Source organism: Delphinapterus leucas, chromosome 14 (genome assembly GCF_059928025.1).
Source record: "Delphinapterus leucas isolate spDelLeu-1000000601 "Yukka" chromosome 14, BTC_Dleu_Yukka2, whole genome shotgun sequence".
Classification (NCBI taxonomy): Eukaryota; Metazoa; Chordata; class Mammalia; order Artiodactyla; family Monodontidae; genus Delphinapterus; species Delphinapterus leucas.
This window is the reverse complement of record NC_143142.1, coordinates 8,502,575-8,639,574: the sequence shown is the minus strand read 5'-3', so window position 1 is coordinate 8,639,574 and position 137,000 is coordinate 8,502,575. Positions and strand designations below refer to the sequence as shown.

The following is a 137,000-nucleotide window of genomic DNA, read 5'->3' as shown; positions in this document are numbered from 1 at the left end:
GAGCTGCATTCAAACCCAGGGTCCATTTTCTCAACCATTACGCAAAGAATTGCAGCACATAATCACACGAGTAATACACAAATCCCTTCTCACTGTGATCCTTTCTCCGTTTTTAAAGTCAGTGGACTGAGTTCATTCTTTCACTCAACAAGTATTATTGATGCGTACCATGTACCATCACTGTTATCGGTGTAGTGATATAGCAGTGAACAAAACAATCCTTGTCGACGTTCACATGGAGAGAGGGAGACAAAACGCAGAAGTAAACTAAAAAGAATCAGAACTAAGGAAGAAAAGAGAAAGGGGAGTGAAGTGGGACTGAATTTAAAATAGTGTGCCCCAAGGAATGCTTCACTGAAAAGGTGATCTTTAAGGAAAAACAAAGGAAGTTGGTGATTTATCACTGGGATTCAGTACCCCCAGATCCATCTCCACTTTTGCCCACATCTCACGCATGCCCGACACTCAGAGCCCATGCCTAAGGCTCGGGCGCCCCCTGATGCCCCTGCGTATCCGCGCAGCCCCAACAGCTAGCCGCGAACAGCAAAGCCGGAAGCGCGGCGTCCTGCCCTCGCCCTCCCCTTCCGGCTCACTTCCGCCTACCCCGCCCGGGCTGCCAGACCGGAAGCGCCGCGCTCTAACCCGATCCTCCTCATCGGGGTTGAAACCCGGGCGCCTCCAAGATGCCGGTAAAGGGGCCGAGCTGGGGGTGTTGGGAGAAGGCGGAGATTTGGGAAAGTGGCGAGAAGTCGTGGGTGCGCTGAGAAAAGCGGGCCGAGGGGGGCAGAGAGAAAGCAGGGGCGTGAGAAGGGGAGAGGCGAGAGGAGCGGGCCGGCCCCTGTAGGATTCGGGCGGGCCGGCCCCTGTAGGATTCGGGCGGCCCGGGGCTGTAGACCGGGCTTGGAGGACCGGGGCGCGGCAGAGTGGGCCGGAGATCCCGGACGTGCTGAGGAGACTGCCTCAGTTCTTCTGCCCTCTCCTCTCCAATCCCGACCCCTTTTCTCGCCCTTTCTGCCTTCCCCCGACTCCAGCAGGGTTCCCAAAGCCTCACTAGAGCCGCGAAGGCCAGGGCTGCCCTTTTAATTTTTCATATCTCAAGTCTAGAGTCAGCTTCTTTTTTTCCCGCAGGCCCACTTCCTCCTCCGCCTCTGGGGGCGGGTCTCTTAAGCTGCTTGTCATTTGTGAGACCCCACTTCCCGGACTCCTCCCCTGTCATCCGGGTAGTGGCGGCCACCCCTGCGCCGCTGGGTTTAGGGCTCTCAGAGCAGACGCAAGGTCCGCGCCCGGTTTCCAGATGTTTCTGTTTTCGCGTGCATCAGAGTGGGAGTAAAAATTGATGGTGGTTTGGTTGCTCTTAAGTTCTGACAGCCAGTCTCTGGGGTAGATTTATCACCATCATGGTCTCCATTTTGCAGATGAGGAAAAAAGAGGTTCAATAACAAGTGATTATTCATAGGACACACATTACTGAGCACCTGCTGCATGCCAAGCACTGTGACAGCAGTGAATAAGGCCAACAAATCACTGTTCTTAAGGAGTTTACATTCTAATGGGGACACCGACAATAAACATGTAAATACAAATAAAATAAAGGAGATTGTTTCAGATAATGACAAATGCCATGAAGGAAATAGATGGGTAACAAGACAGTATAGCTGGTGAAGGGGAGGGTAGAGGCTTGTTTAGATGAAGCATATCTGTAATAAAAAGGAGCAAACCATAGTTATCGGTACGTATTTTTACGGATCTCATAGCTACCATTTGACTCCTGATGTATGCCAGGCAGGCCCTGAGCTACACACTTTATATAAATTATCCCATTTAATCCTCACAGTGACTCTATCAAGTAGATATGTTATTGTTTTCTCATTTTGCAGAGGAGGAAACTGAGGCTCAGAGAAGTTAAGTAACTTGCCCAAGGCTGCACACTATTAAATCTTGATAAATCCAGATTTTACCAGAACACTAAAGCTTTGTACTCATCATTCCAGTTGCACCTAGAGCACCTGGACTTCCCCTGTCCGGGTGCTCTTAAGAAGACAGACTTAATGTCTGTCTTCTCCATTCACCTGAAAATTCTTCAAGGACAGAGCCCATACTAGCCTTGCATGCCATTGGATCCGCATGCCTTGCACACAGAAGGTGCTTAGGAATCTTTTGATGAATGAATGAATGAATAACTGAATGGGGCCCGTGTCTTACAAAAAGCCAGACATCTTGTAAAAAGCAGAACTAGAAATCAGCCTATAAATTGCTCTCATAAATATGATTTTTCCCCCTCCTCCTTTAACTCCCATCCACCCACTGAAAGCAAGTATGTATCTCTTCATTTTACAAATTTGGAAATAGGCTAAGAGAAGAAAAGTGATGTCTTGGTCAAAAGGCATAAAGCCAGGAAGTGGCAGAGCTGAAGAGCCAGTGCTTGGGTTGTGGTTTAACAACAGCTGGGGGCTGGGTACTCCTGATTTATATGGTGTTTGCCTATTTCTATAGTGTAAATACTCCACCAGTTACCAATGTGGTGTCACTGAATGTGGAACTGGAAGAGATGCACATTAGCACCTCATTATATAGTATTTACACCATAAAGATACAAAAGACATAAATAAGCTTAAGATCATATTAAAAATAAATTTTTTAAATAGGAAGTAATAAATTTCAAGTATTTATTACCTTTGTTTTTAATATAATTTACATAATTGTAAATTTATATAATTTCATTTTTAATAATGGCTGTGTTCAGCAACCAGCTTGCCTCAAATTTTCTCAAAATTTAATAGTCAGTTTTCATGAGCCAGTTAATCTTGGATGAGTTAGTCTTTTTTTCCTTTAGGGAAATGTACTTGTTTGCCCTGCTGACATTTGCTCTCTTTCTGCTTTTGTGTTCTTACCTGGCTTGCCACTACAGGCTTACCACTCTTCCCTCATGGACCCTGACACGAAACTCATTGGAAACATGGCACTGTTGCCTATCAGAAGTCAGTTCAAAGGACCCGCCCCTAGAGAGAGTAAGTCGAAACTCCATTATTTTCAGATTTTGGTATGAAACCCTCTGATGTCAAATCAGGGAAATTCTGTCTCAGTTTGCTCTTGTATTTTCTATTTGCTTGGGGGATATTGTGCTCTAGACCTTTTCAGATCATGGGTATATGTTGCATTTAACAAGAAACTGTATTATTGCTGCCAATTTCTCCAGGATATTTTGTTGAGAGGGAAGAGGAAATGTGCTTAATTCTCAACACTCTTCTATCATCACTATCATTTCTTAAAAACTAATGCTGCTACTTCTGTAGAACGCCATGTCTCCCTCCTTTCTCTGTCATCAAGCTGGAAAAAACAAAATGTGTTTTAACCTCTTCTTTATTTAAATCTACTTTCTTTGTCCATTCTTCAGGATCTCAGTTTTCAGCAATACCTCAATCTTAAGTATCCTGTATAATATTACTAATTTCTTCTCTGGCTTCTTGAACGTTATATCTTTACTTTCTTTCTTGGTACTCATTTTTTTTTTTTTTTTTTTTGCAAGGGTGAGCCATTTTCTTTACTGTTCAGAAAGCTTCATTAATTTCAGATGCTGAGACTCTTCTGACACATTCTGAGATGTTCTGCCAACAGTGTAATTTGTATTATATTAGACACCTTTTCCGCCTGCACTGAGTTCCATTCATGGTTTCCAAGACTGTAGTTTGGATTACCAATTTTGTACTGACCCTGTCTCCATTCTTCTGCCAGATTATTTGACTTGAATTCCTCTTAATTTTGTTTTCAACACCATTTGAAAGCTCAGTAAACTTAATAAATTTGGTGAGTCACCACACTGTTTACTTGTTCTGAGATAAAAAAAAGGAACAGTGGGAAAAAGCAGACCAAAAAGAGAAAAAATAATGTAAAAGAATTACAGTGCAAAAGAAGAATAAGAGTCAGTGTTGGCCCAAAGCTCTTCTCAGATAGTTACAAAATACCATATTATATATCAGAAGATGCAGTTGACCAAGGATGGAGTAAATCTAATTACCACCTTCGCAATTCTTGGGCCCTTGAGGGAGAATGGGACCCCAAGAAACCGGAACTCTGATTTCTGTAGATAAGGAGTGACTTCTTAACTCTTCCCTGGGGGCTGGATTAGGACTGAATTGGAATTATGGAGAAGTATAAGCCTGTGCTGTAGACTAAGTAACTGTTAACATTAATCTAATTACTTACATCCAACAAATATCTTGTGTGTGTGTGTGTGTGTGTGTGTGTGTGCGCGCGCGCGTGCGGTACGCGGGCCTCTCACTGCTGCGGCCTCTCCCGTTGCGGGCTGTGGCCTCTCCCGTTGCGGAGCACAGGCTCCGGACGCGCAGGCCCAGCGGCCATGGCTCACGGGCCCAGCCACTCCGCGGCACGTGGGATTCTCCTGGACCAGGGCACGAACCCGTGTCCCCTGCATCGGCAGGCGGACTCTTAATCACTGCACCACCAGGGAAGCCCTCAACAAATATCTTTTGAACACCTTTTATATGCCAAACACTCTTCTAGGTTCTAAATCCTATAGTCTAGCCTCCTCCCCCTCCCTGCAATGTGACATTTAGAACTAGCTGGCTCTTGTAAGCGCTGTTTGGATGATCTGAGGAAGTTTCCTTTTTGCAGATAAGAAAATAGATTGCAGGGAACACAAGTCTAGAGTTAGAATTCTGTTGCAGACTTCCCTGGTGGTCCAGTGGTTAAGATTCTGTGCTTCCACTAGAGGGGGAATGGGTTTGATCCCTGGTTGGGGAACTAAGATCCCATAGGCTGTGCAGCGAAGCCAAAAAATTTTTTTAAAAAAGGAAGGAAAAAAAAAAAAGAATTCTGTTGAAATTCTTCAGAGTACCAAAACTTCAGAATTGTTTTGCATTTCTGCTGTGTGAGAGGGATAGAAGTCAGGGATGAGAAATATAAGTAACCATTTCTGCATTGCTGAAACCAGCTGTTGGATATCAAGATCCTGGGATTTTGACCTTTTTAAAATTTAAAAAAAAAAAAAAGGAAAACCCCCAAAAAAGGCAAAGAAATTTTGTAATGAGATCTGTCTTTGTTGCAACAGTACTTCTGGATTTTTTCAGTCTCTAGCCATCTGAACAGCTTGTACAAATATATTTGAAGTCAGTTTTCGTAAAAAGAAAGATGTATATGTGAATCCCAGTGTGTTCCTAAATGACAGTTAAGAGTTTTTTACCTAAAGCTATAGTATGTAAGGTCAAATAAAATTATATTGAATACTTTGTATTTTTTAAAAAGCATTCTATTAAAGTTAGTCTATGTTTCAGTCTTTTTTTTTTTTAATTTATTTATTTGGCTGCTCCAGGTCTTAGTTGCGGCACGCAGGATCTTTAGTTGTGGCATGCATGTGAGATCTAGTTCCCTGACCAGGGATCAAGTCCAGGCCCCCTGCATTGGGAGCATGGAGTCTTAGCCACTGGACCACCAGGGAAGTCCCTGTCTCAGTCTTTTTTTTTTTTTTAATGTATTTATTTATTTATTTATACAGCAGGTTCTTATTACTTATCTATTTCATACATATTAGTGTATATATGTCAGTCCCAATCGCCTGTCTCAGTCTGTTTTTATAAATGTATTGAGAAGTGTCTGGAGTGATGTTCACCAAATGTTGAGAGCAGTTATTTCTGGGTAGTGAGATTAGGGTGACAGTTAAGTTTTTTTTCTGTGTTGATTAATTAATTTCTCTAATGGGCATGTATCATTTTTGTAAGACAATAAAGCTATAAGAATAAATCATGTGCTTATTTTTCTAGAAATTGTTTCTAAAGACTTTATATTTCAGTACGCTCATCTTATTTTATAAAACTCCAAAACCCTTGACCGTTGAGCTTGGATATTTTTTTCTTGATAGCTTTTTAATTTTTATTTATTTATTTATACATTTATTTTATTTATTTATTTTTTGGCTGTGTTGGGTCTTCGTTGCTGTGCGCAGGCTTTCTCTAGTTGCGGCGAGCTGGGGCTACTCTTCGTTGAGGTGCGAGGGCTTCTCATTGTGATGGCTTCTCTTGTTGCGGAGCACAGGCTCTAGGCGTGCAGGCTTCAGTAGTTGTGACACGCGGGCTTCAGTAGTTGTGGCTCGCGGGTCCTAGAGCGCAGGCTCAGTAGTTGTGGCACACGTGCTTAGTAGCTCTGCAGGATGTGGGGTCTTCCTGGACCAGGGCTCGAACCCATGTCCTCTGTGTTGGCAGGTGGATTCTTAACCACTGCGCCACCAGGGAAGCCCCTCTTTTTACCTTTTTTAGATGTTATGTTTTACATTTGGCTAATGTTTTCTGCCTTACTCCCCTTGTGTCCTGCTTAGCAAAAGATACAGATATTGTGGATGAAGCTATCTATTACTTCAAGGCCAATGTCTTCTTCAAAAACTATGAAATTAAGGTAAAGTACAGAGCTTTTACTCTTTTTTTTTTTAATTTTTCTTGTAGTATAGGTGATTTACAATGTTGTATAGAGCTTTTACTCTTTAATTTAGTTTTCTTATGGGGATAGTATCAACCTGGCAGTCAGGGTTGATGTAAGGAATAAATTAAATGAAATGAGATTGTGTGATTTTAAAAATCCAGAACAGTGCCTAATTCTGTAACAATGTTAGTTCCTCATTTTTCCTCCAAGGTCTACACCATGGGTTGGCAAACTACAGCCTGAGGGCCAAATCTGGCCCACCACTTCTTTTTGTAAACAAACTTTTATTGGAACATAGCCACGTGCATTTGTTTATATATCATCTGTGACTGCTTACATGCCACAATAGCTGAGTTGAGTAGTTGTGACAGAGACTATGGCCCACAAAGCTTACAATACTTGCTATCTGGTCCTGTACAGAGGAAATTTACCAGCCCATGGTCTAGACACTTATTTATATTTATTCAACAATATTAAGCGCCTACTGTATGACAGTCCAAAACCAAAAAATTCTGCATGCTATGTTACTTTTTTAATATACTTCTATGTCCTGGACCTAAGATGGAGAGAGAAAGAAAATTCAATGACCTGGACCCTTCCCTCAACCTCCATTTCTTCCCTTCTGCTCTTAGTTCTTGTGAGCTCAGGAGGAAGGCAGAAGTGGGGTGGGGGCAGAAAAGGAGGGGGGGAGATGGAAAAGGAAGTTCTCTGAGATGCTGCTATGAGCAAGTTACAAGGAATGTCAATAAATCTTCTAGATAATGTTCTAGAATATGGAACTTCAACTCCTTGCCAAACTTTAATCTCTCGGAATCAAGCAGGGTGTGAAATCTTTATTTGTAGACTCTTGGTCTATAAACTGTGGTCTAAACATTCTATGATGTTATAGATGTTTCTATATCTAATGCATAGTCTCAAGTGTGGTGTTTGTAATTAAAGTTCTGCCACATTTCATTCTCTCTCGAATATCATATAATCTTAAAAATAGGGAAAAGTGTAGTTTGTTTCTTTAAAATTATAAATCTGTGTAAAATTTGACATGAAGTATGTGCCACATTTGATTAGCATCCATTTGTCTTCTCCACATTTTTCCTTTGGGTTAGGTCAAGAGTTGGGCTAATGAAGCTCTTCAAAAACAAGTCACTTGTGAAATAATTGCTTCCTCCTTTAGAGTCATAAATGTTTCTGTTCTTGGCAGAGATCCTGAAGTGAAAGAGCTTTTAAAGGTTAGCCAGCCGTATGGTTCATCTCAGGTTTTCCAGGAGGCTTTGTTAACTCTCCTTCCTACACAGAATGAGGAGCTATTGGCACAACTCTTCAGGAACCCAAGGGCGAAGGGAGCTGAGGAAAACAGGGGCAGCCACACAAGCTCAGGGTGAAAACAGGGGCAGCCACACAAGCTCAGGGTGGAAGCTGGTGGCTCCCTCCCCAGGGGCAGACAGAAAGGGGGCTTGAGAAGATTGCATGCAGAGAATGGGAATTTTTAAAAAAATATTTTATGTATTTTTAATTATTTTATTTTATTTTTATTTATTATTTTTGGCTGTGTTGGGTCTTCATTGCTGTGCACGGGCTTTCTCTAGTTGCGGCGAGCGGGGGCTACTGTTCATTGCAGTGCGTGGGCCTCACTGCGGTGGCTTCTCTTGTTGTGGAGCATGGGCTCTAGGTACGCGGGCTTCAGTAGTTGTGGCTCGCGGGCTCTAGAACACAGGCTCAGTAGTTGTGGCACACAGGCTTAGCTGCTCCGCAGGATGTGGGATCTTCCCGGACCAGGGCTTGAACCCGTGTCCCCTGCATTGGCAGGCGGATTCTTAACCACTGCGTCACCAGAGAAGCCCGAGAATGGGAATTTTTGATGCTGTAGTAACTGCTTTCACAGTTTTCAGTTGATAAATCAAAAGACAAAGATTGAATTCATTTATTGCACATAATTATTAGGTTTTGATCGGAATTGTTTTTAAGTTTTGTTTTCTTCCCATAGAATGAAGCCGATAGGACCTTGATATATATAACTCTCTACATTTCTGAGTGTCTAAAGAAACTCCAAAAGGTAATTAAACTTGGATGATCATTTGTCAGGAACACAAATTAATAGGTATTTAGACTTGTTGAGACTTTAAGGACAAGTAGAAAATATTTCCTCTGACTTAGAGCAGGGACTTGAGAGGAAGATCTGGAAAATCTGAATGTAGATCTCTGAACTTATACTGTAGTTGACTAATGAGAAGATAAGGGCAGTGGTGTTTTAAGGCTTTACATATATTTTCCCAAGACAGAAATCTTGACCAAAAAATTCCCTTTTAAGCCCTTGGCTCAAGGGTTCTTAACCTGGGGTCCAAGGATAGAATTCAAGGTTCCATGAACTTGAGTGGAGAAAAGATTACATCTTTCTTTTCACTAATCTCTAACTGAAATTTAGCATTTACTTTAATGATTAATGTAGGCAGCATCCACAGTAGTATTAGCAATACCTGTGACTTTCTGTAGCATTTTCTTTTTAAATAAATAAATTAATTAATTAATTTATTTTTGACTGCATTGGGTCTTCCTTGCTGCGTGTGGGCTTTCTCTAGTTGCAGCGAGCGAGGGCTACTCTTCGTTGTAGTGCACGGGCTTCTCACTGCGGTGGCTTCTCTTGTTGCAGAGCACGGGGCTCTAGGTGCGCGGGCTCAGTAGTTGTGGCTCGCAGACTCTGGAGCGCAGGCTCAGTAGTTGTGGCACACGGGCTTAGTTGCTCCACAGCATGTGGGATCTTCCTGGACCGGGGATCAAACCCGTGTCCCCTGCATTGGCAGGCAGATTCTTAACCATTGCGCCACCAGGGAAGTCCCCAGCGTTTTCATATTACATTTAGAGTTGAAGATATTTTGAAATTTTGTTTACATTCATTATTACTTCAAAATTTAGTTGTTAGGCCCACTGCTGGGTCTTGTTATTTAGTGCATTAATAAAGAAGCACATGTTTGACTGTGTGATAAATTTGATGTTTTAATATGGTAATTATTGTATATCACTATAATTGGTTTCTTTTGTAGTTCTGTTTTATCTTATTCATTTAAAACATTAGTCTGAGAAGGGGCCTACAGGCTTCACCAGATTGCAAAAGGGCACCAAAAACATAACCCCAGACATGGCTACTTAGATAAAAAACTGAAAATTGGATATTACTATCCTTTTTCCCTATGTTTGTGTATATAATTTTTTTTTTTTTTTAAGTGCAATTCTAAAAGCCAAGGCGAGAAAGAAATGTATACACTGGGAATCACTAATTTTCCCATTCCTGGAGAGCCTGGTTTTCCACTTAATGCAATTTACGCCAAACCTGCAAACAAACAGGAAGATGGTAAGAACAACATCTCTACCTTACTATATGGCACGAGATTTTCTCCACTGGACTTCTTAACACCCCTCCTTTTCTTGCCTTGACTGGTGTACAGATTGAGAGTGGAATCTTTAGCCCGTACATTATCTTACTACTCACTCTCACAAAAGATCCTTGGCAACAAGCATGACATGTGGAGAATCTTTTGGACCAAAATGAGTATAGTTATAAAACCATTTGAACTGTCGTTCCTATTTCTTATCCTGTTCGAAGGTATTGAAATGTATTGCCAAGGTCAATGTCGAGATCAGTAGCCAGCCCATTTGGGATGCTTTCTCAAATACATTTTTTTATTGTTCTACCTCCTCTTGATTTTAGAAGTGATGAGGGCCTACTTACAACAGCTGAGGCAAGAGACTGGACTGAGACTTTGTGAGAAAGTTTTTGACCCTCAGAATGATAAACCCAGCAAGGTAAAACTCTTTTCTTATTTAGTTGATAAATCACCTTTTACCCTGTAGCCACTGTTAAACACATTGAGGTCTTTAGTTTTTGCATTGCAGTGTTGCTTAACTTTGGTGCCTTATACATAGTAGGAGTTCACTGAATCACACTGAGTAATGAATTGCATGTAATAAAAAATTTTGGTTGTATATTCTTATGTTGGGGCATTGTAAACCCATAGAACAGCTTTTTTGTGTGAGATAGCTTTAATGTATTACATTTATTTTGTTGTTGTTATTTTGAGTAACCTGTGAGTCACTCCAAAAGAAAGGGAGGAAGGGAGGGAGGGAGGAAAATTTTTTATGTATCTTCAAAGAGTTGATATAATATAAGGGCTGCCAGACCAATATTAAGTTTTGTTATTAAGTAAATTCATATTCTGACCTTACCTTGAACTTGCATTGTGATTTGACCACCACTGTTCATTCTGTTTTGTCCCCTCTTGTTAGTGGTGGACTTGCTTTGTGAAGAGACAATTCATGAACAAGAGTCTTTCAGGACCTGGACAGTAAAGGGAGCCTTGGGCAGACACTGTCTCCACAGCTGTGGGCAGCATTTACAGCGAGATGTACACAGTTCTTTGCCTTTATTTCATAAAGTTTTATACAGAGGAGAGAAGAGAGTGTGTCTTTACTTGAAGATCTCTTTATCAAGAATTTGGGGCTGAGGGGTGGGGAAGAATGAGTTGTTGATGGGTGATTTGAAATTTCTGCAGTATTAAGCTGGTGCTTAATGAGTAATAATAAAGAAATTTTCTAACATTTCATGTCAGAAAAACTTCATTGCTTATCTTTGACATTCACTTAAAAATTTTTTGAGATAATATTCACCCTTTTAAAGTGTATAATTCAGGGGACTTCCCTGGTGGCTCAGTGGTTAAGAATCCGCCTGCCAGTGCAGGGGACACAGGTTTGAGCCCTGGTCCGGGAGGAGCCCACATGCCGCAGAGCAACTAAGCCCATGTGCCACAACTACTGAGCCTGTGCTCTAGAGTTCGTGAACCACAACTACTGAGCCCGTGTGCCTAGAACCCACACTCCGCAACAAGAGGAGCCACTGCAATGAGAAGCCCGCGCACTGCAATGAAGAGTAGCCCCTGCTTGCCGCAACTAGAGAATACCCTGCGTGCAGCAACGAAGACCCAACGCAGCCAAAAATAAATAAATAAAAATAAATAAAAAAATAAAGTGTACAATTCAGTGGTGGTTAATATAGACACAAAGTTTTGCAGTCGTCACCACTAATTCCAGAATATTTTTGCCACCCAAAAAAGATGTACCTGTACTCTTCAGCAGTCATTCCCCCGCAATTCCTATCCAACCCTTTCCTCCCACTGATCTACTTTCTGTCTCTATGGATTTGCCTATTCTGGACATTTCACATAAATGGGATCATAAAACAAGGGGTCTTTCCTGTCTTGTTTCTTTCACTCAGCATAATGTTTTCAAGGTTCATCCATGTTAGGGACTTCCCTGGTGGTCCAGTGGCTAAGACTCCACGCTCCCAATACAGGGGGGCCTGGGTTCCATCGCTGGTCAGGGAACATCCCACATGCCGCGACTAAGAGTTTGCATGCTGCAACTAAGGAACCTGCCTGCTGCAACTAGGAACTGGTGCAGCCAAATAAATAAATAATTTTTTTTTTTAAAAAAGGATCATCTGGGCTTCCCTGGTGACGCAGTGGTTGAGAGTCCGCCTGCCGATGCAGGGGACACGGGTTCGTGCCCCAGCCTGGGAAGATCCCACATGCCGTGGAGTGGCTGGGCCCGTGAGCCATGGCCGCTGAGCCTGCGTGTCCGGAGCCTGTGCTCCGCAACGGGAGAGGCCACAACAGTGAGAGGCCCGCGTACTGCAAAAAAAAAGAAAAAAAAAAAGGTTCATCAATGTTATATCAGTACCTCATTCCTTTTTCTTTTTTTTTATTGTGGTAAAATATAACATTTACTATGTTTTAACCACTTTTAAGTATATAATTCACTGGTATTAATTACATACCCAATGTTGCACCACCATCACCACTATCTACTTCCAAAACTTCTTTGTTACCCCAAGCAGAAACACTAACCATTAAACCCCTGGTACCTGTAACCCCCAATTCCTGGTGACCTCTAATCTGCTTTCAGTGTCTGAATTCACCTTTTCCCAGTACCTCATATAACTGCAATCAAACAATATTTGTCTTATTGTGTCTGGCTTCTTTTACTCAGCATAATCTTCAAGGTTCATCTATCTTGTAGCCTGTATCAGTAGTTCATTCCCTTTTATGGCTCAGTAATATTCTATTGTGTGAATAGACCCCATTTTGTTTATCCATTCATCAGTGTATGAATATCAGAGTGGCTTCCATTTTTTTGGCTGTTATGAACAGTGCTGCCAAGAACATTCATGTACAAGTTTTTGTGTGGACATACGTTTCCATTTCTTTTGGTTATATACCTAGAAATGGAATTGCTGAGTCACATGATAGCTATATTTAACTTTCTAAAGAACCGCCAGACTCTTTTTTTCCACAGAGGCTGCACCAGCTGCACCATTTAACGTTCCCACCAGCAGTGTATGAAGCTTCTGATTTCCCCACATCCTCACCAGCACTTGTTATTGGTGTGTAGCCATCCTAGTGGGTGTGAAGTATCTCATTGTGGTTTTCATTTGTATTTCTCCAATGCTAGTGGTGTTCAACATCTTTTCATGTGGATATTGACTGTATAACTTTTTTTTTGTATAACTTTTTAAAAGAAATGTTTATTCAAATCCTATGCTTATTTTTTATTTGATTTGTCTTTTTGTTGTTGTGTTGTAGGTTTTTTATATATATTCTGAATACTAGACCCATAGCAGATATATGAGTTGCAGAAATTTTCTCCCATTCCATAGGTTTTTTTTTTTTTTTGCCATGAATGAAATGTTTATTTCCCATGAAGATCTTTTTTTTTTAAATTGAAGTGTAGTTAATTTACAATGTTTTGTTAGTTTCACGTATACAGCACGCGGGCTCAGTAGTTGTGGCTCACGAGCTCTAGAGCGCAGGCTCAGTAGTTGTGGCTCATGGGCTTAGTTGCTCCGAGGCATGTGGGATCTTCCCGGACCGGGGCTCAAACCCGTGTCCCCTGCATTGGCAGGCAGATTCTTAACCACTGCACCACCAGGGAAGCCCTGGGTTTATTTTTAGATGCTACTTTCTATCCTTATGTGGCATTCATTTTTATATTTGTCCAGTTTTTAGCATTTAAGAGGTTTTTATTGTTAGGCTGACAGAAAGTGTGAGTTCTTCCAAAAACTTATGGGACCATGTATTTCTAGGTATGTTAAGGTTATAGATTAGATATTTCAGGAGGTGCCTCGAGTCCTTTGGACATAGTTACTGCACTGCCACCGTTATCATACCTTTACGTGGTTGACTTTTACTTTAAGAAGCAGTTGTTTTGGGGCTTCCCTGGTGGCACACTGGTTAAGAATCCATCTGCCAATGCAGGGGACACGGATTCAAGCCCTGGTCAGGGAAGATCCCACGTGCCGCGGAGCAACTAAACCTGTGCGCCACAACTACTGAGCCTGTGCTCTAGAGCCCTCGAGCCTAGAGCCCGTGCTCTGCAACAAGAGAAGCCATCGCAATGAGAAGCCCGCGCACCGCAACGAAGAGTAGCCCCCACTCACTGCAGCTAGAGAAAGCCCACGCACAGCAACGAAGACCCAACACAGCCAAAAAGAAAGAAAGAAAGATGCAGTTGTTTTGGTATGTATGCTGGGATAGTATTTGGCCACAAGTACAGAAAACCCAATTTACAGTGTCTTGGGGTTTTTTTTGCTTGTTTTTAATTAATTAATTAATTAATTAATTTATGTCTTTATGCCTGTGTTGGGTCTTCGTTGCTGCGCGCGGGCTTTCTCTAGTTGCAGTTGAGTGGGGGCTACTCTTCGTTGCCGTGCGCGGGCTTCTCATTGCAGTGGCTTCTCTTGTTGCGGAGCACAGGCTCTAGGTGCACGGGCTTCAGTAGTTGTGGCACGTGGGCTCAGGAGTTTTGGCTCACAGGCTCTAGAGCACAGGCTCAGTAGTTGTGGCGCACGGGCTTAGTTGCTCCACAGCATGTGGAATCTTCTCAGACCAGGGCTCGAACCCGTCTCCCCTGCCTTGGCAGGAGGATTCTTAACTACTGTGCCACCAGGGAAGTCCTTGTTTGTTTGTTTTTAATCTGGAAGTAGTCCCACATGGGGCAGCCATTTAAGGATGTCATGGGGGGGGCCCAGTCTCCTCCTGTCTTCCTGATCCACTCTCCTTTGCATGTGGCTCTCATCCTCATAGTCTCTAGATGCTCCTGCATCTCTGGGCTTGGCGGAAGGAAGAGGGGAGAGCATGAGGGCCAAAGGCGTATACCAACTGAGTGCCACCTTACCTACCCTTCCCAGAAATCCTGCCCAGACCTACACTTTTGTCTTCTTGGCCTCTAGCTACAAGGGAGCCTGGAAAGAGGAAAGTTTTGAGTGTGTTGTTAGTCAGATTGTTTGTAACGTGCTACTAAGGACAAAGGGAACGCTATATAGGAACAGAACTAAGTTTCAAATTGTATTAAAACTGGAGCTTTGCAGTGATACTTGATTGACTAGAGAATTTCCATTTTGGCTTTATGGGTTAATATGTAATTTAAATGTATGAGTTAAATACTGTTGGGCATCTGTTCACTGAAGATCTGAATTATGGACTAAGTAAGTACCACATTTCACATACCCAAGAATGTGGGTATGTTAAAACATACTCCATAGATAGGTAAAAGGATAGTCTTGAAGCCAAAAGAGTGCTATTGTTGGGTTGTTTGTGTTTTTGTTTTATAAATAAAATTCTTATCTAAAGTCAGATTCTGGGTGTTTGGGTTGGAACTTCTGTTATAGACTCAGAGACATGTCAAAAAGAAAGAAAGCTACAGTGATTCATATCAAGATTAAAGGTTTGTTTCTAACAGATGTGTTGTGTTTTTTTTAATTGTGGAATCTTTGTGATAAAAACCAACTCCTGTGGTGCCTGTTCCATTAGTACCAGCAGGGAGAGCACAGACAATAAGCGCTAAAAACCTGGCTTCTAAATCATTTCCCATTAGTGCTATATGATGATAAGTGTTTTGTTTTTTAATGTACCAGAGAGAACGGTTGCCAAAGGATTTAGAATAAATTATACATGAAGTATAGCATAATGGGTTCAAAAATACATCTTTAAGCAAAATGTAATGTCGACATTAAAAGAATATTATTACAAGGTACAACCTTTTTTTTTTTTTTTTTTTTTTTTTCGGTACGCGGGCCTCTCACTGTTGTGGCCTCTCCCGTTGCGGAGCACAGGCTCCGGACGCACAGGCTCAGCGGCCATGGCTCACGGGCCCAGCCGCTCCGCGGCACGTGGGATCTTCCCGGACTGGGGCACAAACCCGTGTCCCCTGCATCGGCAGGCGGACTCTCAATCACTGCGCCACCAGGGAGGCCCACAAGATACAGCTTTTTAGGGAAGGCAGTTTAGTAATAATTATCAGATTTTGTTTGTTTGTCTTTTTAAAATTGTATCAGATTTTTGTTTTTTTTGCTGTACACGGGCCTCTCACTGTTGTGGCCTCTCCCGTTGCGGAGCACAGGCTTGGGACGCGCAGGCTCAGCGGCCATGGCTCACGGGCCTAGCCGCTCCACGGCATATGGGATCTTCCCGGACCGGGGCACGAACCCGTGTCCCCTGCATTGGCAGGCGGACTCTCAACCACTGCGCCACCAGGGAAGCCCTGTATCAGATTTTTGAATGTTCATTCTTTTTGGTTCAGCAACTCATCTTATCCTATTTTTTTTTGTTTTTTGTTTTTTTATTTGGCTGTGTTAGGTCTTTGTTTCTGTGCGAGGGCTTTCTCTAGTTGCGGCGAGCGGGGGCCACTCTTCATCGCCGTGCGCGGGCCTCTCACTGTCGCGGCCTCTCTTGTTGTGGAGCACAAGCTCCAGACGCGCAGGCTCAGTAGTTGTGGCTCACAGGCCTAGTTGCTCTGCGGCATGTGGGATCTTCCCAGACCAACCAGGGCTCGAACCCGTGTCCCCTGCATTGGCAGGCAGACTCTCAACCACAGCGCCACCAGGGAAGCCCCCAGCAACTCATCTTGAAGTATTGTTGAATGCTGAAACACACACACACACACACACACACACACACACATACACGCACACCTGGAAATAATTCAGACATCTTTTAATAGAGAATTGGATAAGTGAATAATCATGGTGCATCCATAAAATGAAATATGCAGCCCTTAAAAATAATAAGGGGCTCTATCTGTTCTCTCATGGAAAGATGCCTTAGGGTATACATCATTGAGTTTAAAAAAAAAAGGTTGAGGGTAGTATTATAGTATGATTCCATCCTTGTTTATTTAATTGTATGTACTCCAAAAAAAAGTAGGGGAATACATACACCGAACTGTTAAGAGTGATTATTTTGCACCAGGGGCAATTACAAAGACTTGTACATCCTAAGTCATATATACTACAATTCAGTAAGAAATGTGTTACCTTAATAACCAGGAGGGAAAATCTAGTTTTTAAAAAGAACATTGAGGGCTTCCCTGGTGGCGCAGTGGTTGAGAGTCCGCCTGCCGATGCAGGGGACACGGGTTCGTGCCCCGGTCCTGGAAGATCCTACATGCCGTTGAGCGGCTGGGCACATGAGCCATGGCTGCTGAGCCTGCGTGTCCGGAGCCTGTGCTCCTCAACGGGAGAGGCCACAACAGTGAGAGGCCTGCGTACCAAAAAAAAAAAAAAACATTGATAGGAAGTCAAATATTAGAAAAAACCATGCTGAGGACAACAGTCACCTGGTTCTTTTCTTAAGCATCCTGTTTACATTTATTAATTTTTAAAATATGCCACCAGTTATTGTCATATGCATAGAAAAATTACAGTACATGGAAATGCTTGAACAAGATTTATGAGAATTGTTTTATTCTACATTTTCCTTTCCTCCAAAATTATTAGTACTGAAGAACTTAATAAAAAGTTTGGAGTTGTGTCCAGAAAGGGATGTAATACTATTATACCAAAAGCCATTTGGTTTGTTTTTCCCTTCATTTTGTTTATAGAAGTTTGGAAGACGATTCCATTAGGAGAGTGTAATTTTAGGGCCACATCTGTTCTGTGTTGATTTTGAGATAAATCACCAATCACAATTTTCCACTTCAACACTGCAGCTCCAGTTTACAGGTGATCTGACAGCTTGCTAAATGCTTTGCCTTTTTAAATCCTGTTTAACCCTTTCAAGAATCTTTGTGGCAGATACAGGTACTATCCCCCTTTTTAGATGAAGACACTGACGCCTACAGGAATTAAATAACTTGCCCAAACTCAAGCACCTGGAAGTTGGCAGAAATGGCAATGAAACCTAAGTCTTTCCAAACCCAGGGCTGGCCCTCTCAGCCATTATAAGATGGTCACTACATTGCAACTTTTAGTAGAACATTCAGGCAACAAAAGCAGGAGATTGAGGATATACAAGAAATGTAAAGGGCAACTATGCTCTCCAGGACCTTAGCCATCTGACGAGAAATGTGTATATCAAGATAGGAGAGACGAAACACTGAAAGATTGACCTGACTGCTCAGTTCTGCCCAGAGAAAGAGCAGGCTGTTATTGCTGAGGTCGCTTGGGGAAGACTTAATGAAGATGGCACTCAAATTAACTGAGCTCAGAACAGGTGAACCAAATTGGGTAGGCTAAATGAGAAAGAAGTATATTGGGCAGCTTTGTGACATGATCAGGCCTGGCATGAAGGAAACGTTAGGGCAAAGAACGTGATGGGGACAAAGCTGCCCTAGCAGGTAATAATGAAGGACCCATGTTTTTGAGAGCCAGGGTCAGGGTTAGACCTTTTTTTTTTTTTTTTTTGGCTGCGTTGGGTCTTGGTTGCTGTGCACAGGCTTTCTCTAGTTGCAGCGAGCGGGGGCTACTCTTCATTGTGGCACGCAGGCATCTCATCATGGTGGCTTCTCTTATTGCGGAGCACAGGCTCTAGGCACGCGGGCTTCAATAGTTGTGGCACGTGGGCTCAGTAGTTGTGGCTCACGGGCTCTAGAGCGCAGGCTCAGTAGTTGTGGCGCATGAGCTTAGTTGTTCCGTGGCATGTGGGATCTTCCCGGACCAGGGCTCGAACCCGTGTCCCCTGCATTGGCAGGCGGATTCTTAACCACTGTGCCATCAGGGAAGCCCCCAGGGTTAGAACTTTAAACTGTATTCTATTAGTGGGACAAAGGACATGACAGATTCTCCACACAAGGGCACCATTCTGCTTTTACCTACCATTATGAGAACGATTTGCCTGAACATCACTTTTCCTGCCCCAGTTTTCCCCAAGCCATTCTAGAGTTTCTGTGCTTAACTCTCAAGAACTTTTTTTTTAAACAGTCTTCTTGAGATGTAATTCACGTATCATATAATTCACCCATTTATAGTATACAATTCAATGGTTTGTAGCATATTACATTGTCATTTTTCCATTTTAACCATTTTAAGTGTACAATTCAGTGGCATTAAATTCATAATGTTATGCAACCACCACCACTATTTCCAAACCTTTTTTATAATCCCAAATAGAAACTCTGTACCCATTAAACAGTAACTCCTCATTCCTCTTCCCCCAGCCCCTGGTAACCTCTAACTACTCTCTGTCTCTGGATTTGCTTATTTATGTGTCTCATATAAGGGGAAATCATAAAATATTTGTCCTTTTATGACTGGCATCTTTTACTTAGCATCATGTTTTGGGGGTTCATCCATGTTGTAACATTCCTTTTTGTGGCTGAATAATATTCCATTGTATAGATATACTCTATTTTGTTTATCCGTTCATCTGCTGATGGGTTGTTTCTACGTTTTGGCCCTTGTGAATAATGCTTTAATGAACATCAGTGTACAAGTATCTGTTTGAGTTCTTGTTTCTTACAGTGCTTTAAAAAAAAATCAGTCATCTGCCATTTCATCACAAGTCCTCTGAAGACTTCCCCCTGAACCAGTCATTATCTTGTGTGTTCTTATATTACTATTTAACTTTTTCTTAACATGGTCATGGGCCATGCCTATCATTATTGTAGCCCCAATGCCTGAAACGAGGTGAGGAGGCATTCAAATATATACTGAATGAAGATCACATTTACATTTTCAAGCGGATGGTGAAAGGATAAAGTCAGGACTTTTATGAAATTTAGTTAATTACAGTGCACCAGATGGATTGGAGGGTAGAGAGATGGCAGGGAGAGACACCAGGAAGTAAGAAGCTTTATTAGTGGTTCCCATGTAAGGGCTTAGTGGGTGTTACTGGGAATGTAAAAATAAGGGGAGATTTGCGGGAGATTCTACTGCATTCGAATTAGCAGCTGAAGGTTAGGTTGAGGTTTTTTGTTGTTGTTTTGTTTTGTTTTTATTAAATTCACCTGTTTCGTCTACTGCCAGGGAATTCCCCAAGGTTGAGTTTTTTTTGTTTGTTTGTTTGTTTGCTTTTTGGATTTTTTTGTTGTTTGTTTTAGTTTTGAGTCTAGTTGACTTGGACAATAGCAGTTCCTTTGATGAAAATAGGTTGGGTGATGACATAATTTGTCATCCAAACTCTTGAGCATAAAAGAGCGTGCTAAAAAAAAAAAAAAAAAGAGCGTGCTATAATTAATTCTGGAACAGCAGTCATAAACTGGAATTGTCCCGAGCAAACTTCTAGAAATCAATAATTGGAAGTCCTTTGGAAGGGGTGTGGGAGATGAGTTTAATTCTGAGCACTTTGAGTGTGAGGGGGCAGCTGATGGCCTGGGTGATATCCAGCAGCAAACAAAAATATACGTGAAAGCAATAGAAATAAAGACTTGAGAGACAGGAGGTCTTTAGCGGAATTAGGAGATAGAATTTGATCCCTGAGACAAGTCAGCAGTTAGGAATCAGGAAGAAGGAAGGACTCAGCAAAGAATCAGTCTAAGAGGTTAATCGGAATAAAGGGTGGATCAATAAAACATGCGAATCCTAGAGAGGAATTTCTTGGAGGGGGTTGTTAATAGTATTAAAATCTCCAGAAAACTTTATTTTATGGCAGTTGAACTCTAACTCAGCAAGCCTTGTTGGTTTTGCATTTGTGTGTGAATTAGTTGCTCTGTCCTTACTTGTCTGACCATCTCATAAACAAAGTGCCAATCTGGACACCTTAGAACCCTAGAATATATTGCTTTGCCAGCCACTTTTACTGAAAAGAGGGAAAATCATTTGGAAAGATGGCTATATTTATTCCCTCCAGTTGTCCAGGCAAATTCTTTGTCCTAAAGTTACTTTTCCACTGAAAGGAAGGCTATCACTGCCAGGAGACACTTAAGAGATATTAAGTAATGTTTCCCTTAGAGCAATTTACAAGTGTTATGTTTTTCCCCTTGTACAAAAGACAGATCTAAGAAAAATGTCTAATGGAGCTGGGAAAGATTTTCATTCTTAGGAGGCTGTTGGAGATTTAGAAATGAACTTAAGTGGAGCAAAACATTTACATTTATAAATTGTTCCTCTAAATGTATCTGATTCAACACTCCATGGAATTCACATCATTCTGCATCTAAGTGGGTTGTCTAAATGTTCATGGCCAGCTGTGTGTCTGAAAAGACCCCTCCAGTTACAAAATTATCATTTTAGAAGATGATGATTCCATGAGAAAGAGGAGGCTTTTCCCCTTGGATTTATCTCTTGTGTGTCCCATGTTAGTTTAATATTACATGTGTCCTTTGTATAATATGAAAATCAGTATGATCTGACTTACATGAGGTTAATGGAACTTAACCATGGAATCCATCCTATTTTGGAGTAATTTATTTTAAAGAGGATTTTAAAAAAATTTCCAGAGGAGGTGGTCTCTCCTTTGCTTCTTTTTCTCTATAAATATTTTGCTTCATGCATTCTTTGTGTGGTTTATCAACTCCACAGATGTCTTTTAGCACTATTTCTTTATAGAAATTATCAACGTTTCTCCTGCCATTTAGCTAGTGATATATTCTCCTTCATTCCCATCAGGATATAAACATGTTATTTCTTCCATCTTAAAAAAAATATTTATTCTGTTTCCCCCACCTGCTGTCACTCATTTCCTCCTTCCCTTTATAACAGGCCTTCTCAACCTTGGCACTTGGACATTTTGGACTTGATTGCCTCCTCCAATCTACTCTTAACGCATCAGACAGAACAATCCTCTTAAAAAGCAAGTCAGATCATGTTACTTTTCTGCTCAAGACTCTCCATTGGCATCCATGAACTTGTTTCCTACTCCTCTCCCCGCTTGCTCAGCTCCAGCCCACTTACCTCCTTACTCTTCCTGTAACATGCCAAGCTCACTCCTACTTCAGACCTCTAAGCTTGCTCTTTCCTTTGCTTGGGATCCTCTCCCTGTAGATTTCTACATGGCTCCCACTTTCCTTCCCTCAGGTCTTTACTCATATGTCACCTAATCAGTGCAGCCTTCTCTGATTTTGATTAAAAATGGCAGCCCCTGCCCCAACACTCCCTTTCTTTCTTCTTTACCTTTTAAGCACCTTTAAAAAACACTTATGGAAAATTTAAATATACATACAAGTTGAAAGAATAGCATAATGAACTCCCATGTACCTGCCACTTAATTTCAGTTGATATCAACATTTTGCTAATTTTGTTTCATCTATCTCCCTCCACTCCCAGGAATATTTTAAAGTAAACCCTATACATTTTTTCTTCCATAAATACTTTAGTATGTTTTATTACCTTCTCATAATACTATTTGTATTACTTAGTTACTGTTTATCTTTCCTCATTATAATGTCAGCTCCATAAGAACATGGGCTGTTTTTAAAAAAAATACATTTATTTACTTATTATTTGGCTGCGTTGGGTCTTCGTTGCTGCGCGAGGACCCCCTCCAGTTGCGGCGAGCGGGGGCCACTCCTCGTTGCGGTGCGCGGGCCTCTCCTTGGGGTGGCCCCTCTTGCTGCGGAGCACAGGCTTCAGGCGCATGGGCTTCAGTAGTTGTGGCGCACGGGCTCTAGAGCGCAGGCCCAGCAGCTGTGGCACACGGACTTAGTTGCTCCGCAGCACGTGGGATCTTCCCAGACCAGGGCTCGAACCCGTGTCCCAGCGGACTCCCAACCACTGCGACACCAGGGAAGTCCCAGAACATGGGCTTTTGTGTTTGTTCCCACCCTCGCCACCAAGCAATCACAAATCTTTCTGTTGCTTTCAGTTTATTTTTTCTGGATATTTCATATACATGGAGTCAGGGATTATGTGATTTTTTTTTCTTCTGGTCTGATTTCTTTCACCTACCATGACTTTATATTTAGCATAATATTTTTGAGATTCATTCATGTTGTTCTCAGTAGTTTGTTCTTTTCGTTTTTAATTTTTTGCTGAATAGGATTACATTGTATGAATATACCATATTTGGTGATATAGTCATCAGCTGGTGAACATTTCACTTGTTTCCACTTTTTGCTATTATTAGATGTGGTTTTAATTATGAAATATTTCAAATGTAGAAAAAAGTATAATAGCAAGCATTTATATAATGTTTACTGTGTGTGCCATTGTTGCAAGTGTGTTAGATACAATGGTGTATCTAGTGTGTTTGACACCCAGAGAAGGTCAATTTTGACACGCCCCCTTCTTTCTTCTTTTTTATTAAGTTTAATTTTTTCAAGCAGTTTTAGGTTCAGAGCAAAACTGAGGGCAACTAACAGAGAGTTCCTATATACCCCTGCCCTCACACGTGCACAGCCTGCCCCACTATCAGCATCTCACATTCAGGGTGCATTTGTTACAACTGATGAACCTACCATTGTCACCCAAAGTCCATAGTTTACCTTAGATTTCTCTCGGTGATGTACATTTTATGAGTTTTGACAAGTGTATGACATGTATCTACCATCATAGTGTCGTATAGAATAGTTTCACTGCCCTAAAAATGCCCTTTGCTCCACCTCTTCTTTCCTCCCCTCTTTCCCTGGCAACCACTGATGTTTCTACTGTCCCCAGTTTTATCTTTTCCAGAATGTCATATAGTTGGAATCATACAGAATGTAACTTTTTCAGATTGGCTTCTTTCACTTAGTAATATGCATTTAAGTTTCCTCCCTGTCTTTTCATGGCTGTGCTCCAATAATTGACAAATCTGTTTACACTGTGTATGGAACATGAATACGCAAAGATGATCAGCTTGGCAGTCATTGACAAGTTTTCAGAATTTAAAGGTCAAGACCAGAAACTCTATATTATTCATTTCTTTGCTAATCCAACATGTAGGGTAACAGTTTTTAAAAATACATTAATATAATTAAAAAGTATTAATCCGTTAACTTTTTGTCCTGTAATATTGGTTTTATTTTTTCATTAAAAATTTTACTGACATCATTATTTAGATGAAGTTTAATAAAATAATATTTTCACTGTTTCTTTTCGGGCCATTATTATTAGTCATTCATTTCAGGACTCTTACTGAAAGTTAAAGCGAGGGAGTGGTCAAGAGAATGAGACAAGCCACAGACTTGGAGCAAATATTTTCAAAATATTCTCTGATAAAATCTGATAAAGGACTGCTATCCGAAATACACAAAGAACCCTTAAAATTGAACAATAAGAACACGAACACCCTGGGAATTCCCTGGCCATCCAATGGTTAGGACTCCGCGCTCTCATTGCGGAGTGCCCAGGTTCGATCACTGGTCGGGGAACTAAAATCCCACAAGCCGCGCCCTGCGGCCAAAAAGAAAGAAAGAAAGAAAAAAAAAAGAACACGAACACCCGGACTAAAAAATGGACAAAAGAACTGCACAGATAACTCACCAAAGAAGATACCCAGATGGCAAATAGGCGTATGAGAAGATGCTCAATTTCATACGTCATTAGGGAATGGCAAATAAAAATCACAAGATAACACTACACTCATATTAGGACGGCTAAAACTCAACCTAGTCTTTATTCACTCTGAGCTAGTGAGTAATTTCCCATGGTAAAAATACGTCCTTTTGCACCCAAAGAGTGAAGCCGTACTCCCAAAGGTACACGCAACACCTGAGGGGAGGGGGCGTGGCGCTTTCAGCCTTCGCGCTCGTGCAAGACTAAAAGCAGTTAGGACTGCCCCTGGCGCCTGATTAAAATATCTAATTCCAGCTGTTGGGGATTTTTTTCCCCCCTGCATCCTACTAGTATATTAACTTTTATTTATGATAAATATCAATACATTTTTATTAATTTCTGAGAGTCCTCTCAGACTCATTTCAATTGGGCATGCATTCGTCCTGAGTTGCCTTTTGTCCCCAGCGCATTGTAAGCCCTCCATAAAGTTTGCAGCTTAGAATGATGATGTAACTTTTGCTAAAAACAACCCCCCCCACCCCAAACCAAATCGTACCACCTCACAGGGGGCTTGGCGGGGAAGGAACTGAGGGTTTTGTTTTTGTTTTCGTTTTTCTCAGGCATTTCGGTAGCTGCCTATTATCCTGGGGGCGGTGCCGCGTGTAGACCCGATGGACCCTGGCGAGGCGGCCATCTTGGAGTCTTCCCAAAGGAGCTTCAACCTTCTCTTCACGGTGGTGCCGCGGCGGCCTTGCTGGGCAGAATGAATGTGATAGACCACTTGCGAGACATGGCGGCAGCGGGGCTGCACTCCAACGTGCGGCTCCTCAGCAGCTTGTTACTTACAATGAGTAATAACAACCCGTGAGTTGAGGCGGGGAGCGGCCTGGGGCTGAGGAGAAAGCGGCGCCGGTTTGGGAACGGGGGCTGAGGGGACGTGGGGATTGGCGGGAAGGAACGGCTGCGGGCCCCAGCTGAGGTTCCGAGGTCAGCGAGGGCCTCGTCGGGCGGAGCCGACTTAGGAACGAAGTTGAGTTCTCTGGGTCCCCGCGTTGTGCCGGGCGCTGGGATGCGCTCCCTGCGGGGGATGCGGCGAGCGGCTGCTTTGAGAAACGGAAGGCGGGGGCTCTGAGGACCACCCTGGCTAGGGTTTCCCGAAAGTTGGGAGCAGAGGTTTTCCTAAGGAACTTGTCGCCCGGCATAGCGACTGTCACATCGCTGGGCTGACTCATCCCTTCCCAGCTCCTTCCCGAAGAACGTTTTCTCGCTCGCCGAGGCTCAAAGAAGCCCAATCGCCTGGTTTTAGACCCTTGTTCTGCCTTTGAGATTGATTTTTTCCCTAGGTGTGTCAGTAGGGTTTATTTACTTTCTCGTCCCTGCAAACACCTGAAAACGGGAGACTTCCTTGATGGGTGAGAGTGGCACCTTTTGAAGGACTCGCATTGCCCTTTTCACGTTTGCAAAGCTGCCGCTTATGGAGTCTTATTGCGGATGAAGCACAGGGCTATTTCCAGCCTTGAGTGCATGTCGCCCCTGTGCTTAAATTTCTCCCTTTTGGTTAAATTAAAATTCCTTCCCATGGCCTACAAGGCCAAACATCTCTCTCTCTCACTCTGTCTGTGCTCCAGCTTCCCTGGCTATTCTTTCTGTTACTTGAACACACCAAGCTCGTTCTCAACTCAGGGGTTTTGCATTTGCGGGTCTGCTTAGAGTCCTCGCCTCAGAGCTGCCTCCTCATTTAGGTTTCAGCTCAGATATCCCTCCTAAAGAACTCTTTTTAAAAAAAATTTAATTTCATTTTTTTATACAGCAGATTCTTATTAATTATCTATATTATACATATTGGTGTATATATGTCAATCCCAATCTCCCAATTCATCCTACACCCCGTCACTTTCCCCCCTTGGCATCCATACGTTTGTTCTCTACATCTGTGTCTCACTTTCTGCCCTGCAAACCGGTTCATCTGTACCATTTTTCTAGGTTCCACATATATGCGTTAATATATGATATTTATCTCTTTCTGACTTACTTCACTCTGTATGACAGTCTCTCTCCTAGAGAACTCTTGTCTGGCCACCAGAATTGTCCCTTACCCACACCATTCTATCCCTTTGCCCTGTTTTATATTCTACATCACTTTTTTTTTTTAACCAAGATATAATTGACATACTAGTCTCAGGTGTACAACATAATGATTCGATATTTGTCTGTATTGTGAAATGATCATCATAGTAAGTTTGGCTAACATCTGTCACCTCACATAGTTACAGAAAAATGTTTTTCCTGTGATGGGAACTTTTAAGATCTATGTTCTTCATCACTTAACACCTAATGAAATCAGCACAGTGCCTGTGTGCAGTACGCACTCAAACGTTTATTGAAGGTGCTAAGGAAATACGTGCAACCTCAGGAAGGTGAAATACCGTGTTCAAGTTCACACATCTGGTAAGTGGAAGAGCCGCAATGTCTGGATTTTGGTCCTTCTGACTCTAAAGTCTCCATTCTGACCCACCACAGTCTACTGCGTCTAAATGGCATTGTGATCTTCTACTGAGGGTGGACCCATTTGCATTTGGCCTGCTCTGGAAGCTGTCTGGGCCACTTAAGGGCGTTGCAGCTGTTGCTACCTATTTCATTTCCATTAGTGCTTTTGGACCTCACTACGGGAGACCCATCATTTTACCACCATCCACTTAGTGTTGACAGTGAGGAGCCCTGGTCTCTGTCGGCCTTCTTTGTTTATTCTGGAGCCTCTCACCTGGTTCTGAGTGATTTGTCAAAGCATACAGTGTCTACCATTGGGAATTTATGCACCAGTTAGTCATTATTCTTGGTTCTTGAAGATGTTACAGGATAGTTAGAAGGAGTTTGGTCCTTTGATTAGACTTGGCCCGTTCTTTATTTTAGGCTAAACTGGCAGTTTCCTTCCTAGCTTCAGGAGGTGTTTAAATTCTGACCTTTATCATTTATATTTTAATATTTCTTAATTGCCAGTACACACCATAAAAAAAAATCAAACGGTACTGAAGGGGTATGCAGATAAGTGTCTGACCCTGAGTCTTGAACCTCACTCCACTATTTCCCTTCTCCAGAGGCAACAACTTAACAGTTTTTCATGTATCATTTCAGAGATAACTTACGCATGCATAAGTAGGCATGTATGTTACAATATATAAACATCTGAATCCTTTCTCTGAGTGTAGTATTTCTATCAAATCAACTATTTTCTTTCACATCTTATTTCTCACTAAATATATAGAATCTCAGAGTTGGAAGAGATCTCAACTATCTGGACCGTACCTTTCAGTCCTTGACTTTCCTTTGTAACTTTATATCCAGTGCTTAGCCTACCTATCCTTTTTTTAAAATTATTTTTTTACTAAGATAAAATTTACATACCATCATATTCACCCTTTTAAAGAATACATTTCTGTGTTTTTTGTTTTGTTTTGTTTTTGCGGTACGTGGGCCTCTCACTGTTGTGGCCTCTCCCGTTCAGGCTCAGCGGCCATGGCTCACGGGCCTAGCCGCTCCGCGGCATGTGGGATCTTCCCGGACCGGGGCATGAACCCGTGTCTCCTGCATCGGCAGGCAGACTCTCAACCACTGCACCACCAGGGAAGCCCCCATTTCTGTGGTTTTAAGTACATTCACAGAGTTGTACAACTGTCACCACTGTCTGTTCCAAAGCATTTGCGTTACCTCCAAAAGAAACCCCAAATGTATTAGTAGTCACTCACCAATTCCACTTGCCCCAGCCCCTGGCACCTACTAATCTATGGTACCTATTCTTGAGTATCCTTCATTTGCTAAGCAGTTAACCGTCTCCAGAGTTCTTTGACTCTGACTGTTCTTTCATTTTAAGTGGCTGTAGGTTTTCCCTGTCAATGAAAAAATGTAAACTCTAACTGGGGGAAGGATGGGATTGGAGATTAAAAATACGGGTTTCCCATTAAGATTGGTGGCCAGTCCTAGGCACTTATAACACTTGTGAGCAATATTCAAGGTTAAAGAAAAGGTTCTGAAATGTATTGGTTCCGTTACGCTGTCCTTAAACCCCTGAGACTCAAGGAAGTAAAAATTCTTGTTAGTGAAGTTTACTTCTGTATGTAAAAAAAAAAAAAAAAACCTTTCATCAAATAAGGCTAATCCTCTCTCATTCTGTTCCACTCTGTCCCACTGGCTTATCCTAGTCTATTCCCATACTTCGGTATTTTAGTATTCCCATTTTCTTCAGTATTTGAAGAGTTTTAAGTACCCTCCGAACCTCTTTTTGTTCAGCAGTTAGCTAAAAATGATTCAGAGTGGTGAGTTTCTCTTTTCCAGGTTCTTTAACCCTTCTTTGGTAGGGTTAAAGTAATATTAACCCTATAAAGTAATATTAACCCTTATTTGGTAGGGTTAAACTAATATTACTTTAGTAATATTAGTTAAGTCATGATTGCTCTCTTTTGTCTGTATTACCCTAAAAATTGATGTTACTATGAGAGTTATGGATATATATCAGACTCTTCAATTAAGAAGGCTTGGGTTAAAGAAGGGGAGGAAAAGATACAGTTGACCCTTGAACAACTTTCAGGGGAGGGGAGGGGGTGCCAACCCTCCCCACAGTCAAAAATCCACGTATAAGTTATAGTTGGCCCTTTATATATGCATTTCCTCCATATCTGCAGTTCTGCATACATGGATTCAACCAAGAGTGGTGTAGTACTGTAGTGTGTGCTATTGAAAAAAATCTATACATATAGGTGGACCCTTGTAATTCAAACCTGGTTTGTTCAAGGGTCAACTGTATTACATTTCTCTTTATATATCTCTGTATTACTGAATTTGATTTAGATGTATCAATTGTTTTTATAGTAAAGAGAACAATTTAAGGCAATTTTCTACATGTGTTGACCATATTGACATGAAGTATGACTCTTGCCTCTTTTTTGGGGGAGTAGCAGTTAAGGTAAATTTACTTTTTTGTAAACTGTCAACACAAGGTGTATTAGGCTTATGTAGACACTAAGGAGAGCGTTCTTTCTTACATTTCAAAACAACCCATGTAGGGGGTATACTTTCTTTGTTTTCTAGTGAGTTATTCTCCCCATCTCAGAAGTACCAGCTTTTGGTGTATCATGCAGATTCTCTCTTTCACGATAAGGAATATCGGAATGCTGTGAGTAAGTATACTATGGCTTTACAGCAGAAGAAAGCCTTAAGTAAAACTTCAAAAGTGAGACCTTCAACTGGAAATTCTGCATCCACTCCACAAAGTCAGGTAATTGGAAATAGATGTGTGATGTGGTTTTGGTTGGTTGGGTTGTTTTGAGAGCAAGAGACGCTGAAGGAATTTGAAAGACTGCTGATTAGATGTAGAAGAAGTAAAATAAAAAGTAATTTTAAAGGGGAGCTGACTGGAGAAACAAAGATGAAAAACCACTTAGATGCAAGAATGCATCCAACCAAGCACTAAGGGCTAGAAGCAAAGTTCACTCTATGGATGAATCTAAAAATAGAATTAAATTTTAAATTAATTAGTTTAAAAATTAAATGGAATTATCTAGGCTCTAACCAAAGCCTTTCATTGTTCCTTCCTTTTATTTTATTATTTATTTATTTATTGGCTTAGTTTCCCAACCAGGGATTGAACCTGCGCCCCCTGTGTTAGATGCACGGAGTCTTAACCACTGGACCGCCAGGGAAGTCCCTGTTCCTCCCTTTTATACAAACAGAACTCAAAATCTAAAGTGTTTTTAATAATTTTAATGAAAGTACACTCTTAAACTGTAACTCAGTTTTTAGGATAGTGAGCACCTGGGGAAATTTATATAAAATAATCTTATGAATTCCTACTAGTTTTGGTTGCTTGATAATTAAATAAATGAAGGGTAAAAAATTATAATTTCACCATTGGACAGTCATCCCATTGCTAGAAATTAATCCTAATAGTAGATTCACAAAAGGTTTACAAGGGTATATAACTAAGGCTGCTTATTGTAGTATTGTTTATAATGGTAAGAAACTGGAAGCAAAAGTGTTTATCAGTAGGATCTAGTTAAATTATAATATAGCCCTAGGATGGAATATGATGGAAATATTGAAGAAATGAAATATAGAGGTGTATGTGCTGATGTGGAAAACACTGTGTATATTAGTAAAGAAAATAAGGTTTGAAGCAGTGTGTTCACTACTCTTTTTGTTTAAAGGGGATAGTTTATTTATTTTATTTTTATTTTTTGGCCACACCGCACGGCTTGCGGGACCAGGGATTGAACCCGGGCCCTCCCTGGCCCTGGGCAGTGAAAACACGTTGTTCTAACCACTGAACCGCCAGGGAATTCCCTAAAGGGGATAGTTTATAGTTATATAAGTATATCTTGGTGTATGCCTAAAATATATATGGTTAATATACATGAAAAATTTTCTGTGTGCGTGAAGGAAATACATTTAATGGGAAGCTTTAGGGAGAGGGGAACTTTGACTTTTCAGTTTGAATCTGTCTTTAAATTTAAATTATACACGCAACTTATTTAAGAGGAATGTCAGTAGAATGAACTGGAAGTGAAATTATGAGTTGTGTTCTGTATTTTTCCACATTAAAAAAAGATACAAAGTAACATCATTGCTTTTTTTTTAAAGCCTGTACATCTTCTTCTTGTTTCCTTTCTTTTTATGTAGAACCTTTGTTTTTGTTTTAAAATGAAGCTTTTTTAAAAAAATTTATTTAATTTTTATTTATTTTTGGCGGCGTTGGGTCTTCGTTGCTGCGTGCGGGCTTTCTCTAGTTGCAGTGAGCAAGGGCTACTCTTCGTTGCGGTGCGCGGGCTTCTCCTCGGGCTCCAGGTGCACAGGCTTCAGAAGTTGTGGCTCGCGGGCTCCAGAGCAAAGGCTCAGTAGTTGTGGCGCATGGGCTTAGTTGCTCCACGGCATGTGGGATCTTCCCGGATCAGGGTTCGAATCCGTGTCCCCTGCATTGGCAGGCGGATTCTTAACCACTGGGGCACCAGGGAAGCCCAGAACCTTTGTTTTTGTTATTGAAGAGCTGATTGCCAGGAATTCTGTTTTCTGACACTGAATGGAAGTCATGTGTATTATCCACACAGAATCATTCATAGAAGTAGTTAACTCCTTTTTTAAAATTTATTTATTTATGGCTTTGTTGGGTCTTAGTTGCTGTGCGCAGGCTTTCTCTAGTTGCGGTGAGTGGGGGCTACTCTTTGTTATGGTGAGCAGGCTTCTTACTGTAGTGGCTTCTCTTGTTGCAGAGCCCGGGCTCTAGGCATGCGGGCTTCAGTAGTTGTGGCTCGCAGGCTCAGTAGTTGTGGCTCGCGGGCTTAGTTGCTCTGCAGCATGTGGAATTTCCCTGGTCCAGGGCTCGAACCCGTGTCCCCTGCATTGGCAGGCAGATTCTTAACCACCGCGCCACCAGGGAAGGCCAGTAGTTAACTGTTTTTGAGCGCTCTGTATGCTTAGCACCGTGCTGAACCTTCCATGTGAATCAAATACACTTAATCTTTAAAGAGTCTTTTAAAAAATTGACATACAATTCACAACATAAAATTCATAATTCAGTGGGTTTTAGTGTATTCACAGAATTGTACAACCATCAGTACTGTCTTAATTCCAGAATATTTTCATCACCCTAGAGAAACCTTCTGCCCTTTATCTCCCCAGCCCCTGGGAATCACTAACCTTTCTGCCTCTGTGGGTTTACCTCTTCTGGACATTTATATGAATGGAATTGTGCAATATGTGGCCTTTTGTGGCTGGCTTCCTTTACTTAGCATAATGGTTTCAAGGGTGATCCATGTTACAGCATGGAATAAAGAATCAGTTCTTTATTCCTTTTTATTGCAGAATAATATTCCATTGTATGGATATGCCATATTTTAACTATTCATTAGTTGATGGGCATTTGGGTTGCTTCCACTTTTTTAAATAATTAATTAATTTTTATTTGGCTGCATTGGGTCTTCGTTGCCGCACGTGGGCTTTCTCTAGTTGCGGTGAGCAGGGGCTACTCTTCGTTGTGGTGTGTGGGCTTCTTGTTGCGGTGGCTTCTCTTCTTGCAGAGCCTGGGCTCTAGGCGCATGGGCTCAGTAGTTGTGGCTCGTGGACTCTAGAGTGCAGGCTCAGTAGTTGTGGCGCACAGATTTAGTTGCTCTGCAGCGTGTGGAATCTTCCTCCAGGGCTCGAACCCGTGTCCCCAGCATTGACAGGTGGATTCTTAACCACTGCGCCACCAGGGAAGCCTTGTTTCCACTTTTTATCTATTATTAATGCTGCTATGAACATTTGTATACAGGTTTTGTGTGGACATGTTTTCAGTTCTCTTGGCTGTATACATAAAAGCAGAATTGCTAGGTCATATGGTACTTATGTTTAACAATTTGAAGAACTGCTATACTGTTGAAGTAATATTTTGAAGAGATGTTTTCATTTCCTCTTAAGTGTCTTCCATCTGAAATTGAAGTAAAGTACAAAATGGCTGAATGTTATACAATGCTAAAACAAGATAAAGATGCCATTGCTATTCTTGATGGGATCCCTTCAAGACAAAGAACTCCCAAAGTAAGTTGAATTAACAACTTGTTACATATTTTTCTCTTCCCCAGTCCTTCCAGCCCTCTTCTGCCATGTTTTCAAGGATTCCATCTGAACATTTTATCCTTGTCTCTAATTCCCACTTTGTTCACCTGTTCTGCCTGTTTAGAGAGATGGAGGAGTGACTTTCTTATGAGACCCTGAAAATTCAGCTAATGAAAGTGGTAGCTGGAGAATAATATTACATATGTTTATTTTTTGGTGTTTCTTATTGTAGGAAATATGATTTGCAGTATACTTCCAGGTAGCAATAATACTTTTTAGAACCTCATTTTTTGCATTCTTTAGGTATACGCATTTGATAGTGTGTATTCCTTTCATTTTCAGAATTAAGACTACAAGATCCTTTTGTACGTTTGATTTGTCAACATATTATAATGTATAGAACACCTTCAACTGAAATCAAAAGTTCTGGTGTCTTGTCTGAGTTTAGGGCATTCAAGCTGTGTGCAGTGTGAACTTGGCACAAGTTAAAAATCTGGCTTTACTTTTTTTTTCCTTACTGAGGATAATGGTACTTTCTCTGGTATAAGTTGAGTTCATGTATGTGAGAATACTTTTTAAAAGTACTATTCTATAAGGAGTATTATATTGGGCATCTCTGATTACAGTTTTTTTTGAAGTCCAGTTTAGAAAAACAATGAAAATCTTAGCTCTTAGGAGTAAATTCACATCAGTATTTAATATTCTTCATACTCTCATGTCACCTACCGTCCTCATTTCATTGAAAAACTGTTCTGTGCAGTGTGTGCTTAACAATAAGGAATTTTATAGGTATGACGTCTATGTACATCTTCCTGCCCTTAAAAGAAAAGGAATCATAACCAGTAGGGACCTGGTGTATTTAGTTAGTGTTTTTTCACCCAGGTGTTACTGAGTTTTAAAAGTAAATAATCAAACTTTATGAGAACATGTTGAAGCATCTCCTCATGTTGAGGATTTATTTAATATTTTCTGAATTTTCAAAAGTAAGCTATTTCCTCAGTATATTTTATGGTGATAGCTGTTATTAAAAACATTTGTAAGTATATTATAGATTAACTTGTCTCATAATAAGCTGGGCGCTGTATACTAAATTATGTTCTGGTACGCTATGAAAGTGTTACTCCAAGAATAATTTTTTTGTATATGTAAAGAGTGTCTTATTTTGGAAAATGCTGTTTTGATTATAAACTTTGCATGGTACCTATTCCTTATCTTATTGGAAGTGTACCGTAATTTCTTCCTTGATGACTTGAGGGAGTTCAGGGACATATTTTAAAATGAGTAATGGCAAAGAAGCTGAGCTTTGTATCCAGCACTTTGGTGTTTACAGCCATCATTTCAGGAGAGACCAGAGGAGTCCACATATGTTAGGAGTACATATCTTTCATTCTTCATTCTGTAGAGCTGTTGTAGCCAGGAGCAAGCAAAGATGTGTGCCTCACACATAAACCTAGAATATTTACAGTTTTTCTTTCTTGTCTGTTAGGGAGTTAACTGGCTTCTCAGTCTGTGTAAAGAACAAGGAAGTGAGTCAAAATAAATGTTTGTTAATGTATGGTAAACACTGCCACCCACTGTTTCACAATTTTAAAGGAAAATTCCAGTGTGAAATTATTATATCTTGGAAAATCTTCAACTTTTAAGAGAAACATACCAACAAACAATTTCTCACTCAGTTTTTAGAACACGATAACTGCTTGTGTTTGTAACTGGTAGAATGTAGCTTTAATGATGCCCCCAAGTAAGGATCTGTTTTAAAAAGAATTGACTTTCCTACTAGGTAGTACTCAAAACTCACTCTTTCAAAGTGTCAGGTAGTTTAAAGGGAATTTTAATATTGTTGAGACAGATGGTCCGTCCGTCGTAGTTTGCTAATAATAAGCAGTCAAGAAAGGATATTAAATTTAATTCTTTTATTTTTTTCAAGTATTGACACCAGTACTGGAGTTTTCCTTTAAGTACCTTTTTTTGCATTTCAACATAGCCTAAAATGGAAAATCTGAGGCCAAATAAAAAATAGTTTTGAGTCGCTTTGCACGTTAGGAGCTCGGGCCGTTGTGCCGTGCCATCTTTCCGCCTGTGCCAGGGACCTGCCCGACTCATTGGCCGCCATGGCATCACATGAAGGCAAGCTTTTCATCGGAGGGCTGAGTTTTGACACCAACGAGCAGTCACTGGAGCAGGTCTTCTCAAAATATGGACAGATCTCAGAAGTGGTGGTCGTGAAAGACAGGGAGACCCAGCGATTGAGGGGCTTTGGGTTTGTCACCTTTGAGAACATCAGCGATGCCAAGGACGCCATGATGGCTATGAACGGGAAGTCTGTGGATGGGCGGCAGATCTGGGTCGACCAGGCTGGCAAGTCGTCTGGTAACCAGTCCCGCAGGTACCGAGTTGGCTCTGCTGGGGGCCAGGGCTTCTTCCGTGGGGGCCGAGGCCGGGGCCCTGGGTTCTCCAGAGGAGGAGGGGACCGCGGCTACAGGAGGAGCTAGTTCGAGTCCAGGAGTGGGGGCTATGGAGGCTCCAGAGACTACTACAGCAGCCGGAGTCAGGGTGGCAGCTGCAGTGACCGGAGCTCGGGCGGGTCCTACAGAGACAGCTGCAACAGTTATGCTACACACAACGAGTAAAAATCCTTCCTGCTCGAGATCGTCCTTCCAGTGGCCGTATGTTTAAAGATTTTGGGAGCTCCGCTGAATCGTTAATGTGTAGTGATCACACGTCCTTGTACCCACTTTTGTAGTCTTACTGGTTCTGATCTTGTCAAACACAGCCTGACTGCTTCTGGCCCCCAGATGGCCTTGTTACTACACTTCGCTTTTTAAGGAAGTGCTTTCTGTTTTTAAGAGTCTTAAAAAAACGTTTTGAAGAGCACTTCCAGTTTTACTTTTACCATTTTACCGTGAGCCAAGAGGTTTTTTTCAGAAAATCACCAGGGGTTGTGAGTTTTGTTTTTTGTTTTCAGTTGTGTTGCTTTTTTTCTTTTTCTTTTCATTGGGGTCGGCCCCGTGAAGTTGGGTGCCCCGAGTCACTTCTCTTTGAGATTGAACAGACTCTGAATCTGCTCTTTGTCCGAAGCTGAGCAAGTTGTAGCTTTTTTTCCAACTCGGTGTCATGTTTCTGAGTGTAGCGTGGTAGAACCGTGCAGGTGGCAGCAGAGCACCCGGGCTGCCCTGGCCTGGGCGTCCACCTGTCCTGTGGGACCCACAGTAGATTTGCAGACATCCCTGAGAGGTTCTTGAAAATGTGTATTTAATTGTCCTTTTTTGCCGGAAGACGTACACATGTCCCATCAGTGTTGTATCTGAAGGGGTGAAGGAATTCTTATAAGCAGTTTTCTTTGGCTTCATGAAGCCGATTAAAAGACCATCTGAATGAAAAAAAAAAAGTTTTATTTCCAGTATCCATTATTTCATTGTTTGATTCAGTATGGATTAATGGCATACTAGATTTTTATATACTATGAGTTCATAATTGGAACAGATGTTGATGTTCTTTATCTTCATAATTTTTAGTAAGTGTTTGGCATACCAAGCTACAGATAATTGAGGAGATTGGGGATTGGCTTTTTTTTTCTTTTGTGCCCTCATGTTGACTGCTTCCTTAGGGTAATGATCTGGCAAACAATGTGTTCTATTTAATACCTATTAATTTTAAATTGGAAAATTGTGTTTTTGTCTTTGTACTATTAAGAATATTTATCCCTTCCCTGTAACTTCTATATTCTTTGGAACTTTTAGGTATTCTCAAATTTTCCCTGTTGCATTTTTAGGAAGGGTTTTTCTTTTTCTTTTTCTTTTTTTTTTTTTTAACTAGAGCTTTTCTGAGTTACATATTTGAATTGTGCTAAAAATGCATTCACTATATTTAAATAGTGTAGCTGATCTCAGGATCATCATCACCTCTAGAGGTCAGTTAGAGTTTGATTTTTGTAGCATTACTTTGATCAATCAGACAGTACCTGTGGGTCAAAGCTTTAAGCATCAGAAAGGCTAGAGTCTAGCTGCTAGACCAATTGTCAGAGAGAAGCGAAGTGTTTTATTCTGTATCTGTCATTTCCTTTTTGGGGAAAATTCATCTGATCTTTTTTAATTAGCTGTGTTAAGAATTCCTCACTTTCTCATGCTGTGATATTAATTGCATTTAGAATATATAAACTTAAAAAATAAAATATGTAAACAAGCATTTTTAGGGTAGTTCATCTTCTGTCTTAAAAATCAAGGTAATTAGAATTCTGTAACATTTCTCAAATGAAGGTTACTTCCATTTCCAGAGGCAGCATCTTTGGTCCAGATATTTTTGGACCTTTTGGCTGGGTAAGTGAGAAGAATTTGGGGGGAAATGGGAGGACATAGGAAAAACAAAGTAGTAATTTCCTCTTTGGTTTGAAGAATGGGGTTGGGCTTTATTTCCACACAGCTTTGGGTAGATTTTCCAGTAAAAAGTAGAATAGCTGATAATAAAAATCAGGACTTATTGATGGTGAGATTTTGTTTTTAAATATATACTTTATTGTCCTTTCTTTTCATTACAGATAAACATGATGCTGGCAAACCTGTACAAGAAGGCTGGTCAGGAGCGACCTTCAGTCACCAGCTATAAGGAAGTGCTGAGGCAGTGCCCATTAGCCCTTGATGCCATTCTAGGTACAGGTCATTCTCCCTATTTTCATGGAGTGTTTACTCTCTAAGATAATCTTGGCTGTACATTAGAATAAGTTTATTTTTTTTAAAGTTGCCCATGCTTCACCTCCAGAGAGTGAGTCAATAGGTTACTATTGCCGTGTATTCTTTCACTGATCAAGAAATACTGTAGTTGTTCTGTCATGTCCATCTTGCTTAGAATAGGGAAAGGGTTGCCTTATAACCTAGGGAAAGGGTAGCCTATTGCTTTTTGCATTGTAGAAGAAGGATGCTATGCCTCACCTTCTTTCTCCTACTTTCTGTTGGATTAGGTTTGCTGTCCCTTTCTGTAAAAGGTGCAGAGGTGGCATCAATGACGATGAACGTGATCCAGACCTTGCCTAACTTAGATTGGCTTTCTGTGTGGATCAAAGCGTATGCTTTTGTGCACGTTGGTGACAACTCGAGAGCAATCAATACCATCTGGTGAGAGCCACAAAGTTGATTCAGTATTCTTGGGGCCCTTATATGGGGGTTTTATGTATATAAATTAGCAAAACAGAAAAATGGATGCTTATCTGTTGGTATTACAGCCAGTTGTCCCTAGGCTTTGTTAGTCTGTTAATGTACTGAATGGTCCCAGATGTAATAGTCTCTGTTAAATGTAAACTTGGACCAAGTTTAGCTCTGTGCTTGCAAAAGTTAGTAACCCTTGCAAAACAGACGGCCTTAGTGTGTCATACTTGAACCTGGAAGAACATCTTTTTGGATGCCCCAGAAGCACAGATTATTGCAGCATCTGACCTGGGTTGCCTCAGGACTGGGATTTTTCTTTCTAGTCAGGTAAAGTCCAAGGACAAGAGTGGGGTTTGTGTTAGGCAAAGTCATTTGGTTGAATAATAAGTAGCTGTCACTTTGAATGACATTACATTTAACACCGTATAGTATATGTTATCCTCTGAAAAACTGCAACCAGAAAGTTTCTAGGTAATGAGAGAGATTTCTGCTTTATTCTGTGTATTTACTATCCAGTCTTGTATAACTTTAAGTTAAAAGCTCAGAATAAGAAAATCTAGTTATACTTTTTTTTTAGTCTTTCCTTGTGAAAAATCTTGTACATACATAAAAGAAAATAGTGCCCATATACCCATCACCCAGATTCAACAACTAAGAGGATTTACAATAGATTTTAAGGTTCAATGTTTAATATCTTAAAGTTCACTAGAGAAAAAGTCCTTATTGAGAGATAACGTGGACCTACTGGGAAGCTTAGCAGATCTGTACTTCAGAGCTGGAGACAATAAAAACTCTGTCCTCAAGTTTGAACAGGCACAGATGTTGGATCCTTATCTGATAAAAGGTAAGTAATTCTTGGGGCAGGATGGAGGTGGCTGTAGAGGGGCAAATCAGAAGATAGGGAGAAGATGTAACATGATCTTCTGATAACAGTTTTTTGTAAAAAAATATTTTATAAAATTGATTAGAGTAGCCTTTTACCTTTTTTTTTTTTTTTTTTTAAGGCCCTGACAGTGTCTCTGACACTTGGGTAATTCCATTTTGAGCAGTTGTTTTTGCTTGAATTTAAGTGTCATCTCCCCACAGATCATTATTTAGCTTTCTTTGTTTGGGGAGGGATCATAGCCCTTCCTTATGATTTACGGATTTATGATGTGCCTGACTGAGAATTTGGATGGCATCCCCAGGACCGTATATCCTTTTAGGGAATTTAGCTTTACTGTGTCCTTAAATATAGTTAAAAAGGAGTAAGTGAACAGATACTAAGAAAGTGATCAGGTGGTTAAAGGAAGTAATTAGAAGTGAACAACAAAAAAATCATTGATTTAAAAGAAGATTGCTGCTGAAGGAGGTAAGCCACAGGGACTTCCAAAGGATGGCTGTTGGGTGAGTGGCAGTGAGTGAAGGGTAATGTGCGCAGGAATAGTAGGAAATAAGGTTGGATAGATAGGCTGAAGTCTGCTTGTAAAGGCCCCAAAAAGGTCATCAGAAAAACATGACCTTGTGACAATAAACAGTTTTGTAGACTCTTTTTTTTTCTTTTAATAAATTTATTTATTGATTTATTTTTGGTCGCATTGCGTCTTCGTTGCTGTTCACAGGCTTTCTCTAGTTGTGGTGAGCAGGGGCTACTCTTCGTTGTGGTGCACGGGCTTCTCATTGCGGTGGCTTCTCTTTGTGGAGCACGGGCTCTAGGCACGCAGGCTTCAGTAGTTGTGGCACACAGCCTCAGTAGTTGTGGCACATGGGCTTAGTTGCTCCACGGCATGTGGGATCTTCCTGGACCAGGGCTCAAACCTGTGTCCCCTGCATTGGCAGGCGGATTCTTAACCACTGTGCCACCAGGGAAATCCTAGTTTTGTAGAGTTGACAGAGCAGGGAGGGGAACTTCACAAGCATGTAGATGGGGAAACAGATCCAGAAAGATGAATTTGTTTGCCCAAGGTCCCCTCCTGCCCAATGTTATTCCTCTTCTTCAAATTGCCTGTGCCCATGATGAAAATGATGTTTTAGAAGTAGTAGCCTGGCAGTAGAGTCAGCATCTTGGAGTTAGAAGCTCAGACCCGAGTCCAGGGGCCAGCAGGGAGAGCTGCAGTAATCTTGGTTTGAGAGGCATTTTCTTTGGAATCTGAAGGAATATTAAGGAATGGAGGGGAATGGTGGTAAGAGATGGGTGACAGCGAGCTTGGGGCTTTTTTTTAATAGAACATGAGTGAAAATAAGGGGGGGGGGTAGGGCTGGGGGATGATCTTAAATGAACTAGACTCCAGAAGGAACTAGATGCTTTTTCTAGAATAGGCTAACTTTTTCTGAGACCGTCATATTAAGTGTGTACTCCTGACTGTGTCTAGACCTGTTGGAAGAGAGAACTTAATTTGATGCCTTTTTTGGGCCTTTTCTGGTTATGTGTTAGGATAGCTGTATTATCACACCACAGGATATAGGGACAAATAGTTCCTGAAAATAACAGGCTTTCAAATTGTGAGGTAGGTCCTTCTACTGTTTGTTTTGTTTTTTTTGTTTGTTTGTTTTTTACTTTTGGATGTGTTTTGTCTTTTTTTTTTTTTTTTTTTTTTTTGCGGTACGTGGGCCTCTCACTGTTGTGGCCTCTCCCGTTGCGGAGCACAGGCTCCGGACGCACGGGCTCAGCCGCTCCTCGGCATGTGGGATCTTCTTGGACCAGGGCACGAACCCGTGTCCCCTGCATCGGCAGGCGGACTCTCAACCACTGTGCCACCAGAGAAGCCCTGTTTTGTCTTTTTAATAGTCATTCTGTAGGAAACTGGGAATGCTGGTGGGAGGAGCTCATGATGGTGGAGAGGGCTCAGACCCTGCTGGAGCTGGGGCCTCAGTGTGGACTCTGATGAAGGTTACAGCTCCTTCAGAAAAGATGCCTGCTGCTTTAATGAGCCTCTTCCTCTGTAGGAATGGATGTATATGGCTACCTCCTGGCACGAGAAGGGCGGCTGGAGGATGTGGAGAACCTTGGCTGCCGCCTTTTCAATATTTCTGATCAACATGCGGAACCCTGGGTGGTCTCTGGGTATGTTTATGCATTCCCTTTTCTCCCCAGTTTTAGTAGATCCTTTAGGAAATTGTGGTTCCTCCTCAATAGAATATAGATTTGAAAGCTTTGGTTTAAGGGATAATTAAGACTTGGATTCAAATCATGGTCTGCCTGTGACTTTGGATACATCATTTACTTCTCTGAGTCTGTTTTCGCATTTGGAAAATGAGGATAATATCCCTGCTTTATGGGGTAGGTGTTTACTGAGATAGTGAATGTATCATGCTCAGCACTGCACCTGCACACGGGCAGCCATCAGTGAGCAGGCCAGGAACTGTGCTGCTGTTATTAACCTGGCTTTACAAATTCTCTGAATGTCTCTGACCTGACAACATACCCAGATCGTCAGGTTCTTTTTTTTTTTTAAATTTTATTATTATTTGGCTGTGTCGGGTCTTAGTTGCAGCTCATGGGCTCTTCGTTGCAGTGTGTGAGCTTCTCTAGTTGCGGCCTGTGGGCTCAGTAGTTGCGGTGCATGGGCTCTAGAGCGTGCGGGCTTAGTTGTCCTGTGGCATGTGGGATCTTAGTTCCCCAACCAGGGATTGAACCCACGTCCCCTGCGTTGGAAGGCTGATTCTTAACCACTGGACCACCAGGGAAGTCCCCATCAGGTTCTTTTTTGTAATTTTTCCCTTCCGTATCAAGATTTCTCCCTTAAAAATAAATATTCAGTAGATTCTTGTTGTTCTGTTTTTTCACTAATATCTTAGGCTAAAGTTGTAAGGGGTTTGTAGTAAGGATCACGTAGAGGGCCTTTTCTCTGATTTTCCTCTTTGAAGAAGTTTCTTTATGGTCTTATCTCAGATAACTTTTGGTTGTTTTTTCCTCCAGGTGTCATAGCTTCTATAGCAAACGCTACTCCCGAGCCCTCTATTTAGGAGCCAAGGCCATTCAGCTGAACAGTAATAGTGTTCAAGCTTTGCTACTTAAGGGAGCAGCACTTAGAAACATGGGCAGAGTCCAAGAAGCAATAATCCACTTTCGGGAGGCTATACGTCTTGCACCTTGTCGCTTAGATTGTTATGAAGGTAAGATAAAAAATATAGATGAATGGTGTGGATCTGTAGATGTGGCGACAGCACTCAGATGGAAGGTTTTATTGGGCCAGCAGTTTCCAAAGTTTGTTGTACATTGGAGTCCTCTGGGGGAACTTTGAAAAATCCTGATGCTAGGTCACTCCAGTACTGTTAAAGTCAGAATATTTGCTGTTGGGATATAGGCATCAGTACTTTTTTAAGATCACAGGTAATGCCATTGTGCAGACATATTTGGGAACCACTGCATTAGGCATTATAAATTCATTTATGGCCAGACTTTTCACTCCATACTTTAAATCCATTTTTTTTCATTTTTTGTTTCTGATTTTTGGTTAGGGTATAGTTGGGTTGGTTTTTTTTGTCATGTTTTGTTTCTCAAACGTGGCCCACTCATTAATGTGAGTTTCTCTGTGCTGGCACTGTGCTGGATTGCTTGGTACGTCTTTATTGTTTTTTTTTTTAATATTTATTTATGTATTTGGCTGTGCCAGGTCTTAGTTGCCGGGTGTGGGATCTTTATTTAGTTGCAGCATATGTGGGATCTGGTTCCCTGACCAGGGATCGAACCCGGGCCTGCATTGGGAGTGCAGAGTCTTAACCACTGGACCACCAGGGAAGTCCCTGTCTTTATTCTTTTTTACAGCTGTCTTACCTTGGGCCAGAAATATTACTCATAGGGTAACTCAGTATCCATATGACAGTGTTGGTTGTGGGAACTGGTCAGTTCATTGTGACCTCTAGAGTAGGCATGATCAGGGTCAAACTTTGTTATGTACTATTTTAAGTTCGTGTGAACTGCCCCTAGGAGTTCAAAGCTATGCCAGCTTCAGCAGCATTTGGTGACTCAGTCAGAGACGTTAAAATAAATCTTACAAGATGCAGTTCCTCCAAAGCATATTTTTATAAGAATTTAAAAATAAACCCAGGAGTCTAGGAGTGATTTGCTCTTAACAGGAAGATGAGTTCAAATTTGAGAAATAAAATTTGGAAGTTGGTGTAAAGAACAAATCTGCTTAGATAGCCAGAGAACTATGCCTGTTGTGGATTTGTTCTTAAGAAACTGCAACAAACCAAGCTTTTGGTTTCAGATTAAATTCTTGATCCTGAAACTGTAGCTTCCCTAGCCTCCCAGCTGCTTTTATCACGCTAACTCCTGTCTGCTGTGTGCCTGTTTCACAAGAGCCTAAGAATGCAGCTAACTGCATTACCACAGTGAGTGGTTGGACACAGGATAGTTAGAGTTGTTCCCCAGTTGGCCAGTGAGGCTTTATGGGATGCCTTCACTCAAGCCACAATTTGGAAATTTGGATCAGGGTGACTTGGTTATGGCTTCTGGTGGTTCTTGCAGCCGCCAACCAAGCTTTCTTTACTGGTGGGGGCCCTGGATCAGTGAAGTGCATTCTTCACATTTCCCTCTGAATTTCCAGTGGGGCTTTAGCAGGAAAGTAAAACTATTTAGTAGGTAGTTACAACCAACCACCATATTCTGAATCCACCACGTTGCCCTTAAGCGTTAGGTAATTTCTGGTTAAGTAACCATAGTGTGTGGTAGAATGTGCACATATATTATAAATGCCACTAGGGTGGAGGAGTATACAGAGAAAATCTGCCAGGGAGTGTGTGGGTTTGGGGTTTAAGCTGTTTTTCTGTTTTGATGAGTGCTTTGGACTAAAAAGTACCTCCTCTGTTCTCTTTGATTTCTTGGCATGAACAGTTGAGAGTTGACTGTACTTGAAATGTCCCCGTGGAGCATCTTGCTGTGGGTATGGAAAGAGGCAGGAGCTGCCGATCTCAGTGTATTTGATCCATCTGATTAAGCCCTTTCCATCCAGTTTAGGGAAACCCTCAGCAAATGCTTCTTGAGATAACGTTTATGTTTCAAATGAAAAGGTCTTCCTTTCTCCTGAGGTTGCTCCCTAGGTCCTTAAGTTTTTAGAGCTGGACATTTCGCTGTGGACTGTAGGAGCCCTCCCCCTTAAATGTAGGACTAAAGGTGACTGAGCACAGCTGGAAATTAACAGTTTGTTAAGAGGCAGCAAAACCTTGGGTTTTGTTGGAAACCTCGTCTTTCACAGTATGTTAATGTCACATTAGTTAGTGTCACATTCGTTCCTCTGACTTGCAGCTGGGTTGCCTACATGCTTTGGTTTACTTGTGCATGTTTGTTTCCTTCACTAACTGAAGGTGCCTTTGCGCTACAGGCTTTTTCCTCGTCCGTCAAGTGCTCTGGGGAAGAGCACCTCTTAGCTGTTCCATCAACATACCCTTCAGTCTGATCTCACCATCGGACTTTTCCCTTGGCCTGCCCTTTGTTTTAAACTTTGAAGGTTTGTAATTTGGAAGGCTGTCAGAATGGAAGCATGGCTTGGAATGGTAATGTGGTTGAACTTTGTGTTATATTTTTTCAGGTCTCATCGAATGTTACTTAGCCTCCAACAGTATTCGTGAAGCAATGGTAATGGCTAACAATGTTTACAAAACTCTAGGAGCAAATGCACAGACCCTTACCCTTTTAGCCACCGTTTGTCTGGAAGACCCAGTGACACAGGAGAAAGCCAAAACTTTATTAGATAAAGCCCTGACTCAAAGGCCGGACTACATTAAGGCTGTGGTGAAAAAAGCGGAACTGCTTAGTAAGTGTATCTTGTTTACTTCCCTGTTCGTAGTTAATTGTGTAAAACCTGATCTCAGTTGGATTCCCTAGTCCCAGTTGGTTACAGATGACCAAACAGGTGTGTGCTTTTGCACTAGGTCTGAGCCCATGTGAATTGGTTTATATTTAGCACAACCAAATGTAATTGGCTTAGAATGACTTTTGTGGAGTGGCTCAAACCAGGTGTACTTGGTTAGTACCTATTCAGCTCACTTTGTCCTGAACTAATTTGGGCCGAATATAACTTGGTTTTAACCAATTTGAACTGTTTTGACCCATCTTGACCCATCTTATGACTTCCCTTTTAGACTTGGTTTTTTAAATCCTGATTTATGATGAACTGAGTTTAGGGTAGTTTAGCAAATAAAATCCATTTTGGCTTTTTATATGAACTTTGGTTGTAAGTTTTTAAAAATCAGAACTCAAACTGCAGAGTTCTTAATGGAATAAGAATTCAAACGACCTTGTTCTCAATTCCTGCCACACCACTGTTCTCTTGACATCTATAAATAGATGTTGGATTGTGATCGTTGTTGTGGTTTTGTGTATATGACTTGCGATGGGAATATATTTCGAAATGTTATGTAAGTAGGAAAATGAGAGTCTTTTTCTTTTCAGGCAGAGAACAGAAATATGAAGATGGAATTGCTTTGCTGCGGAACGCACTAGCTAATCAGAGTGACTGTGTCCTGCATCGGATCCTAGGAGATTTCCTTGTAGCTGTCAATGAGTATCAGGAAGCAATGGACCAGTATAGTATAGCACTAAGGTAGGCACTTAGCCTCCCATGGGGGGAAGGTCATTGAGGGGTAGAGGAAGCAGGGAACAATGTAACAGGAGTTCTGGAAACACACACACTTTGTGCCCATGGTTGAAAACAGTAATAATAGTAATGGTAGAGTTGTTTGTAAATTTATGACTTCTAAAGTCTTTTCCTTAAGTGATATTAACATTAAAGAACTGTTTCACTCATAACCAGCCACACCACTATAACATCTGTTTTCATTTGTGTAGATCATCTTCCTGGCCTTGCCAACACATATACGTATTTTTATAGGGTTATATGTAGTATATATTTTATATTCTGCTTTTTCAATCAACGTATTGTAAGTACTTTCCCATGTTTCTACCTACTGTAGTAGTTAAGAACTTAAGCTCTGAAGAATACTACCTTTACCACCTGTTATCTTGGGCAAGTTACTAACAGATTTCCTTGTCTATATCTACCTTATTAGGTATTAAATGATTAAACGAGGATTAAATGATTATTCCATGTAAAGCTCTTAGCACTGTGCCTGGTATATAGTAAATACTAAATAAATAGTGGTATTCTTACTGCTTAATACAGAAGTGATTTCTTTGAGGGTCGTCTGTGTGTCTATAAAGTTATGGTGGAGGCCTGTCTTTAATCGAGTCTGATCACATCCATTTACTTGTTCAGCAGTTAAGCACCACTCATGTGCCTGGCATCTCAGTAAACACTGGGGATGCTGTGATTCTGGGAGCTCTCAGTCTCAGACGTGCAGACTGATAGATACCATGTGCTAAGTGCTTTCAAAGCAGTCTCTAGAAGGCAGGGTGGGAGTGCAGAGGGTGGGGAGCGCTGCGTGTGGGTGAGAGCTGTATGGAAGGTTTCAGAGAATAGGAGATGTTACAGTCAATCTACAGTTATATAAGTAGGAACAGGATTCCAACATGGGTTTCATTTGCTTTTTGGAAACCCAGAAGCAAATGTGAAAATAAAATATAGAGGTGGGATTTGCTAGAGATTGGACACCGGCTGGCCTCAGTGATGGTCACAAAGGCAAGAGGAGAGATTGCTTAGGAACCAAGTAAATAAATGTTCTGGACCCTCTGAACTTTGAGGGTTTTGGCATGCACAATACTCTTAGATGCTACAGTCAAATGCCCAGGTTGGGTAGCTTTGGGTCCTGGGGTCTAACCTAGGAGTTGACAAATCTGTTCCATGGTAAGCATGATGATTTTGGTTGACTACTGAAATGCTATATGTTTAATTATATCATAAGAACATGGAACAGTTTTACTCACAAAAAAATAAGTATTTTTTGTAAACTTGTAACTTAAAAACCTAATACTGTTAAATTATATTTGAATTTTTCTGTTAATGGTTGTTTGCTACTTTTTCATTTGTGTTATCTAGTATCTTCCTCTAGCAGAATGCTAGGGGTATTAAGTGTGAAAAGGTTTAAGAAATAAATGGAGAAAACTCAAATTGAGAATTCTAAAACTTAGGACAAGATGGCTTTTTTCACTTCTAGTGGTGGACTCCCTCGATCTTCCCTATGGAACTGGAGTTGTTTGGAGAGGCCAGGCATTAGCAGTTTCTCTGTGACTGGGTGGTCATTTCACTGCTGTGCCAGGGAGAGATGACGCATCAGCCAGCAAGAAGCAAGGCAGAGATTCAGGCCTCTCCTTTGTTTTGTTGTCCCCTAGTTTGGACCCCAATGACCAGAAGTCTCTAGAGGGGATGCAGAAGATGGAGAAGGAGGAGAGTCCCACGGATGCCACTCAGGAGGAGGATGTGGACGACATGGAAGGGAGTGGGGAAGAAGGGGACCTGGAGGGCAGCGACAGTGAGGCGGCCCAGTGGGCTGACCAGGAGCAGTGGTTCGGCATGCAGTGAGGCAGGCACAGCTCCGTGGCCACACTGGCCTGCCCCGCTCTGAGCACTTCCATGGACTGAAGGAACCTGTAGGAGCCCGCTCTCTGGGAGGACAATGATTCAGCATGTGATTGCAGCAGGGGTCTCTGCCCCTTGCTCCGTATTTCTAGTAGTGACTTCATTTTTAAAAACTGAGCCTGACCAACCTTCCATATATCTCCATCCTCCTCTGCTCCAGTCAGGGAGGACCAAGTGAGCACTCAGAGGCCCGTGGACGTGTCGGGGCTTCTGGGACAGAGTGCTTTTTATAGAACTAACTTCTAAATCTGAAAGCTCGAGGAATAGAAAGTGTTTTGTCTGTGATGTTGTGGATGGGTTTAAAGGAGCGACCTGTTCCCCAGAGCAAGAGTGTCATCTCCCAGCAGCAGCATGGACTGGCCCTTTCAGAGAGGGTTTCCTGTCCCAGAAATCATTATCCTGGGTTGTCCAAACTTCCCTAGTAACCTTGCTTCTTTCTGCAATGTTAGTAATGCCTTAAGCTGACAGTTGCTGTTTTGCAGAACAGTTTTCCTATTTGCTAATCTGGTAACTTGCCTATGAGCCTGGGCCGAATCTGAGAAACAAGTGTGACCTAGAGCATGAACAGAGGCACAGTTGGGGTAATTAATAAAACTGTTTTTTGTACAGTAATGATGTTGGGTTGGTCAGAATGGAAGCCCTTTATAGATTCTTTTTTTTTGGTCTCTTATTTACAGTGCATTGATTCAGCTCTAGAATTATTTGCCATAAATAGACTCCCTTTTTCCCAGAGTGCTGGGAGCTGGGAGGATTGGGAACCTCAGGTAATACTGAGCTGGCTCATCCATTCGCATTTTTGATTGGTAAATTCCTGGGGAGAGTCTTTGGCCAGATTTTAGACTGAGTCTGCCTATCTCTGTCAGGGGCGCTGAGGTCGGTGTCTGGTTTCAGCATTCTATTGTGGGGTCAGCAGGGGGCTCATTCCCTGGGCTCGGGTGCTGGGAGACTACCCACCCTCTCCCCCTTGTTTAATATGTGATGCTTTTGGAGGTGAAGGTAGTGGGGGGTGTCGCAGCTAACCCCAAAGTCTCATCAAAATAAAATTAGCCAAAGGTGGTACAAAATGGGAATTTGACATAAATGGAAAGTTCTGTCTTAATGTGTAAAAACATAGAGTGTACAATAGTTTAGGAGCTTAGAACATCTGGTAACTGCAATTTAAAGTGGGCAAAAGATTACTGTTAAAGTATCTTTCAGTATGAGAACCAAAGCTTGGGCAGCATCATTTGATGGAGCAGTTTTTAAAGAGCCCAGCAGGCAGTTGGAGTCATGCCAGGTGAATGTGTGGCCCAGAGAAGACACTGCTCATTTGTGCTCGCTGCAGGATGCAGGCTCGCTGCAGGATGCAGGCTCGTGTCCTTCCTCAGCTCGCCTCTGAGCATCCATGATCAGTTAGTGCTTTGGGAGAAAAGGTGAAATCTCTCCTCTGGGGAGGAAGCCCAGCCACACCCTCCTGACCTTGTTTCTGCATGTCAGGCTCATCACCATGAGCCCTGAGATTCTCTCAGGATCAGTCTGTGCCTTGGAACCCATACCTGTGCACCGCCTTCCATCAGCAGCCTCACGTTCCTCCCCTTTCATCTCTGCTGGGAGCCCCTGGATCAGTCTGGCCTGTCCATCCCAGCAGCACCCTGCACTGGATTCCTCAGGCCCCTCACACCTGCAGCTCCAGTATTTCCATCTCGGCAGTGCTGGGGTGACAACTGGGTTGAAGTGACAACTGAAACTGTATTTTTAGAGCACCTGACATAGGATTGAAAACACTCTCAGTTTACGTCAAAGAATCAGAGGAGTTTGAGTTGGAGGATGCTGAAGCGCTTCCCTGCCAGTCACTTGCTCTCATAAACAGAAAACCTCATGAGGGTGAGGAGCCCCAGGAAGCAGGGGCACAATCAGGCTGACCAGCTCTGTCGCTGTCCCACTGATCCACTTGCAGGAGACCAAGCAACCTTATAAGGGATGCCCTTCCACATGCCTGCAGTCACCACAGGTACCTTTTGCTGTCTGGATTTTCGCACAGCCAATGTGGAGATGTTTTAATTGATGCTTGTCATTCCTCCTGGCTCCTTCCAGATTGTTTGAAGCATAGGTTTAGAATCAGACTGGGTTGGGTTCTAAAAGTCTCAGCTCACCTGTTAGTGCTGTGGGTCAGGGGCCAGGTGGTTAGCCTCCACGTTCTGGGCTCCCTCATCCTCCTCTGGACTGAAGACTGAATGATCCTGTGAGGAGTTCAGCATGGTCCCCATTGGGAACATTATCACCATCACAAGGGTAATGGAGATCCCAGTTTTTTCTTGGGGAACTGGGGACTGATGTTATCACTCTGAAGACTTCTTGCCCTTCTCTCCTGGAGGTCCCTCTGCTGAGCAGGGAGGCAGGGTCCTAAGGAAGGTGTTCCAGGTCCTCCACCTTGGTCCTTCACCCTTCACTTCTGAACCCATGCTGTGTGCCAGGGACCTGGCAGATGTGACCCCTACAGAGCTTATGTCAGGAGTGCTCCTTGCCAGCCTTAGTTTGGAGGCCACACTCCTGCCTCTGAATTCTTTCCCAGAGAATGAGGCCAGCTTTTGCCTGAATCTGTAATTCTGAAACTTGATTATGCTTCTCAGTGATACAGATCTCTAGGCTGGACACCAAACTTTAATCCAAGTCTGGGCCCTGGGCCCAAGAGTCTGCATCTTTAATCCCATCCCAATTTACTATTCTGATGCAGGTGTTCCCTGGTCCAAATATTGAGAAACCTGGGAGAAGGGTTTGAGGGCTCCAGAAGCTGCAGGCCTGACCTTAGAGGGCCCCTGGGGGCCTCACTCTGTAGTTGCCTGTGGGTGGGGCAACTCCCATGACCAGGCCTCTTGAGCCCATGCCCAGGCCTGCTTGCTGACCCCGAAGCCATGGGCACTGACTGCTGCATTCTCTCTGCTGACAACAGGCAGTGAGGCCTGACTCAAGAACCTCACTTCAGCGTCCAGGGACAGCAGCCATGACCAGTCCTGCCAGGAATCCCTGGCACTGGGAGGGCCTGTTGAGGTAAGTACCTTACTAAGGTTTTCCACTTCCCCCAGGAGCTTCCCTGCCCTGGGGCAGTGGAAGGGGGTACCAGTCATGGGCCATAGAGGGCAGGCTTTTATTGTCTAGACGCTCTGACCTGCCCTGGCTACACCTGGGCCTCCACCATTTGGGGCCAGGGTGTGTGCAAGATGTCAGTTGTTGCCATCACAGAACATGTTACTTATTTCACAAACTACATGGTACCAGCAACACCAGGAAAAGCCGGAAGATCACGTAAGTCTCCTTAGCAGCCGTTAGAAGAAAACAAAAATAACCAAGTACCCTCATGCATTGCTGGTGGGAAGATAATATAGCTGCTGTGGAAAACAGTCTGGCAGTTCTTCAAAAATTTAAACATTTACCATATGAACCAGCAATTCCACTTCTGGGTATATACCCAAAAGAATTGAAGCAGGGTCTCAGATGCTTGCACACCTGTGTTCATAGCAACACTATTCACAATGGAAATAACCCAAATGTCCATTGTTAGATGAATGGACAAACAAAATATAGTATATCCATACAAAGGAATATTATTCAACCTTAAAAAGGAAGGAAATCCTGCCACATGTTAACAATATGGATAAACCTTAAGGACATTACGTGAAGTGAAATAAGCCAGTCACTAAAGGACAGTAGAATGATTCTGCTTATATGAGACCCCTAGAGCAGTCCGATTCAGAGAGACAAAGTAGAATGGTGGTTACCAGGGCCTGGAAGGAGGGGGAATGGGAAGTTTAATGAGTACAAGTTTGGAATGTTGAAAAAACTGGAGATGGATGGTGGTGGTGGTTGCATAACAGACTACTTAAAAATGGTTAAGCTGGTTAAAAAAAATATATCAAAAAAAATTAAGTGGCCTGTAATTCTGCCATTCAGATAACCCTGTCAGCCCATGTGTTTGTAATATATAGGTGTTATATAAACGTACACATGGTTAAAATTAAGAGAGAAAGGTGTAAAATTAAAAATATATCTACTTCCCAATCTCTACTGAATCCTAGTGTCTCCACAAAATAAATTTTCTGGACTACGTTTAGAAAAATAGTCTTGAGCTTTTACCTAATGATAATGTGTATGAAAGTTACACTAAATTGGTCATGCTGTACACACAGAAATTCCTGCCAGCGGTATCACTGCTCTTCCTTGCCTTAACAGTTCCACAGAATCCCATTCTGTGGATGGAACCATTTCTATAACCCTTCTGCTGTTGGTAGACCCCCGTTTCCAGCTTTGTATATAATTATTACAGTGTGAACTACCATGAATATGTTTTGGCATAGTACTCCAAAGATAGGTCAAGTTCCTTGTAGTGAAATTTCTGATCTCAGAGTATGTGCATTTAAAGGCTTTGATGGATGCTGTCAGATTGCTCTCCAACAATAGATGGGAGTGCTTGTTTCCTGAACCTTCAGGAAACACTGGTGTCATCAAGCGTTTTTGTTTTTTACCAGTCTTCAGTGTGATAAAAGCTCTATCATTTTGATTTGCTATTTCTTGAGCACTCATCTGGCCTGAGCTATAAGGTAAGCCCTGTGTCTGTGTTATCACATTTTAGCCTCACACTCCTGAGGCATCACTGAAATTAGCCGCATTTCATAGATGAGCTAATAGTCAGTCTTCATCTGTCCAAGATTTCTCATCCTAGAGTTTGTGTGTGTTCTTAACTGTGATCTCTGCACAATTTTAGTCTGTTAAGGAAAAAATGGGCTCTAAGCACCCCTTGCTGTCCATCTTAATCCTCAGTCTTGCTGGATTTAAGGGCTGCCAAACCGTCTGGCAAGGGCAGCACCAGAGCTGGCCACTTAAATCTTCCAGTGTCTGTCTCTTTATAAACAACCCTGTGGTGACCTCCGTTGTGCTCACAGCTTTTTCCTTCTTTGGGTAAATTCCCAGGAGGGGAATTTCAGAGTGAAAGGATATAGTGATCTGTTTTGGAACTTTCAAGGGGGCTGACTAGCTGGTCCTGTTTCTGTGAAGCGAATCTGTAAGCTCAGGCCAGCCCTGTGGCCTCCCTGTTTCTGGTTGGTGTGCCCCAGCTGCCCCAGTCTACCTAGGGAGTCCATCCATTGGCTTCAGGTTAGGGGTGAACCAGGAGATTCCCAGTCTCTGGAACCCCCATCTCACTTCCTCTTGCTGGAGTGGGAGCTTATGGTGGACACTGGTGAGGTCTGCTGAGGCCTCTACCTTTGCTTTCTCAGGCCTTTGGGATGTGGGGACCTCTTCCCCCATGGGACAGCCCTTGCTGGCTGTGTGTGTGTGTGTGTGTGTGTGTCAGTGGTGATTGCGGGCTACTTGTGTCCTCTCTGAGCCTCCATCCTTTCAGTCCCTCCTTGGAGGAATTCCACCCTCCCCACTATGAGGGCTGAGCCTCTCAAAGGGAGGGCCTGTCCCTACCACCAGGTAGAAGGCTCAGGTCAATGACCTGTCACTGGCTACGTGGCCTTTAACCTCTCTGTGCCTCCATCTTCTTTTGGAAGAGAACTTAGGGAGTCGGGACCCCTCTCTGGGTCGTCCAATGTGTGGGGCTTTGTGGCAGGGCTGTCAGCATTGGAGCCTTTGGGTGGGTCGTGTGGGAGGGGAGTGGCCTCCCAAGGCTAAACCTTGGTCCTTTTGGGGTCAGCATCCTTGTGGACATGAGCCTTGCCCTCTGGCCCCCTTTGGTGCTGGATGAACAGATTTGCCCTGAGCCCCTCTCAGTGCCAGGTTTAGTCCTACATGGGTCTGTGGCCCAGAGAAATTATTTTTAATTTTTGGATCATTTTCCACTTATGACTTCAGTCCACTCTACCCACCGGCCCATCTCCCTTGTCAGGCCCCTGGGGCAGTGGGGATTTTGTCCAGGAATTGAGAGGGAATGGTAGCAAGCAGGAATCTTTTCTGAGAGAGGCCTCTGCCCTCCCACCTGGGTGGTGCCCAGACTGAAGCCCCATCCTTGATGGGCTGAAACAAGCTGATCTCCAAAGCCCCACAGGCCCCTATGGCTCCCCAGTCCCATGCTGCTGCTTTGCTGAGCTTGATGGTGTTTGATGGGAAGGGACAGAGATGATCCCTATGCACAGTCCCCATCTGGAGCTACTCTAACCAGCCGTGTTGACCAGAAAGACAGCTTCTGTCAGCTTAGGGGAGGCCAGAGGGAGCCACCTCAGAGGACAAGGCCATGTGAAGACCCCTAACCAAATATAGGAGAACCGCCTCCCCTGAAGAATAATTGTGCCAGGGCACTAGGGCCAGAGCCTGCCTAGGGGACAGATAAGTTTTTCCTTTCTTTTTAAATAAAAATGTAAAATTTGTAAAATATAGCATATATATAGAAGTATATGAAAATATGTAGAAACACACATGTACACTTTATCCAGGACAAGAAATAGAACATTTTCACAATCCCAGAAGACCCGTTGTGCTCAAAGCTGATAACATCGCATTCCCTCCCTCCTTCTGCCTGCCTTTCCCCACTACCCCAGCCAGAGGTAACCACTATTTTGAATCTTGTTTTTATATACTTCCTTTACTTTCTGACCCTGGAAGTTCAAGTGAACCTTCAACAGATAGCTCATTTTTCTCACCTGTAATATTGTTTTTCCATTTTATTTTCAGTTTTACCATGTTTTTATCCTAAATAACACATTTATTTGCTGTTCTTGAACTTAATGTAAATAGAATCATGTTGTCTATATTTTTCCATGATACTCTTACTTAACATTATTTTAAATATTGATTCATATTAATACTCCTATAGCTTCATTTTTAATTGATAGACATTATTTTTAGAACAGTTTTAGATTTATAGAAAAATTGAGTAGATAGTACAGAGAATACCCATATACCTTGCACACAGTTTTCCCTGCTAACATCTTACATTAGTATGGCATGTTTATTACAATGAATGAAGCCTGACACATTATTATTAACAAAAGTCCATAGTTTATTCAAGTTTCCTTTAGTTTTTACCTTATGTCCTTTTTTGGTTCCAGGGTTCCATCCAGGGTAGCACATTACATTTAGACATCATCATGTCTCCTTAGGTTCCTCTTGGCTGTGAAAATTTTTCAGACTATCCTTTTTTTTTTTGATAACTTTCCTTGAAAATTTGGTGAGGAGTGGTCAGGCATTCGTAGGATACTACATTCATTTTTCATTGCTATATAATATTCCACCGGGTGTATCCAACACCCCCATCTTATTAATTCTGCCAATGACAGACATTTTAGTTGTTTCTAGTTTTTCTCAAACAGTGCTGCTATGTATGTTTTCATATGTGACTTCTGTGCATAAGCACAGGCTTGTGTAGGGTTACACTCAGAGGTGGAACTGATGGGTGTAAGGTATGCGTGTGTTCAGTTTTACCAGATATTGTCAAACTGTTTTCCAAAGAAGTTGTACAAATTTACATGCACACCTGCAGTCCTTTGTCCCATTTCCTCACTGGCATTTGGTATTGTCAAACCTTAATTTTCTCCTGGATGTGGGGTGATTTTAATTTACAAGTTTCTGTTTTTGTAACAAGATTGAACATCATTTCATATATCTAGGAATTACTTGTGCTTCCTCTTCTGTGAAAAAATTTTTTGCCCATTTTTCTATTGCGTTCTTTATTTTTCTTGTTAATTCACAGAAGTTCTTTATATATTCTGGATGTAATTCAGAATACGAGTTGCAGATACCTTCTTCCAGTTTGTGACTTGCCTTTTCATTCTCTTTTTTAACATTCACCTTTTTGTTTTTTCATCTTTGGAAGTCAGAGCTATGCTATCTCCAGCCTTCTTTATTTATTTTTTGGAAATATTTATTTATTTTTGGCTGTGTTGGGTCTTAGTTGAGGCACACGGGATCTTTTGTTGTGGCGTGCGGGCTTCTGTCTAGTTGCAGCGTGCATGCTCTCTTGTGGTGCGTGGGCTCTGTAGTTGTGGTACGTGGGCTTAGTTGCCCTGCAGCATGGGGGATCTTAGTTCCCTGATCAGGGATCAAACCTGCGTCCCCTGCATTGGAAGGTGGATTCTTAACCACTGGACCACCAGGGAAGTCCCCTTCATTCTCTTTAATAGTATCTTTTTTTTTTTTTAGACTTATTTATTTTTTGGCTGCGTTGGGTCTTCATTGCTGTGCACGGGCTTTCTCTAGTTGTGGCGAGTGGGGGCTACTCTTCGTTGCAGTGTGAGGCCTTCTCATTGTAGTGGCTTCTCTTGTTGCGGATCACAGGCTGTAGGCGTGCAGGCTTCAGTAGTTGTGGCACATAGGCTTCAGTAGTTGTGGTTTGCAGGCTCTAGAGCACAGGCTCAGTAGTTGTGGCACACGGGCTTAGTTGCTCTGCGGCATGTAGGATCTTCCCAGACCAGGGCTCAAACCTGTGTCCCCTGCATTGGCAGGCAGATTCTTAACCACTGCGCCACCAGGGAAGCCCCAATAGTATCTTTTGATTAACAGAGGGTCTTAATTTTAATGTACTTGAATTTACCAGTCTTTTTCTTTATGGTTGTATTTCCTTCATTCCTTCCCTCCTCCCTCCCTCCTTCTTTCCTTCCTTCCTTCCTTTCCTGTTGTTATTTTGGCCACACTGTGTAGCTTGTGGGATCTCAGTTCCCCAACCAGGGATTGAACCTGGGCCACGGCAGTGAAAGCCCAGAATCCTAACCACTGGGCCACCAGGGAATTCCCTCTGGTTGTATTTTTTAATTCTTATGAAATCTTTCCTTATCTCAGAGTCAAAAATTTATTCTCTTATATGTACGGTGCAAGGTAGGGATCCAGTTTTATTGATTTTTAAAAATTTAGGTTTAAACATGCATAACTACCAGGTATTAAAAAATTACCTGCTTTTTCCACTGATTAATGCCAGCTGGGTTACAAATCAGGTGTTCGAAATGAGCAACTCTGTTTCTAAGCTCTCTTTTCCATACCGTTGGTCAGTTTTTCTATCCCAGCACCTATATACCTCATTGTCTTAATTTTACTGTAGCTTTATAAAATTTATTGATATTTGGAAGGGCAAGACCCCTTGATCTTATTCTTAGACGTGTTCTGGCTATTCTTAGCTCTTTGCACTTCCATTAAATTGTTAGTATCAGATGGTCTAATATATTTTCTAAAGTTAGATTCACAATTTTCAAAAGGGCATAAGGTGAAACTTCCCCATCTTCTTTCTTCTCCTAATTCCCTCCTCAGAAGCAACCATAATTACTAGTTTTGTGTGTAGTTTTTCAGAAATAATTTGAAATTGCATGTTTGTATATATACTATACCACCCCCCGTTTTGTACCTGCACTGTTCATCGGCAGAGTTTATTTAAAAAGTAAACTTTTCGTATTCAGTGAAATCTTTCTTAATAGGTCACGATGTATAAATATCAAAGACATAAAAATGTTAAACTTTGTACACTTTTAGTCCTGAATTAAAACCATTTTGATTTTAAGTAAGTTTAACTTACAAAATGTATTTTATAATTTCTACAAATTTTGACTAAAAAGCAGCCAATTTCAGCTCCTCCAGCACTTCCTAGCTGACTGCTGGACATGTTTGTGTCTCTTCCTGCTGCTGGAATCAAGTTAGAAGCACGGATTGCTTTTCAAAATAGAAATATCTGGGTCATGCAGAAATCACTCTCTCAAAAACAGCAACAGGAATAACATATTTAGTATGTTCTTATAATGTTACTATTGATTATATTTGGGGTTGGTTCTATCGTCTTCTATTATCCTTTCTATCCTTTTTATTTTTTGAATCTTTTTAGATTTCTTTCATTTTTGTCCTTTTGTTGATTTGTTAGTCTTGCCTCTATTTCTGTCATTTAGTGTTTACCCTAGGAAGTAGCAACATACTTACCAGTGTATCTATGTCTGGAGCTAGCCAGTGACTTTACTATGCTCCTGGGTGACAGAGGCCTGCATATCACTTAGATTGCTTACCCCTACCCCCCATCTAGAGTTTCCCTTAGTGTGAGTCTGCTGGTGAAGAATTCTGTTTTTGTTTGTCTGAAAATATTTGACTTTGATTCTTTAATTACTGTATATTTTCTCCAGGTTTCGAATTCTAGGTTGCCAGTAATTTCAGCACATGAAGCTGTCATCTCACTGTTTTCTGGCCTCCATTAACTGTTGTGAAGTCAGCAGTAGGCTGTCACTCTTTAAAGGTAGTGCCTTGTTTTTTTTTTTTTGCCGTCTGTTGCTTTTAAGATTTTCTCTGTCTTGGCTTCTCTGCAGGTCACTATACTATTTCTAGGGCCGGATTTCTTGTTATTTACACTTTTTGTGATTTGTTAGGATTCTTGCATCTGGATTATCACTTCTAGAAAATTCTCAGCCATTTCCTCTTCAAATAATACTTCTCTCATACTCTCATCTTCTGAAACTATGATAAAATGTATATTTGACTTTGTCACCTTTCTCAGTCTATCTTCCAGGTATTTTTACCTTTCTTCTGTATTTTCTAGCTTTTTTTTCCTTTCTCTGCTGCATTCTGCTGTATTTTCTTTTCATCTGTCTTCCACTTCATTTGTTATTTTGCAGTGTCTACTTTGATACCACGTCCATCCATCCATTAAGTTTTTAGTTTTGGTTCTTGTACTTTTCATTTCTAGGGTTCCATTTAACTTCCCTCTCTGATATGTTCCCTTTTTTTTTTTTGGCTGCACTGCAGCATGTGGGATCTTAGTTCCCAGACCAGGGATCGAACCTGTGCCCCCTGCAGTGGAAGCATGGAGTCTTAACCACTGGACCGCCAGGAAAGTCCCTATGTTAACTTCTTTTTTCTTTAAAGATTTTTTTTGATATGGACCATTTTTTAAAGTCTTTATTGAATTTGTTAACAATGTTGCTTCTGTTTTATGTTTTGTTTTTTGGCCGTGAGGCATGTGGGATCTTAGCTCCCCAACCAGGGATCAAACCTGCACCCCCTGCATTGGAAGGTGAAATCTCAACCACTGGACTGCCAGGGAAGTCCCCCTATGTTCACTTTTAATAATTCCTGTGTCCTGCAGATTTTCATCTATTTTTCTTTAAGCAAAGTAAGCATGAATGTGTTCTTTTTATTTATTTATTTTTTAAAAAGATTTTATTTATTTATGTTTGGCTGCGTCGGGTCTTAGCTGTGGCACACGGGATCTTTCGTTGCAGTGCACGAGCTTCTCTCTAATTGTGATGTGCAGGTTTTCTCTTCTCTAGTTGTGGCGCACAGGCTCAAGGGCATGTGGGCTCTGTAGTTGTGGTGCTCGGGTTCCAGAGCCCATGGGCTCTGTAGTTTGCAGCATGCAGGCTCTCTAGTTGAGGTGCGGAAGCTTAGTAGTTGTGGCGTGCAGGCTTAGTTGCCCCGCGGCATGTGGGACCTTAGTTCCCTGACCAGGGATCCAACCCGCGTCCACTGCATTGGAAGGTGGATTCTTTACCACTGGACCACCAAGGAAGTCCCAGTATGAATGTTTTATATCTAATACTTCCCATATGTGAAGTCTGTATGAATCTGTAATGTGTGTTTCTGTAGGCTCTCACTCATGGCACCTTGTTTTCTTATGTACTTGGTTGTCTTCTACTGTGTGCTGCTTTGAAAAATAATTGTGTGGTTTTCCTATGACGTAAAATGAAGGTGCCTTCCCCCCAGACAGGATTTACATTTATTTCTGCTTGGTGCTTAGGAGTACTATCAGTGACTTTAAATTCATGCCTTGAGGTTTCATAGCTCACCACTAGGATAGAGTTTGGGCTGCAGATATTTTCCTGGTTCTGCTCAGCACCAAGGCAGTGCTGCCTACAGTTCTTTGAGTTTTGGGGAAGGTTTGCTTGTACCCTGAGGTGTTAGCCCTTCAGGGGTCACAGCTTAATGTCCTTTGAGACTTCCCACTTTTGGTGGGCCCTGGATTTGACTTTGCCTTTTTTACTCTGTGAGCCCTCAAAACCCCTGCTTGCTTTCACAGCTTAGTTTATTTGGATAGGTAGATGCCACTAGGAGAGAAGTTGACCTCTCCTAGTGGGTATTCTGATGATCTCTCTTGCTTTCTCTTAGATTTTTGCCTGGAAATTCTGGACCACCTTATAGTTCTTTGATGCTTCTATGAGGATTTTTTAAAAATTTGGTAAGTGGCCGAGATGGTGGAATAAGAAGACCCTGAGCTCATCTCCTTCCATGGGCACACCAAAACTACAACTGTTTATACACAGCAACTATTGATGAGAATGACATGAAGACTAGCAGAAAAGATCTTCTGCAAACTAAAGATAAAATGAAGGAACCATGAGACAAGTAGGAAGGGTGGAGACGCAGTATAGTCAAGACCTATACCCCCAGGTAGGCGAACCACAAATGGGAGGATAATTACAATTAGAGAGGTTCTCCCCAGGGAGTAAAGGGGTCTGAGCCCCACATTGGGCTCCCTAGCCCAGGGACATCACACTAGGAAAATAAGTCCCCAAAACATTTGGCTTCAAAGGTCAGTGGGTGCTTTTAAAGGGCACACACAAAATCATGAAACCAGCTTTACAGTGGAAGAATGGATAAAGGAGATGTGGTATGTATCCATCCATGTTGTTGCAAATGACAAGATTTCATTCTTTTTTATGGCTCTGAGTCATATATATATATATATATAGAGAGAGAGAGAGAGAGAGAGAGAGAGCGAGAGCGAGAGAGCTTTTAGACTTATGGAAAAATTAAGCAGATAGTACAGAGGGTTCTCATATACCCCAGACCCAGATTCCCCTGTTATTAACATTTTTTAACAATATGGTACATTTTTAATGATACTTATACATTATTATTAACTAAAGTCCATAATTTATTCAGATTTTGTTAGTTTTTTCCTATTTCTATTCCAGGATCCCATTCAGGATACCATATTGCATTTAGTCATTATGTGTTCTTAGGCTTCTCTTGGCTGTGAAAGTTTCTCAGACTTTCCTTCTTTTTGATGACCTCAACAGTTTTAAGGACCATTGGTCAGGGATTTTGCAGAATGTCTTTTGGGATTTGTCAGATGTTTTTCCTTTGATTAGACTGAGGTTATGTGTTTTGAGAGGAAGACCACAGGTAAAATGTCATCTTCACTTCATGTCAAAGGTACATGCTCTCAGGATGACGTCACTTAGCTGAGGGTAGGGTCTGTCAGGTTTCTCTACTCTGAGTCACTTTTCCCCCTGTCTACATTATATGTACTCTTTTTTTGGGGGGGTGGGGGGCTGCATTGGGCCTTTGTTGCTGCACACAGGCTTTCTCTAGTTGTGGTGAGTGGGGGCCTTCTCTCCATTGCGATGTGCGGGCTTCTCATTGTGGTGGCTTCTCTTGTTGCGGAGCATGGGTTCTAGATGCTTGGGCTTCGGTAGCTGCAACATGTGGGCTCAGTAGTTGTGGCGCACGGGCTTAGTTGCACCACGGCATGTGGCATCTTCCTGGACCAGGGATCGAACGTGCATCCCCTGCATTTGGCAGGTGGATTTTTAACCACTGCACCACCAGGGACGTCCCCATATGTACTCTTTGGAAGTCACTATGTGATTTAAGCTCAGGCTTAAAGAACTTCACCTCCGTAATGGCAGAGTGCCTATAGAAATTACTTGGATTTCTTCTACAAGGGAGATTTCTGTTTTCTCCCATTTATTTATATCAATATGAACTCATGGATATTTATTTTATACTTTGGATTATAATTCAATACTACTTTATTTTATTGCTCTAATTGTTCCAGCTTTGGCCATTCAAAGCTTCTTCACTTGGCTCCTGTGTCCCTTTGACATAACTTCGTCTCCTTGATCATTGTTTTTGTGTTTGAGCACTTCCTTACTTTCTGGCACTAGTGTTCTCCAGGCATTTGTACATTTTCTGCCTCAGCCCTAGAATCAGCCATTTCTCTAAGGAGACTTGATTCCTTTAATTGGATAATGGCATCAGAAACCTAAACTGGGAGCTAAGTGTGCTCATTGCCACTGGAGTGTCTGTCCTTGCTTCTTGGCCCACTCAGTTGACAGTGTAATACATGTATATATACACATAACTAGAAATATTTCTATATGGAATTTTCTGTATCGATATTAAGCTAAACATAATTTATCCTGGTGTTTCCAACTGTAATTCACTACCACATGGATCATTCTAGCTGTCTTCCCTTGCTTTTCTGTAACCTCCTACTCCAACAGTGAGAAAACTGGCTACCACCATCTGCCATCTATATCACAGCATTTTCACTTATTCTCAGCAACCATCATTACTGAAAACTTCCTCTTGTTTTTTAAAAGAAATGGTAGAATATTATTTGGCTTCTACATGTTTGCGTGTTTGCAGGGTTTTTTTTGTTTTCTGTTTTTTTTCTTATACTTGATTTCTAGTATCATAGCATTGTGGTCAGAAAAGATGCTTGCTATGATTTCAATTTTCTTAAATTTACCAATCCCGGTTTATGACTCTATCCTGGAGAATGTTCCATATGTACTTGAAAAGAATGTGTATTCTGCTACTTTTGGATGGGATGTTTTATATATATATTCCATTTGTTCTAATGTGTCATTCAAGGCCAGTGTTTTCTGTCTGGATGATATGTCCATCGATCTAAGTGGTGTGTTAAAGTCCCGTACTAATATTGTGTTACTGTCAGTTTCTCCCTTTATGTCTGTTAATATTTGCTTTATGTATTTAGGTGCTCCTATGTTGGGTGAATATATATATACAGTTGTTACGTCTTTGGATTGATCCCTTGATTACTATGTAATGTCCTTTGCCTCCTGTTAAAGTCTTTGTTTCAAAATCTACTCTGTCTGACACAAGTATTGCTACTCCAGCTTTCTTTTCATTTCCCTTTGCACAGAATGCCTTTTTCCATCCTCTCACTTTCAGTATGCCTTTTGATCTGAAATGAGTCTCTTGAAGGCAGCATATATATGGGTCTTCTTTTTGTATCCATTCAGTCACTCTATGTCTTGGAGCATTTAGTCCATTTACATTTGAAGTAATTATTGATAGGTATGTACTTATTGCCGTTAAAAAAATAAATTTATTTATTTATGCAGCCTGATGCAGCCATCAGGTCTTCGTTGCTGTGTGCGGGCTTTTTCTAGTTGCGGTGAATGGGGGCTACTCTTCATTGCGGCGTGGGCTTCTCATTGCGGTGGCTTCTCTTGTTGCGGAACACAGGCTCTAGGTGCACGGGCTTCAGTAGTTGTGGCTCGCAGGCTCTAGAGCACAGGCTCAGTAGTTGTGGCACACTAGCTTAGTTGCTCTGCGGCATGTGGGATCTTCCCGAATCAGGGCTCGAACCTGTGTCCCCTGCATTGGCAGGCGGATTCTTAATCACTGTGTCACCAGGGAAGTCCCACTTATTGCCATTTTGTTAATTGTTTTGGGGGTTGTTTTTGTAGTTACTTTTTCTCCCTTTCTTCTTTTGTTCTCTTCCCTTGTGGGGAATATGCTACTAAACAAGCAGTGGATCACTGAAGAAATCAAAGAAGAAATTTAAAAAATACTTGAAGACAAATAAAAGCAAAAACAGAATGATTCAAAATCTGTGGGATGCAGCAAAAGCAGTTCTAAGAGGGAAATTTATAGTGATCCAAGCCTAGCTCAGGAAACATGCAAAATCTCAAACAACTTAACTTTACATCTAAAAGAACTAGAAAAAGAAGAACAAACAAAACCCAAAGTTAGTAGAAAGAAAGAAATCATAAAGATTAGAGCAGAAATAAAGACTAAGAAAACAATAGGAAGGATCAAAAAAACTAAGAGCTGATTCTTTGAAAAAATAAACAAAATTGATAAACCTTTAGCCAGACTCATCAAGAAAAAGAGAGAGGGCCCAAATCAATAAAATCAGAAATGAAGGGCTTCCCTGGCGGCACAAGGGTTAAGAATCCACCTACTAATGCAGAGGACTTGGGTTCGAGCCCTGGTCTGGGAAGATCCCACATGCTGTGGAGCAACTAAGCCTGTGCGCCACAACTGCTGAGCCTGTGATCTAAATCCCACAAACCACAACTACTGAGCCCTCGTGCCACAACTACTGAAGCCTGTGCGCCTAGAGCCCGTGCTCCGCAACAAGAGAAGCCACCACAATGAGAAGCACACGCACCGCAACAAAGAGTAGCCCCTGCTCGCCACAACTAGAGAAAGCCTGCCTGCAGCAACGAAGACCCAATGCAGCCAAAAATAAATAAATTTAAAAAAAAAAAGAAAAAGGAGAAGTCACAACCCACACCCCAGAAATACAAAAGATCATAAGAGACTACTACAAATCACTACATGCCAATAAGATGGACACCTAGAAGAAATGAACAAAGTCCTAGAAATGTACACTTTCCCAAAACTGAACCAGGAGGAAATAGAAAATACATAAACAGACCAGTTACCATTAATGAAGTTCAATCAGCAATAAAACAACTTCCCCCAAACAAAAGTGTAGGACCAGGTGGCTTCACAGATGAATTCTGTACATTTAGAAAAGAATTAACACCTTTCTCAACTATTTCAAGAAATTGCAGAGGAAGGAATGTTTTCAAACTCATTCTACAATGCCAGAATCACTCTGATACCAAAACCAGAGATATCACAGAAAAAGAAAATTAGAGGCTAGTATCACTGCTGAAAACAGATGCAAATCCTCAAGAAAATATTAGCAAACCAAATTCAACAAGACATAAAAAGGATCATATGCCATGATCAAGTGGGATTTATCTCGGATGCAAGGGTAGTTCAATATCTGCACATGAGTGTTATATACCACATTAACAAACTGAAGAATAAAAGCCAGATGATCATATCAATAGATGGAGAAAAAGCTTTGGACAAGATTCAACATCCATTTATGATAAAAACTCAACAAAGGACATATAGAGGAACATACTTCAACATAGTACAGGCCATATGCTTGCTGCAACCAGAGAAAGCCCGCGCACAGCAACAAAAACCCAACGCAGCCAAAAATAAAAATAATAATACATTTATTGTTTGCAGGTGACATACTACACATAGAAAATCCACAGGATGCCACCAAAAAATTATTAGAGCTCATCAATGAATTTGGTAATGTTGCAGGATACAAAATTAATATACAGAAACCTGTTGAATTTCTATACACTAACAATGAAGTATCAGAAAAAGAAATTAAGAAAACAATCCCATTTATAATCAGGTCAAAAAGAGTAGGGCTTCCCTGGTGGCGCAGTGGTTGAGAGTCCGCCTGCCGATGCTAGGGGACACAGGTTCGTGCCCTGGTCTGCGAGGATCCCATGTGCTGCGGAGCGGCTGGGCCTGTGAGCCATGGCCGCTGGGCCTGTGCTCCGCAACGGGAGAGGCCACAACAGTGAGAGGCCTGTGTACAGCAAAAAAAAAAAGTAAAATACCTAGGAATGAATCTAAGGAGGTAAAAGGCCTGTACTCTGAAAACTATAAGACACTCACGAAAGAAGCTGAAGACAGAAACAGAAGAAAGATATATCATACTAATGTATTGTAAGAATATTGTTAAAATGACCATACTATCCCAGGCAGATTCAGTGCAATCCCTATCAAAATACCAGTGGCATTTTTCACACATCTAGAGCAAATAACTCTAAAATTTGTATGGAAACACAAAAGACCCTAAATAGCCAAAACAATTTTGAGAAAGAAGAACAAAGCTGAAGTATGTTCCCTGACTTCAAACTATACTACAAAGCTACAGTCATCAAAATAGCATGGTACTAGCACAAAAAAACCAGACATATAGATCAATGGAAAAAAATAGAGAGCCCAAATGAACCCACGATTATATGTGCAATTAATTATGCAAAGGAGGCAAGAATACACAATGGGGAAAAGACAGTCTCTTCAGTAAATAGTTTTGGGAAAACTGGACAGCTACATGCAAAAGAATCAAACTGGACTACTCTCACACCATGCACAAAAATAAAGTCAAAATGGATTAAAAACTTAAATGTAAGACCTGAAACCATAAAACTTCTAGGAGAAAACAGGCAGTATGCTCTTTGACATTGGTCTTAGTAATACTTTTTTGGATCTGTCTCCTCAAGCAAGGGAAACAAAGCAAAAACAAACAAATGTGACTACATCAAACTAAAAAGCTTTTGCACAGCAAAGGAAACTATCAACAAAATGAAAAGGCCACCTACTAAATGGGAGAAGATATTTGCAAATGATACATATGACAAGGGATTAATATCCAAAATATACAACTCAGCATCAAAAAACCTGATGAAAAAATGGGCATACGATCTGAATACAGTTTTCCAAAGACATACAGATGGCCAACAGGTACGTAAAAGGACGCTCAACATCATAGTCGGGGAAATGCAAACCAGAACCACAGTTAGCTGTATTACCTCCCACCTGTCAGAAAGACTTATCAAAATGACAACAAATCACAAGTGTTGGGGAGGGTGTGGAGAAAAGGGAGCCCTCCTGCACTGCTGGTGGGAAAGTAAATTGGCATGGCCACTAAACAGTATGGAGGTTCTTCAAAAAAAAAGAGCTACCACGTGATCTAGTAATTCCACTCCTGCGTATTTTAAAAAAGATACATGCACCCCTATGTTCATTGCAGCATTATTTACAATAGCCAAGACATGGAAGCAACCCAAGTGCCCATCAGTAGATGAATGGATAAAGATGTGGAACATAGCAATGGAATATTACTCAGCCATGATGAAATTTTGCCCTTTATGACAACATGGATGGACCTGCACTTGAATATTTCACTGGGCAGTAAATGTGTATTGGACGTCATTGCTTGCTGGCTCATAGATCTAACCTTGGGTTTTCTGAAGGCTGCATTAATACTCCATGGTAAGAATGTTCTTAGCTTATTTAGCAGCTAGCTTGTTTATTGATGGGCATACAGGTTATTTCCAATCTTTTGCTAACAATAGTGCAGCAGGATTATGTTTGGCTTTGTAAACATGTGGGGGGATTTCACCAAAGTTAAGTGTTTGATCAAAGGGGATGGATATTTAAAAATGTCATAGATATTGTCAGATTGCCCTCTAGAGATTGGGCCAATTTATATTTTCACCATCAGCATGAGCTGTTTCCTAATGCCAGCTGCAAAGGAGAGATCATTAAACTTTTATCTTTGCTAGTATGTTTACAGAATATGCTGTTATATGCGTAGCACATCTAATTTACTAACTCCAGAGAGGTATATGGTATTCCAAAAATTTTACATTTTTATGTAGTCAGCTTATCACTCTCCTGGGATTTTGTGTCATGCTTAGAAAGTCTTCTCAGCTTCCATGTTTTCTCCTGGTACTTTTATGATTTAAAAAAAAAAAATCTCAGATTTGCAAAAGGCATAATGAACCCCTACATACATGGCACCCAAGCATTACTTACAGAAGCAAAACTCTGCTCTCCCTCCCTCTTGGAACTAACCACTATCCACCTACTCACTTACTATCCCTGTGGCTGCTGTCTGTGAACTTGTTATTTACGTTTGCTCCTAGTCCACAGAGGTGAGGAGCTTGCACTGTGAATCCACCACATGGCTGTTTAGTTTAGCTGACTTTCTGTGAGCTGGACTTTCTCATCAAGGAAGCCAGTGCACATGCCTTAGCACAGACAGGCACTGGCCCTAGGGCCAGGTTAAGGAGTATGATATGGTCATGGAGTTTCCTGGCCGTCCAGTGGTTAAGACTCTGCACTTCCACTGCAGGGGGCACACCACAGGTTGGACCCCTGGTCGGGGAACTAGATCCTGCATGCTGTGCAGTGCAGCCAAGAAAAAAAAAAAAGGCTATGATATGGTCTTATTTTGTGTATTTTAAACTTGATATACATCGCACTTGGCACCGTGCAGGGAGGTTTATCTGCTGATGCCTGGTTTGCTTACTCATTTTCACTGATGCAGAGTGACTTCAACATGCCTTAAATATACTTACCCATTTTCCTGTTGTTGGTCATTTAGGTTGGTGCTTTTCTTTTGCAAACATCCTGGTATGGCTCTTCCAGCACTTGTGAGGAATTCCCTAAGAAGGTAAGGATCTGCCAGGTTGTATGTTAAGAGCATCTGTAAATGTACCAGATGATGATACCCAATTGCTCTACAATGTAAGGATGGCCCATTGTCCACACCCTTGGTATTAGAAGACCCGTTTTTTTTGTTAATTGATGGGCATGAAATGGTATCTCATTGTGAATTTAATTTGCTAGTGAGATTGAACATCTTATATTTACAAATTTTGTTTATATCATTTAGCCATTTTTCTTTTGGGGTGTAACTTCATTTTTCAAACCTTCTGATCCATTTGCAGTTGATTGGGTGTGAGGGATACAATACAATACACCCAAAATATGTGAGGCCATATATTTTTTCAGAATAACCAGTGACATAATGGATAACCCAACTTTTACCTACTAAGCTAAAATGCCACCTTTCTTAGATAATACATTTAATGACTATAGGTTTTATACCTGAGGTTTGTACCCTTCCTTGCTACTCTTGCATTTTCATTTTTATTAGAATCAGTCTGATTAAAACACTTGGTACTTTCATATATTATTATTGTTTTTTTGCAATACGCAGGCCTCTCACTGCTGTGGCCTCTCCCGTTGCAGAGCACAGGCTCTGGACACGCAGGCTCAGTGGCCATGGCTCACGGGCCCAGCCGCTCCGCGGCACGTGGGATCTTCCCGGACCGGGGCACGAACCTGCGTCCCACCTGCATCGGCAGGTGGACTCCCAACCACTGCGCCACCAGGGAAGCCCCTTCATATATTATTAATAACGTACGGCGTATATCATTCATACTAAGATGTTAATCTCCCCTGAATTAAACTTTCATAAAAATAAGGTGTTCTTATTGATCCAGTATGACCATTGCTCCTTTCTGTTCACTCCTAGGCATTTTCCCTTCTCTTGTCTGACTACAGTGACTCTCCAGAACAGTGCTAAGTTGTGGGCAATAGTGGATGGTGAGTCTAATTCTGGAATTCAATACTTTTGGCTTATTTTTCATTATGTCAAAAAATGGGAATTATGGGTACTCAAAAGTATTTTTTATCCTTTACAGAATGGATGTTAAAATTTATCAAATATTTTCCCCATGTATATAGATTTCAGTTCCTTTTTGGGGGGGGGACCTCCTTTCTCTTTTTTTTCTAAATTGGAGTATAGTTGTTGGTTTACTCAGCTCTTTTCTGTATCTATTAACAGTGGGATTTACGTTTTGCATCTGAGTAGTATTACAAGTATCTCTCCATCACTATAGTCTCCAAGCTGCTGACAACTTTTAAATCATGTTATCTCTGAAAACTCCACTCATGACACACTCTTTTTCTCATACTTGAGGGGAGACAGTGGAACCAGGGCAGGAATATTTTATAGATCTCATGTCACACAACCAGACCACCTACCACTCTGCTCTCCTATGCAGAATGTCAACAGGAACTTTCTGTCCCTTTTATCTACCTAAGGGCACAACTGCTCAGGGTGCAGGGCTGGAGGTCCTCAGTGCACATCACCCACCCCTCCTGCAGGAGAACAGTCAACACCACACTGTGAACTTATCGTAGAATAGATTTATTTACCTGAAACCATGTCTGTGCAATGCCTGTTGCCAGCACAGAAACAAACTGCTTTCTATTTACAGTCTAAGTCAAACATGCGTTGATAAATTGACGTTTAGCATTTTATTGATATAAATGCATCACAATATTCGTATTGCACCAACATCTGTCTACTGCTTCTGATTTCATTAAATAAGTTACATTTAATACAGTGCAAAATAGCTGCACACTCAATATAACCGAAGTTATGAACTGGAAGCCTACATTTTTAACCATTCAACACCTGTAGTGTTTTCAATAAATTTATAAATAAGCAAACTGTACAGGGCCAATTAAAAAGTAGCATGTTTCAATGACACCATAGAGAAATCTGGCTACTTACAACTGAAGGCATGCATTACAACTGAATATTGTACATTTATTTAAGCTATGACATTTTGCACAGAGAAATATGGCGACTTGGCTGATGGCTTCTAAGCTCTTGGATAAGGTTTCAGAACCTCATTCTTCTTGCAGCAAAGAAACCAAATTTCTCTGGAGAGGCTTTCTGATTCATTAAGCTAAACTGTACATTTGTAATTATTTTGATTTAAAAGCTAAAAACCCCACTGGTAATACACGTTTCCTCCACATAACACAATGAGTTGGGGAGTTTTTTCTAATTTTCTTTTTCCCCCCAACATCAATCATGCAGAGGGCTGGTAGATGTGTTGCTAAAAAACGCACATGCACGCAACTGAACACCCTTAAATTTCTGCAAAATGGTTTAGGAAGCGGTTACTCCAGTATTGCTGAAAAGGAAAGAGAGAGGAAATCAGCTTTATGAAATATGGGGAGGAAATGTTAGAATAACTAATTTAAGATTAATAGTGACAGATGAAAAGGAATATTCTTTTAAGATTTTAAGACTAGCATTTCTGATCAACTGTCCCTGAGGGGTTGCCTACACAGGGTAGCATCCAGAAGCACTGGCTCAGCAACACAGGCCCCTCATGTCACCTGGCTACAGAGAATCCCACCAGGCAGACACTTAATCGCTTCAGGTATAACAAAAGTTAAGAAGTCCTCAGTTAGCAGTGCAGAGGGTAAGGAAGGTGAAGCAGAGTGAGCAGCGTGGTAATCAGCGCCAAGCCTCTCTCCTTCCTTTCCCGGGGGCCAGCCTCTGGGCTGCATCCAGTCCTAGAAGGGGAACTGCTTATCACTGTTCCCTTTCAAGAAAAAAGGCTGCAGATTACCCTCACATGCAGGGTGGTGGTTTTGACACAATTTGGTGCCTCCGCCCTGCAGACACAACAGGCTTGGCAGACACTGAGCTAATAACGCTTGTGGTCTTGGATATTCCTGAGGTCTGCCCACCACACAGACATTCAGGGGCCTGAGGCCCCAGTTTGAAGGTAATGTGGCAGGTGCTGCTTGTGAGGGAAGGTGGCAGTTGCCCTGCTTGTCTCTGAGCTCCTGCAGCTCTCCCTACCCAACGTGTCACCTGCACTGTACAGATGCAGAATGAGCTGCTGGCACAGTACCCCACTTAGGAAACGTGTAAGACTGCCATCTCCTGGGCAAAGGGTAAAGCTCTACTAAAGAGGTCAGTCTGGGCATGGGGTGGCAAAAAAACAGAACACTGATGGGATGGGCCTTCAGCCCACTTGCCCGTTGAGAAAGAACCTGGAGCAAGTTTCAGGCAAGAGCTGCCTGAGAGCATGTAACATGATGGGTCTGAGGATGCTGCCGTCCTATCCAGCTACTGATAGCAGCAGAAGCAGAGAGGCCAACGGTGCCTTCCTGTGGGTACTTGGTGAGGATGGGGCTGGGTACCTGCTGCTCCCTATAGGACAGAGGCCAGGGATGTGCCCACAGCAGCACTAACTACTGAGGAGGTGCCAAGCAGACGTTTTTTGGCGGCGAAGCCTGAAACAGAGCAGACAAAAGGACTCTGCACCGCTGGGTCTTTCCCACTCCCAGCTGTCTGAGTTGAGGGAAATGGGTGCCTAAACCACCTCTGTGGGCTGGACAGGCCTGAAGCTGAGAAAGCACAAGGTAATAGCCTTCCATACCATTCAACTTACTTTGCAAGGGCCAATAATAATCAAGGAATGGAGTCAGGAAAAGTTGACCACTGAATGGCACCCCACCCAACAAGCTCAGACACCCTGGTTTGGTTTGCAGCCGAGACACACTCCTTGCATTTGATCTGCTCAACCTGTTTCTACACACCCCATAACACTAAAATTGGCAAAATGTATCCCCTACATTCTCTGCCAACCAAACCAGCTCCTCCTCCTCTGAGAGGCCTCCATGAGCCAGGCCAGGACTCTAAATTAAGAATCCGCCTCCATGTGCCCTTTCTACCCCCTTACATGGAGACCTCTTAACTTCGCAGCACCTTGTTCTGCTTGATACCTGTTAACCTTTCCCCAGACGCTCAGCATTTACATCATGTCTTCTGGCTGGCCCTGTATCCAGCTAGGGCCCAAGTACCTTCAAGTACCCACAAGAACTCTCGGGGCTTCACGTGCAGGGAGCTACCACCCTGAATACGAGCTGCTGCCTAGGCCCTGCTTCACCCTGGCTAATGATGGGGCTGGTTGTTTGCTAGCTGAGCAGAAACTATGGCCAGTATCTTTTCTCTCCAGGGTACATTAAAGCACAGTTAAATCTCAGCCGCAAAGAGTATGACCCAGAAGGTGGAAAAAGGTGGCCTATTTAAAATGAACCAGGGAATTCCTTGGCAGCCCAGTGGCTAGGACTCAGTGCTCTCACTGCCGGGGCCCGAGTTCAGTCCCTGGTCAGGGAACTAAGATCCCACAAGCCGCGCAGCGCAGCCGTAAAAAGAAAAAAGTCATGCAACAAATGATGCATGAGTTTATTGGTTACTTGCTTCACTCACTTTTTGCTTTTTATTGAACCAGGTAGCAAGATTCTGGGACAAGTCCTTGCAGCTAACAAAGATCAAAGGAACCATGACAAGTTTTTTGTGAATCCTCATCTTGGCATTTGTGAAGGCACCTGTCAGTCTGACCAAAGCAGAACTACCTTCTCTTCCCCCAGGCCCTCCCCAACTGACATGTGGCTGTGCTGTTATCCTAGGCAGTGGGTGGCGTCGAGAACAGCTACCCCAGCCCACAGGCGCCACGTAAAGTCGTATGCCCGCTGCTCTCAGGGTGCCTGACATAAGGGGCTTACTCATTAGTGTCATATAGCCAGCTCATTTAGTGGCAGTAACCTTTAGGCTAAAGCATCCAAATTTCAGGGAATACTCACGTTAGTTGATGGATGTTGGAAGGCATTGGAGGAAAACACCACAGTTAGGACTGTTAATGACTTACACACTGTTGGTTAAGACTGATCTCGAACATGCGCAAACATTTATCATAGTAACGATGGTGGTGGTTAGTGCCACATTCAAATAAAAATAGTTCTATACAGTATGTTCATTTGGTCATGTGCTATTTACAGATTTTACAAAACACATACACACACATACACACACATACACACTTGCCCTTATGTCCTCTACACCAGGCTAAAACAGGCCAGCAGAAACTTGCATAAAAATGTATCACAGATAACAATTAGTGCCTATACACTAAAAATAAAATTCCTACAACCACCTATGCAGCAGAACAGGATCTTTCTTCCCCTCAAGCACAGTAAAACTAAAAGTAAAACTAAGAACTTAAGAGAAAGTTGGACATCTGTTAGTTCAAACTAAGCCACTTAAGAGTTAAAAACAAGACAGTTATTTTTCTCTGTCCATTTAAAATGTTTTATTTTTCTTTTTAAACTAGATTGTGAAGTGCCACTGAAATAGGCAATGTTGGCAAAACAATGTCTGTTACAATAAAATACATTAGACATTTAAATAAATAACCTTAAAAACTATGTGAGGGGACATGAACCTGGTCGATTGAATCTGGAACAATGTTTTCTGCACAAGCGAGAACAAGCATACCTCTTGTTAAGACTGATGTAAACAGAACCATCAAAACCCTACAGGAGAAGCAGCCGAGCGGGGTGGGGGTGGAGGTGGGGTGGAGGTGAACAAGGGCCAAGGGGTGAAGGGGTGGGGGTGGGGCAAACCAAAAAAAAATACTGACTGAGGTAGCAGTACTCTGCTCAGTGCAGAAAAATTGGCTTATGAATAAAAATTAGACTGTGATCTCAGATTAAATCCAGATGATCATGCAAAAGACACAATACATGCTATTTAGTTTTAGAAAAAAACCACACACATTCATTTCCTAAAATCTGCTGCCAATTAATTTGCTGACAATGTCTGCTGGCTCAACTATTTTTTTATACAAGGATGAGTATTAAACAGAACACTGTACATGCTTTTTCATCTACAAAAAAATATTTGCATAAAATAGTGTTAGTTCTCTGTACATGTCAATGGACACTTTAATTATGTGTATAAAAAAGGAAAATCTTGCCCCACTGGAGTCAGAAAAAGCAAAACAAAATCTAGAGTATGAAACCTCCTTCACCAGCCAGTATGTTCATGTGAAAATTCAGCAGAAATAGACAGTTGCTTTAAACAATAAAAAAATTAATTGATTAAGTTAAACATCACCTTTATGCAAAACTGTCAGTCAAGACCAGAACATATCACTAAAGTTAGTGTCTGTGCTATAGACCCAGATCACCAGGGGCATTATGAGCAGCACAAAGGGCCAGGAGATCCCATCGGTGCATGCTGAGAACGAGCAGGATTTGGTGGCAGGCTGCACACACTCTTTACCAGGTTCTAGGTAGTTGCGGGCCACAAACTTGAGGGTCTCATCCATTAGAATCACAGGCAAGGAGATTTTCAGCACCATCAGCCACTGGGTCAAATTCAGTGGTGTGATCTGGAAGATAAGCTGAAACACAAAGAAACCTCATCAAGCTCCCTGACTTGCTGGACAGGCAGCCAGGCCCCAGCCCAGGATCCCCCCACCGCTTACTGGCAAGGGTTCCACGTAGAGGATTAAGAAATGGAGTGACATGGACAGGCAGATGGAGCCCACGAGCCAAATGTTCTCCCAAGGGGGCATCCTCAGCAGGGACTGGTTTTCAGACAAGCTGCAGAACAAGGAGAGGTAGGTGGGTGAAATGTGCCTGCTGAAAGGGCAAAGGCATATGCCATCACCGACAGAGACTGTTCAGAACCACACATCAATAAGGTGATGGCTAACTTGGCACTGCCTATTACCTACTGACCTAATTCTATTAAGTTTCTACAGTGGCAAAGTTAAGGAAGAATGTTCAGATGTAGGACAGACTTCCAATTTAAATCTAGGCTTCAGCACAGCAATCCCATTTTAGTGTGTTCAAACCTGCTCTCAATTGCCCTTGACACTTAGGCTATTTTGAAATTTCCATTTTTGTCACTGGCTTAATTAGGTGATACTGTTTGTCTCAATGCTAAAGGGCAAGAGCTCCTTCCCTGTGGGCACTGGCACACAGGGGTGCAGAAGTCCCTATTTTTGGCCTCTGCTGTCTCTTGAAGAACATGTGGCTAAGCACTCCCACTACTTCCTGGAGGTGATGATGACTTAAGCTCTTAAAACTGGTGCTGCTTGTTCTTCCTTTTGGGGAGGGCGGAGCTTTCCTGTGATTCTCAATCAACCATGAAACACACACAATCCCCCATCGCCCTGGCTGTCAGGCTCTTGCCCCAGCATGCTGAGAAGACTCACTGACCTGTTGAGGGCGTTGCACATCTCTATGGTTACTAGAACAGAGAGCGCCATTGTCATTGGGTATGGGGATTCAAAGACGGTACAATCTACTCCTTCAAAGTCCGGGTTGTCCTCTTTACACTGTAGGAAATGGCTCTGCAACAAAAGCCCAATCAAGTTCCTGATCAGCCAAGGACATTTCCAAAGTCCACACACCAATTCCACACCAAACCCAGAACACAGACCCACACAAAATCTCACCGCATTTCCCAGAGAAGCCCTGGTCCTTCAGAATAACCTTAGATGCCACTGCTTATTGTTAAGAGTATTAAGATTATTTGACTGACATCCAAACCATAGAAAGCTCAAGGACAACTGTTTGTGAAGACTTACACCACCTTGCATCTAAGGTACACAAAGAAAGGTGGCTACGTACCAGCTGGTAGAAGGACACTCTCGGACCACCCTCGGCAGCAATGAACCACCACGCAGCAGCACCCACGGTAGCAGCGCCAACATAACCTGGGAACAAACATCATGACACTAACACACATGGGGTTTACGGCCTGCAGCGTTACTGCAGGTGCTGCCTCGAGGGCCAACCCCTAGGACAGAGATCAAAGACATGGTATGTCAATGAGCCTGTGCTACCACTGGCACCTGCTCACTTGCATCAGATAAAGCAGCTAGGCTGATGGTTTCCGTAACGAGAAGGGTGTCTGTGGTACAGAAGAACCAGGCAACTTTTCCTCCAGAATTTGTGAGGAAATGCACCTACTAGAATCGGTAGGACCTTTACACTAGCCATGCCCTCTCTAACCAGCGGCCAGTATGTTAAGGCTGCAGGCACGTGTTCTCCATGTAAGGAAGGCCATGCTGTGCTAGAGCACCAGATCACACCCGTCATGACTTTGGCAAACTCATGCTACCAGTTATACACTAATTTATTTGCTCCACCAAGGGCCTGGCAGAACCTTTATATGGAAAGGCCATTAGAGCAGTTAGTGCAGAACGCTGAGCACATGGCAGTGCTTGAAGCCAATTCTGGGACCATCCCCTCCCCCACCCCAACAATTACTTTTGAATTCAGCAAGCTTATTATAAAGAAACAACCAAGGGTAGTGGAGAACACAGGCACTTGAGAATAAGAGACTGTCCCAATGCAGCAGTACCCACTGAAAGGTCCAAGTGCACACCCTCTAACCCAGCAATTCCAACAGAGCAGTAGGCAGGTGGTGCACAGCAATAAGGCAGCTATACTGGTACTGATGTAAAACTACCCAAAAAACAGGGAGAAATACAAAAAGACAGGGTTCAGCATACAGGTGTATACAGCATGCCATCTTGCTTGCGAAAATAAACACCTAAGATGGATCTATTTGCTAGAGTATCCCAAGAAGGCGTGCTGGAGGGGAACCAACTGGTTGAGAGCCTTCCTGCTTTATGCCACTGTGTGTTTTTTGAGTGTTAAATCATGTGAACATATTAAAACAAAACTGTTTCCTATGGGACCCTAAGGAAGTCATTTAACCTCTCTGGGCCTCACTTTCCTAACCTATGAAATGAGGAAAAGAGAAGCAGCATCCTGGGTCAGGACGAGGTCTACAAAGGCCACACATGTGGAAGAGCCAACCATTGCTGATGAATGCACAGATCCCTTCTCTCACTCAGGGAGAGGGGGACTTTGTTTTACATCTTGGTGATTTAAGGCCTCAGTCCTCTCTGTATTTCCTTTGCCCATAGATTAAATCTGAGAACCTCATTCACAAAGGCCCAAGGAAGAACGAGGATGCTAAAGTAAAGGAATAACTTTACTGTAAACTGGGTATACACAGCTCATTAAACTGCAAAAGGACAGTCTCCATATTTTGCTCCCCTAATATGGAAACAGAAAAAAATGTGCTTTTAAGGGATGCATTTACAAAATTTGGACTCAAACATTCGTTTAAAAGTCAATAATATAAAAAACTGTACTCACAGCCAATAGCCAGGTAACGGAAAAAGAGCCACCCACTGATCAGTGGTTCCTTTGGGTTCCGGGGTGGTCTGTTCATAATGTCCAGATCAGGAGGATTGAACCCCAGTGCAGTGGCAGGCAGGCCATCTGTCACCAGATTGACCCAGAGCAGCTGGACAGGAATTAAAGCCTCAGGAAATCCAAGGGCTGCTGTTAGGAAAATACTGTTTCCATCCAAGAAGAGAAGAAAAAGACCCCAAATTATTTTTGGCCACTATTTAAAATAACATCACCACCCCATCTTCCTCCATAAAAATCAGTGGACAGCAATGATTGTTTTAACTTTTTCCCTGGGCAATCATAAAACATTTATTATATCCAATTTCAAATTAAGTTAACTTTTACAAGACCAAGAATTTTATGTTACCTTATATAGTTAATTTAAATTCATTTCTATGTTAAAGTGTATCCTTTGCACACTGGAGCAGCCGTAGACAGCCCTCCTGAGGGCCAGAGGAAGTACCTCTACTTTCACAAGGGCCTCCTTCGTCTTGCCCGGCCCTCCCTCTCTCCCGCTGCACTAAGAGCAAAGCTACTGCCACATGAAGAGCAAATCTGGAAAACTGGTCATCACAAGCCAAGGAATATATGTGACCTGGTCATAGGGACCCACCAAACAACTTCCCCGACATTGGACGAGATGAGGTAGCGGATAAACTGCTTCATGTTGTTGTATATCGCCCGTCCCTCCTCCACGGCAGCCACGATGGTGGAGAAGTTGTCATCAGCCAGGACCATCTCAGAGGCGGTTTTAGCCACCGCGGTGCCAGAGCCCATGGCAATGCCGATTTCAGATTTCTTCAGAGCAGGAGCATCATTCACACCGTCTCCAGTCTGAAAGGGTTAGAAACCCACCACTGGTTTACACCTGCCACCTAACACGCTGCCAACAAATGCTCAGCCATCCTAAAGCCAGGGAATGAATGGAGCTGTTGGGCCTCTGGACAACAGAATTCTCTGGAAAAGTTTTCGTTTTTGTAAGTTGGTGTCATAAAACACATTTCACCTGGGAAATGTAAAATTGCCAAACGAGCTATAATAGGTGACACTTCAGAGGGAAGTGGGACAAAGGGGACTTCAAATTATCTGTATTATTTTTTTACCAAACAAAACACAATATGGCAGTCAAGACAAAATACTTGTATCCACATGGATAAATCTCAAGTAGAATAAAGACAGACTTCAAAAATATGTAAACTATAATATATATAAAGACCAAAAAAGGGCAAAAACACTTAAATATTGTCTACAGATACAAAACTATCATTCCCATGTATGTTTTCTATAGTAAACACCCAGTACTGAATTCAGAATGGTGCTTTCCTCTGGGAGAGAGAAGGGAGGGGGGAGGAAAGAGGAAGGGAGGAAGACAACTATAATAACTGGTTTCAATCAACAAAATTAAGTTGTTTTTAAGAGTGTGAAGTTTCACAGATAAGCAGCAGAAAACAAATATGACACAATGTTAACATGTCTCAGTGAAAAAATCAGATGCGAGGAAGAATATGGGAAATGCTTCATCAACAGGTAGCTCTTAAGAGAACACATCACCAGTACATCTCATCTCAGGTAAGGCTATCCAAAACTGGGTGACAGAGTGTGGATTATGTCCTGAATCAGCTTTTAGAAACGTGAGATACAAACATGTATATTTTAACCACAACAAAGATTAAAAAAGATATCACCAAATATTTCCCCTGTGACTGATTCAGACTTCCAGGTCTTAAACTTCTCCAGAATCTTCCATGCATGCAACATACAGCATGCCAACTACTGGTCAACAGAATCCTTGATAAACAGCCCCAGATCATGACAAAAATAAAGAATTTCCAAATATGGGAGCTATTACTAAAAATTTAATGGTCAGAATTAGAATCTGCTGAGTCTGTGCAGTCTGTTACCTGTACATGTATAAAGACACTCACCATGGCTGTAATCTCATCAAAAGACTGAAGAAACTCTACAATTTTAGACTTGTGGGAAGGTTCAACTCGAGCAAAACAGCGGGCATTCAAGCAGGCTTCTCTTTGGGCTGAAGGACTGAGCTCATCAAACTCCCGACCCGTGAAGGCCTTTGACGTCACATCCTCGTCCTGCCTGAAGATGCCAATGCGCCGGCAGATGGCCACAGCGGTGCCCTTGTTGTCACCGGTGATCATGATGACCCGGATGCCTGCCTGCCGACACAGCTTCACAGAGGAGGCCACTTCAATTCTTGGAGGGTCCAGCATGCCCACACAGCCAACAAAAGTCAGATTGGTCTAGAGTTAAAGAATCACCTTATGTCAAAACAGGAAATTCTGGTTTTCCCCCCAGTGTGGACAGCAAAGGTTTCTGCATTTTCTTATGACAGAATTCACCATTGATATAAATCCAATGAAGAACAGTATTAATTCCAATAAGTCAGAAACAATTAAAAAAAATCACTACATTCTTGTTACCAAATTCTTTAGCTTTCATAATAATATTCTGAAATGAGGGAAAAAATATACCGAGGAATAAAAACATTTTGATAGTGGCCAATTAGTTGCCCATACTACCCAAATTTGTTCCCTGTTCAAGGCTTCAGGAAGTCACATACTTGATATGAAAGTATTCTGTAAGCAGAAAAGTAGACGGAATCTCTCCACTTGGACAATTTGACCTTTAGTAACTAACTTTTAAAAATAGCCTCAATTTTTAAAATATCTTAAATTTACATGAGAGCTGCAAAATAGGTTTTTAGCCTTGATGATTCTACTTTGAAAGTAAAAGGCCTGTATTAAGTTGTTAACTGTGTATGTTTGAAGCAGCAATCTAAATTATAAAGGTAATAAATACATTTGGCCTGAAGAAAAACAACCGCACCCTTTTCTCGGCAAAAGCAAGACTCGTTTGACCTTCTATTGAAGGAGTGCTGTCTGAACACAATGAATGTGCAGGATGTGGGCAAGGAAGCTTTTCATTAGCTAACCTCATATTTAATAAAGTTGGCAGAGTCCTCCAGGTTCATTTCTTCTCTCCTCAGTGGGTTGTCGTGAGTGGCCAGAGCCAGGCATCGCAGTGTGTCGCTGCCGCTGCCCCATTCCCGAATGACAGACATGATCTTCTGTTTGACTCCAGGAGTCATGGGGACTTTAGTACTTCCAACTCGAATGTGGGTACACCTGTCAATGACACCTTCGGGGGCACCCTGGAAATGTTACAGATTTATATCAACAATTTTATTTATTAGCTCACCCAGGATTCCAATCCTAGTAAGAACATCTCAACTGCAATCTGTTGTACTTGCCTTCACAAACATTTTGCTCATCGATGTCCGGCTTGGTTTGTTTGGTGTACAGTAAACCGACATCGATTTTCTATCGCGTGAAAACTCTAGAGTAAATTCTTTTTTCATCAACTGTTTAATGACCTATAAAGAGAACATATATGGAATATTATTGGATGGCGATTTCTGCACATTTTTGATTTGTTAAACAAACACTCACTAAGTACCTATTATGTGAAAGGCAATGGGGATACAGCAACAGACAAACCAAGTTCTCACCCTCATAAAACTTACCCTCTAGTTTGGGAAAGACACACTAGAATGTGAAAGTAGATTATAAGTGCTACGGAGAAGAATATTTAAAAATAAGCAGGGAAGAGAGAAATTTATGTATGACTGTGCTTTTACATAAAGTATTGAGAAGACAGTATTTGAGTAAAAATGTGAAAGATGTGAGTGTGGCAGAGAGAACAGACGTGCAGGCTGACGTGACCTGGCACGTTCAAGGAGCCTCCAGGCCAACATGGCTGGAACAGAGTTTGCAAAAAAGAAGTGAGAGGTTAATGGCAGGAGTGGCAGAAGCAGGTTGTAGGATCTTAAGTCAATGTAAGGCATCTGGCTTTTGTAACAGGTGAAACAGGAAGACAATGGAGGGTTTCGAGCTCTGGTAGTTAAGTATTAGCTGAAGCAGGGGCAAGGAACACCGCTTAAATATTCTAAATAGCTTTAGATAGCTAGTGGGTACTATATTAGATGTCAGCACATGGACAGTATTTGAAGTCATGAGGTGAGAGGAGTTCAAGGGAGTAACTGCAAACAGAAAAGGCCGAGGACTGGGCCTTGGAACCTCTTCACCTCTGGTGGGATGTGGAAGATGCAGCCAAGGAGATGGCAGGGGACAGGGGGTGGGGGAGGGAGGAGAACGAGTGAAGTGAAGGACTTTCAAGGAGGGAGAGACTGACAGGATAAACTGACAGCTCAGGTAAAACGAAGACTGAGAATTAACCTTCAGATTCAGATTTGGACTGTCTATGTATACAATCATGTTACCTACAAAATAAACATACTTTATCCTTCCCAATTTTTATATCTTTGATTTTTCTTGCCTTACTGTATGAACTAGGACTGCCAGTACAACACTGAATAGAAATGTTGAAAGTAGAAATTCTTCTTTTGCCATTAGATATGTTAATTTTGTGTAAATACACCATCAACTTGAAGATAAGTTTGTTGAGTTTTTATCATGAACCGAGATTAAATTTCATCAGATGCCTTTTCTGCATCTATTTAAATGATCTTACGGTTTTTTGCCTTTACTCAATTATGTGGTGAATTACATTGATTTCTCCCTAATTCAGACAAGTATTTAATAATAACTAGAAATCCCAAAGAACCTCAGCATCCAATGTAGGCAATTACAAGTGGGCTGAAGCCATCCTCTCAGCAAGAGTTGCCCCAAGCAACAAAAAGGCAATCACTATGAATTCTGTATTATTTGACTGATATATTACTTATGTATTTAGTTTCCATTAAGCATTTGTACCAATGACTCTAGGAAGACTGAAAGAATGGGTAGTGATTCTGAGTGAGGTGTGGACCTCGGCGCCAGACACATCCTAAGGGGAGAGAAGAACAAAGCCATTGCTTCCAGTATCAGGGCTGTGAAGATCAACAGTCCTATCCAAATGGGCCACTAGGCCTTAAAAAGCTGGTCCTGCTCTATTCACCTCTGTACTATGAAAGGTTCTTGCTTTCGGGGGCGGGAGGAGCAGGCAAAAGTTCATTTCTGGGAATTTTCAGTGAGTGAGCACCATGACAGTCATTTCTGATCCCTTCACTCAGCTGCTGTGGCAAAAAATGAGGCAAAGGACCCACAGAGCAAGAAAATACTTAGACCGCAGACTCTTACAGAACGGACACTCCTGCCCTTATTTGCAGTGGTCATTACAATTAACGTACCACTTTTTTAAGTTCCATGCTGCTACTTGTTTCCCTTCGTTGAGCAGTTACAGGTCTAGAATCATATAATTCTAAACCTCAGTCTCTGTGAAGCTGCATCTTCGGGTTGCTTCTCAAGGGTTTAGTCACACCAACTAATAATAGAGCTATCAGACAATGTGGCTTTGCAAGGATTGGCCCCCTACTTAATGACAATTGGGGTGAATTCCCTATAACAGAAACAAAGGGCCTGGATGTATGTTTCATGAAAACCATGTAAATCGGGGCAGGATGCCATAGGAGCTGCCCAAGATCCTCATGGCAGTGAGACTGTTAGTTGTGAAGCACAAATAGGGCGACTATACTTCAGCTGAGACATCCTCCATGCCGGTGCAAGTTGTGATTTCTCGCGATAGTGTAAAGGAGGCAAAACAATGTAAAGGAAACAGAGTGCCAGAGCAGAAGTCCAGTTCTGCCTCACACTGTCGCCCACCTTAGGCTGCCTGTGCCGTGTGGTGCCACCCTACTCCCCCAAAACACACTGCCTCCTAATCTGCCCTGGATATCCAGGGAAGGATGAAAGAAAGGAAACGTAGTGACAGCTGACCACTTAGTAGAAATGAGTCTTGCTTTTGTATAACTAGGAAAGGCTGTATTTTTAACTTTCCATTTCTCCTTATTCTATTTACCAGGAAACCCTGACTACAAATCAAAGAAGTGCTACAAGCACTAACTGGCAGCCATTTGGAGATGACAGGTACTAAGAGATTATGTGTGGCAGAACCCAATTCCAAAGAAATCTAAGTGCCAAGGCTGGGAGGCAGCAGGTACTGGGAATAGGTCTGGAGGACCCACCGTATGATCTCCTGGCTACACCACCCTGCACTGCACGAAGATGATGTTGTCCCTGGTGCAGAGGGGCAGGTGTGTTTCCAGGGTGGTGGCTTGTGGGGGTGGGCCCAGATGGAGACTCTGGGGCCTGACCTGCTTCCTTCTTAGGTACCTTCTGCTCCTGCTCGGCATCACAGTCCCTTCAACCCGTCTTCTCCGGCTTCTGCAGTTCCCATTTCTGAGCTTCCTTAGCTCGCTTCTTGGCACTATGCTTCTTCTCTTCCTCTCGTTCCACTTGTACGTATCGCTGCCTATTACTCTGACCTTCGTGTGTTATAACATCTTGTTTGCACACTGCTTACGCTGCTTCTCATCTAAGCAACCATTCACCACTCTGTCTAGGACAAAGGCTGGATCTGTCCTGCAGTAAACTGTCAGTGGATTCTATGTCCTCGAACACTTGGTACAGCTGGACCTGAGTAAAACCACCTGCAACAGAGGCTGACAGACATTGGCCATCTGGTCAGCCTCCAGCACCTGGGTGTCCTCAACAGACTGGTCCATCCTGCCTGCCACTTTGTTCAGCCCAAGAAACCCAGGCTCTGGGGCTCCGACAGGCAGGGGGAAGGCAGCTGAGGAGCCACAGATTTGTCTAGTGTCTAGGGCAGACACGCCTGCACCCTGCAACACGGCCACCTCACTGAGCTTTGAATGTCAAGCTAGCCTTGTAGTTGTGGTAATTCTGCTCAAATATAACATGTCAAAGTTTTGATATATTACTAGACTCAATCTGCTAATGTTGTGCTGAGAATCTCTACTTCTATTGATATATTATGAAGAATACTAGCTTGTAACTTCCTTTTCTTGTTGCATCCATGCCAGGTTTTGGTATCAGGGTTATGCTGGCCTCATCAAATGAGTTGATAAGGGTTTCATTTTCTGCCCTTTTTTGTTTTTTTGTGGCCATGCTGAACAGCTTGCAGTGAAAGCACCAAGTCCTAACCACTGGACTGCCAGGGAACTCCCCCAAACTGGCATTTCTTTAGCATTATACAGAATTGGGCCTGAGGAATTTTTGTGGGGTAGATTTTAATTACAGATTCAATTAATGTAACAGACACAGGATTATTCCATTTTTCTGTGTCAGCTTAGAAAGCTGTGTTACTGAAAGGACTTGTTGATTTCTTCTACACCGTCAAAATTGTTCAGAATGGCTTTCTGATCTTGTCTTTGCTATTTCCCTTCTACTTGTATTTAATTTGCTGGTTTTCTACTTTCTTCAGATGGAAGCTTATTTATCTTTTTGTTATCAATTTCTAGTTTAATTCTTTCACGGTCAGCAACCAGCTGTATTTCAATCCTTTGTAATTTGTTGAGTCTTGCTTCATGGACCAGTAATATGGTCTATTCTGGTGAATGTTCCTTATGCATTTGAAAAGCATATTAGAAGTAGCACGATAGGGACCTTCCCTGGGGGCACAGTAGTTAAGAATCCACCTGCTAAAGCAGGGGACACGGGTTCGAGCCCTGGTCTGGGAAGATCCCACATGCTGTGGAGCAACTAAGCCCATGCGCCACAACTACTGAGCCCGCATGCCTAGAGCCCATGCTCTGCAACAAGTGAAGCCACCTCAATGAGAAGCCCGCGCACCACAACAAAGAACAGCCCCCACATGCAACAACGAAGACCCAACACAGCCAAAAATAGATAAATAAATAAAAATAAATTTTAAAAAAAAGGAGCACAATAGAAATAAGTGTTGGAGTATATTTACAGTGTCTTTCCATATCCTGATTTTTCAACTGCTTGTTCTGTCAATTTTTGAGACAGATGTGTTAAAATCTCCAACTCACTGTGAATTCATCTACTTTCCCTTTTATTTCTGTCAACTTTTGCTTCGTGTACTTTTTTTTTTTTTTTTGCGGGCCTCTCACTGCTGCGGCCTCTCCCGTTGCGGAGCACAGGCTCTGGACGCACAGGCTCAGCGGCCACAGTCCACGGGCCCAGCTGCTCCGCGGCACATAGGATCTTCCTGAACCGGGGCACAAACCCGTGTCCCCTGCATCGGCAGGCAGACTCCCAACCACTGCGCCACAAGGGAAGCCCGCTTCGTGTACTTTTTAAAATTTTTATTTATCTTTGACTGTGTTGGGACTTTGTTGCTGTGCGTGGGCTTTCTCTAGTTGTGGCGAGCTCTTCATTGTGGTGCATGGGTTTCTCACTGTGGTGGCTTCTCTAGTTGCGGAGCAAGGGCTTTAGGCACGCGGGCTTCAGGCACACGGGCTTCAGTAGTTGTGGTGCATGGGCTTAGTTGCTCCACAGCATGTGGGATATTCCTGGGCCAGGGCTCAAACCCATGTCCCCTGCACTGGCAGGAGGATTCTTAACCACTGCGCCACCAGGGAAGTCCTTGCTTCGTGTACTTTAAATGTGTTAGTATAACATATAAACAATGCATAAACAATTGGACCATTTAGCACAAGGTCATGGGCAACTTGGACAAGAGGTTTTGATAGACTAGGAGGAGGCAAAAGCTTGACTGGAGTGGCTTCAAGAAAATGGGAAGAATGAAACAATACATAAAAATAGCTCTTTTGAGAAATTTCACTGTGAAGGAAAAGAAGCAGGGTGCTTAAGGCAAAAGAAAGTTTTTAGATAAAAAAACATACTATTATTTCTCTAATGAAGATCCAGTAGAGATGGGAGATTGATAAGCAGGAAAGATGTTGGGGCTCACTACACAAGGAGCAGCTGGGTTTTGCTGGGAGCAAGAAGAGTCCATTTCACAGCACCAGGGGAGACGGCAGACCTTATGGGCACAGAGGCTGCATGTGGAAATTATCCATTGATTACTTTTATTTTCGTGGTCAAATGGCCAGACCATTTTACCTTATAGTGAGTATGGGGAAGGAGATATTGCAAGGTTGAGGAAATAAGGTATACACTAAGTTATCTAAGAGAGTAAGAGAGTGAGCAGACTAAGAATATATGGTCTGAGTGATGGGCAGCATGAATAAAACACTAAGCTCAAATACTGACCGAGTTGCAGGCATTTGCTCGTTCTATTTTAGAAAGACCCTTCAATTCAGTATCAAATACATTCATCTTCTCTACCAGGCAAGTGAGAGCAGTCTCTGTAGCTTCTCCAACTTTTTCATACACACCCTTCGCCTGTAGTAGTTAAAAGCATACAAATTACAAAAAGGGAAAAGTAGTAAATTTTCTTTAATAAAGACTTTTTCCATAGGTGGATAATCTCTTGCCCATTGTACCATTATTCTTTGGGCCGTTTTTATCCTATTCTGGAGCATATGATCCAGATAATTAAAAATAAACTCAAAGCATAGGTGTGCATTTTATCTTTTTCTAATAATTAGGTCTTTCATTTCCCTTAACCATAAGAAGCCAATATTCACAGTATTAATTCAAACATAGGGAGCTTTCAAACAGTATTTGTAATTCCTTGTCATTATTTATCATTCTACAGAGTTTACATTCTGTTTCCGTTGGGGACTGGCTTGCCTTTAGAAACCAAAGAATTTATCTCACTGTTTAAAATTAAAAAGGGAGGAAAAAAAGGTTTTCTGTTGGTTAAATTTTATATTATATCATCATCATCATCATCAAAACCACCTTCTAAGCCTCAGCCTGTCCTCCAGGACGTAATGTTACCCATCTTAAAAAGCAAGATCAATACCCTATACTTTCAGGAAAAAGTATCCTGCTTTTAATCATTTATAGTAACTAAGCTATACACAGAAGAGAACATCATGTATGCTAGTTAAGTAACTACTTAACTCCTAGTTAAGTAACTGCAATGCTCAGTCACAGAGAATATATGAAAGGCTTCCAGCTTCCTTTGGGCAGGTCATGCTGGCTCTGATAGAGATAGGCTCTTAATGGAAAGGGAAAATAAAACCAGGAACCCATACTTTCAAAAAGGGAGGAAGGAAGGCTGGATTTTCATTCCACCCACCGCACCCTTGAACTAGGAACAGCCAGGTCTAGTTTCTCATTTGTGAGGAGGCTTACCTCATTGTAATCCAAAGCAGAGTCATTACAGAGAGCACAAATTGTTGCCAATTCCACAAGACCATCATACTGATGACAATTCACTGGTTTATCATCTTTATGTCTGTCAAAAGAAAAAGTAACTCTTAGAACACACTGTGGTCATCTCTATTGATTTTTATTTAATTATTTACTAATAAATAGAATTTTGTGGACAACGGACTGGCAAGCATTCAAAAGAAATCTGATGCTGGAGACAGAATATGTCTCTGGTATCAGCAGTCAATCAGTAAAGACCAGGAATTCTTAGTTAGTGAAATTCCTCCACCACTGGTATCAATGAAAAACAAACAGGAATTCCCTGGTGGTCCAGTGGTTAGGACTCGGTGCTCTCACTGCCAGGGCCCTGGGTCCAATTCCTGGTCAGGGAACTAAGATCCCGCAAGCCGTGCAGGGTGACCAAAAAAACCAAACCAAAACCAAAACCAAAACCAAACCAAACCAAACCAGAACCCCCACTTGAAAATTTAGGCTTCAAAAGATGAAAAAGGGTCCCACTGGCTTATACAACCTGTAATGTCAATTTCAATTTCCAAAGTATGTATTATCAATTTTGTTTTTAAAGAAAATGAACTACTCTGATAAACATGAGCCACATTAGGAAAACTGTCTGAACATTTTAGAGACACTGCAAGTCTATACAAGCACCAAACTACCAGAGTGGAGCCTTTAAAAGGCAAGGAGGGATTACTCACATTTCTCCGATAGGTGCATATGTTGATCCAGTTATGGTAAACTCATTAAGGGAACAAGTATCACTGTCAACTTTGTCCAGAATGAACATCTACAGAAAAAAAAAGCCTAAGTGTTGAAAAGGTATAAAAAATATGCTAGAAAAAACATATAACATTTGCTAAGACAAAAGGCCTTTCTCACTTAAGTATAAATGTTAATGAAAGTGATTAATTGAAGCTCAGCATGAGGAATATTGTCCCTTATTCCAGCTGGACACTATTAAGACTGCCTCCCCCATCCACCTAACAGTCTGAGAAACAGCATCACTGAGGAGCTGAATAAATAATAAGCAGCAACAGCACCAGACACAGAAGAGAACCCACGTGAAATCTGAGTTATGAGGACTCTGGGTCAGTCAATTCCAAGACTCAGCAGTATTCTTTAGAATGCTCAGAATTCCAAATTTCAAATGGCTGACTGAGGAAGTGACACAGGTATTCCTGCCTTAGAGCTAACAGTAAAAGCCTAGGAAGAATAAACTCACGTTTCAGAGTGGCATAAAAACTCCCCAAGTAAAATAAGACAAACTGCTTCTCTACTTCTTCCTACTTATTTTTATTGTGGCAATAGCTCATTTTCTATGAAGCTGCACAACTACATGTACACAGTAAGGAGCCCGCAGAGCTGAATGAACTGACGCTACCAAGACAATACAGATGGAAGCAGGCTTAGGAAAGAATTCTTAATTTTACAGAATAATAAAGTGACATAAGCTAGTTTCTTAAAGATGGCTTTTTTTTCTTGGTTTGTTTTCCAATTATAATTCAGAAGTCCAGTTTGGAATGATCAAACCATTCTACAATAAGGAATTTTTAAAATGTTAAACTAAAGTAGAAAAGGGCCATGTAATGCTTTAAAAACATCTTTTCAGAGCATTCTGACTCATATTCAGTAAGAAAATCTGCTCATTTTTATTTTAAAATAACTTCTTTTGCCTCATAAGATTTGCTTATTATAGCACATACTTTTTTTTCCCACATCTTTATTGGAGTATAAATGCTTTACAATGTTGTGTTAGTTTCTGTACAACAAAGTGAATTGGCTATATGCATACATATATCCCCATATCCCCTCCCTCTTGAGCCTCCCTCCCACCCTCCCTTATCCCATCCCTCTAGGTCGTCACAAAGCAAGGAGTTGATCTCCTTGTGCTATGCAGCAGCTTCCCACTACCCATCCATTTTACATTTGATAGTGTATATACGTCAATTATAGCACATACTTTTAAATTCCAAAAGCTTCATTTCAAAAGTACACTCAGAACTAAATCAACCTTGGAAGTGAACTAAAGCTATGAGTAAGACAAAACGATTTTTTTAAAAATTAAAATATACAAGTAAAACTGTGATGACTCCTGATAAAAGGCGTTAGTTCAAACACATATAACTGGTGTGTCAAATGAGGAAAAGATTCATGTCCAAGGTCACATGCAGCAAGATCACCAATCCCTACAACTTCTTTCTAACAGATACAACATCTAAAAAAGGAAGCTTGGCACAAAGCTCTTTCCAAAGATGTCCGACATTTACAGAAGAGGAAACAAAGGACTAGAGAGGTTAAATGATGTGCTCACAGTTACACAATTATTAAGTGGAAGAGAGAGAACCAGGTTTACCAATGTATCCCATTAGAAAATTCAACTTTACCTTTCTATTAAAAGTTGTGCGACCCTCGGACATGTCACAACTTCTCAGAGCCTAAGTTTTCTAACCTCTTGAGCAGGATTACCATACGATTCAAATAAAGTCACGTGAAAAATTAACTGCACTAAGCCTTACCAAAGCAAGTTGGCATTATTACTATACACCATGCCATTTCTTTAATGACACTGTTTATAAAAGTGAAACTCTTTGGGTCTATACCAGAGTTCAAAATATTCTAAGACATTCAGAATTCTAACACACACCAACTAAATCTGAATGCACACGGGCATTTTAGACTGCAAGCCAGTAAACCATTTAGAAACTGCATGATGAAAGTATCCCGAAGTCAAGGGCAGTTATGCAATCCACTGCAAGAAACCTCCTGTAGAATACTGATTAGCATCAGCTTTCTGTCGCCAAATGTAGAACAGAACAAAGAGCCAAGCTATTTCTTTAATAGAACATTTTAAATCAAATCATTTAAGGGAAAATGTAAGAACAAAAACATTTTTATCATGGATTGTGTTTTAGTCTTAGTTTGAAGTCTGAAGCTGCCACAATCTTACCATTTTTTAAAGATTACAATTTCACACACTGCTTTACCTTCATGGATATAAGGACTATTCTGAGGAATTAAAGCTTACGGTCTAAGTTTAAACAATTTCCTGGGGGAAACCAAACAGATAAAATGAAATTCCCTTTCTCTCCCCCAATCAATCAGCTTTCAGCGGACAACTAGCTTTTAGCAGATTCGTCCAACCCTTTTTGGTTCCAAGGAAAGAGAACTTAGGTAGCTCAGTTACACCCTGCATCTACTCAAGAAACTCAAGACAAGCTAGAAGGTTACCACTTGAGAGAACACCCCAGTGTGTTTTAAACACCTGCCCATTCACTCTAAATCTGGGTTTTGGACAACACAAAAAGTTGAGGGTGGGTGTATCAAAAAAATACCATGACTATAAATTTGGCAAGAAAAAGATTCAGAGGGTTCAACTGTATTAAAACAAGAACAATTTCCAGTGCTAAAAAAACATTAACTAAAACCTGGAGATAAGGCCAAGGGGAGGATGGCATGTCCTTTCAATGTCATTCAGAAGCATTACTTAACAAGCACACTCAAAGATTTAGTGTTTTGGAAAAATTTAACATTCTTTCACTGTGCTATTATTAAGGGCTCATGTTTTATGAAGTTGTGGCTTTTTCTCCTGTATAAAAGATAACCTTAGTTTTACTGCCCTATAGGATATTAACCAGTTTTTGTAATCTAACACACATCAATTCTATTCTAATATTGAGCACACTTCCTCACATGATCCTGTAACCAGTTTTACTATCTTACTGATTCTCCCTCATTGAATTAATGAGCCAAACAGAATCTTTGACATGTGTCCACTCAATATTTGTATGAGCTGTGTACCTTTTGGAAAATTACTTTGACTTGTACATAGTAGTAGCAGTTTTTTTGTGTGCGTGTGTCAATTTTATATTTAATTTATCCTTCCAGTTTTACTGAGATATAAGTGACATACAGCACTGTATAAGCTTAAGGTATACAGCACAATGATCTGACTTATGATCATCATGAAATGATTATCACAATAAGTTTAATGAACATCATCTAATATATACAAAATAAAAAAGTTTTCTCCTTGTGATGAGAACTCTTAAGATTTACTCTCTTGACAACTTTCATATATAACATACAGCAGTGCTAATTATATTTATCATGTTGTACCATTACATTCCCTAAGACTTATTTATCCTATAACTTTGTACCTTTTGATCACCTTCATCCAATTCCTGCCCCTCCCACCCACACCTCCGCCTCTGATAATCACAAATTTGATCTCTTTTCCTATGTTTGTTTTTGAAGTGTAACTGACCTAAAACTTCCTGGTGCATGGGATAGTGATGCGATACTTCTATACATTTCAAAATGATCATCATGATAAGTCTAGTTCTCATCTGTCACCATACAAAGATATTACATTATTATTGACTGTGTTCCCTGCACTCCACATTTCATACCCATGACACACTTATTCTGTAACTGGAAGTTTGTACCTCAATTTCCCTCATCTGTTTCTCTCATACCCCCACCTCAAAGTTGTTTAAACAAAACCTAGGGAAATTGAATTACATGAAAGAACTTCATTCAGCTGTACCATTACATTATTTCTTTAGTTCTTATTTTGCTAAGGGAAGGTTTAAAGTTTTTAATTTTATCCCCAAGTGATGGTCAAAACAACCTAAGAAAGGAAGGATGAACACAGAGAATGAAGCAAGTTAAAGGCAATTATTTACTTTTCAAGAAGAAAACATGTCTCATTCAATGTGTTAAGGAAGTACCAATTAGAATTTTATGTAGGCAGGTAACTAGCTGGTTTATAGAACTCTTCCTCTGAAGCTCGTGTTAACGTACATACACTTAGAGAGAGAAGAACAGGGAAATAAAGTAAGCACAGTCACCTAACACATTTACAGACTGCTTACAGTTATTTCCCCAGTACAAATATATCAGCCATGTAGGTAACCTTTATTTCATGACATAATTTTGGGAATTAAATGATTAATTCCTCTGGAGTATAAGAAATTACCCTTGGGCTCAAGCTACACATACAACCCAATTTGTTTAAAGCACATAAAAAGGTATCAAATTATAAATCAAAGGTTTTAAGATCCAGCAATCCCACTCCTGGGCATATATCCAGAAATGATGAAAAGATATATGCACCCCAGTGTTCATAGCAGCACTATTTACAATAGTCAAGACACAGAGGGGGACTTCCCTGGTGGCGCAGTGGTTAAGAATCTGCCTGCCAATGCAGGGGACACGGGTTCGAGCCCTGGTCTGGGAAGATCCCACATGCCGTGGAGCAACTAAGTCCGTGTGCCACAGTTACTGAGCCTGCGCTCTAGAGCCTGCGGGCCACAACTACTGAGCCTGCATGCTGCAACTACTGAAGCCTGTGCACCTAGAACCCGTGCTCTGCAACAAGAGAAACCACCACAATAAGAAGCCTGCGCACCGCAACAAAGAGTAGTCCCTGCTCACCGCAACAAAGAGTAGTCCCTGCTCACCGCAACTAGAGAAAGCCCGTGCGCAGCAACGAAGACCCAATGCAGCCAAAAAAAAAAAAAAAAAAAGACATAGAGGGACTTCCCTGGTGGTCCAGGGGGTAGGTGGGTCCAGTGGGTAGGACTCCACGCTCCCAATGCAGGGGGCCCAGGTTCAATCCCTGGTTGGGGAGCTGGATCCAGCACGCATGCCACAACTAAGAGTTCGCATGCCGCAACTAAGAGCCCACATACAAAGAAGTCTGCATGCTGCAACTAAAAAAAGATCTTGCATGCTGCAGCTGAGGCCCAGCACAGCAAAGAAAGGAAGAGGGGCAGGGAGGCAGGGAGGGAGGGAGGAAGACATGGGAAGAAACCTAAGTATCTGTCCATCGAAAGATGAATGGATAAGGAGATGTGGTATATAGATATACAATGGAATATTACTCAGCCATAAAAAAGAATAAAAATAATGCCACTTGTTATATGTGGAATCTAAAAAAAAGGGTATAAATGAACTTATTTACAAAACAGAAGTAGAGTTATGGATGTAGAAAACAAACTTATGGTTACCAGGGGATAAGCAGTGGGGGGGATAACATGGAAGACTGGGAATGACATACACACACTTCTATATATAAAATAGATCACTAATAAGAACCTGCTGTATAACACAGGGAACTCTACTCAGTACTCTGTAATGGCCTATATGGGAAAAGAATCTAAAAAAAAAAGCAGGTATATGTATATGCGTAACTGATTCACTTTGCTATACACCTGAAACTAACACATTGTAAATCGACTATACTCCAACAAAAATTTTTAAAAAAAGGAAAAAATAATGCCACTTGCAGCAACATGGATGGACCTAGAGATTATCATACTAAGTGAAGTAAGTCAGAGAAAGACAAATATAATATCGCTTGTACGTGGAATCTTAAAAAAAAAAGACACAAATGAACTTATTTACAAAACAGAAATAGACCCACAGACATAGAAAACAAACTTCTGGTTACCGGAGGGGGAGGGGGAGGGGAAGGAGGGATAAATTAGGAGTTTGGGATTAACATATACCTGCTACTATATATAAAACAGATAACCAACAAGGACTTACTGTATAGCACAGGGAACTATACTCAATATTTTCTAATAACCTCTAAGGGGAAAGAATCTAAAAATTTTATATATATATATATAAAAATAACTGAATCACTTTGCTGTATACCCAAAACTAACACAACACCGTAAACCAACAGTACTTCAATAAAAATAAAATAAAAAAATCACACAGGGAGCTCTACTTCACTTCGCTGTACAGTAGAAACTAACAATATCGTGAAACAACTATACATTGATAAAAAAACACAGTAATTAAAAAAATAATAAATCAAAGGTTTTGATGGCACAAAGGCATATTCTTAGGATGAATCAACAACCATAACCTGCAAAGATTCTGAAACTACTCCCACTTACCCTGCAGACTGACATCTGGTTCGTTGTCAGTGTACCAGTCTTGTCTGAGCAGATAACAGAAGTACAACCAAGGGTTTCCACGGAAGGGAGACTTCGAACAATGGCATTTTTCTTTGCCATTCTGCGAGTTCCAAGAGCCAGACAGGTGGTGATGACAGCAGGCAGACCTTCAGGAATGGCTGCTACAGCCAGGGCCACAGCAATTTTAAAGTAGTAAATAGCACCTCTGATCCAGGAGCCTCCATGAACTGGGTCATTGAAGTGTCCAATGTTTATGATCCAGACTGCAATGCATATAAGGGAGATGACTTTGGACAGCTGTTCCCCAAACTCATCTAGTTTCTGCTGGAGGGGTGTTCTCTCCTGTTCCGTGGCCACCATTTCATCCCGGATCTTGCCAATTTCAGTGTTCACTCCAGTTGCCACCACCACTCCCATGGCTTTGCCGGCAGCAATGTTTGTACCCTAGGACAGAAGTAGAGAAATGGTTACAAGACTAACACCACACCCAATTTAAATACTGACTAGTAAACTCAGACTTGTGTGGATTTTCAAGAGGGCACCAAGATTCTCTCACCACATTCTACTGGGCCTTCCAGTGGCAACCAGCCATCTAACTTTGATGATGAGCAATACCTCATGCAGGCAGTGTGGGCCATCTCTCTCTGATTTGATTCTCCATGAAATGAGAATGGTACCTACTTGCCCCAGAGCCCTCTATACCGGCCACCTTGAATCTCTATTCACAATACTGAGCCTGGCTTGCAGACTAGCTTTGGCCTGGGACAGCGCTTAACCCCTCTGTGTTCCTGACTTTTCATACTTCATACAGCTCTCAACCCTAAGCATTCTCCACCTCTGGCTCCAACAACTCAACCCCTCCTACTTTTATCACCCATAATAAGAAGGGCAACCAGGACCATGGGCTGTCCTTGAGGACCTCCACTTAAGCACTAGTATTCAAAGAGCAATACAATCAAGTGTAAGGTTCCCCCCACCCCATTTTAATTCCTAAATGTTGGAAGAACAGGGCTTCATTATTTTCATTGTAGCTCTACTTTTTTTTACTTACTATGGGGTGGTTAGATTCCCATGCTAACCCACAAAAGCCCACTACTTGAAATACCACTTTAAGTTCTAAACAAACGAAAACTATAAATTTCCCAACTTTCTATTTCAAAAAAATTTAACAGAAAAATTGAAGTAGTACAATGAACATCCATTCCATTTTCACCCAGACTCACCAATTATTAATGGTTTGCCACATTTGCTTTCTCTCTAAACACAGGTTGTGAACTACACACAGTTATCATCCACATCATTTTGAAAACATCCCTTTATAGGCTAAGTCTTTTCCAAACAAAGTACTCACAGAAAAGAGCATGTTCTTCTTATCTTGATTGACGGCCCGTGGGTCAGGGACAGGATCAGTGTGCTTGATGACAGAGACAGATTCACCTAAGCAGGTTGTGATACAGAAGGTTTGTTTAGATCTGTGCAGTGTGCACCTAGAACCTTGGTACCCTCATCCGCTCATGCCACTACCACTCTCAGGAAAAAGAAAAAAAGGGCCAATTCATTCAAAAGAACATAAACTAGTAAAATTCAGTAATAGAAACTAATTTCAAAGAAAAAAAATCAAAATAAAGGAATTTAATTTTGAAGTAAAATCCCAGTCAATTACCTTTATTTTCTTGAATAACTATACAAATTTAGTTCATTTTCAGGTATCATTTTATACTCTAATATTATGAATGTAGATTTGTTGTATATTTATATACACATACACTCTGATACTTAAGGTGAAAGTATATTTACTTTTAACAAAATAAACAAACTGTAGGTACAGTATATGAATACTGAGGATCATCCACTGGAAAGCCTGTTTTTGTTTAATAATGCCAAAGATGAGAAATGAAAACATTGTTCTAGAAATATCTGCACGCAGTAATCAGACCATTCTATTTCAATAAACCAAAATGAAAAACAGCAAGAGACTAAGAAGTAAGTCTACTAAGAAGTAAGCAGAAGTCTCTAAGAAGTAACAGACTACTTCTTAGAACTTTCACAATGTCTGAATCTGGTTTCAACTTAACATCACTTATGAAATGCAGTTGATTCTTGAAAACCGCAGGGGTTAGGGGCACCATCCCTCTGCACAGTCATAAATCTGCACAGAACTTATGGTTGGCCCTCCGTATACGCAATTCCTCTATATTTGCGGTTCTGCATCTGAGGATTCAACCAACTAGTATAGTAAGTACTGTAGTATTTACTATTGAAAAAAATCCGCAGATAAGTGAACCCACACAATTCAAACCCATGTTATTCAAGGATTAACTGTATATAATGAGGGTGAAATATGGCCCTAGTTGTTAGGTCAAATTCCAGGTAGGAAATTTCACTCTCAAAATTTAACAAAAGAATCTGGTTCTTCAATCTAGCCTAAAACTAGAGTATGACTTTTAAACAAAAAAACAACATTCAAGAAACTCTACGGAAAGTTTTAAAATGGAAATTATTTTTGTAGGCACAATATGAGAATTTCATACATTCAACCCAATCAATTCCCTACCATTTTATGGCTTAATGAGCTTCCAGGTTGTTGCTGCTAATGGGAGTTTTAGTAGATAAGCTATTCATAAAGAAACAATAAAAAACAGAGCCCAGGTTACTCACATCCCTACTTCTATGACATGAGTTGCTTTTCAAAACTAATAATCAGATAAATCTTTGAATTTTATATTTACTCTCTATTTAATTCAGGTTAGCATTGTGTTTAATCTTCTGACCACCTTACTTCCATCCAGTTAATATGAACCCTCCACCCTAGACTGTGCCTGTATCAAACAAAAACGGGAAAATGTTCCAAACAATCCCAAATCTAAGTGTGCAAACTTTAGGTAGTGAACATTCACCATTTTGGAGGGTGCTAACTTTTGTTAATTGTACATCTGATTATTGCAAAGTATGTCAGATGTGAGATTAGCATTCCTGGAGTCTGTATTTTTCCTGCTTGGAAAAAGAACACTAAGTAATTAATGCACTTTCCACAAAACAGAGAGACAACAACACTACTTCAACCTTAAGAATATTACCTCTGCTACTGAAGGAATTTGTAACCCTTTAAAAAATTTTTAAAAGTTTAAATCAAAACTAATTTTTAATAAAATTTAAAGATAAATAGGCCTTATGAGATGAAAGCCAATTGTTTTTAAATCATAGCTTTACCTCATGTATTGGCAAAAAGCCTAACTGATAAAGCATTAAGAAATAAATATCCTGGAGAGGATTAAGAGACAGTGGGGGGCTTCCCTGGTGGCACAGTGGTTGAGAGTCTGCCTGCCAATGCAGGGGACATGGGTTTGTGCCCCAGTCTGGGAAGATCCCACATGCTGCGGAGCAGCTAGGCCCGTGAGCCATGGCCGCTGAGCCTGCGCGTCCGGAGCCTGTGCTCCGCAATGGGAGAGGCCACAGCAGTGAGAGGCCCGCATAGCGCAAAAAAAAAAAAAAAAAAAAGAAAGAGACAGTGAGGCAAGAAGTCAACTCAATTATTAGCATGGAATCTGAGGGAGCCTTCAGAAATTCAACAACGTTCCAATACATAATATTTACCTGTGAGAATTGACTGGTCAACTCTTAGAGTAGTAGATCTGATGGAAGTTAATCTTATATCAGCAGGAACTTTGTCACCAACTAATTCGGGAGGAAAAAAAGTCAGCTAAAATAAGCAACTTTTGCAATCATGTTACATAAAGAAAAATCTGTCTCCAAATCAAACACAATTTTTAAAGGAAATAAATAGCCTGTATACAGCACAAATATATAAAAATCTGCTATAGGGAATTCCCTGGCAGTCCAGTGGTTAGGACTCCGAGCTCCCACTGCAGGGGGCACGGGTTTGATCCTGGGGAACTAAGATCCCGCAGGTCACATGGCATGGCAGGGAGGGAAAAAAAAAAAAATCTGCTACAATAAGCAATATAATCAACTTATTCTCAGGGTCATAAAAACTCTTCCTGGATAGATACAAGATTTGAAGTACACAAGAAGAGAATAATGATACTCAGGCAAACAGCTCTAAGTACACATTATTTGCACACCTACACACACACACAGCATGGTGAAGGGGACTGAATTGTACAAGCCATGATTTATTCCACTAAGAAAGCCAAATTACCATGAACAGGAAACATGCCTCTATAAAAAGATGTTCAATTAATATCACTCATAAAAGAAACGCAAGATAAAACTACACAGAGAGACCACTTTTAAACTATCAAATTGACAAAGGAGTTGAGAAAAATGCACCAAGTTTGAAAGGATGTATAGAAACGGCTTCTTATACAGGGTGACGGTAAGATGTGGCAAGTTTAGTTTTAATAAGCAAAAAAAAGACAAACCAAAACAAAACCAGAGGCACAAATCATTTAGAGGCAAGTGCATGAGCAGGTATTAATGAAAACTCGGTGTTAGTGCACTAACAAGGATAAACTGAATATGTCACTAAACATACCATGTAATGTTAGTAACCCATTTAGTACTCTTAATTCAACTACACGTCCAGACTTTGTGACGACCCTATATACACTGCTGAGTACGAAGAAAAAAACTTACAAAATCTCTGGAGGGCAAACTGGCAATACATATCAAAATTGCAAAGCACAGGAGTTCCCTGGTGGTCCAGTGGTTGGGACTCCACGCTTTGCTTTCACTGCTGAGGGCGTGGGTTCGATTCCTGGTCGGGGACCTGGGATCCCCGCAAGCCGCATGTCGCGGCCAAAAAAAAAAAAAAAATGCAAAGCACAATCTTTTTATCCCATAAATTCCACTACAAAGAATTTATTCTACAGATATGCTTGCTGTATGTGGTTAGTTTTTTTTTTATCAGCAGTAGAAAACAGAGACAACTGTATTCATACTAAAGTAAAAACTTTAAGACATACTGTACATTAAGTGGGGAAAACACAAGTGTGAAGCATCATGTATGTGGAGCTCCACTGGTATGAGAACATACCTCTGGGAAGGTGTAACAGACTTGTACCACTAGGGAGCAGGGCATGAGTGGCAGGAGACTTTTCACCTTGTACCCTTTGGTACCTTTTGAAGTTTGAATTATCAGATAAATGAATAAACCTCTTGCAAAACCTCTAGAAGATCTTTAAGTCAACTGAGTTTTCTTTTCTGGGCCAAACAGTCCCTTTAACAGCACTTAAACAGACCATGTCTTAGCCCCTTTCCTTGACGTATTTGAAGTAAATGCCACAACACAGACCCAGGAACAGATAAAGCCAATATTTCACCTGCACCTTGAGAACAATGCCCAGTGTACTGTAGGTGTTCAAATATTACTGGATGAGTTCGCATCAGTACCAAAGCAACTGGAGAGTAAAAAATAAGTATACAACAGCTTTCCCTGGCTTTCTGAAAGGTACTACAGTGGTTTTAGAAGTCTTATGCAAGGACAGCTAAAAGTCAAAACAATAAGCATAGTCCCCCCCTACAACTGCATATGGTATTTCTAAGTTAAATCTTAATTTTCAAGACTTACCCTACTATACTGAACTGTAACTGTCACTGGTTATACATAAACTGGCAAAACAGCCATTCTGTCCAAGAAGTAGATTTATTTCATTTGTTAAGCCTTTAGTTTAGTTCTAATTTTTCTGTATCTCAGAGCTTTTAAATTCAGGGAGAGTATGGTGTGCTTTCTGAGCTCTAGTTCATGAAACAACCCTATAACCTAAGTAGGAAATGTGGTCACAAGGTGGCACAGAAAGAGATTGCCAATATATAATCTCAAGAGGCAAAGATCATCCCTGCATTTGACTGCAGGGACACATTAAGTTGAGGTGAAATTCCTGCTGGAAATGCTTATGCAACAAACAGCAATATTCAGACTGAAGAAATTAGAACCTTTCATTTTAATATAATTCTACTCATACTACAATAAAGTAACCATACCCTAAACTTTAGTGACCTTCAACACCTAAAATACCCCATGAAGATAAAACTTTAAAATCAATTTAGGGAATTCCCTGGGAGTCCAGTTGTTAGGACTACACACATTCACTGCCAAGGGCGCGGGTTCGATCCCTGGTTGGGGAACTAAGATCCTACAAGCTGAACAGCATGGCCAAAAAATAAAATAAAATAAACTTAAAAAAAAAAAAAAACTTTTTCCGGGCTTCCCTTGGTGGCGCAGTGGTTGAGAGTCCACCTGCCGATGTAGGGGACACGGGTTCGTGCCCCGGTCCAGGAAGATCCCATGTGCCGTGGAGCGGCTAGGCCCATAAGCCATGGCCACTGAGCCTGCGTGTCCGGAGCCTGTGCTCTGCAACAGGAGAGGCCACAGCAGTGAGAGGCCCGCGTACCGCAAAAAAAAAAAAAACAAAAAAAACTTTTCCTGTATTAGTTCTGTTTGTCATAATTAATTTTATCCCACATGACCCTGAACATGAAAAGAATGCAAGTTCAATGATGAGCATATGACCCTAAATGGAAAAATTACCTGAAAATGTTCCTTTAAGGTCTGAAGCAATTTATGTCATGATCCTACAGGAGTGGAAAACTTCTAACATGGTATAGAGGTCGCCACAATCTATAAGCATGTCTGCACTGTAACAACTGAACATAAACCAGCAATCTAAAAGCACAACGCCGGGAATTTCCTGGCGACCCAGTGGCTAGGACTCCTCACTTCCACTGCAGGGGGCACAGGGTTCGATCCCTAGTTGGGGAACTAAGATCCCGCATGCCAAGTGGTGCAGCCAAAAAAGGAAAAAAAGGGGGGGGGGAAGCAGAAGGCATCATTTTATACTGAAAGTTGAGTCTCTTGCTTCTTTTTAAACAATTTCATATATTAGCCCTAGCTCATACTCTCATATACCTGGCCACAATTTAATTAAGGCCAGCAAATCTAATATTCAAATTGAGGACCCAAAAGTTTTATCTTGCCATTTACTTTGCTGTGTTTCAGTGGAAGCTTAGAGGATTAAAAATGAATGAAAAATGTGTTTTTGAGGCAAGAAATACCAAGATTAAATTTCTTTCCTGGGTAGCACAGTCAACATATAAGCTACTAGTTTAAGGTGGGATTGATACTATATATGCAGCATTTAAAATTATATTTAAACTGGCACTACAAAGAAACCAGCTATTTTTCCCCCTATATGTTTTAAATATATGAAGGCTGTCTCTCTGTTGCACAAAAATTGTATTCATATACATTTAATTATTGGTTAAATATTCAAGAATGAGTCAAATGTAAAATGCTAATGGAGGGACTTCCCTGGTGGCGCAATGTTTAAGAATCCGCCTGCCAATGCAGGGGACATGGGTTCGAGCCCTGGTCCGGGAAGATACCACATGCCGCAGAGCAACTAAGCCTGTGTGCCACAACTACTGAGCCTGTTCTCTAGAGCCTGCGTGCCACAACTACTAACGCCTGTGCGCTAGAGCCCGTGCTCCGCAACAAGAGAAGCCACCGCAATGAGAAGCCCGTGCACCTCAGCGAAGAGTAGCCCCCGCTCACCACAACGAGAAAGCCCGTGCACAGCAACAAAGACCCAACGCAGCCAAAAATAAATGTTTAAAATGTTGGTGGAACAAGTGACTGGGAAGTCCTTAAAAACTGATCTCAAGGGCTTCTCTGGTGGCACAGTGGATGAGAGTCCACCTGCTGATGGAGGGGATGCGGGTTTGTGCCCCCATCCGGGAAGCTCCCACATGCCGCAGAGCGGCTGGGCCCGTGAGCCATGGCCGCTGAGCCTGTGCGTCCGGAGCCTGTGCTCCGCAACGGGAGAGGCCACAACAGTGAGAGGCCCACGTACTGCAAAAAAAAACCCCAAAAACTGACCTCAAGCTCTTCTTCACTTTTCTTCCATCCTGTAACAGCCATTCTAAAATTAAGAGATGACCTGGGGGCCTTTTATAAACTACAGAATCTCAGGACCTGCTCTTCAAGAGTCTGGGGTCCAGGAATTCATATTTTAAAGAAATTCTCCAAGCACACTAAAAAATTAATATAAGAAAAAAGAAAAGGCTTAGTACCTGGTGTCACAGATCCTGTGAAAGGCCTGTTTAGAATAGCCTTTACTATGTGCTGTTTCTCATGTGCCACGTATGCCACAGCTCTAGACCAAGAAGACCCTAAATCCCCCAACACTTGGGAAATGTACTACCTTAAAGTTTCACATTTAATTTGTTTCCATTATAAACCGATCTCTTTGTGGAAAGGTACTAAATAGCATAAATCCAAACTGGTTTTAAAAACCTGCCAAATTCTAGTATTCTCCTGGCTAGACAGACCCTCCCTCACATCATCTTGACCAACCCGACTCAAGTCCTCATTTTAGACAGGAAAAACTAAAGGTAGTAAGTAAAAGGAGTCTTACCTAAGGAACCTCAGTTAATGAAAGACTTCCTTTATATTACTGTGTGACTCTGTGCTTTTTGTTTGTAGGAGTCAATTTAGGATTAAATCTGTTAGGAAGCTGGTTGTCTAAGGAAGTAAAAAATCCATGAAAGCAAAGATTCAATGAATACTTTTCCACTAAGACATAATTTTCCTTTGTCTGCAGGCTTCTGTGAATTCCAGACAGAGAGTTTTGTGCATGAGGAGTAGGCAGCCTGTTCTGATGATCACATCCAGTGATATTTCCCTGATGGGGAATGTCAGTGCCCTTAGGGCAAGTGGTAGTGGAAAATTCTTACTCTTGCCAAGGGGATGCTCTGCAATATTTTCCTCTGAAATTTTTTTTCTTTGTCTCTTGAGTTCAGGCAGTGTAATAAAAGAATAAACTCTGTTATAAACTACCTTCTATTTGTTTAACATCTGACACTTCAAATTCAGCTCTTGGCTCCTTAAGTCTGTAGCTCTTTAAAACCTGCTATCACCGATTTCCACTCTGAACAAATTCTTCAATGTATACTTTATGCTAGGTTACCAAGAAGGCGAGTAAAAGTCATTTAAAGGAAATTATTACTTGGCCACATTTTAGAATCGAATGAACACAAGCTTTCTTTACCTTAAAACCTAGGAAGGAGTTTTATAAAGCCAGGATACTTTAACATTGTTTATATCATTACGTCAAAAAGACTGATGGTTAAAATCAGCACTACTTAGAAAAAGTCTTTTTTGAATTGATTATATATAAGGAAAAAAATCTAGTTTATTGTGGCAAATTCTACCAGTTATTCAAATCATTTTTTAAGAGAAAACTATACATAAGATCAGAAATTATCTCCTAAATACCACTACTGTTTCTGAGTTTAGATGGCTGAGGAAAAATGACCCACAATAGAATGAAGTAACCTAAATTACTTAAACATTTAACTATGACTCAAATACTTTCACTCTTTGCAATTTGGTTCATAAATTTTGTAGTCAGGAAGAATGAATGAAATTCTTCACTTGAGAAGCCCTACTTGCCTACTTAAAACTACTTCTAGGCCTCAGGGTGAGCATGGAAGGAACATTACAAACTGCCATACTTTATACCATATTTGTTCCCAGTCTGGGTTTTTGGATGTATTATCTATGATGAAATGAAACTCATCTTTTAAAAATGCAGATACATAATTCTTTTCTTTAAAACCTTTGAACAGCTTCTTCCTACTAGACTTTAAATAAAGTTTGGTATCTTAACCATGGTTTTTAACACCCTCCACGACCCAATTGCTCTTACTTTTTATGACTCTCCCCTTCTCTCTAAGCTTCAAACAATACTCTTCAGTTTCTCAAAGTTCTGAGTCTTCACAAAAAGCAAGGCTTTCCTTGAACTTCCAAGATTAAGGGATACCAACCTAATAGAGAGCTGTCCTTTCCTAACACTCACCACATTACATATTTGATGTGTCTTCCTCATTAGGCTCAAAAGCTCCAAGAAGGCAGTCACTTAGTCACCACTGATTTCCCAGGTCCTGGTATTATGCTGGCACATAGTGGCTACCAAGTAAAATATCTGTTAAGGAATGAAGTACCTGCGCACACATTATTTTCTTTAAAAAACAAGCACCAGAAACTTATGATAATTATCAAGTTGAAGAATGTCACAAAGCTTGGAACAACGAAAAAATCAGGATCCAAACAGACCTAAGACTTGGTTGAGCTGAATGAGGTTTAACAGTGATTGCTGCTTAAAATTTAGACTAAAAACAAAATACATGTATGCTAGTAGAGGACTAGATGTAGTGGGGAAAGAGAAGCATGAAAAAGACTCACGGGTTTTAGCTGGTAGGGCAATTAAGATTGCTAAAGAAATGTCCTTATGTATAAGAGTGGAGGATAAGGTCTAGAATATCAACCAGACTCCACTTACATTAACTGCATTCAAGTCTGGGCACCAAAAAAAGCCATCAAGATGGTAAAGGGTTTAAAAATAATTACAGGAACAACAGAAAGAGCCAAGACTAACCTGAAAATAAAAATTTTAGGATACACCACACCACTAACACTCAAGACTCCCAGTTCTACCATGAACTGCCACACGCTTTTGGACAAGTTGCACGCTCTCAGAGTTTTAGTTGAGGTCTCCCCCCAGCTCTAAAAGGGAGACGAATTTACCTTCAACTACGTAACAGGCCACCATAGGAGGAGGAATCAGACTTCTATGTGCTCCAAAGCAAAAAACTAACATATAAAACAGACAAGTGTATTTTAGCTCCTTATAAAGGAACATTTTATAATAAAACTGGTGTAATATATAACTACCAATAAAAATGGCATGGCGGTTCCTAGACAGGCAAGTTTCCAGCTACCAGAATGGAAGATAGCCGGCTCATTAGATGCTGTGGAGGCAGCCCATCATTAGGCAAATTTAGAGTATACAATATCTGGGATACCAACATAAATTCCTCTTCATTACAAAAGTAAAGTATGCTTTTTACGAGGTGATAACCCATCCCTCGCTCCCTTCACCCAAATATCTAGCTGTTAACAGTATTTATCAGATACCTTTCTCTATGGATAACTTATTAAAACTTCATTAAAATAAAAATCACAAACCTCCTTTTACATTAGTATATACTTATCTGTCTCATTCTTTTTTAATGGCTACATAATAATAATACCTAAAGCTAAAGCAATAATCTCTAAAGCTAAACTTTGGAGAATGCTTTTTCTATACCAAGCACTACTACAAGAGCTTTATGAGTTACTAACTCTTAATCTTCACAATTCTAGGGAAGGTCTGATTATCTTCATTCCCTGTTTACAGATGAGGAAAATGAGTCACAAAAGGCTAACTTGCTCAAGGTCACAGGTATTTCATAGCCATACTGTGGATGGACTAAATTAATCAGTCACCATCTTCATAGCCATCTAGGTGTTTCCAATTTTCCTATTACAATGTTATATAGAACATCTTTGTGCACTTAGATTACTTCTGGAGAAAAGATTCACAGCAACAGAATTTTCCTACAAATGTATACTTCCACCAAAATTTATTTTCTTGCCATTTCCCCATACTCTCAATCCTGTATTTTTCTGACCACTGTTAACACCAAACACTTTATTTTTTAAAATTCTTTTATCATCTTCAAAACAAAAGTTGTTTTATATTTTTACATAGTCAAATCTGGTGATCTTGGTGGTTTTGTGTCACACTTGGGAAATGTGCTCCCTATACCATGTCTTTCTTCTAATTTTCCCCAAATCTTAATCACACTGATAAGGGTTGGAAAGGTTGGCACTTATTGGTACTGTGACTATCACTGAGTCACAGGGAGAGGGGAGAAGGGGAGGAGATGATTACAGGAAATGAGGAAATGCCAGCTCCATGAAATTCAGGTCAGCATTCAAGATCAACTGGTCCATCATGATCTGATGATTGGGGAGATCTTTCCAAGTTCTTCATTTCTCATTGTTCTTAACGTCTTAGCTACTCTCACAGTGATGAATAAAGGGCTCTAGGTCTCAAAACCCTCTGCTTCTAATACATCCACGCTGATTTCTTTCTTTTTTCCCACGCTGATTTCTGTTTTAGACTATTTGCTGTTCTGCTTATATACAAGTTCTTAAGATTAAGAACCTATATCTCTACACAAAGAGATATAACTTACGGGAACAACTAAAATAATGATTTCTACTGTTATTTGGTTACAGATGGCTTAGATCTACATCTCTAACTAGCCTTGTTCTCCCATCCTTCTTGTTGTGAAACAACTGCATATGGGGGAAAAGGCAAAAGACAACAAACCTTATTTGGTCATGTATCTTTGCTTCTATTTCTCTGAGCTATGTTTAATCATTCTAGGAACAGGTGAAAACTGTTTATTCTAACAATATTCCAACACTATGTAAATTGCTTAATCAGACAATATTTTACTAACTAGACTGTTTAACTGTAATCGACTTCTCCCATTTTACTGAGATATAAACCAGCTGTAACACTATAAGTTTAGGGTGTAAAACATCTGATATATACATACAATGTGAAATTACTACAATCAGTTAATATCCATCACCTCACAGTTACAATTTTTTCCTTATGATGAGAACTTAAGATCTATTCTTAGCAACTTTCATATATGCACTACAGTTCTGTTACCTATAGTCATCATGCTGTACATTACATCCCAGAACACATTTGTCTTAAAACTGGAATTTGTACCTTCTGACCACCTTTAACCAATTCCCCCACTCCCCGCCCCTGGCAACCACCAATCTGATATACGTTTCTATGAGTTTGCTTTTTAAAAGATTTACATGTAAGTGAGATTACACAGTACTTGCCTTTCTCTGACTTATTTCACTTAAGATCCATCCATGTTGTTGCAAACAGCAGGGTTTCCTTCATTTTTATGGCTGAATAATATTCTAGAGAGCGTGTGTGTACACACACCATTTTCTTTATCCATTTATCCGTTGATGGATACTTAGGTTTTTACCATGTTTTTCCTATTATACACAAATGCTACAATGAACATAAGGGTGCAGACCTCTTAAGGAGAGTGATTTCATGTCTTTTGAATATATACCCCAGAAGTGGAATTGCTGGATTATATAGTATATAGCCATACCTTGCAGACACTGTGGGTTCAATTCCAGACAACCACAAAAGCAAATACTACAATAAAGAGAGCCACATGGAAGATTTTACACTATACTATACTCTATTAAGTGTGCAATAGCATTGTCTAAAAAAAAATGTACATGTTAATTTAAAAAGACTTAATCACTTAAAAAAAAGCTAATCACCTGAGCCCTCAGTAAGTCAATCTTTTTGCAACAGTAACATCAAAGATCACAAATCATAAAAATATAATAATAAAAAGTTGAAATATTTGCAAAAAATGCAGTATCTGCAAAGCACAATAAAGAGAAGCACAGTAAAACTGGGTATGCTTGTAACTTCATTTTTTAAAAACCAAACAGCTAGAATCTTGGGGTGGATTTCTAGGGAGAAGGGCAAAAGAATCCCCTGAAATTGCATACAAGATTTTGAATCCATGTATTTGGGGAAAGAGTCCATAGATTTCATTAATTTTTAGAGGACGTGTGATCTAGAAATGATTAAGAACTACTGCTGTAGACTTCTCTGGTGGCGCAGTGGTTAAGAATCTGCCTGCCAATGCAGGCAACACAGGTTCGAGCCCTGGTCCAGGAAGATCCCACATACCGCAGAGCAACTAAGCCTGTGCACCACAACTACTGAGCCTGTGCACCAAAACTACTGAAGCCCGTGAGCCCTAGAGCCCGTGCTCTGCAACAAGAGAAGCCACCACAATGAGAAGGCCACGCACCGCAACAAAGGGTAGACCCCGCTCACCACAACTAGAGAAAAGCTCATGCCCAGCAACAAAGACCCAACGCAGGCAAAAAAAAAAAAAAAAAAAATCACACTAAAAACAGCCCTTGAAGGACTTCCCTGGTGGCAGAGTGGTAAGACTCCGCGCTCCCAAGGCAGGGGGCCTGGGTCTGATCCCTACTCAGGGAACTAGATCCCACATGCATGCCGCAACTAAGAGTTTTGCATACCACAACCAAGGAACCCACCTGCTGCAACTAAGACCTGGCACAACCTAAGTAAACGACAACAAAAAAATAAAAATAAATATAAAAACAGCCCTTGAGCCAAGGATGATTTTCATTTTTAAAGTCTTGTTTAAAAAAACATTTTTCCCCCCTACAGAGACTGTTTGGGACCACAAAAGCCAAAATATTTACTAGGTAGCTCCGTTAAAAAAAGTTTGCCAACCCCTCTGCTCTATAGCACAGAATTAACTTTTCTGATATTTGTGTTAGGGAGCTCAACAGGTATGGATTAAGTGTTTGCTGACTGTTCAGTCAGGGTTCTCCTATCCTTTTTTCTAAAAGAAAAAGAAAAAAAGGCTCATGGCCCCAGCTAAACGAATAAGGCTACATTATCTCAATCATACATCTTTTGAGCCAGAAAGCTCCTTAAGAGGCTACTCCAATTACCCAGTTTTATAGAGATTAGGTTAATTTACTTTGTCCAGTGTCATATGGAATTAGGATAATAACACAGGTTCTTTTTTTTTTTTTTTTTTTTGTGGTACGCGGGCCTCTCACTGTTGTGGCCTCTCCCGTTGCGGAGCACAGGCTCCGGACGCGCAGGCTCAGCGGCCATGGCTCACGGGCCCAGCCGCTCCGCGGCATGTGGGATCTTCCCGGACCAGGGCACGAACCCGTGTCCCCTGCACCGGCAGGCGGACTCTCAACCACTGCGCCACCAGGGAAGCCCATAACACAGGTTCTTACATGAATCAGTCATCTTTCTATTTTACAACTTTATCTTTTCTTTACCTCAAATGCTTGGAAATGCCACTTCATACATGTTACTAAATTTCATTACTGCAAGCTATCAAAAGTGAAACTTTTCTTCCCTTAAATAATTACCAAGTTTGAGAATTATTCTTTTCATTTAAAAAATCCTGAAATTGCTGGCACTACTGCTGAATATTTATTCTTCATTTTAGGAAATATAAAATCAACTTCTCCAGAACCTAAATAAAGCAAATGCAGTTTTATGTTGAGACTCATTTCTATCACCTACATAATCTTAAAATATGATTTATTCCAGAGTATACTACAGGACAGAAGTCATCTGAGGATATTTATGTCCTTGCGCTATTCATCAACTCTGGGTTACCAAGATACAAGAAGTTTGTTTTAAACAACTCTGAAGGGACTTCCCTGGTGGCACAGCGGTTAAGCATCCGCCTGTCAATGCAGGAGACACGGGTTCGAGCCCTTGTCCGGTAAGATCCCACGTGCCGCGGAGCAACTAAGCCCATGCACCACAGCTACTGAGCCTGCACTCTAGAGCCCACAAGCCACAATTACTGAAGCCTGTGCTCCTAGAGCCCATGCTCTGCAACAAGAGAAGCTACCGCAATGAGAAGCCCACGCACCACAACGAATAGTAACCCCTGCTCACTGCAACTAGAGAAAGCCCACGCACAGCAACGAAGACCCAACACACCCAAAAATAAATTAAAAAAAAAAAAAAAGCTGAAAAGTCGCCTTGAGAAGTCAGTAATACCCCTCCCATGCAAATACTGAAACCTCCCCAAATTCTAAAGTTAAAGAGTTTCATGACTATCATAGCTCGATTCACCTTGATAATATTGGCAGATAATACAGAACGCTTAAACACTGATGTTCATTTCTCATAAAATTAGACCTGATTTTATTACTTTTTTTTTTTTTTTTTTTGCGGTACACGGGCCTCTCTCACTGTTGTGGCCTCTCCCGTTGCGGAGCACAGGCTCCGGATGCACAGGCTCAGCGGCCATGGCTCACGGGCCCAGCCGCTCCGCGGCATGTGGGATCTTCCCGGACCGGGGCACGAACCCGTGTCCCCTGCATTGGCAGGCAGACTCCCAACCACTGCACCACCAGGGAAGCCCCTGATTTTATTACTTTTGGTTTCCATCCGTCTGAGAAATATTTTCCTGGCATTAAGATAAAACAAAATTATTGTGGCTTCAGAAGATGAACACATGGGTAACTGTCTCCATATTTATACTTGCCAAATCAATATTATTTGGTTCCTGTATTCTAGATAGTTAGAAGTATACGTATGGTTTTGCTATGCACGCTTACACAATGTCTTCCTGGAAAGGTTATTAGTTGGTATAGCAACATCTAAAATATAATTCCCTTAAACCCCCTCCATCTCCCCCTCAAAAAGCCACCCAGTCTTCAGAAAGTTCAGCAGAACCATCCTATCAGATGTCTTCCAGAAGCTAGCAAAAAGAAGTTTATCATCTGAAGTTAGGAGATGATTCTTACATCCAAACAATGACTACAAAAAGGTCTCTTTCTTTCGGCAAATATCAAAAAAGCAACTCCATGCTCACTTTCATCTTCAAAACAGTTCACAGTATTCTCCAGTTTTTCAATTCACCAGAAAGAACCCTCTTACACTCAATTTCATAATTTAAGTAATAGTATAAAAGTTACCATGTCTAAGAGCACAATTCATGCCATTTATCCCTTCAGGCCATGTAAGACTTTGACAAGAAATAATTTAGATCTACATTTAGAATTGAAGTTCATTTCTACAGTTTTACAGAACTGAATTATTGGGCTAAATGCCAAATTGCAGGGTCAACTAGATTACTAATCCTAATAAAAGTAGAAGTTAAAAAGCCTCAACGTGTATAGTCTTAAAAGTCTGAATAAAATAAATACCTATTTATCTGGCCCAGGTCAAGCAGTCACAATATGTTTTCCCAAAATGTTCCATATAATTCACTTAAATGCCTTAGGATTACATCTTTCCCAGTTCAGTGACCCACTGGTCCTAGTAATCTAGCAAAACTAACCATTTCTAATTTGGATCTAAATACATAACCACCATGAAAAGTCATCAGAACAGACCAAACAAGAGTATACTGACAACCTAAAGATTAAAATTGTGATCAGGCATCCTCGACATGATAAAGGGCATCTATAAAACCCACAGCTAACATCATACTTCATGGTAAAAGACTGAATGCTTTTCCCCTACGACCAGGAACAAGACAAGGATTCCTACTCTTGCCACTTCTTTTCAACATTCTACTGGAGAGTCTAGCCAGGGTAATTAGACAAGAAAAAGAAAAGGCACCCAGGCTGAAAAGACAAAAATATTTGTTTTCAGATGACATGGTCTTATATAGAAAAAATCTTAAGGAACCCCTGAAAAACTATTAGAATAAAAGAGTCTACCAAGATTGCAAGGTACAATATCAGTACACAAAAATCAACTGTGTTTCTATACACTAGCAAAGAACAATCTGAAAATGAAATTAAGAAAACTATTCCAATTACAAATAGCTCCCCCGCAAAAAACAAACAAAGAACGATAAAATACTTAGGAATAAACTTAACAAAAGTAGTACAAGACTTGAATGTTGAAAACAGAGTGTTAAAAGAAACAAGACCTAAATAAACATAAACACACCCCATGGTCATGGATCAGAAGATTTAATATTACTGTGATGTTTATATTCCCCAAACTGAGCTACAGAGTCAACATTATTCTTATCAAAATCTATGCAGGGTTTTGGGGCAGAAATTAACAAGCTAAACTTAAAATGTATATGGAAATGCAAGGGACTCAGAACACCCAAAATAATCTAGAAAAACAACAAAGCCAGGGGACTCAAATTTAGTGATTTCAAAACTTACTACAAAGCTACAGTAATCAAGACAGTGTGGCATGAGGACAGACATACAGATCAATGGAATAATAGTCAATCTGCAGTGGAAAATGAAGTCAATTGATTTTTGACGAGTGTCAGGACAATTCAATGAAGAAGTCTTTTCAACAAATGGTGCTGATACTACTGGATATCCAAATGCAAAAAAAATCAAGTTGGACACCTACCTCACACCATATACAAAATCTTGGTGACATGAGATCACAGAATAGCTTCTTAGATATGACACCAAAAGCACAAGCAATGAAAGAAAAAAAAAGACAAATAGGACTCTATCAAATTAAAAACTTTTATGCTACAAAGGACACTGTCAAGTAAAAAAGAAACCTACAGAATGGGAAAAAAAATTTTCAAACCCTATCTGATAAGCCAGGATATGTAAAGAACTCTTACAACTCAACATTAAAAAGACAGCCCAACTAAACCCAATGGATTTAGACAGTTCTCAAAGATGACATACTAATTGAAAATAAGCACATGAAAAGATGCTCAATATCATTAGGAAATTAGGGAAGTACAAATTAAAATCACAATGAGATAACACTTCAAGGCTAAAATTTAAAAAAAGACAAGTGTTGATGAGGATGTGGAGAAACTGGAACCTATATGCATTGCTGATGGAATGTAAAATGATGCAATCACTTTGGAAAACAGTTGGGAAGTTCCTCAAAATGTTAAACTTTGAGTCACCATAAGCTCCAGCAATTCCATGTCTAGGTATATATCTAAGAGAGTGAAAGCATATGTTCACACAAAAATTGTACTTGAATGTTCACAGTAGCATAATAGCCAGAAAGGAGAAAACCACTCAAATACTCATGAACTTATGAATGAATAAACAAAATGTGGCATACCTAAACAATGGAATATTATTGAGCCATAAAGAATACAGTATACACATGAATGAACTATATGATACATGCTACAACATAAATGAATCCTGAGAACAATATACTAAGTGAAAGAAGCCAGTCTAAAAAGGGCATTTATTGTATGATTCCATTTATATGCAATATCCAGAATAAGCAAATCCCTAAAAAAAAATTGTGGTTGCCAGGGACTGGGGAAAGACGGGCAGAGGAAGTGATTGCTAATGGATATAGGGTTTTCTTTTTGGAGGAAGATGTTCTGAAATTAGACAGTGGTTATGACTGTAGAACTCTGAATATACTAAAAAACACTTAATTACACACTTTAAAGGAGTGAATATTAATTATGGCATGTGAATTATATCTCAATAAAGCTGTTTTTAAAAGATTGTAAACTAGGCCTCCAACAAATTGATATATGAAATATGTACACATTCACTAAGGATACTGTATATTCTCTAGCAAATTAACTACAGTTGAAGACAGAAGCAATAAACCACAAAGACTCAGTTTCATTTGTAAAATATGACTAACAGTATGCACCCCATAGAGTGGTTGATGGTTAAAAACCAAGCACTAGCAAGTTTATCACTATATCTGGCACACACTTCAAGCTTTGTTATTACTGAACTTAAGCATAGAGACTTCAAATTATCTATTCTGCACAGAAGCTGCACAATAAGCAGGTTTACACTAGCTAAACCTACTCCATACTTCCGATTTCAAGTTTCATTTATTACTCACTGAGCGCTTGTTACATGCTCAGCAAGATTACAATGATCAGTGTGACACACTTCTGCTCGTTGCCTAGCAGTATGACAATAGTGTTTAATAAAATGTTCATATCTATCTAAAACTAGTTGCTCATATCTATCTAAAACTAGTTACCACCTCTGTTCAGCATCCCTCAGAATGGTAAAAATTCAAAAAATAGTACTATACAAGAGCCCAATGTCCAAGCATTGCATATGCTTTTAGCAATTAGTATACAGTGGGGGAAGAGTTGGAGGAAAAAAGTGTTAACTATCAGGACCTGTTAGACTCCTCACAAAGGATTCAAAAACAGGTGAAATCGGAATAGGGCTGAGAATGTGTACTGCTTAGAACAATTACTATTGGTAATAAGTAATTCACCTAAGATGAGGAATTTAAACTCATGTTTTAGTATTTTTTTTGAATATTAAAAGAAAGGCAGTGGGGCTTCCCTGGTGGTGCAGTGGTTGGGAATCTGCCTGCTAATGCAGGTGACACGGGTTCGAGCCCTGGTCCGAGAAGATCCCACGAGCCACAGAGCAACTAAGCCTGTGCACCACAACTACTGAGCCTGCACTCTAGAGCCCGCGCACCACAACCACTGAAGCCTGCGCACCTAGAGCCTGTGCTCCGCAACGAGAAGCCCACGCACTGCAATGAAGAGTAACCCCCGCTAGCCACAACTAGAGAAAGCCCGGGCGCAGCAACAAAGACCCAACTCAGCAAAAAAAAAAAAAAAAAAAAAAAAAAAGAGTCCCGTATGGCTAGAGCATAGGGAGTTGCATAAGATGAAATCACAGAAGCAAGCAGGAGCTATACAATGCAAGGTCAGTTAGGGTCAAAGAAAAAAATTTATATTTCTGGTGCAAGAGAGGAGCCACTGAAGTGTTTTAGCAAGTGAATAAACATGACCTTTAGGAAACTGGCTTCTGTGTGGAAAGAAAACAGTAAAGGAAGGCAGAGGCTCGTTAGGACACAATGACAATGTCAGTGTGAGGTGATGGTGGGACTGGTGTGGTGACTGAGGAAAAAGTAAACAAATTTGGGTGTGGTTTGGAGACAGAATCAACTGGTCTTAGAGACAGAATAAAAGAGGAAAGAATCAAGATGATTCCCAAGTTTCTCTCAGTTATCTAGGTGGTAAGAGTGACTTACTGAGACAGGAAAGACTGGAGAGAACCAGAATTCAGAGAAAAGAGAAACCAAAACCACCTCCATTGAAGAGAAGCTGGTCTTAGTTTATTCCTTCAAAAGGGAAGATGATGCTTTGAGGATCAAGGTTACAGTTTCCTCTGACGCTGTAAACCACTGCCATCTACTGATGCAAACCAAGGATAAACACTTTGGGGGTGATTTCTCTAAGTTTTCAGATAGATTGAATATACTGAAATAGCTTAAGTAGCACAAAAAATTCTTACTATATCTTAATTTGACAGGCTGAAAGTATATTACCAGACTAAGCTGGAGAACTGGAAAACACACAAAGTCAAAAAGAATCTTGTGCAGTATTTAGGTGACCTGCAAGTGCACCGATCACATATATATTTGTGGAAAGACAAACTATCTTCCTCTAATGTTTCCTTCCTCAGTTACTAGCACCATCACCACCCGGGCACCTAAACTAGATATCCTGCCAGTATCTTTGATGCCACACCCTACTTCACATCCACCCCAATATCTATTAAGTTATCAAAACCTGTTGCTTGGCACCTAAACCTGAGGCTCACTTTTCAAACTACACATGGCTGTAATTCCTTGCCCAAGGGAGATTCAGAGTTAATACTTTGGGTTGAGACCTGGTAAAAACTTTTAAGGAGGGTCCCCAGATAATTCTGATGTGCACCCTTGCTTTAAAACTCCTACTTATAAACTCAAAATCTTCCCCTCATTATTCTTAATGCTACAGCCTTCGTTATTGTTTGCTCTCATTAGCCCTTACCTATCTCCAGCCTTCCCATTCTGACCTACTTCCTACATCACCACCAGAATTCCCTAAGTCATATTTTTGGTGTAAAATCCATGGTGACAAAATGGTTAAATCTAAATAAGGTCTACAGATTAAAAAACTGATACAATACTGTTATCTACTTTCAGTAGTTAACTGGAATCATATTAAAAGAATGCTCTAAATTTTATAAAATAATCACTCAAGTATTTAGGAGTAAAGAGGCATCATTTCTGCAACTTACTCTCAAACAGCTCAGACAAAAATGTGTGAATGTATAGATACAGACTGAAAGAGGATAATGCACATGTGATAACAAACATTTGGAGAATCTGGGTAAAAGCTAAATGGGAACCCTTACTAGTCTTGCAACTTTTAAGTCTGAAATTATGTCAAAATTAAGTTTAAAAAATCCACTGGCATAACTGATTCACTTTGTTATAAAGCAGAAACTAACACACCATTGTAAAGCAATTATACCCCAATAAAGATGTTTAAAAAAAAAAAAAAATCCACTGGCCAAAACACTTCATTCTGAGTTGTACTTTTGTTAACACTATTAAGCAAGCTGTTAGGTCATTTATACAAATTTTGCTGTCCTAAGTATAATCAACGTGTGGGTACACAGGCAACACTATTCTTTTACTGGAAGACCTATGACAAGGTAATTTACTTTTGTTTTTCTTCTGTTTCTCGGCTGCGCCAGGCAGCATGCGGGATCTAGTTTCCCTGACCAGGGATCAAACCCGGGCCCCCTGCATTGGGAGGGCAGAGTCTTAACCACTGGACCACCAGGGAAGTCCCGGTAATTTATTTTCAAAGACCAAAACTGTAGAGCACAGGCCAGGAGACTCAGCACTGAATTCTCATTACAATGAGTAAGACAAAGCACAATTTCCCCACAAGTCAGTGTAAAGGTGTTACTATGAGACAATTCACAAAAAGAAAACAAGTATTCTGAGCTCAGGAGGGTGTGAAAAACCACAATGATTTGAATAACCCAATGTAATAATTCCCCAGCAAAAAGATTACACAGTTCTGATTGGCTCCAGGGGCATTTGGGTTGGGTTGCCTGAAAACATGGCATTGACCTATAGGAAGGAGGACCTTTTTGAGATCTGTGTAGAGCTCTGGCATTGCAGTGGATTCACTAACTCTTTAAAGCCCAAACCTAGATTCCCGGCTCAGTGTTATGTCAAAGTATTCTTAAGTAGAGCTTTTAAAGTCATGAGATTACCCTTAGCCATCAACTAGGTTTGACGGTTCCAAGATTGACCTATTTGTGCCAAGAACCAAAACAGGAAAAACTATGTAGCCATTAACTAGTATTCTACAAACTGCTCACTACAACTAACTGTCAAATCAAGATTAAGTTCATTATCTCACCTGCACTAGTGTTCCACAATGTACTAAAAGTAATAAGCACAATAATTCAAAACACCTTGTTTAAAAAAAAAAAAGATAAACACATCAACATGAAGGGAGGTGCCAAAACACTTTGAAAATTTTACAGAAAACCTGATTTGTTTGGATAGCACTAAAAATCTGTTAACGTAATTGATACACATGAGCCTAACTTTTAAAACTCTTAAGTATGAGCCTTCAGAAAAGGACTGTATTCAGATATACAACCTAATATAAAAATGACAAACTCAACTCACCAGCAATTTCTACAATATCACCAGGAACTATGTCTTTAGCTTTAATCCGCTGTACACTCTTCCTGTCTTGTCGATACACTTTGCCCATTTCAGGCTCATACTCCTTAAGGGCTTCGATTGCATTTTCAGCATTTCTTTCCTGTAAAAAAGAAAACAAAAGATAACAGTAGTAAATACAGCCTGCCACTGCCAAGTGTTTCTGGCCCTAGGAATCAAATTTTAGAGTTGTAAACTAAACTTAAAAAGAAAAAACACAGGAGATGCATATTAATGACATTTGTAATAAATGATTCACATCTTAAGGTAATAACACTAGGCCCTTATGATTTTGTATTAAAAATGAAAAACTAAGCACCCGAAGAAGGGTAAGGAGATAAAAATCAATGGAAAGAAGCAGTTATTAGAACCTACTGTCCCTATGCACACTGGGCAACATAGCCCTCACCTTCAGCTTCACACACTCACATCATTAAATCAATCATGACCCCCATGAAAGGTGATGGTCTGGGGTTGGACTGCCCAGGCTCAACACAGGCTTTTGCACTCAAAAGCTATGTGACTGTGGATAACATGACACACAGCTTTATGGCCTACAAAACCAGGACACTAACAGTACCCACCCTCAAGGGTTGTGAGGATTTACAAGCTATGTGTAAAATGCTTAGATTGTGTTTTGGCACACAGTGAATGCTTTGAGTGATGAATTAAGAAAATCCAGTTACATCTCACAAATTCTAAATCTCTCACCAGTACGAAAGACCAATAAGTGGCCGGAAGCACTGCCAGTCACATACCATATTTACCATAATATTATATATGAACATGTCAAGACTTAGTCACACACAATTTTTTTTTTTTTTTTTTGCAGTACGCGGGCCTCTCACTGTTGTGGCCTCTCCCATTGCGGAGCACAGGCTCCGGACGCGCAGGCTCAGCGGCCGTGGCTCACGGGTCCAGCCGCTCTGCGGCATGTGGGATCTTTCCTGACTGGGGCACGAACCCGTGTCCCCTGCATCGGCAGGCGGACTCTCAACCACTGCGCCACCAGGGAAGCCCAACACACAATTTTTATTTCCTAATTTCAAGATGAAAGATGCAGAATTAAAATGAGCCATGTTGAAAAAAAAAAAAAGCTAAGGGAAAGTTCCTTTGGGGGGCGGTGGGGGAGTATGTGTGAAATTTGCCTCTTCTCCTTTTAGAAAATAAGCAATTAGGACTTCCCTGGTGGCGCAGTGGTTAAGAATCCGCTTGACAATGCAGGGGACACAGATTTGAGCCCTGGTCCGGAAAGATCCCACATGCTGTGGAGCAACTAAGCCCATGCGCCACAACTACTGAGCCTGCACTCTAGAGCCTGCAAGCCACAACTACTGAGCCCGTGTGCCACAACTATTGAAGCCCTCGTGCCTAGAGCCTGTGCTCTGCAACAAGAGGAGCCACTGCAATGAAAACCCACACTCCACAATGAAGAGTGCTCACTGCAACTAGAGAAAGTCCCCACGCAGCAACGAAGACCCAACGCAGCCAAAAATAAATATAAAATAAAATTAATTAATTAAAAAAAAAAAGAAAATAAACCATTAGAAGGAGCAAATCTACAAAGCACATGCCCAGTTGAGGTTACTCAGTGGACAAAGGAAATAATTCTTTCATTTCTCTCACATCTTTGCTCTCCAACCTAAAGCTCTTCAGTTTAACATTTGGATAAAATTTATGCTCGATAACATGCAATCTAATTTTTCACACTGTGGTAAAAATTAAGTTCCCAAACCTGCTTAAAGAGAATTTAGATGACACAAAACTGAAAGCTAATGGCATGTGTCTAACTTTTTATGTATGCATTCCTGAGAAAGTACAGGAAACCTTAAATTTGGAAAGTTCCTGATAAGAATAATTTAAATCCCTATCAGATCTGCTTAAAGAATGAGTCTATCTGTATCACCTTATAATTAACAGAAATACCAGCATATCTAACTCTAATTAATGTCACTGGCTAAAAGGTCCTTCAGGTTAAGTTCAAATGTTACTGATACTGTAGAAAGAATAAATTCTGAGCATTGTTGCTATTCAATTATTCAAATTTGAAACTACTCTTTCCTCAGGATTTTCCCCCCTGAATTTATGAACTGTGGCAGTTTTATTTCTCCTTCCTCGAGGTCATGTCAGGTAGAGTTTAATTAGACTGACCAAAGTTAAGATGTCCAGGAGCACTGTATTTTGCTTCTATTAAAAATCAGGGAGGGATTTCCCTGGTGGTCCAATGGTTAAGTCTTTGCTTTCCAATGCAGGGGGTGCAGGTTCGATCCCTGGTCTGGGAGCTAAGATCCCACATGCCTTGTGGCCAAAAAACCAAAACATAGAACAGAAGCAATACTGTAACAAATTCAATAAAGACTTTAAAAAAAATGTTCCACATTAAAAATCAGGGGGACTTCCCTGGTGGCTCAGTGGTTAAGCATCTGCCTGCCAATGCAGGGGACACAGGTTCTAGCCCTGGTCCAGGAAGATCCCACATACCGCAGAGCAACTAAGCCCGTGCACCACAGCTACTGGTCCTGCACTCTAGAGCCTGTGAGCCACAACTACTGAGCCCACCCGCCTAGAGCCCGTGCTCTGCAACAAGAGAAGCCACCGCACCTCAACGAAGAGTAGCCCCCACTCACCGCAACTAGAGAAAACCCGCGTGAAGCAACAGAGACCCAACACAGCCAAACATAAATAAATTTATTTAAAAAAAACAAAAACAAACAAACAACAAAAAACAGGTCAGCTTGGGGAAAAACAAATATACCTAACTTACTATTAACAAAAACTTAGAAGACCTTCTAAGGTTTCCTTTGTTCTAAAAGTTACAACTCCTACCTCCTCCAGTCAAACCTAAATAGGTCTAAATGTCATTCCTCAAACACACTTTGTACCTCTCTGCTCATGCCACCCCCTCTCTGGAATATTCTCCCCAGCTTCCACCCACAAAAGTCCTATTTCTTTATAGTTCCCCCAACTGCTTGTCAGCCTTCCTTGATGACACTGATCAGAAATACATGCCCCACCCCTCCCAAATACTACCTTACACTATAATTATAACTTTCATTACTTCCAGAAAGCAAGAACCCTATAGTATTTATTGCTCATACCCTTCTGTATATTATATAATAGGATATCCATCAAAAATATTACTGTTTTCTTTAAGCTAAGACATATCTAAAAGTCCTGTGAAAATTGCTGTAAAATTTTACTTTGGAGTTCAGATCAGCCTGACCCTGGATATAAATCCCAGATACTCTATGTATGTACTATCTGTATGGCCTTTGATAAGTCAATCACTCTGAACTTCTATGTCACATCTGTCCAATGGGAATATCATCTACCTTACAAAATCACTCTAAGCATGAAATGGGAATATGTATGAGTTATCTACTATGTAACTGACATAAATTTAAAAATGCATATTACTAACTTGAGAAGGACAATCTAATGCTATATATTGTTTCTTTTGCCTAAATTATTCACAAAAAGATCATTTCTATTTAAATAAAAGCAATTTAAAAAAATCAAATGTAGCACAATTAAAAATTTCTTCTAAGTAGGCTTCCTTCTAAATGAGCTCACCACATAAAGGCCTTCATGTTTATTAATAAGATCAGAAGTTTACAATTCCAATAGGATTAAATATGTTTATAAGATGCTTCCACTTCAAGAATGACAGATACACTCTATTTTAGTCCTGAAAGAGGTGACTATATCTATCAAACATCTAAAAGATCAATACTTAAAAGATGAATGAGAGGGACTTCCCCGGTGGCACAGTGATTAAGAATCTGCCTGCCAATGCAGGGGACACGGATTCGATCCCTGGTCCAGGAAGATCTCACATGCCACAGAGCAACTAAGCCCATGCACCACAACTACTGAGCCTGCACTCTATAGCCCCCGAGCCACAACTACAGAAGCCTGCGCTCCGCAACAAGAGAAGCCACCGCACTGCAATGAAGAGTAGCCCCCGCTCACCACAACTAGAGAAAGCCTGCACACTGCAAAGAAGACCCAACACAGCCACAAATAAAAAGATGAATGTGAAATATTAGTCTGGGTTTGTTAAAATATATCAAAAACAAAAACCTAACAGATCCATAGTCTTAAAAAAGTTAAATTCTCAAACTAGCTATCTGCAGAAGACCAATCATGCAAATATGGGGCAGACGTGTGATCCCGTTATGTTTCTGTAGTAAAATTAGCTTCCATTCTGTGAATAAGAAAGGCCTGGGTACTGGGCAGTTAAGGGAAAATAGCCAGGAATATGCTCTGAACGTAAAATTATTTAGGATTTAAACAATTTTTATAGCTAAATACACACACACACACACACACACACACACACACACACACACCCAAGGAGAATAAAAGTTTTTCATAGGAAGCAGCTAGAAAATATAAAGAGAATACTGGTTGTCAAATTTTCTGGTTTTCCTTAAGTAGCTTCTTTATCCACTGTTCTTAATTCCATGCTACCATGAAGAATGAGCAATTTTAACAGCAAAGTATATATGCATGACGTCTAAAATTTTGCCATTAAATAAATTAATAGATAAAAAACACATGTAGTTCCACAGATTGTTTTTAACAGTTTAAATCACTTACGTAAATTACCAAAATTTTGCACTGCAGGAATTTTTGCTTACCTGCCATACACCCACAATTGCATTGGCTACTAATATAAGTAAAATCACAAAGGGTTCTACAAAAGCTGTAATTGTTTCTTCACCTTCTTCAAACCAAGCCAAAACCTAAAAGAGAAATGGCACGCGTTAGAACTGTAATGTGTTCTTACAACAAAAGTGGCTGGCATTAAAGGAATTATTATGATACATAAAATCTCTTTTCTTACCATCCTTAGAAACAAAAGGTAGCAAAATGTAATGACATACACAACAAACTTATATCTTGTTCCCAATAATTCTTAAGACTCAAAACTATAAACTTCTTAATAATACCCTTAAGAACTAACTTATTTTTTCATGTAATAATTGGTTTAAAATCCAAAACAAATACTTTTGGGGAACTAAATTCCATTCATTTTCTGTGTATATTTTTCAAAAGAAATAAAACAAATTCCTGATTTTGTTAAAGCAAAAGGCAATCATGAAACTTTGTTAATTTGGTTAATATTCACATCAAACAATACCTATGTGGCACAAATTCATAGTAAAAACAACTTAATCATTGACTCAAAATTAGAGTATATAAACTGCTAATGTCCCACGTATTTTCAGTGGTGTTGCTGAAGGTCATTACTGCAAGGTTGTTCTGTGATCAGGAATGTATTTTGAAGGTTATCCTCCATATGATATCTAGTATAGGAACACAGCTCTTCAGAGATGACATAAATCCAAAAATGTTATACCTGGGCACAGAACACTGTCCCAAGAAAAATGAGCAGAGAATTAACTTCTAGCTCACACAAGCCACACTATACTTTCTAACTGAGCAACCCTAAGAAGAGAGAATCCAACACAATGAATCTTAAAATAAACAACATAGTAAAAGAGGCATCTAAATGGTTAAAAATTTAACAACCAATTTTTGTGGAAAACTGCCAATCCAAAAAGGATGTTAAAGGTATCTTATGATACAGTCTGGGAGGTAAGATTTGCCTTTGCCTTTTAACACTGCTTAAAATGCTTGTATATTCCACAATGAAATCTCTTCTTTAAAAGATCTATTCAGTAAACAATGAAAGCACTGTTTCTGATACTTTTTAATATTGTCAGATATGATGTATGGCAATAATGAAGCCATCTGACAACTACATTTGTACCTAGTGGAATACTATAAAGTGAGCTTTGACACAAACAGCAAACAAACAGAAAGATGATTAAGGTAAGACCCAACATGAATTTTGCAAGTAAATGAGGGTAACGATGAATTAACAACAAATATCAATTTGTTAGGCAGCTTTGCTCACCACTATACCACCAACAAAAGAAATATCATATCAATTTGAGCAGGAAAAAAAACAGGAGACCCAAGGCCAGGTCCTGAAAGACGCCAATCACCACTGACAGCTAATGAACCAGGGCAAGCAGAACACCAGAATGAATATAAATTGTTCCTGCAAGCTTTCAGCTGGGCATTCCTGGTGTTAAGGCCAGGCCTAATGGCAGGATGAAAACTTCTCTAGGAAGTTATAAATTTTGGTAGATGCAAGATCACAGCTGCTTTGATGCTAGCCTTTCAAACATTTGCCAAGGAGAGCTATCAGAAATAAGAAACTTAAATTAGCTCTTGGGGGAGAAAAATTGCTCAACTTGAAGAGTAACTAGGACCTTTAGAAAAGGTCAGTGAGGCATTAGCAACTGTAAGATAAGCTTCACACCTTGTTAAATTGGGTATGAATTTCCCTCTTGGCAGCTAGGCCGGAGGAACAAACTTAAAGCAATATCCCACATAAGCTGGAACAAAGAAAAAGACTAAAGAAAGCAAGCAGTGACAGGACTATCAAAGCAAACCTCTACTTTTCAAGAAATGTGTGGTTCCTTTGCACAAGTGGTATTTATCCATAATGCAATAACCCTCATCTGTATTATGAAGTAGCCTTTTCTTCCACTATGTGACTTTAAATGTTTATGTGTAAGAAACACAGGCATTCATAGTTATTTGAGGGTTCTGTACAATGTATAATTACTGCCTGATGAGAAACTAGTGGGCAAATCTCTTAGTGTGGAAGGGCAGTGCTGAACCTATTTAACACTGACAACTACCAATTTTCTAATATTTAAAAAAATATTTTGAAACCCACAAATAACCCAAAGAATTAAGTGCTACAGCTCAAAATAAAGATGAACCGTATTTCATTTACTGCTAAGAATCAATCCAGTCAATCATGTTCAAACCACATGGTGCAGTCCTTCATGGTTTTGTTCTATTGAAAAGAAAACCTCTCTTGTGTAAATGGGAAGATGATGCTGACCGATGGAAGATCCCATGAGATGGGGAAGAGGGTAGTGAAGAGGGAAACTGGATGAGTGACAAATTACTATGTCTTATTAGCATTATAGTACAGTCAGTTCATAATTATGGTTACCAGAAGTTATACAAAATATACAGGGGGCAGAGAGAATGTTTCTAAAAAATCTTTATTGAGAACAGGTTGAATATAAAGGATTATCTGTTTGTATTTCCTTTTGTTGATTATTCTATCCCCCCAGGGGTCTAGAAGAGTCTCTGGTACATAGTTGATGCTCACTATATATTTACTGAATAAATGCATGAATAAACAAAACAAAATCTCATACAATGTCTAAGGTACAAGTCCCTACCTGGCAGTCTATGAACTTAAACATTAAGAGGGCAAAAAGGTAACCAACCTCATTAACAGTATCAAAGGGAAGTGGAAGGAAAAGCTACTGCAGTATAATTTTAGGCATAGTGTTTCTTCTTTCTTTGCTTTGCACTATTAATACAGTAATAGTACTTCTGGGGCTTACAGTATCCAGCTACGGCAAGTTCAAAAGTTTCAAACTTGTCAATCCTATTCAAAGTAAACACTTGCTAGGTTACTTTATTTATTTTACTTTATTTATTTAATTCCCTGACCAGGGATCGAACCTGGGTCCTGGCAGTGAAAGCACAGAGTCCTAACCACTGGGAATTCCCTTGCTAGGTTACTTTAGACAGGGTAGGGTATCTTCTAATTGTTATATGGAAGACTGATCTCCGTATATCACCATAACTTCTGAGAGTACAGCCGAAAGATGCCAGAGAGCAGGGTTTAATGAATTAAGCAAATTTTAATCCAAGGTAAAAAGGGATGTTCTGGTATAAACTAGGAGACAGTCATGGTACCATGACTCAGTTATCTACACGTTAGGATAATGTGCAGAGCTCTTAACAAGAACTTAAGAATAAAATGAGAGATCATAAGCACATTCTTAAGACTGAGGGTCTTAAAACATGTATCAGGTCTGCATTCCTCCTTGTATCCTTAGAAATTTGCAATGCCTTAGGGCACTCAAACATTTGTTCAATGAAGGAAAAAATTTACATCAAGAAATTTAAAAAGAGGAAACAAATAAGAAAGTATCACCAATAAGTGTTATAGCAATTTTCTGAAGTGAGAAACAAAAATTCTTTCAGCCATTATAAAAAGAATAGTATGAATTAGACTATAGATTCTCTTGTGAACCAGACATAAAGCTTATGTGAAAACACTCTTCAATATTTTCAGATTTGAAAATACAACCTTATTTAAAAGAAAACAAAAAACCCCATACACATTCACCTTTCAAACCATATTTTAAAGACAGGCTCTAAATAAATTACTTAAACCAATCAGTAAACTGCCCATTTTGTCCTTCAAAATAATTAAAAGAAAACACAGGAAAAATTTAAAATCACTACATTATCAAATACTTCTTGAATATATCTTACTGAGAAAACCAAAGTAAACAAATTTCATGTACTTTGAAAATACTACCAACACAAACTCATCCAAATATTTGTTAACTCAAAAGCACTAACCTGGGACACTTCTCTAGTGGCGCAGTGCTTAAGAATCCGCCTACCAATGCAGGGGACACAGGTTCGAGCCCTGGTCCGGGAAGATCCCACATGCCGTGGAGCAACTAAGCCCGTGAGCCACAGCTAGTGAGCCACAGCTACTGAGCCTGCGCTCTAGAGCCCACGAGCCACAACTGCTGAGTCTGCGTGCTGCAACTATTAAAGCCCACACGCCTAGAGCCCGTGCTCCGCAACAAAAGAAGCCACCGTAATGGGAAGCCTGCGCACCACAACGAAGAGTAGCCCCCGCTCGCTGCAACTAGAGAAAACCCGCGCGCGCAGCAACGAAGACCCAACACGGCCAAAAATAAATAAATAAAAAACAAATTCATTAATTAATTAAAGAAAAGAAGCACTAACCTAGGTTCTAAAAGGAATTAAGAATCCCTTCAAAGGTTCCAGTAGGAAGAAAAGACAAATTATTCAAATGTAAATCAAAGTTGAGAAATGCCCTGGTCTAAGAAAGTTTTATTCGCATTTTAGGGTCAATCTAAGTAACTGAGATAGGGAAATGGGGGTGAAGGGTAGAGAAGCTTATGCAAATTGTGTTACCAGAGAGGACTTTATGATTCTGACAGATGAGACAAATATGGTCCTCACGCTCACTTCCTTCAGGTTAACTGTCACCTTAGACACCTCTCCTGACCGCCCTATTTGAAAACTGCACTCCTTCCACAGGCTCCCCTATTCCGCCACCACCAACCATGTTATTTTTTTCCACAGCACTATCTCCAATCCAACAGTTTATTATATATTTTACTTTTATCTGTCTCCACTAGAACATCAGCTCCAGGTAAGAGACCGTGTATTTCGTTCCATGCTGTATCCCCAGTGTTTGTGCCATGTACCTAAGGTGCTCAATTCCTAACAAAGCAGGGAAGAGAGAAAAGAACAGGCATTCCAATTAAGCAAACATATGATGTGTTATATGAAGGGCAAAGTTGGTGAACAAGGGGAATGGAAAGAAAAAGTGAAAAGGATAGGAAGGTACTGAATGTCAAGTTAAGGAATTTCTAATGTTACTTCACATACAATGGGAGATATATAGCTCACTTCTTTCAACCCAAGTGACAAGTTAATTAAACTTTATCCCTACAGGTCACAAGTATAAAACATTAATGCTGTTTCTACTTTCTGCCAACGCAAAATATTAACTATGGTTAACAGTCTACTACTTAGATATTTGAAATATATCACTAAAGCCTAGTATTTCTTAATTTGAGCAGAACCTGATGATGTATCATATACAGATTATAAAAACTGCCTATCTGCTTCTCCAAAAGAGCACGTATATTTTACCATTTTTCCTTTTAAACGAATAGGAATGAACTGACTACCACAAAAAACTCAGTGCTTTTCAAAGGTAAAGAAATGTGGAACGAAAAGGGTCAAGCATAATGTAGCAGTAGTGCTAATCCCACATGAAGAAAATCAACAAGTTTTATATCTGCAATTTCTTGATCAAACAAATCAAAGCAAATTAAGTTACAGTACTTCCTAAACAATAAATGTTTAAACTTTTCTGTTTAGCAACCCATAAAATAAAAATGTAACATAGTTCATTTCCTAAGCAATAACTCCATGTAGTTACCAAAAAGGTAACTCAAATTTCAACTCCAAAATATAGCTCTAAAAAGCTATAAAAAGCCAACATCCTACCTTACAACAAAATTAAAGCTTTTATTTAAAAACCCATTTGAGGGAATTCCCTGGCACTCCAGTGGTTAGGATTCGGGGCTTTCACTGCTGCGGCCGGGTTCATTCCCTGATTGGGGAACTACAGATACTGCAAGCTGTGCAGCACAGCCAAAAAATAAAATAATAATAATAATTTTAAAAAAACATTTGAAAATGCCCAGAAGATTTAAGCTCCTTACTTCAAAGTAAAACTCACATCATTATTTCAAAATATTAATATAAAGTCACTCAAACTGGCCACTCAAGAGATCCTATACAACCCAAATAGTCAATAGCTTGTCTACTGGAAATAATGCCACCGATGTTACAACACTGCCTTAAATTACACACACAAAATAACGCAATAAAAATTTATTTTATCTCTTCTTGTATATAGCAGCTGATTAACTTCTAAGAGATCCCCGATGACCTTACTGAAGCGCAGTATTAAAACTACCAAGCTTGAGACTATTTTAAAATTATGTAGCCAGCTTAAACATAAACATTATACTACCTCAAACACATTATTTGTTTTGTTCCACGACAATGTATTGAAACTAATTAATCAAACAGCTCTGTTCCTTTATCTGAATTGGTAAAGCAGCAGCCACTTACTGAAGAGGAATTTTTTTTAACCAACCAAGAAAAACAGACACGTGTAAGGTATGGAGTGACTAATTCAGGATGCTTAATGATTTGCTATGATACTCTCTTAATTTCATTCAATGAAAACCGTAGAAAACATTCGTGAGGAATTAATTATTAACGGCTACATCACTTGGCTAACATGGCATGACATATTAAAGTCTCATGGCAGAATCTGCGTACAGAAACTCCAAAAAAGTTCACCTCTTGCCAAGTTTTTCCCTTCACCGAAAGTAAAGAAATGCCCACTGCTTCGTGTATTTAGTTCTCAAAATAGCCCTCTAGGGTAAGGTTGTCAATAAAGACAGAGGTAGATCCCTGAGGCTTGCATGCTTACAAACACACAAAAATGAAACCTTGAAGCTGTGTCAAGTTTGCAAAGCCTGAAACAAGTTATTGCACTGAGTGAATTTCACTTCCCATCTTGGTTTTTATAAGAATAGAATACTGTACTTTAAGAACAAAAGGCATCTCATGCTGTTAGGATTAGGAACATCTGTGTCCTATTCATGACCATTTTTAGGAAAACTTCGAAGTCCAATGCCCAAGAAAAAAAATGCAATAAAAAAATCAATATTGAACACGAAAAAAATGTTAATAATAACCTAGAATTATCCTTTCCAACCCCCATCACCTTTCTTCTGCTGTTCTTTGCATTTCACCAGTTTCTTAGCAACCATACAGGACTCAAGCTGGTAAGCACATAAAGAACATGAAAAAAGTTTTTTGTTTTTTTTTTTTCTTTTAAGGTCTAGAACCAATTGTACTAAACCTTGTTCTCTCAACCTAGGAGCCACTCAAGACAGGGGTCCAATTTAGATAAATTTACCACCCTAAAGGTCAGTGACCAAATTTGGTCAACAGTGGTGCCATCACTGCCGTCATCATTCTTGTCACTGTCAGAAACAACTGTCACCTTGCCATTACCAGGAAGGGAGAGCAACTGGAATATTCCTTTTGTAAGTTCTATTTACAGACTACAAAGAGCCCAACATCATCTTAGTATGATCTTACACAACGGAAGAACCCAAAACAGAAAAGGCCTTCCAATAAAGAACTTTTTGATATTAAAAGCTGATAAACCACAAGAATTTATAAGACCCTGCCTGCCGCATTTGGGAACAATCTCTAACTGCACTGCCAATGTCAGACATCCATTTATTTTCTGTACGCGAATGGCTTCAAATGTTTTACTTATAAATTTAAAATACCTAGGGAATCAAAAAAAAAAAAAAAAACCCAAAAACCCCACACAAAACATGAAGAAACAGCTTACATCTCCAAATATAATGTTCTCACTCAATAGACATTTGTTTCCTGGTTTTTCATCTATGGTATAGTCTCAACTTTTGGAAAGTAAATTTCTTTATACTTACAAAAGATATACATGCTGCCAACAATAAAATTCTAACTAGTAAGTCTTCAAACTGCTCAATCACAAGTTCCAGCAAGGTTTTTCCTGTTAGAAAGAAACATATCTGTTGTAAATGTCATCTTAAGATGAGCACACAAAGTGGGGGAAGAAACGTGTTAAGATTACTCACCTTCTTCAGCCGGTAACTCTGTAGAATGTAGAAATTCACCAGGCAACGTGTCAAGAGGGGGGGAAAAAAAACATTTTAGCACTCTGTCTTTACAAAAATTACTAAATTATCACTGCCTTTGAAAGACGCACCTAGATATATGAACATTCAACCATATTTAACAGAAACCATACCAAAATGGTACCTCAAGAAAATATGCAGTATTTGTTGTACTGATCTACTCCAAAACGTGAAATCTCATCACCACCTAAGTAAGTCTCCTGAAACAAGGAGTCATTTCAGCCCTGTCATCACTTCTACCAGATGTGTAACTTTGGGTAGTACAAGAACGGTCAGAGGCATTCTCAACTACAACGCCTCATAAACCGGGTAGGGACGAGAAAATGTCTCGCAGGGCTCAACCCAGATGCAAGAGGCTCATCCCTCCCTCCGCCGGGGCCGGCTGCTGCTGGTGAGAAGCCGCGGAGCTAGCTGCGTACGGGGAAGGTCAAGGGCTGGAGCCGCGAGGAAGTCGAGAGGAGGCGCAGACAAGACGCCGGAGCCCCCAGCCTGCAACCCCTCTCCCGCGGGGCTGGCGCACGGGCTCAACCCGCCGCCTGCAGCCCTAGTCAGGCGCGGAGCCGAAACCCACGAGGTGGAGCTCAGTCAGCCATCTTTCCTGGCTCTCGGGCCCGCGCCTAGCCGCGCGGCGCCGCTGCAGCCCCGGCGCCGGGCACCTACCGTTGGAGCCCCATCTCTCCTTGAGCTTCTTGACCTGCTCCAGGCTCAGCCCTGTGCTCTCGTTGACGCCGAAGTGACCCAGCACTTCCTCTACCGTCTTTGTGTGCGCGTTCTCCATGGCTGCGGGGGCCCGGCCGGCCTCGCCTCCAGTCCCCGCGGCCTCCTCGCCTCCGCCTCGCACTCGGGCCGCGGGCTCGTGCCACCCCGGGCGCCCAGGCGCGGACTGGTCTCTCCCCCCTCCTTCTCCTACTCCGGCCGCTTCCGCCTCGCCGGGCGCTAAATCACCCCGCACCCCCTCCCCCAGCAACCGCCCCTCTCGCAGCCCGGCCCTCGCCGGCGCCCGCCCCGGGCACAGCTGGACGGTGGGGGGGGGGGGCTCCCGACCCTCCCTCCCCTCGTCAGAAGGGAGGGCCTCCTTCACCCTCAACCGCCCGCCGGGAGTGCAGGCCGCGGCCCCTAGGCCCCCTCCCCGTGCTCCTGAGGTGATTCTCGGCCCCGCCCGGGCCGGTAGAGGGGGCGCTCGGCCGACCCCTGAGAGCGGAACGGAGCAACGGAGGAGAGCCGGCGGGGTGATGCGCGGCGCGCTCGCCCTGTCCCCTCAGCTCTGCACCCCCGGCAGCAGTGGAGGAAACCGGAGCGGAGGGGAAGGAGGTGGCGTCGGGGACGGCTCCGCGGCGGCTGCTCTAATAGCATTTATCCGCCGCTGCCTCCCCTCTCGCCGCCGCCGCGGCATGTGGACGCCGCTCATTGGCCGAGAGGGCCCAGCGCGGCGCGGGAGGCGCGGCCCCGCCCCCTCCCTCAGGCTCCCTCCCTCCCGCGCGACTTGCGCCCACGCGGCCGCGCAAGCCCCGCCTCCTCCCTCGAACCGCCCCCAGGAACCCGGATCGAAGCCGGCGTGCCCGCGCCCTGCGCGCTCTCATCGGCTGTTCGGCGGAGAGCCCTCCGCCTCTCTTTGGCTAATGCGGATCTCGATTCCCGCCCGGTTCAATCACCTGTAGACGTAGAACCCAGGGAGGTGGAGGGCTCACGTGGGCTCCCTGCACTCGCTGCCCCAAGGGAACTGCCTACCCTTCAGAGTCGGCCTCGGGTTGGGGTGGGTGACTGGGAAGGCGAGGCCGAGGAACCTTATGAACTCGGTCGGCGCAGAGCTTCACCGAAGCGCGCTGGGGTTGGTGTCCTTGGCTCGTCCCCTTGCCCTCCACCCCCCAGGGCCGCACTCTGCAACCCAATCTGTGTACTTCAGAGCCCCTCTTAGGAACCGAGGGGAGGAATTCCGCAGTTCACTTCCCACACGGCCAAAATCCCTCATCTGTCGCTTCAGGAACACCGCATCCCATATTGTTTTTAATATCACACACAGCCTTTGATAACATGTCTGCATGAAGGTGCCTCGCTTGGGCATTGATTAAGGCTATTTTCTAGACTGCCCCTTTCCCCAATAGGGGAAAAAAGGACTTTAATGCAAAAATCTATTCTTAAACCACAGATAATTTGCTCTTGAGGTCTGTAGAAAACCTACCTCAACAAGGACCTACAGTATAGCACAAGGAACTCTTCTCAATATTCTGTAATAACCTAAATGGGAAAAGAATCTGAGAAAAAACATACATATATATAACTAAATCACTTAGCTGTACACCTGAAACTAACACAACATTGTAAATCAACTATAATATAAAATAAAAAGTAAATTAAAAAAAAGAAAACCTATGTAACAGCAAGATAAAGGGAATTTTGCCAATATAAAAAAATTAGACAACAGGGAAAGGGACCTTCGCATTGAATTCTTGAGCAAAAGGTGAACACATTCGCCTCACAAAGGGCAGTTTTCTTAAGGGACTATGTTGCAGAATGAAGCATTTAGTCCACTTTTGTGTTTGGCTATGGTGTACCATCCACAGGAGCCAAGGCAGAACAAAAATCACCTCAGTTGTCCCAGATGGCTCAGCTTCAGGACTTAAAGTCCTTTAACAGATGCAAATCACAGTACATTACCTAGCTGAAAAAATCAGGCACGTCATTTTGTCATTTCATTTAATTATTTCCAAGGAGTGGAGGCTGGTATACAGTTTTAATTGATACTTGGAAAAGGACCAACAAAACCCTACATGAAATAAACAAAAATTCTAGTGTATGGCAATGCACTAAGAGAAGCAAAGTGGAAACTGGTTAGGTCACAGGATTGGAGCCTCTTCCAGCAGGGACACGTGGCTGCACGGTGGGGGGGTTGTGGTAATGGAGGGCTGGTGGTTCTTTTCCCCCTCAGACCAGGTCTGCACCACTTCTTTTTTTTTTTTTTTTTGCGGTACGCGGGCCTCTCACCGCTGCGGCCTCTCCCGCTGCGGAGCACAGGCCCCGGACGCGCAGGCTCAGCTGCCATGGCTCATGGGCCCAGCCGCTCCGCGGCATGCGGGATCCTCCCGGACCGGGGCACGAACCCGTGTCCCCCGCATCGGCAGGCGGACTCCCAACCACTGCGCCACCAGGGAAGCCCCTGCACCACTTCTTACCAACTCTTCTGCCTCACCCCAGCGAGTGTAAAAGCACTCCAGGCAGGAGGATTGTTACCTTTCTCAGCCTGGAAATTATCTTGAGCATTTGGATCTCCGTTCTGTGGCTTGGTCTCTGCTTGGGGTTGTAAGTGCTTCTGCTTCTTGAGCTTCTTGGGAGGTTCCTGATCTGTGCTTTTGTACTGAATGCTCTTCCCCAGATCTTCGAGCTCCTTGTTATTGTTCAGATTTCAGCTTACATGTTACCTCCTCAGAGATGTCTTGACTAAAAGGGCTACCCTCCCCAGTCACCCTCGCTATCACATTAGTGTTTTATTTTCTTCACAGCACTTATCTCTGATGTTGTATTTTTTGCTTAGCTGTTTACTGCTTGTCTCCCCCTACTAGGATGTAAGCTCCATGAGAACAGCATGTCTTGTCTAGCTTGTCCATCTTCAGGATATAGGAGTCCCCTGGTATACACTCATCATTTATTGAATGCCTACTGTTTGAGTGAATGAAAGAGCCCCACCATCCCTGATCTATCAGTGACTTGCAAAGGGCCTGGCTTTGAGAGGACCTCAGCAAATTTTTGCTGAACTCAAGTTTATTGATTTCCAGTGTGTGATGTAAACCAGAAGGCCTCTGAACTACTTGCCTCATGTGAATGGCTGTGAAGGTTAGGCTTAAAACGAACAAACAGGACTTCCCTGGTGGTCCAGTGGCTAAGACTCAGCACTCCCAATGCAGGGGGCCTGGGTTCAATCCCTGGTCAGGGAACTAGATCCCACATGCTGCAACTAAAGATCCCGCATGCGGCACCGAAGTTCCTGCGTGCCGCAACTAAGACCCAGCGCAGACAAATATTAAAAGCAGACAAACAAAAAACAAAGTGAGGCAGCATTATAGGTTTCTCAGAGACAAGTAATGTCTAAGTTCACATTGGTCGTGTTACCAGACTGTTCTTTGCAAATCTTCTATTTCCTGGAGGTTGGAATACAGGTATTCCTCAACGTACCATGGGATTACGGCCTGATAAACCCATCATAAGTTGAAAATATCATAATTCGAAAATGTACGTAAGACACCTAACCTACTGAGCTTCATAGCTTAGTCTAGCCTACCTTCAATGTGCTCAGCACACATTAGCCTACAGTTGGGCAAAATCATCTAACACAAGACCTATTTTATAATAAAGTACTGAATATCTCATGTAATTTATTTAAAGTGAAAAACAGAATGGTTTTAAGTGTATCAGTGTTTACCCTTGTGATCTGCACAGCTGATTGGGAGCTGCAGCTCGCTGCCGCTGCCCAGCATCTTAAGAGAGGATGGTACTGCATATTGATAGCCTGGGAAAAGGTCAAAATTCAGTTTCTACTGAATGTGTATCGCTTTCGCACCATCTTGAAGTTGAAAAATTGTAGGTCAAACCATCATAAGTCAGGGATGGTCTGTATTCCCTTAAACTGAAACAGTGTGCTTTTCAGCCTGGGATTGGCCCCTTCTGTATCACATACTAATTATGCCCTTGGTTCCTCAACCCATTGGTGTCTCTGAAACCTGTTGTTTATTTATTTATTTATTTATTTTTATAATGGTCACAGTGGTTTTTCTTTTTAAATTGAGGTATAGTTGCTTTACAATGTTCTGTTAGTTTCTGCTGTACAGTGAAGTGAATCAGCTCCACGTATACATATATCCCCTCTTTTTTGGATTTGCTTCCCATTTAGGTCACCACAGACCACTGAGTAGAGTTCCTTGTGCTATACAGCAGGTTCTCATTAGTTATCTACTTTATACATATTAGTGTATATATGTCAATCCCAATCTCCCAGTTCATCCCACCCACCTTCCCCCCTTGGTGTCCATACGTTTGTTTTCTACATCTGTGTCTCTATGTTTGCCTTTCAATGGTTCATCTGTACCATTTTTCCATATTCCACATGTATGCAATATATGATATTTGTTTTTCTGACTTACTTCCCTCTGTATGACAGTCTCTAGGTCCACCCACATCTTTACAAATGACCCAATTTCATTCCTTTTTATGGCTAATATCCCATTGTGTATATGTACTACACCTTCTTTATCAATTCATCAGTCGGTAGACATTTAGGTTGCTTCCATGACCTGGCTATTGTAAATAGTGCTGCAATGAACATTGGGGTGAAACCTGTTATTTAGAGGTTGCCAAAATTTAGCAAAACATAGCCTCCCAAAGGCAGAAAGATTTACTCTTATGTAGAAATAGACTTATGCTCAATGTATTTTATACACATGCTTATGGTTAATAAGGTTAAACAAAGTAAGAATGGGTTTTAGAAATACAGTTGACCCTTGAACAACACAGGTTTGAACTGTGTGGGTCCACTCCCATGCATATTTTTTTCTATAATGAATACTGAAGTACTGTATGATCTGCCTGTGGTTGGTTGAATCCTCGGATTTGGAACTACAGATGTGGAGGAACTGTGTATTTGGGCCAACTTGGACTTTCAACCTCGTGGAGGGTGGGCGCCTCTAAGCCCCCTGTTGTTCAAGGGTCAACTGTACTCTATTTTTCACCAAGGATTGTAGCTATTTTCAGTCGGCTGGGGACAGGGAGAGGAAAAAAAGAGAAACTGTGATTCAGAAAGATGGATGATTTGATCAAAGAACTTCAAAGGAATTAATAAAGGACGATATTATCTGGTAGTAGGCAGGCTGGTTTGAAAAGCTAGGTAGATAGAAAAGGCTCAGTAGAAAAGAATGACATGCTAACTTCCCAACGCTCTACAACCCTCCTGTAAGGCAATGGAGATGGTAAAAGGCAGTCTGTTCCATATTTGGACAGCTCTAATCATTAAAGCCATCTCATTCTGGGCTGAATCCACCTCCCACTAACAACTTCTCCTATACATTGGTTCTTGTTTAGCCCTTTGGAATAACTCTGAATAAGTTTAATCCCTCCTCTGTGTGTGATCTCTTCCAGTACTTCAAGATATTTATTGTACTTTTTAAGAGTCTCTTTTCTCTGCTAAAAAGAACAGCTCTGTATCTGAGCTGTGCCTTGTATAGCGGGAGTCTGCAACCCCTCAGAATCCTTGTCGTCCAGTCGCGGAGACACCCAACACTGAAGACAGAAGTCTGGAAAGGATCTTGCGGTGGAGTTATCACTGTGCACCTTTGTTTCAATGCTTCCCCCTGCACATTGCTGATTTGTGTTATCAGTTCAAAAATGAGTCCTGTATATATAAACTGCAGTCATTTAATCTTCCCATCGTCTACTTGCACTGTTGATTCTTTTTAACCCAGGCACTGAACTCTGACTGTAATGGAGCGTTCTCCTGTTCACTTTGGCCCATCTTTGCAGTCCGCTGTGGTCTTCTGGAGTCTTCAAGTGATGTTTTAGCCATATGCCCAAACTTGGGCTACACACAAATTTGATAAGCATGACTTCTGTCAACTGCTATAAATCAACTTGACTACAGGTCCCAAAGTCAGGAAAGTAAAAATCTTATAATGCACTCTCTTGCCTCCTTACCTCCCATAACACATTATTATACAGGTCATTCTTTTGGTTGAGCACCTGATGTAGTCAGCGTGACTTAAGGATCATGATATATGAAAAATACATATTTATGAACTAGACTCAGAACTGGCACAGTAAGGTGTTTACACTGAAAGGTAAGTGGGAATTAAGGCTATCCAACTTACTCACATCTGCTGTCTCTTACTGACTCTGGAACACATGCTTGTTGAGTCGAATGCCAGGCAAAATCGCCTGCACTATTTACATTCTTTGTTCTGTAAATTGTTGGGCGGCCCCCTTACAGGCCTACAAGGCCTGCACTTGTCCAGCTTCAAGACCAAAGAAAGAGCCGAGTTAGCAACAGAGACATCAACGGCTTGATGGATAGGGGAGCTTACACGTCTGAAGCGAGGTCCTGGAGCCAGAACCCCACTGCGGGCAGGACATGGTGGCAGTCTTTGCTCCCGAGGGGAATGGGAGATTGACGTCAGGTTGGCTCATTAGTTACCAGGGAAACCAGCAGAGGGGCATGCCTCTCACCAACCTTTTGATAAGATATCACTAGCTGAGGCAAGTACATAGGAAGGTCAGTCATGTGTGTAGGGTATAGGTGAAGCTGACACTGGTCAGGCAGGAAATGTACAGAGAGCAAGAGAACAGCCATCTTGAGTGGCCTGACCATACATAAATTAAAGTGTCTTAAGGTAATTATGAGATGTTGGTCCACTGTATTATTATCTAGCCTACACTCCTCTACTGGTCCATAAGAACTTAACGAGAGGACTCTGTCGAATGTGTTGCTAAGATCTAAGTAAACTGTCTACAGCAGTCCATATTCTAGTGATCTTTTCACAGAATGTGTCCCGTTTGGCATGGCTTGTGTTACTGATCACATGTCAGTACCTAGTGACCACCACTTTTTCTACATGCCCACAAACTATAAGTTTAACATCTGAGAATTTGCTAAACTTAACAGAATGTCTTTTCCAGAATTTGGCCCTCTCCCATTGATAAGCATTCTTTTGATGGCTAAATGTCAAAAGACCAACTTATTAGCTTATGCTTATAAAAAAAAAGGACTTATTGGGGAATAGACTCCAAATTCAGAACAGCTTGATCCAGGTGCTCAGATAAAGTAACTGAGAATCTCAAAGCAAAACTCTGTTTTGCTTTGCTTTTTACAGTCTTGTGAATTCTCTCCAGGTGGTAACAGATATGACCCCCAGCATCTCCAGTTTACAGTCCACCAAGTTTAGCAATCTCAATGGAAGGAAAGGGCTAATATTTTCTCTGGGTCATGTGTCCACCCCTGGAAGCAGGGATTGTGGTCAGCTCCACCTGAACTTCATGGACAGAGAGTGGGGGGAGAAGTGGGTCCCCAAAGCAGTGGTTTTCAAACTTTGGCATGCATCAACATCACCTGGGTGGCTTGTGAAAACAGACTGCGGGGTCCCTACCTCCAGAATTCTCATTCAGTAGGTCTTGG

General features: G+C 41.2%; 4 protein-coding genes and 1 pseudogene across 10 annotated transcripts; 4 read left to right on the top strand and 1 right to left on the bottom strand.

The window, feature by feature from the left end:
- The first annotated feature begins 571 nt into the window (after positions 1 to 571).
- Positions 572 to 11,021, top strand: ARPC3 (actin related protein 2/3 complex subunit 3). Its single transcript, XM_022598002.3, has 7 exons — positions 572 to 689; positions 2,909 to 3,008; positions 6,329 to 6,405; positions 8,411 to 8,479; positions 9,646 to 9,772; positions 10,130 to 10,224; positions 10,705 to 11,021. Exons 1-7 carry the CDS (start codon positions 684 to 686, stop codon positions 10,765 to 10,767), a joined length of 537 nt encoding a protein of 178 aa, XP_022453710.1. The 5' UTR covers positions 572 to 683; the 3' UTR covers positions 10,768 to 11,021.
- A 13,738-nt stretch (positions 11,022 to 24,759) lies between these two features.
- Positions 24,760 to 47,885, top strand: ANAPC7 (anaphase promoting complex subunit 7). 5 transcript variants are annotated; one of them, XM_022598001.3, is made up of 11 exons: positions 24,761 to 24,961; positions 29,180 to 29,366; positions 32,540 to 32,659; positions 37,212 to 37,323; positions 37,632 to 37,785; positions 38,517 to 38,659; positions 40,741 to 40,858; positions 41,714 to 41,910; positions 44,328 to 44,552; positions 45,191 to 45,341; positions 47,027 to 47,885. In XM_022598001.3, exons 1-11 carry the CDS (start codon positions 24,861 to 24,863, stop codon positions 47,214 to 47,216), a joined length of 1,698 nt encoding a protein of 565 aa, XP_022453709.3. In that variant the 5' UTR covers positions 24,761 to 24,860; the 3' UTR covers positions 47,217 to 47,885. The 5 variants fall into 5 exon arrangements, with proteins under 5 accessions (XP_089750609.1, XP_022453709.3, XP_089750607.1 ...); XM_089894481.1 differs by having other exon boundaries at positions 24,874 to 24,961; positions 29,155 to 29,366; XM_089894482.1 differs by lacking the exon at positions 24,761 to 24,961 and adding an exon at positions 25,012 to 26,545.
- LOC149747547 (cold-inducible RNA-binding protein pseudogene) lies at positions 34,789 to 35,169 on the top strand (annotated as a pseudogene).
- Positions 47,886 to 48,005: 120 nt separating the features above from the next.
- Positions 48,006 to 72,071, top strand: LOC149747546 (uncharacterized). Its single transcript, XM_089894489.1, has 4 exons — positions 48,006 to 65,537; positions 67,186 to 67,254; positions 68,122 to 68,192; positions 71,696 to 72,071. The coding sequence occupies exons 1-4, from the start codon at positions 65,527 to 65,529 to the stop codon at positions 71,953 to 71,955; spliced, it is 411 nt and encodes a 136-aa protein (XP_089750615.1). The 5' UTR covers positions 48,006 to 65,526; the 3' UTR covers positions 71,956 to 72,071.
- ATP2A2 (ATPase sarcoplasmic/endoplasmic reticulum Ca2+ transporting 2) lies at positions 68,784 to 129,791 on the bottom strand. 3 transcript variants are annotated; one of them, XM_022598000.3, is made up of 20 exons: positions 129,512 to 129,786; positions 128,792 to 128,809; positions 128,624 to 128,706; positions 121,049 to 121,153; positions 116,370 to 116,508; positions 97,081 to 97,161; positions 94,838 to 94,923; positions 93,466 to 93,930; positions 87,253 to 87,341; positions 86,519 to 86,621; positions 85,526 to 85,657; positions 79,738 to 79,860; positions 79,420 to 79,638; positions 78,392 to 78,727; positions 77,080 to 77,300; positions 76,428 to 76,630; positions 74,886 to 74,971; positions 74,472 to 74,605; positions 73,733 to 73,850; positions 68,784 to 73,648 (listed from the first exon to the last, which is right to left on the bottom strand). In XM_022598000.3, the coding sequence occupies exons 1-20, from the start codon at positions 129,627 to 129,629 to the stop codon at positions 73,379 to 73,381; spliced, it is 3,129 nt and encodes a 1,042-aa protein (XP_022453708.1). In that variant the 5' UTR covers positions 129,630 to 129,786; the 3' UTR covers positions 68,784 to 73,378. The 3 variants fall into 3 exon arrangements, with proteins under 3 accessions (XP_022453708.1, XP_089750600.1, XP_089750601.1); XM_089894474.1 differs by lacking the exon at positions 85,526 to 85,657 and having other exon boundaries at positions 129,512 to 129,787; XM_089894475.1 differs by lacking the exons at positions 68,784 to 73,648; positions 73,733 to 73,850; positions 74,886 to 74,971 and having other exon boundaries at positions 74,503 to 74,605; positions 129,512 to 129,791.
- Between the last annotated feature and the right edge of the window lie 7,209 nt (positions 129,792 to 137,000).

Excerpts from the sequence above, each read along its gene's own strand:
- ARPC3 (XM_022598002.3), top strand. Across the intron at positions 3,009-6,328 it reads AGGACCCGCCCCTAGAGAGA|CAAAAGATACAGATATTGTG; the intron begins GTAAGTCGAAAC and ends TGTCCTGCTTAG. Across the intron at positions 8,480-9,645 it reads GTCTAAAGAAACTCCAAAAG|TGCAATTCTAAAAGCCAAGG; the intron begins GTAATTAAACTT and ends TTTTTTTTTAAG.
- ANAPC7 (XM_022598001.3), top strand. The coding sequence starts at position 24,861 with ATGAATGTGATAGACCACTTGCGAGACATGGCGGCAGCGGGGCTGCAC. Across the intron at positions 29,367-32,539 it reads CATCCACTCCACAAAGTCAG|TGTCTTCCATCTGAAATTGA; the intron begins GTAATTGGAAAT and ends TTTCCTCTTAAG. Across the intron at positions 38,660-40,740 it reads GGATCCTTATCTGATAAAAG|GAATGGATGTATATGGCTAC; the intron begins GTAAGTAATTCT and ends CTTCCTCTGTAG.
- LOC149747546 (XM_089894489.1), top strand. Across the intron at positions 67,255-68,121 it reads GTGAGGAATTCCCTAAGAAG|GCATTTTCCCTTCTCTTGTC; the intron begins GTAAGGATCTGC and ends GTTCACTCCTAG. Across the intron at positions 68,193-71,695 it reads GTTGTGGGCAATAGTGGATG|GTAGCAAGATTCTGGGACAA; the intron begins GTGAGTCTAATT and ends TTATTGAACCAG.
- ATP2A2 (XM_022598000.3), bottom strand. The coding sequence starts at position 129,629 with ATGGAGAACGCGCACACAAAGACGGTAGAGGAAGTGCTGGGTCACTTC. Across the intron at positions 121,154-128,623 it reads TGGCAGCATGTATATCTTTT|GTTTTGGCTTGGTTTGAAGA; the intron begins GTAAGTATAAAG and ends TTTCTCTTTTAG. Across the intron at positions 93,931-94,837 it reads AGAAGAACATGCTCTTTTCT|GGTACAAACATTGCTGCCGG; the intron begins GTGAGTACTTTG and ends CTTCTGTCCTAG.